Raw genomic sequence first — 144,179 nt, forward strand, 5'->3', positions numbered from 1 at the left:
ATCCTTCACAGTCTTCTAGGCATTTTATTATTGAATGGCTGCGTGAATAAATAAAGAGTCAAAGTAGATGTAGGACTTGGTCACTCTCTTTCTGGGACTCAGCTTCCTCCTCTGTACAACAAAGAAAGGAGGATGTCATTGATTGCCACAAGGCTCCCAATGACAGTCGCATCACAGTGCCCCACCCTTCCCCAGCCCAGAGAATTCAGTCCTGTTCCTTAGTCTCCCTCATAGGACCTTCTACATGGAAAATACCTACCTCTATTTTCAAACTTCTCTCTCATCAGCTTCTTACAAGACCTCTATGCTTGGGATGAATCAATATAATCACAACCTTCTATATTTCCCATGAGTTTCTTGCCCCTGGGAATTTAGCTCTCAGGGCTTTCTTCTTTCCATACAGCTGACTTTTTCTGTCGTTCAAATTTCAGAATCCACCACCATCTCCAAGGAATATCCCTTACTACTCTCCTGCACCCTGTACATCTAGGGTGGGGTTGTGACCCCTCTATTGTGCTAAGCTCCCTGGGCTTGTTCCTAATTTGGCATGGGATACAATTAAATGTGATTCTCTGTTTTTGTGTATTTCCTCCTTTTGAGACCAGAGACAATTTTAGTCTCTAATGTATCTCCAAAGACCTTCTTATAATAGCTGCTCAGTAAATGTATCTTGGGTTGAACTTAAATGCTATCCTCTGTAAAACAACGAGAAGAGTTGCCAGCCATTATTTTATAGTAGGTTCTCATGAAGAGTCACAAGAATTTTCAATTTTATAAAGTTTAAGTTCTTGGAAGACACACATCTAATACAACATGCTTTATACCTTGTCTAGCTGAAGAAACACATTGGGGAAATTTCAAAGTCTGGATGTTAAAAATAATCTATCATTCTGTGGTAAGCTGAAATAATATTACAAAGAAACATCAATGCATTAAAGTGGAAACTCAGTTATACTCAACATAAATGGGTCTTAAACCTAAGCCCTGCCACTTAATTTAGCTCCCTGCCTTCTCTCGGAAGCAATACAAACCAGTATAAATAGTACAGGTTTGGGCATGACATGAATCTGGATTTAGTTCCTTTCTCCATCTTTTTGTAACTCTGTGAACAGGTAAAAGTAATACTAAGGTTCAGTTTTGCTCATCTGTGAAGTTTTGGGGTGATGCGGGTTCATGGGGTCCAGAGCCAACCACTAACAAAGGATTCTTGAAGACGTCTTTGGTGCATAAAGGTGATTTTATTGAAGGATGGGGACAGGACCTGTGAGCAGGAAGAGCTGCAACTTAAGTGTGGGGGGTGACCCTTTTTTGGAGTTGGGGGAGATAAAGTCAAGAGGGAGTTTCCAAAGAGACTTTCACATGCTAAGGACTTACTGGAAGCCTAGCTACTGTCAAGCTAAGGTTGTTTTTCCCTTTAGCAAAGCATTAACATTAAGACAGGAGGGAGTTCCTGGACTTTAGGCCATGATGGGATTGCCTTTTTCTGGTAAACTGGTGAAGACTCTTATCAGTGTAACTTTTTTTGTTTTTTGTTTTTGTTTTGCTTTGTTTGGCCTTTCGTGGTTTGGGGTAGCCTACAGTGTTCAAGGAATATCTTACATGTCCGACCTGGGGGAGGGTAGATGTGCTACCTGTGCTGTGCCCCTCAGCCTGCCTTATGCTCCCTCATCAACGTGGGATGTTGGTAATACTTTATGAAGTCTTATAAGCATTTAACATAGCATCTATCCTGTATGAGATGCATAGGCAATTAGTATCCTCCCCACCCCCATTTATAAAATGAGTATCCTGTGATTGAATTCACCCTTGGCCATATCTATGAAAATGGTATACCCAATTACAGGCAATTGGTGACAATGAATATATATATATGCTAAAGTAATGAAAATGGTGGCATCATAAATGCCCTATGGTTGACCATCAGCACTACCTCTTGAAATATATTTGACTCACTTAGCACTTAGTTTTCTGATGAAGAAAGAAGAAAAAAAAGAGAAAGAAGAGGAAGAAAAAGAGAAGAAAGAGATAAAGAAGGAGGAAGAAATAAAAAGGGAAAGAAGAAAGGAGGGGGAGGAAGAGGATTAAATTGCTATGGAGAGATGAGAAAATTTTTACATTTTCTTAAACTAGCATAAAGAGATAAAAGAACTTTTATCACTGGGAAATATTTCTTGGAGCCTTCAGCCTAGAACAGTCCTAGTGGATTTTGTCTGTACCAAAGGATACCATAAGAGGAAATGGGATGAAGTGCTTTCATCCTGATTTTAAAAAGGCCTATTGACATCTCTTAGGATGAAGTGCTCTACACTTGTGAATTTCTTGGAGTTCCAAGATGGCCGGCCTATCCAAGGCGGCATAATTGCAAGGAGGTCTGAACTGCATTTCCTGATTTAGGTTCAAAAGTCTGATTTTTTTTTAATAGCTCATGGAAGTTAAAAATATTCAAGACTTGACTTCAGGGAATTACCCTTTAAAAAATTATTATTTCTTTAGAAAGTGCCACATGTCTGTTTTTTTCCATCTCATCGTTGGCATGACCATTTTTGCAGGCTTAGTAATGATACTCCTTTTAAACTTTAGTCTCAGCGATGAGGCCTTTTAGGAGACAGCCAAAGTCTCCTTATTTAACTCTTCAATGAAACAGCGAGAAGAAAAAGTTGAGCTTCCTCTGTGCTACAGAAACAGCTAAACCAGGCTTGAGATGCAATCAGGTCTGCCTGTGCACTGGTTTTAAGATCCGCGGGAGGGGTGCATGTCAACAATTTAGAACTTTGCTTTTCCTTGACTATTTGGTTTAATAATTTCATCAGCCATTTTCTTTGTTTGATCTCTTTTAATTCATTTTGTGTTTCTTTCATATGTTATGACATTAGAAACCAAAATGCCAGAATGGACTATATAGATGCCTTAGGCACAAGTGTTTCTGTTTCATTTTTTCCTCCCTGGTTTCTGATTATGAAAGGAATAGAGGCTCAGTGGAGGAAATGTGAAAAAAGAAAACACTAGAAACCATATAAAACATCCCTATGCCACCAACCAGAAGTGTGTGCTTGTATGTACACACACACACACACACACACACACACACACACACAACACTACTATAAATATGCTGGCCTATTTCTTCCCAGTTTTTACACTGTGCCTCTTGTTTCTCTGTCTTTACATACTACTTACATAATTTTATGTTCAGCTTTTTTGTTGGATCGCATTGCCTTCTTTTTATTTTCAACCTTAGATGAGGCATTTAATTGAGTCAATATTACTCTTTATTTCATGGTCATTATCATTGATTCTTTCAAGGCCTCACACTTGTTTTCTTTTACTTTATACTTTATGCTCCATTCATTGTTTCTTCCTTCCCTCCCCCTTCTTCCCTTTCTTTCTCAAAGCATCCACACTAGTGTATTTGATGTTTCCTTAGATTTACCATCAATCCTGAAAAATATTTTATAGATGTATATATTTTTCACTTACACAAATAAAATTATAAATTTCCTGTTTATTTTGTTTATTCAATAAATACTCTGTTTTCAATATCTAACCTTATTTTTCTAAGTGCATCCATTTCTTCTGTGACTCAACTCTATCATAAACACCCTCTCCTTTTTAATTTATCCAGTATTTTGGTAGGAGGCATTTCAGTTGGCTCTACTTCCCTAACACCACATATATTTTATGAACAAATCTGTCATGCATGTGCCTTGACTGACCTGTGTATGACTTTCTCTGGCGTAGGTACCCAAGGGCAGGATTCCTGGGTCCCTGGACACGGACGTATGTGATGTCACTTAAAACCACCAGATTTGCTGTGTAGGATGGCTGCGGCAGCTCAGGGGCTCACCTGCAGTGCAGAAAGGTGGGTTCCTAGCCCCTCTCCCCTCATGCCCAGCAATGTGCAATGCTTTCTGACTTTTAAAAATCTGTCAACCAGCTAGGTATAAAAGAGTCTATGTTCTCTCTGTCTGCACTTTCTTCTCCAGACCTTCACATAGCTCACTCTCTCCTTCAGTCTTTGTTTGAATGGTTTTTTTTTTTTCCATGAGGCTCTTTTCAAAATTGCACTTTTTGTTCCCTTTTTCTACTTTATTCAGTAGCACTTTGTGATCTCTCACATATTAATTTTTTTTTTTAATGTTTATTTTTGAGAGAAAGAGACAGAGCGTGAGCAGGGGAGGGGCTGAGAAAGAGGGAGACACAAAATCTGAAGCAGGCTCCAGGCTCTGAGCTGTCAGCACAGAGACTGTCGGGGGACTCAAACTCATGAACTGTGAGACCATGACCTAAGCCGAAGTCCGACACTCAACCAACTGAGCCACCCAGGCACCCCTCACATGTTAATTTTTTAAGAATGTTTCAAATGTCCTTGAAAAAAAATGCATATTCTCTGTTGGGTATAGGATTCTGTATGTATCTATTGGTTTGCACCTGTACTAATTATATTTTTGCAGCATTTAAAATATCTTTGCTTATTTTTAAGGCCTACTTGGGGAGCCTGGGTGTCTCAGTCGCCTAAGCATCAGACTCTTGATTTCAGCTCAGGTCATGATCTCATAGGTTTGTGGGATCAAACCCTGTGGTCAGGTTCCACAGAACCTGCTTGGGATTCTCTCCCTCTCCTTCTTTCTGCCCCTCCCCCACTTGCACAGTCTCTCTCAAAAAATAAACAAACTTAAAAAAAAAATTAAAGTCTACTTGATTAGAAGAAAGTGTTAAAATCTCAGCCTACAAATTACCAGCACACTATTTCTCCCTGTACTTCTGCGGGTGTTGCTTTATTAATTTTGAGCTAAGTTCACACATGTTCATGAACATTGTACATTTTTGATTTACTGTTCTTCTAACTATGCTGTTCTTTTGGTCTTATGGCCAGTTTTATGTCAAATTATATTTATCTGTCATGAAAATTGCTACTTCAGCCTCCTGCAGTAAACATCATCATATGCATATTTCTATACCTCTGTGTACACTATTTATATCCCTGTATTTTAATTTTTTTCTAAAATGTAACAAATCAGTAGATCTCAGCATAAGAAATACAATCTGAAAACTTCTGGCCTTTGAGCAATGAATTTAAACATATGCACCAAATGTATCATTGTATTTTATGATGCCACTTGTTTCTGCAAATTTATTTTGTGCGATTTGCCATGCTTTCTCTTATTTCACCTTTTCTACTGTTCAATGGGTAAATTTTATTCTGTTGTGTTGAAAGTTACACGTTCTTGGGGCACCTGGGTGGCTCAGTCGGTTAAACGTCCGACTTTGGCTCAGGTCATGATCTCAAAGCTCGTGAGTTCGAGCCCCGTGCGGGGCTCTGTTGACAGCTCAGAACCTGGAGTCTGCTTTGGATTCTGTGTCTCCCTCTCTCTCTGCCCCTCCCCTGCTTGCTCTCTCTCTCTCTCTCTCTCTCGCTCAAAAATAAATAAACATTAAAAAAAATTTTAAGAAAGTTGTATGTTCTTTTGTGAGTTTTTTGTTTTTTCTTATTTATTTATTTAAATTTAAATCCAAGTTGGTTAACATATAGCATAATAATGATTTCAGTAATAGAATTTAGTGATTCATCACTTACATATAACATCCAGTGCTCATCCCAGCAAGTGCCCTCCTTAATGCCCCTTGCCCATTTAGCCCATCCCCCCATCCAACACCCCCCCCCCCCACACACACACACATCCACACTGTTTGTTCTCTGTATTTAAGAATCTCTTATGGTTTGCCTCCCTCTCTGTTTTCATATTATTTTTTTGCTTCCCTTTCCTTATGCTCATCTGTTTTGTATCTAAAGTTCCACATATGAGTGAAGTCATATGATATTTGTTGTTTTCTGACTTATTCTACTTTGCATAACACACTCTAGTTCCATCCATGTCTTTGCAAATGGCAAGATTTCATTCTTTTTGATCTCCGAGTAATACTCCATTGGAAAGTTGTATGTTCTTTTGAGTGTTCTCAGAAACCTAAAACCAATTTATTAAGAATTATAATTGCTTTGTTTTTAATTTTCTCATCAATTCTTAAGACTTTTAAAGTGTACATTTTCCTCTGATCAAGACAAACGTTTGAGCCCATCCTCTCCTTCCTTGATCTTGTCCCCTCCAGTCCCTCATTGTATTATAGGGAATTTTAATCTGAATTCCCACATATTTGCCTTTTCTTTCCTCTGTTATTTACAGGAGAGTTTTTACTGATTAAGACAAGAACTTTTACTAAGGTACTTAACGTTATTCCAAGATTTTCCCCAGATAAGTGATTATCTACTTGTTATATTAGTTCCTATAAGAGTGTCTTAAAACACAGCATTTTTGTATTGAAACTTCAGAGACTTTGTATGCCTAAGCTTATTTCACTTTTGCACTGGAACGTGACAGACATGTGCTTTTACAAAACACTTTGAACATGTTTCTTCACTCTCCTCTTGAATCCAGTGCTGCACGTAGAATGTTGACTTTGACCTAATATCCTGTTCCTTTGGAAATCGTGTATTTTTTTCTCCAGAATTGGATCGACTTTTTTCTGGTCTTTAATTTTATGCACTATAATTGGTTATTTATTTTGTGTGTGTGTCTTGTTTGATTTTGTTAACCACATTATTTAGCACTTTGAGAATCTTCTATCTGAAATGCTACTTTTATTTATTTATTTTTAATTTGGGGACATTCGCAATTGTTATTTCTTCAAACATGACCTCCTCTCCATTTTTTACCCTTTTCTGATACTTCTATTATAAGGATACTGACATTCTGCTTTTTCCCTCCATCATTTTTAATTTCTTTCTGACACCTTCTAAGAATTTTCTTTGACCTGATTTTCCAGCCTACTATTTTATTCTTTGCTGTATCTATGCTGTCATTCATTCGTGAGAGCTTTATTCCAATTATTTCAATTTGCCTACCTACCTGACAACTCAATTTTTCAGGTAATTTATTTTCTTGCTTTATATTCCTAGACTTTCTTATTACTCTGGGTATGGCTTTTTATCCCCCCAAGCAGATCCAAGTTTCATGAAAGCAGAGGCCTTACCTTATTCACCCACTTCTGTATCTTAATGCCTGATAAATACGAGGAATTCAAATAATATTTCCTAAATTATGCTAATTACTGAATGAAAGAAGAGATAAATGTATTCATGGTGTACCTTTTCAAACGTGTTAATGAGTCTTTAGCATCTTCAAAGCACATTTTATTGATTAGTGGCAGAGGTTTTCTTCTTTTTTTAATGTTAATTTATTTTTGAGAACGAGAGACAGAGTGTATAGGAGAGGAACAGGAACAGAGAGAGAGAGGGAGAGAGAGAATCCCAAGCAGGCTCCACACTGTCAGTACAGAGCCTGATGCGGGGCTCAATCTCACAAACTGTGAGATCATCACCTGAGTGGAGATCAAGAGTCGGCTCCTTAACCAACTGAGCTACCAAGGCAACCCAGTGGCAGAATTTTTTTTAAAGTTTATTCTGCTGGAGTTTAATTTGTTGCTGAGTTTTTAGTGCCTAGAACCATGCCTAACATATTGTAGTCATAGAGCTCAAAAAAGATTTTTGGAGTGATATACGTGAATGAAAAGGTAAGTTCCACAAAATGTTTCCATGGTATAGTAGGCTGAATATAGGATTTGCCTACCTACGAACCCCTGGAATCCGTTACACTACCTGATATCACAAAAGATGTGGCTAAACTAAGGATTTGAGAGGGAAACTTGTCCTGAATTACGTAGGTGGATCCTAAATCCAGTGCCAAGTATCCTTTGTAAGAGTGAGTCAAAAGGAGATTCAACAGACACCCACAGGACAGGAGGCAACGTGGTCATGTGGGGCAAGGTAGGAGTGACACAGCCATACACCCAGGAATGCCAACAGCTACTAGAAGCTACAAGAAGCAACAAACAGATTCTTCCCAAAATTCCATAGGAGGGGTGGCCCTGTGATACACTGATTTTGGACTTTTACCTACAGGAATTGGGAGAGAATAATTTCCTATTGTTGTGAACCATAAAGTTTGTGGTCATTTGTTGCATCAGCCACAGGACACTAATAAGCACAGGGAAATGTTTTGGAAGCCCTTTATATAATACTCCCTCACCCCACCATTTTGATACTTCTAATGCACTTTAAGATATTAAAAGATCTAGGGGCGCCTGGGTGGTTCAGTCGGTTGAGCATCTGACTTTGGCTAGGTCATGATCTCACTGTTGGGGAGTTCGAGACCCACATTGAATTCTGTCTGTGCTGACAGCTCAGAGCCTGGAGCCCACTTGGGATTCTGTGTCTCAAATCTATTCTCCTCTCCAGCTCACACTCTGTCTCAGAAATAAATACTAAATCTTTTTTAAAAAGATATTAAAAGATCTATAAACTCTTGTGAATTTATTTAGGTCATTGTTTCAAACCCAGGCTTTTTTTAAACTGGCATTCACCTCTTCTCTCTTTCCTTATAGCATTTATAGCCTATGTGATGATGGTCTTGTAGATAACACTTTGAAGAATGTGAAATTAAATATTCTTCACCCTAAGATTAGGTCAGAAATAGTTGCAAAATCATAACACATGAATGATTATTCTTAAAACAATCAGTGCCGGGACACCTGGGTGGCTCAGTTAAGCATCTGACTTCGGCTCGGGTCATGATCTTACAATCATGTGAGTTCAAGCCCCACATCGGGCTCTGTGCTGACAGCTCAGAGCCTGGAGCCTGCTTCAGATTCTGTATCTCCCCCCTCTCTGCTTCTCCCCTGCTCACATTCTGTCTCTCTTTGTCTCTCAATAATAAATAATGTTAAAAAATGAAAAAAAAAAAACCAATCAGTGCATTGTTAGTGATACTTTAACTATATTATGGAATTCTTGTTCTCAACAGAAAAATGGACTTTATAAAATATCCTACATGGATTGGGACAAGATCAATTAATAACCTGAAATTTGTACGTGAATTCCATTATTGCTACTTCACATTCCACTAACATTAGTAACACTACGTATAGCATATAAATCAGCATACTTCTTATATACTGTTCTAACAAACAAATGCTTATGTTATTGTCATTTACCTAAATACATCAGATTATAACTATAATAAGCACATAATTGAAAACTGTACTTGATCCACATATCCATTATAGTTCACAATAAATTGAGTAGGGGTAAATGTTTAACTAAGGACACAAAATTCTAATCCTGTACCCTCTTGCATTTTGGAAAGAAGACACATCTTAAAGCCAGAAATGTAAGACATGAGATGCAGCAGAGGACCACCGAGCATCTCTTAAATCAGGAAAATTGCTTATTAATTCATTTCACATCTTTTTGGCCAAATACTTATTGCAATGTCCTTGTATATAATAGGCACTGTGATAGGCGCTGGTTTCATAAATAAGAGTGGAAAAGAATTTAAGGAAGCATTGTTTAGTTAACACCAGACATATTTGTTTGGAAAAACTAAGGTCCAGGGATACAAAGAAGCTTGCCAACAGTCACACAGTGAGTTAATAGAATAACAGGCTTAAACTGTAATACTATTAATTTAATAAATCTACTGACAATGCATATATAATCAATTTATGTCAAGGATGAGCACAGATTTAAAAGCTACCCTTGTTGTTTTTTTGTTGTGTTTTTTTTTATACAATCGTTTAAGATTTACTGATACTTTATTGCCTTGTAAACTGTCGATTTTGGTGAATGGCCTATACGCACATGAAAAGAATGTGTTCTCTGCGGTTGGGTGGAGTATTCTATAAATGCCAATTAGAGTAAGTTTGCTAACAGTGTTGTTTGGGTCTCTTGCATTCGAACTAATTTTCTGTCTACATGTTCTATCAATTACTAAAAGAGAATGTTGGAATCTGCAGTGCGGATTTGTATGTTTCTCTCTTCGTTCCTATCAATTGTTGTTCATGTGCTTTTAACTCTGCTGCTATGTGTGTGCACAGTTAGGATGGTTAAGTCTTCTGGGCGAATTGACTTGACAGCCTTTAGTAAAACAAAACGTCCCTCTGTATCTCTAGAAATACTCAATTTTCTGATGTCTATTTGGAGTGACATTAACATAGTCACTCTAGTTTCCTTATCATTTGCAATGTACCTATTTTTTTTTATCCTTTTAGATCATTTACTCTTCGTACTTTTTAGCCTGTGTTTTTACTTTAATTTTTTAAATGGTTATTTATTTTTGAGACAAACAGAGCCCAAGCAGAGGAGGGGGCAGAGAGAGAGGGGGTCACAGAATCTGAAACAGGCTTCAGGCTCTGAGCTGTCAGCACAGAGCCCAACAGGGGGCTCAAACTCGGAATGGTGATATCATGACCTGAGCAGATGTCTGGTACTTAACCACTGAACCACCCAGGCGTCCCCATCTTTATGTGTTTTTAAACTTCAAAGCACATTGCTTATCGTCAGTGCCCGGTTGTATCTTACTTTGTTTATAATAGGATGATCTCTGGTTTTTGTTTTTTTTTTTTGCTATAACATTCACATTTAGTGTAACTACTGACATGGATGAGTTTGAGTCTATCATGTTAGAATCTAATTTTTTAGTATTACCTTTTACCTCCAGTATTGGCTACATCATATCACTCTATTTCCTTTACTCCTTGCTCTAGGGTTTACAATGAGTTTCTTCACCTTATCACAGTCTGCCACCCAATACTATTATGTTTATTCACGGTCTCTAATGTCCTTTTTGCCTCATTACCTGGCTGGTCCTCGTTTTCCTTAAAAACTCAGTTCAGTCACCATTTCTATCTGTCTCCTAGAATAATGTAGGCATTTCTCCTCATCTGATCCCCCAAAGCTTCTGTTGTACTCATCATCCTAGCTCCGTTATTTATGGGACATAACCTTGGGTAAACACTCAATCTCTACGTTCCTGATTCCTCTCACATCTTTAAAACAAGGACACATCCACCTGTTGGGGTCATTACAAGTATTAGATATTCCACTCAGTATATGTTGGCTATCATTATTCCACATTATTATAGCCTTTTTTGGCATGTATTGTAATTCTACTTACTACCCTGTTTCTTACTTGACTGAGATGGCAGGTCCATGACTGACTGACTTTTCTTGTGTCCTTAATGCCAGATAGGTGGTGGGGATTTAGTACATCTTCACTGAATACTGCAAAGGGAAGGGTCTCCCTTAGGGATCAGATCCAGCTTTGTAACTGACCTTCTATGGGATCTCAGATCACTTCCCTTTCTAGGAATGATAATATGGGAAGCGGTTAAGGCCCTCTCTAATCATAGGATTTTTTTTTAATGTTTATTTATTTTGAGACAGCATGAGCAGGGGAGGGGCAGAGAGAGAGGGAAAGAGAATGAGAATCCCAAGCAGGCTCCACGCTGTCAGCACAGGACTCAAACTCACAAACTATGAGATCATGACCTGAGCCAAAATCAAGAGTCAGACACTCAACTGACTGAGCCACCCAGGCACCTCAATCGTATGATACTCATAAATCTATCAAACTGTAAGGAGAAATGCTTTGGTGATCTTCATCTTTTCCTTCAAAGAATTTATTCCAGCCTAGGTCTGGTACCAACCAAGTATAGGTGCTCAGAAGTCCCCTGGCAAATGCAGGGACCCCAACCACCGACAAGAGCAAATGTTACTTAAGTCGGTAACTTTGATGGCCCCAGTTCTGATTATTAAGCAGTGTGGCAGGTGGATATACACCATCCTTCTATTGCAGCAAGACCTGAGAGGCATGTTTATGATTTAGTGTGTCAAATCACAGAGAAGCTGTCACCTGTGTTGTCACATGTGAAGGTGACTATAAGTTGAGCTGACAGAATGAGTAAGGCCCCCTTTCTCACCCATTCTGTGTTCCATCTCCAGCAACCTGATTTTAAGTAAGACCTTTCTTAAAAAAAATCAATAAAATAAAATAAAGTAAGACCTTTCTCAGACTAAGGCTGCTAAGACCTCGACAATTGCTGGCAGCAGTGTCTTCCAGAGGCAGAAGAAAAAAATGCAGCTGTCCCTTATGGAAATCCCAAGAACTTGTACAGGATATTTTGAGTCAAGCAGACCCAAATTCTGTGGGACTGAGCTCTGCCACTCAGTGGCAAATTTATGAGCATCTCTATGCCCTCGTTTCCACATCTGTAAAGTGGAGATAATATCTACATTGTATGATTACTGGAAGAATTAAATAGGTATATACAAAAGCTCTTGGTCAATTATAAGTTGCCAATAAACATAAATTACAGTTAACTGAGAGAGTCAAACTTACATTTCCACATTTAGCATCTTTATAAACCGCATAATTCTAGTTTTTATTCATGGGCTGTGAAGTACATTCAAAATAATGCAAATTTTGTTTACACGGCTTAGATTTTACAGGGCTTTGGGAATAATTTTGTGAATGGAAATTTTCACTGTCTTAGAGTGAAGAGAAGCAGTGGAAATTGGGCTTATTCTAATTTTGCTCTACCGTGTTTTCCAGAACTTGGGGAAGGGGTGGAGTCGTGTTGCTTACACACACTTACACACACACACACACACACACACACACACACACAGTTCCATCCTTCAACTTCATATGGATGTCCTGTTTTCCTAAACACGAAGGGCAGAAAAATCAAAGAAAGCAGTACACCTTGGTTGTAAAGCACAGACACTCATACCAATCCTATACGGTCGCTGTGAGGAATAAATGAGCTAGATTTATGTGACTAGGGCTTCGCAGACAGTCACCTCATACACAGAAGTGTGTGTCTAAGAGGCAGCCATGGGGAGTGAGGAATCATCGAGGACTCTGAGGTCAGAGGCCCTGAGCTTGAGTTCGGCCTCTGTTTCTTTGCCTTGGCTTTCTGGCAAGATGGAGGACTCACAAGCTCACGGCCTCCACCTCCTGACATCTGCACCTGCCTCACGGGGCTGTCACGAGGAGGAAGCAAGATGCTGCACAGAACCCGTACCTGGCAGCATGTTCCACAAGTGTAAGGTAGAGAGTGGCTTCTATTGTAATTACAGAAAAGCAGAGGGGCCCCTGAGTTAGCCGGGCAATTATTCCTCCTGTCCACTGAAGTCTTGAGGAGCCCACGGCAGGGCTCAGCCACCAGAGACACAGAGGTGAAGCTCATTCCCACGCAGTGGCAACAGCGTTCACACCGTGTCTCCAAGAGTGCTGCAAACCTCAGCTTAATCATCTCATAAGTGCAGTCAGCCACGAAGAAGAAACAAGCGTCTGCTGCAGAGAAGAGTCCCTTTCCAAGAGGAATCCACCACCTTGGTCTCGTCTGGGTTGGCCACGGACACCATTCTCTCCCTGAGTCTCTGCTGTGTCAATTTGCACCAACGAAAGGGATTGATGAAACAAAATTTCTGCTCTGAGTCGTCGGCCATCTCAGACACAAAGGAGACAAACTAAAGGAAGGATGTGACTAGCCTGGCCACTGGGAACGCATTTTCCTTTAATATTCACATCGGTGACATTCATTGGCAATGAGTGCAGACACCCATTTTAACTGAATATTAGGAACAGAATGAGAACATTCAGAAATGTGACAATACAAACGATGTGCTAAGAACTCTGTTATATGTGTTATTTTCTGCCCCATCCATGGAAAACTACTTTAAGCCTCTGGCCTTTTGTTTCCATTTTCTGTGTGTACCAATACTTGATACCTTGGTTTTGCAGAATGAGCTCTTCAAAGACACAGGCAGTATCTCCTTCAACTCCTTATTGCCCTGCCTAACACAGGAATGGGTACTAAGAAATTACTTAGTGCATGGGGTGGGGGGGCAGGGTGTTACATGGGGGACCAGGCAGTTCTGGACACCACGCTGGACATTGGATGCTGGAGTAGAAGGAGAAGGTCCTGGAAACTATGCCATGTGAGGAATCAATGAAAGAATGAAATAGGCTCTAAACTAGGAGAATGGGGGGGATAGGGAGGGGGAGGATGATGAGGCAGCATGAGACCTGATCAGCAAAACCCCTTGTGGCTTCAGAGACCAAACCTAGAGCACAGTCTCAGAAGGGAAAGATTCTGAAGCCAGCCCTGGAAATGGATGATGGCATTCAGCACCTCTCACCAACACTTCAAGGATTTTTACCAGCAGGGATTTTTAAATTTTGAGTCAGAAAGTCTGATCGACTCTTGATCATCACTCCAAGAAGTTCAGGGTCCTGAGTGAGGTCATTCAGCTTATCCGAGCATAAAAATACAAAACAGCAGCAAAACTTCATCTGGGTAGATGATTGTTTTTTTTTTTTTTTTCCTCTGTGCCTACTGAGAATCACTGATTTTTCTTCTGAGGGGAGAGCATTTTTCTAGAACAGTGTGATGGCATCTCTTTTTCCCTAAAGTCCAACCTCAGAGCTTTCCAAAGAATACACATTCCAGACTCAGTCATCAGGGACCCCTCAGTGGACGGCCAATGTTTTGGTACAAAGGAACCCAAACAGAAGCAGTGGGGGAGAAGGTTCAGTTGCTACCAAGCTTCACGAGAGGAGGGTGTTAGACGATCGAGAATGATAGCATGTTCAGCTCTGAGGGAATTTTAGATGTGAGCAACCTGGAGCCCAAAGCAAAGTGACTTTCCTCATGTGACTTGAGAGTGACCGACCCAGGCAGCGGAAAGTGATGTCACCATGCCCATCCAGGGCCTGGACTCTGCCAGTATATATCAGCAGCCACTTGGCTTCCCCAAGAGTTGGAAGCAAAGCTGGGCCCTGAGTTCTGGGGAGGAGCCAAGGAGGAGAGAAAGGGTAAGGGACAGACACTCCAGATGCCCCTGCTCAATTCCCCAGAGCTTCCTCAAGTCAATGAGTGAGTTAACAGCAAGCTTCTGAGACAAGGGCAGTACCCTCAGTGTCCCTTTGTTGTCTGTCATCTCCACAGTACTGATCACAAGGCTGGGCTCCCAGAAGGTGCACAGCCCAGCCCTTGCACCTGGCAAGGTCTCACCTTGCACCCAATAACCATTTGCTAACTGAGTAAATGTGAGATAAAAAGGAAAGTAACTTTGCCGCATTAACTTCTAGAAATCAGTCTGAGGATGGAAAAACCATAAAGGGGAAGGAATAGGAACCAGGTATCAATAATACTCTCTGAACCGACTGTAGGATCTTGTACATGGCAGACCAAACAGGCACGACCCCTGTCCTCATGGCATGCATATTCTCATGTCTCCTACCCGCTTTAATAGAGGAAATTATTCTTTACAACAACACCTTCCCTGTATTTCACCTTTCGCTGCACCCAAGACCAAATTCTACAATCTGGGGACCTAACAACGGGTAAGGCATTCCCCTGCCTGATTAGTACTTCGGAGATTTATGTTCAACACTGTAATTCCCGAGGCAGGTTATGCCTGGTCTCTAAGCCTCGGTGTCACCATCTGTAAAATGAGCAGATTGGGAGAGATGTCCTCTGGAATTCCCAGGTGTGGAATCCCAGCGCCTCACCTGGGAGCGGGAAGGAGGCTGGCGGTACTTCACTTAAATCGGCAGCGCCACCTTGTGGTTATCAACAAGGAGCGCACCAAGAGCGACAAGGCAAGAAGGCTGAGTGATGGTCTGTTAACAAGGCAGCCAAGTCAGAAGATGACCCAGGGAAGGAAAGGGGAAACTCTTCCCTCCCAGGATCTGATGAACAGAATACGGAAGTTTTCTTTCAAGTCTGAGTCTGCAGCCCTTGGAAACATCATCCTGCTCAGAAACACCAAGACTGTCCTCTCACAACATAATGGGGGCTACAAGCAGAGGCTCAGAAAACGTGTCGGCCCCCGTCACTCCGCCCTTACATGCCCTTCCTTCAGTCTACTGGACAGTGACGGATGGAAGGAGGCTGGGGCAAGACGCAGGAACCAGAGACAAAACAGAGACAAGCCAGTTTTCTAGGCCAAACTCCTCTCGCTCAGGCTATGGGAAAAGTATGTCGTTGCTTGCAGGGTCTGGGAGGTCCGAACATTTTCAAGCTTCTGATTCCAGTTATTTCCTTTTATAACTTATATAGCCTTTTATAACCATTTTTTTTCTTTTGGATATGTTATTAAAAGGAATCGGTCCTATCCCTGAGAGGCCATATACCAGGTCCCTGACCCCAGTTACAGCAGTCAGCCTTAAAGCTGTGATACCCTCATTCCAAACACCAGGCTGCAGGTTAGAATTCACCACCCATGGAGCCCACCACAGGGAGACCTCTTAAGTATAATTTGCAGTCTGATGGAGAAGAGAGGAAGCTTGCAGGAAAGGTGAGGGCCAGTCTGAAAATACGTGGTCCCCGAAAGCATCAAGAACTCTGAACGGTCATTACTTCGGACGGGAAGCGATGCAGCATGACAGAACAACATGACAAAAGTTATCAGCTGTCACAAGCGTCACTCTGTACTAAGCACGGAGCTAAACGTTTAACATGCACTATTGCACTTAATCCCTATAACGACATCATGAAATAATTGGTTTTATTATTCTAATTGCTATAGTAGAAAAAAACAAACACAAAAAGCCAAGCCTCTGTAAAGAGAAAATAACTCACCCACAGTCTCCCAGCGAGGAAGCGGTGTCACCAGGGTCTGAAGACAAGGAATCTGTTCTGACTCGGTCACCTGGAAGGCTTGGACCAGTACTCAACACCTCCAACTTCTGGTTTCCCTAGCTCCAGAAAAGATGATACAGCAATTTCAGATTAAGGGCAGAACTCTGGGTCAGATCATGCTGTCAAGTTCTTCCTAAAATCTTGTATTATGTTCTGCAATACGTTGGTGGGGACTGAAGCAGAGGCTCATAAACCAGCACCCTAAAAGGGAGTTCAGGTCACTAGTTTGTTTCGTTTGGTCTGAAATCTGTTAAATATTTGAATTTAAAAGACTGACCCTCTGTTTCATCCTGGCTCCTGTCTCTCCGTATTGTCTTTTGCCAGCTTGGTTGCCTGCCTGAACGTGGTGGACATGTGGGTCTGAGACTCTTGGTTCAAATGAAATCTAAGCCCAATCAGACATGCTGGTCATCAGAGTGCAGGCCACTGTAGAGGCTAACCTCCCTGCCAAGCTGCCTCTAGTAGCATTTATTATTGTTATTATTATTATTATTATTACTTATTAAAGCATGAGTATCCCAAGCTCTGTTTTCTGCTCTGAGTAGCTTATGAGCAACTTGGACTAAGGTTATAATATTGCTGAAAATATGCTGACCTGGATTTCAGAAGACCTGAATTCGACTCTTAGTTGTGTGATTCTGGGCAAACTTAGAAACCTCCTGAGCTTCAACTTTCCCATCCGCGAGAGGTTTAGTGCAAACCGTGTAACGTACTGTGTCCCTGAACCACAGACTCTTCCATTCTGATTGGTTAAAGCTGTAGTTTTCTATCCTAGCTGCACAGCCAGGCTGCAGTTCATGTACCTAGGTCCCACACATGGGCATTTAATTGACTTATGCATCCATATAGATTTTTTTAAAACTCCCCAGGAGATTCTAAGATCTGCAGCTAAGATCAAGAGTCACTGCAGTATAGGGTGTTTTGAAATTTTATGCGTCTCATAAAGGATACAAGGAAGTTAAAAATAAAACTGTCCAAACTTAAAAAAATTAAACTATATATTCAAAATTAAACCTAGGACTGTCTAACTCAGATCCCAGGGTCTTTCCCATTATATTCAACGTGGCATGGTACTTAAAAGAACACAGTCCCTCTTTCCTTAGAATACTTAAAATGCTATCTATCCATCTATCATTTTTAAGTAGGCTTCATACCCAGCACAAAGCTCAATACAGGGCTTGAACTCACCACCCTGAGATCATGACCTGAGCTGAGATCAAGAGTCAGAAGCTCAACTGACTGAGCCACTCAGGTGCCCCTAAAATGCTTTTTAAAGTGCTCAACAAAATTAAAAATGTGTAGCTTGCAAAGCAAGGTGTGGGTGTGCTCTGGCTTTTCCTGGGTTCTCCAGTTCCCAGCAAAAGTATAGGTAATATCCTCCAGGTGAGTCTTCTAATCCCTCAGATTAGGTCTTGTGACCTTATTTCCAACCTGTTAGTCCTCAGTGAAGAGAGAAGCTAGAAAAAGGTGGGAAGAGTGAAGGAAAAGCTTGCTGCTGTTGATTCTTATATACCACACACTGAAAAAACACGCAGCCCTTTTTAGATTTTCTAATCAGTTAAAAAGCCCAGATTAGCACCATCCAAGGAAAGAGAAATGTCTTCAAAGCTCAGTTTGTGCCGACACCTGCAGCTTTCAGCAACTCTATTTCCCGCTTCGGGCTCCAAATCTATCCGTCACATCACATCACGCCAGCCCATTCGCAAATGCAATCTGGCTTCACAAGGTCTCTTGTATTCATCACATTTATTAAGTTACAGAAAATGAGTGATAGTCGTTAGAGAATATAAAAATTATTCTCATTCAGGTGTCCAAATGAGTCTCTTTGGCTGGAACATGAAAAAGGAACCCTGGCTGACTTCTCTGTGTGCCCAACGGCTGTGCCAGGAGGTAGAAAGCGCTGGGCAGCCCTTTCTGGAAGATTAGCTCAGCACTTAACGCTAATTAAGCTTCTCTCCTTCAGGCTTACTTGCTGAGTGTCAACTATGCATCTGGCCCTGGGCTAGGGCGATGTGACTTTGGATCTGGTACTTAATCCCTGTGAGCCTCTTTTTCCTCATCTTTGAGATGGGTGGAATAACGTTACCACCAGAACGTTGTAAATGACACGATACTAAAGTTTTGTCAAATGTAAAACAACATTACAAAGTGCTTTTTATTCCTCTTTTTCCCTCTAGAATTTTATTTAAGATGGGGTCATTTTTGTGAAATGGACCATTTACTATCCATTGTAATGTGAGGTTCCTAACTCACTTGTGAGGGGGCCTCAAATTTCCCCCATGCCATTGTGATTTGTGGGGTTTTTTTTCTGTGTGGTCCTAATAAGGACAATTCAAAGTCTGCTTCTTGATCCAGTCCCTCAGAGTCCCTGCCCCTCTCTCCATCTTTTTATGTTAAATTTCAGCAACATCCATGAACCTTAGGGAAGTGGTTTGTGTTCCCATGGAATCCTACACCTTAGTCTTGGGTGACTCCTTGGAGTAACCTGGTCTAATTTTCCACCCACTCAAGAAGGAACTTGGACTATTCGGTGGGGAAAAGAAGCTCCAGAGAGTCTACTGCAACTATCTGCACACAGTTCCAATTTTGACATGGAAGAGAGGTCACATCCATTGCTTGTGATTAAGGAATGGAAGACGAAGTAGCAGATTGCAATAATTACCATTACAATGCACTGGCATGGGGCTGTCTGGGAATTCAGTCTTCTACCTCTGCACATAATCAAGAAATAGCTATATTAAAGAACATTGGGTGTGCTCCACGCTGGGCTCCACCGTAACTCATAGCATGCAAAATACAGGTGTGCCGGGTATCTCTCCTTTGTCCTTCCAAGATACATGTTCTACCCTTCTCCATCCTTCTCTGTGTCCAGAGTGTCTTATCCCTCTGGGTTTGTTTGCCTTCTAGCCCAGGTTAGCTTCATCTAGTGGCAAACATTTTCAGAAGGTGAGAGAGAAGGAGAAAGATTAAGTCAGAGTACTCGTTCCACCGGCTCCCTCCCCTATAGGTTTGTCATGGGCTGGCTGTGCTAGGATGATGGCTACAGCTCCTTCTGGGAAGCCTCCCCTACTCTGTCTGGGTATATGTGTTCTGACAGCCCCTGAAGCAGTCCTTCCTTCCTCCTCTTCAGATCCAGATGTGACGCAGGTGCCCTGCTGCACTTGACCTAGAGAGCTGCACTAGAGCTTGCGGTTTCCCTATACCCTACCCTCACCTTTGTCAATAGTTCCTTTATCATCATCTCCTCACATTACTTACCCTTCTTTCTACTGAGACTCTGAATGATAAAGTGGGCTAAAAATAAATTTGAGAACACAGAATTTAAGGCATAAGTGGGGTGCCCAGGTGGCTTAGTCGTTTAAGCAGCCAACTCTTGATTTTGGCTCAGGTCATGAGCCCAGTGTCATGGGATCAAGCCCCTCATCAGGCTCTACACTTAGTGTGGAGCCTGCTTAACATTCTCTCCCTCTGCCCCTCTCCAACTCACTCTCTCTCCCTAATAAAAAAAAATTAAATAATTAAAAAAAAAGACATAAGAAGACCTCAGAAGTTTTCCCGTGTCATCTTAGTGTTTTCCCTAAACACTGTATATTATAGGTAAGACCAGGAAAGGTGAATTGACACAGGAAATGAGTAGCAGGGATTAAGAATTCATAGTTCCTGACTCAAGAGCAGACACCTCAAACCTCTTCCCTGTTGCCTCTCTGAATACTACGGAAGAGCTACTCGAACTATAATTCTTTTCCAAACAAACACTACGTAGGCCAGGTCATCGAAGTTAATATCCTCTGCGATCCGTCATGCTGACAGCAGATACCCTTGATGTGATGTGATGAGAATGGCACTTCATCTTGGAGGTCTTCCTTCCCCAAACCCCAAGCCCCAATTTAACCATGAGAAAAACATCATACAAACCCACACTGAGGGAATTTTACAGAATGCCTGACTTGTACTCCTCAAAACTGTCAAGGTCATCAAAAACAAGGAAAGTCTGAGAAATTGTCACAGGACAGAGTCATCTAAAGAAACTTGCCAACTACATGTGATGAAGTATCCTGGTTGGAATTCTGACACAGGAAAAGGATGTTAAGTAAAACTGGTGAAATACAAATAAAGGGTGGCATTTAATTAGCAGTAACATACCAATATTAGCTCCTCAGTCCTGACATGTATCATAATGATGAAAAATGTTAATAACAGTAGAATATGGGTAAGGGATATACAGGAGCTATCTGTACAATCTTTGAAATTTTTATGTAAGTCCAAAATTATTCTAAAAGAAAAACATTTTAGGGTCGCGTGGGTGGCTCAGTCAGTTAGGGGTCTGACTTCGGCTCAGGTCATGATCTCATGGTTCGTGGGTTCGAGACCCGTGTTGGGTTCTGTGCTGACAGCTCAGAGCCTGGAGCCTGCTTCGGACTCTGTCTCTCTCTCTTTCCCTCCCCCACTGATATTCTCTCTCTCTCTCTCTCTCTCTCTCTCTCTCTCTCTCAGAAATGAACATTAAAAAATTAAAAAATAGGGGCGCCTGGGTGGCTCAGTCGGTTGGGCATCCGACTTCAGCTCAGGTCATGATCTCGTGGTCTGTGAGTTCGAGCCCCGCGTCGGGCTCTGTGCTGACAGCTCCGAGCCTGGAGCCTGTTTCAGATTCTGTGTCTCCCTCTCTCTCTCTGACCCTCCCCCGTTCATGCTCTGTCTCTCTCTATCTCAAAAATAAACGTTAAAAGAATTTTTTTTAATTAAAAAATAAATAAAAACATTGTATATAAAAAAACGAGTTGCCACTGTCCTCAGAAATCAGATCTGAGTGTGAGGTGCATGAACACTTCCCTTCCCTGGCCAATCAGTAAAAGACTATGCAGAAGAAAAGCAATTTTAAGGTTTAAGCAGGAAAAAAATGCTTTAAAGCACAAATTCTGGAAAGGTAGTTTTAGAAACTTTTGTGAAACACTAAGACCATAAAAAGACTTCCTAAAGCATTGATCTTCACAAACCATGGATCGAAAATAATGTTACATGTAATCAATTTCACTGTCAGTATTGTTATATATATATATTTTTTAATTGAAGATAAAGAGTTGGAAAAGGAAGGATGGCAAAAAATAAAATTCACTTAAATCCAGGTAACAAAAATGGCTGTACCTCTGAGGACCAAATATATGTATCCATATTTAGGACTGTCAGAATTTTTGTGTATTTTTTTAAAACCAAATCTATCGACTATAACCTTCTGCTGTTTGAAAAACAATTTTAATGTATATATTTAAAAGAAGACCTCAGATATCTGATAGAAAGTCACATTTTGTGAATCAAATCCAAGGATTAAGTCTTCCTTAAATTGCACCCGGGACTTAAAAAATAAAGGGAGAGAGAGTTGGCCAAGTGCATTTGGGATTTTATAGACTATGCAATGAAACAAATCCCAAATTCTTCATGATGTGGACACTGCTCTGAAACCCATCTAAGTTCCCTGCTTGCCTCTGAACACAGGAAGTTCTGAGAAGCCCACAGGTCACCTCCTCATTTGAGCAAGGAAGGAGGTTTCTATCAATCCAAAAGCATGGCAGAATGGGAGGAGAAAAGGGGAAGAAAAGAGATAGAGGAGGGAGGGATGCACTGGAAAGAAGAGGAGGAGAGCAGAGATGTCGCACTTGACCATACATCACACAGGTATTTTAGGAGTACCTGATATGCCTCCAGGGTTTTAATTGTGGCTACAGCATGTTAGGCAGGGTAGCCATACAATCTGTCACTAAAGCAGGGCACTTTTGAGAGTGAAAAAGAGTGCTACTAACAATTAGGCTTGGATAAAGATACAAGCCAAGACCTTCTGGCGCAAAGGAAGACCTACAACCCTCTAATTATGAGACGACATGCCAGTATCTCTCGAAATGTGAAATAAGGGAGTAACATTAAGTTTAAAAACACCATCGTGTTATACCCATCACAGCAATATCGTAGTGGCTATCAGAAAGCCTTTTTTTTTTTTTCATTACATGATGAAATGCTTTTGACAGCTCATCTGCGCTCCTGATGCAAATTCTGATGGTGGTGCCATAATGTGGATGCCTCGTATATGGTGCCAGCATCTGGGAAGGGCACTTTGCCTCAACAGGTCTCCATTTTCTATGCTATAAAATGGGACTATGCAATGGCTTCCTCTTGCGGTGGTTCTGAGGACTAAAAACAGTGTTTGTGAAGCTCTTAGGATGGTAGTGGGAGGCATGTAATAATTGAGAGCTCCTAAGTCACGTGGCAACGTTGTCATCCAATCAGTCTGTCCTTTCCATTCATCCATTCATCCATCCATCAATTCACTGAATATTTATTGAACACATTGTGTTTCAGGGACGATGGGAGGTACTGGTGACAAAACGGTGAGTGGCATTGCCAGGGTCTCCCCATTGGACCTCACTGTGTGGGGTTTGATACAGAAATCAGTTACTCGCTTCACAGGGCTATGAAGGAAGATTAGAGCTAGAAGCACTTGTGTCAGAGGAGCCTGATTTAGGCTATGAGAGCACTTGTCCAGGGGGAAGATTAGGCAGAGATCTGAAAGGTGAGAACTTCCCTAGATGAGGAGGGTGCAGGGCGAGAATGATTTCTTGTCTACAGAACCACCTGGACAAAAGCAGGATGTCCCTGTTTCCCACCCTTCAGGAGCCTGGTCTTCCTGATATCAAATCCTCTCCCTCTCTGATCCAGCTACCTGGTAATCAACCCATTCCACCCTAGTGAATAGAGGGGCTGAGTCCAGAAACTATGAAATTCCAGAAATTAGGAATCTGGTATTTCATAAAGGGCATATAATAAGTGGCCTTTAATGTTCTGTTTAATCTTGACAGACCTAAAATGCAAAAGGCAGGAAAACGACACAATGGCCATGACATCTGGGGATTATCTATCTAGCAGCAAAGTCTGGGATGAAGATAAGGGAGAGACCGCCGGTGGAGAGAATAGTTTGGAAGTGGCTTGAGATGGTGGGTATGAAGAGTCAAGAATTTCAATTAGTTTTATGACATGGGAAAGAAGGGAACTGCAATTAGAGATATCTAAAATAAAGGGGCACCTGGGTGGCTCAGTTAAGCATCTGACTTCAGCTCAGGTCATGATCTCTCAGTTCATGGCTTTGAGCCCCATGTCAGGCTCTGTACTGACAGCTCAGGACCTGGAGACTGATTCAGATCCTGTGTCTACCTCTCTCTCTGCCCCTTCCTGCTTGCACTCTGTCTCTCAAAAATAAATAAACATAAAAAAATAAAGAAAAAAAAAGAAGTATCTAAAAGGACAACTCAATAGGTCTTTGGAATCAGTTATGGAGATGAATCCAAACCTCTGGATTTGGGATCCTGAGAGTACAGCAGGAAATGATGGGGAGGAGAATTTAAAAGAGCAGGTTTGGGGAATGCCTGGCTGGCTCAGTTGGTAGAGCATGGGACTCTTGATCTCAGGGCTGTGAGTTCAAGCCCCACACTGGGTGCAGAGATAACTTAAAAATAAATCTTAAAAAAAGGGGGAAGGTTTGGGAAGGAAGACAACCATGATCTCTAGATGAGTGCTATGTGCTGGTGGGATAATTGTGTGGAGAGGCGCAGGAAGGTGGGCCTTTAAACTACATCCTGCTATGGACATTTCCAGCCCAGATTGGGATTCCTCAAGTGACCAATGCATTCTTGACAGGTTTCCATTAAGAGTCAGCCCTCAGGTCACCTGGGTGGCTCAGTTGGTTGAGCCTCCAACACTTGATTTTGGCTCAAGGTCATGATCTCAGTTCAAGGTCATGATCTCATGGTTCCTGAGTTCGAGCCAGATATCATGCTCTGTGCTGATGGCGTGGAGTCTGCCTGGGATTCTCTCTCTCCCTCTCTCTGCCCTCCCATGTGCACTGGCTTGCTCGCTCTCTTGCTCTCTCTACCTCTCAACAAATGAATAAACTTAAAAGAAAGAGTCAGCCCTCAAGTTTGGGAAATGTGCTTACTGTTCTGTAGTAAAGCATCAAAGTAGTTTGGTGCTCTGATTCTAGCAAATCTCAGCTAAACACAATCCATGCAATACGTCATCTAATCACCTCAAGCAGTAACTTTTTTTTTTAACCTTTATTTTGTATTGAGAGACAGAGCATGAACATGGAGGGGCAGAGAGAGGGGGAGACACAGAATCCAAAGCAGGCTTCAGGCTCTGACCTGTCAGCACAGAGCCCTACGTGGGTTGAGCAGTAACTCTTTATCCTCACTGTAAAATGCAAGTATTACTTATCTCATAGGTTTTCTTTTTTTTCCTTTTAGCCTTTAATGAGATAACACAATGGAAAATGCCTCCCCCCAACACACACACACGTAAAATGCCTGGCACATAGAAGTTACCTAACTACAGCAGCAATTATTATTTATTAGTTTATACATGATAGGTTTTTTTTTTGTTGTTACAATTTTCAAAATATTCATGCCATATACTGCATCATTTAATCTTCACTACCATAATGGTTTTAGGCCATTTCACAGGTGGGAAATATGAGAAATATTAGGCAATCAATGACTTCTACAGTTTCTAAATGACATGGCTGAGGCCAGTAATTCCAATTTTTTTTTTTCTACTCTGCCATTCTGCCTCCTACAGATCTGGGGCATGGGAGCTGAGAATTCTCAAAAATGCCATCTTATTATTTTATGTCCTTGGGAGCTATATACAGTATTTTGCATTTTTATATCAAATTTAATGAATATCACATAATTTACATTGCTTACAAATAATGTAAACCCAAACTTAGTCCACTTTCCCCTTATGGTTTGCATTTTTGAGACTTCAAGAGCTTTACTGAGATATAATTTACATACCATAAAATTCACCTATTTTTAAGTGTACAAATCAATGACTATTAGTAAGTTTATGGAATTGCACAACCATTATTATGCAATACAGATTTAGAATATTTCTATCACTCCATGAAGATCCCTTATGTCTGTCTCTGTAGGTTTACCTTTTATGGACATTTTGTGTAAATGGAACAACAATTATGTGATCCTTTGTGTCCAGCTTTTTTTTAACATAGCACATTGTTAAGGTGATCCATTTAGTAGTATGCATCAATTGTCCATTCCTTTTTATTGCTGAATAATATTCCATTATATGGATATATCACATTGTGTTTATCCATTCACCAGTTGATATGCATTTTCATTGTTTCTATGTTTGGGCTGTTATTAATAATGCTATTATGCATAAGAAACATCAAGTGTTGGCAAAGATGTGGAGAAAGGGGACCCCTCTTGCACTGTTTGGTGGGAGGGCAAACTGGTACAGCCACTGCAGAAAACAGTATGGAGGTTCCTCAAAAAGTTAAGATAGAACTACTCTATGATCCAGTAATTGCACTCCTGGGTATTTACCCAAAGAATAGAAAAATACTAATTTGAAAAAAATACATGCATCTCTATATTTACTGCAGCACTATTTACAATAGCTAAATTACAGAAGCAGTCCAAGTATCCACCAATAGATGAATGGATAAAGAAGATGTGGTATATATATACAATGAAATATTACTCAGCCATAAAGAATGAAATCTTGCCATTTGAAACAACATGGATGGATCTAGAGAGTATAATGCTTGGTGAAATAAGAGAAAGACAAATACCATGTGATCTCACTCATATGTGGAATCTAAGAAACAAAACAAATGAACAAAGGAAAAGACAAACCAAAACACAGACTCTTAACTATAGAGAACAGATGGTTACCAGAGGGTGGCAGGATGGGAGACACAAGGGGATTGAGAGCACCTTACCTTGATGGACACTGAGTAACTCATGGAACTATTGAAACACTATATTGTACACCTGAAACTAATATAGTACTGTATGTTAAGCTACACTGGAATTAAAATAAAATATGATTACAAAAAATAATGCTATTATAAATTTTCACATGCAAGCTTGTGTGGCAAATGGTTTTATTTCTTTTGGGTATGTACCTCAGAGGAGAGCTTGCCTTATTGTTTTCTGAAGTGACTGCACTATTTTATATCTCCAGAAATACAGGTAGATTCCCATTCCTCCACATCCCTGCCGACACTTAATACCGTCTGTCTTTGATTACAGATGTCACAGTGGATGTGTAGTGGTATCTCCTTGTGGTTTCCATTTGCATCTCCCCAGTCACTAAGGGCATTGAACATCTTCTCTTATGCTTATTGGCCACTTGTTTATCTTATTTGATAAAATGTGTATCCTAATGTTTTGCACACTTAGTTGATTGCCCTATTATTGAGTTATATAAGTTATTTATATATTTTAAATTAAAGTCCTTTATCAGATATAAGATTGCTAATGTTCTGTTCAAGTGCATAACTTGCATTTTCATTTCCGTAATCGTTTTCTCTTGCCATAAAAATATTTTAATTTTGATAAAGTCTAATTGTTTTTTTTCTTTTGTGAACCATGCTTTTGGGTTTTAGTGTTGTGTTGTTGTTGTTTTTGTTTTTAAGATTTTATTTTTAAGTAATCTCTACACCCAATGTGGGCCTTAAACCCACAACCCTGAGTTCAAGAGTCTCATGCTTTACCAACTGAGCCAGCCAGGCACCACTGGACCATATTTTTGATGTCCTAAGAAATCTACTCAATTCAAGGTCATGAAGATTTCCCCCTAGGTTTTCTAGATTTCAAGTTATTTTTTGTGTGTGTTATGGGACATAAAGGTAGGAATTCATCATTTCTATTGTGTTAGTCCTTTCAAGATTAAGCTTACAATTGCTTCTTTGTTTTCATTTTTCTTATGCTTTGTTCTTTTCCTCTACATTTGCTTTTCTTCTAATTTTTTAAGTCAATGTACATCACATTTCAGTTTTATTAACATATAATTGACAAATAAAATTGTTCGTATTTAAAGTGTACAACTTGGGAGTGGGGGCGCCTGGGTGGTTCAGCCAGTTGAACCTCTGACTCTTGATTTTGGCTCAGGTCATGATCTCACAGTTGGTGAGACTGAGCCCCGTGTTGGTCTCTGTGTTGACAATGCAGAGCCTGCTTGGAATTTTCTGTCTGCCCCTCCCCTGCTCATTCTCGTTCTCTCTCTCTCTCAAAATAAACATTAAACTGTTGATATATACATATACACTGTGAAACAGTCCCCACAAACCATTGAACACATCCATCGCTACGCCTAGTGACCATTTTCTTCTTCCACCATGTGAGAACAGTTAAGAACCACCCTCTTAGCAAATATCAAGGATACAATACAGTATTGCTCATCAGTTATCACAGATAACTTACCAATCTTATAACTGGAAGTTTATAGTGTTTGACTAAAATCTCCCCACCTCCCCCAACTTCCCAGCCCCTGGCAACCACCACTCTATTCTCCGCTTCTATGAGTTTGCCCGTTTTAGATCCCACGTATGAGTGAGATCGTGCAGTATTCTTACCCGGCGTGTTGCACTTTGCACAATGTCCTCCAGCTTCTCCTATCTTGTCTGAAATTGCACTAGTTCCTCCTCTCATTTATTTCTAACCTTTTCTTAATTAAGACTATAAATTTACCCCAATCACTGCCTTAGCCATATCACACGAAATGTACTAATTCATGCTGTCACTGCAGTTCAGATCTCAATGTTCTGGTTTCCATTATGCATTCTTAACGGACAGTGTAGTTAGTATTAGTCTCTCAAATGCATGAGAGGGACTGTGGTTTATCTTTTTGTTACCGATTTCTATTTTGTTTGCAGCATGGTCACAGGATATTATCTTTTGATGTCAGGCTTTTAGAATTTTCTTTGAAATTTTATGTGGCCTAGTTTATGAAATATTCTTTAAGGACATTTCATATGCTCATTTACTCTTTTACCTCTTTCCTGACCAATTTCTTTTTCTTCTTTTCAAATTTTCATTTAAATTCTAGTTAGTTAACATACAGTGCAATAGTGATTTCAGGAGAACCCAATTATTTATCACTTGCATAAAACACCCAGTGCTCATCACAAGTGCCATCCTTAATACCCATCACCCATCAACCCCAACCCCTGCCCAAATCCCTCCATCCTGATGAGTTTCTAAGTGAATTAAAATCTCCCACTATAATTATGAATATACTATTCTCTCCTTATGATCACATTAATTACTATGTAATATAGTTTAAGGTTATGGTATTAAGGGCATACACATTCAGGAGTCTTATCCTAGGAGATTATGATTTTATGGTTAATTAAAGCACTTTTTAATCCCTAAATAAATTTTTTGCCTTGAAGCTCTTTCTGTGTAAAACCAATTTTCTTATTCAAGCTGCCTTTGGCTCTATGTGTCTTATGTAACTCATTCTACCTTTTCATTATTGACATTTCTCTACTTTTTTTGTTTTACTTCAATCTCGTCTGTGACAGTTAACTGTTATTTTTAAATCCAATCAGAGGATTTCTGTCTTTAATCAGGTGAAATGAATTTATCATATTAATGGTGATTATTGGCTTTTGAAGTTTATCATTCTGTGTTCTCTATTTAAAACACTGTTTTTATTTCCTCTTTTCTTGCCTTCATTTGTATTCACAAAATTTTGTTTATTTCCTCTACTAATCTTGAAGGTATACATTTATGTATGTATGTATATATATATACACATACACACACAGCATTTCCTTTTGTTGAGATGCAGGGGTGCCTGCCTAGCTCAGTTGGAGGAATGTGTAGAGATTACCTAAATTTTTTTAAACACTTGAGAAAAATAAAATAGCATTTGAAATGCATGTAGAACAACAAAGTCTAAGGTAAACTCCCACCAAACAATTCAAAGAGCCTAGAATATTTTATCTTGTTCATATGGCCACCCCAATCCTTCATGCTACTGTTCAGGAATACTTTCTAAAGTAGTTATGTTTTTGTGTCCATTAAGAGTTACTAGCATGTGTACTAATTACTTTATTCACCATTATTCTTTGTGCATCTCCTGACAAAATTTTCTACTCTCTCAAACACACGTTTAGCAATACTTTTTGTGATGCTACAGTCTTCTTTCCTGAAAATTTATTTAATTCACTATCAGTCTTGAGTAACATTGAGGTCTTACAGAATCATCAGCTTAAAATTGCTATCCTTTGGTATGTCAAATATATTATTCCATTCTAGCCTCTGTGGCTGATGAGAAGTCTACTGAACATCTAATTTCTGTTTTTGATTTTTTTCCTTTGTTTGCTTTTAAGATTCTTTTCACTATGTTGTGTCTAAGTATATGCTTATTTTAATTTTTCCTTTCTAGGACTCGCTGTATTTCTTTAAACTGAGGTCTCCCATCTCTCTCCAGTTCTGAAAAATCACAGTTATTATCTCTTTAATCTTCACTTCCTTGTCATGTATCACCTATCTTCTTCCTCTGGGACTTCTTTTCTTTTCTTTCTTCCAACAAGTATTTTTAGAGTAACTTCTTTTTTTATTATTATTTTTTTAACACTTCTTATTTATTTTCAAGAGACAGGGAGAGAGTGCAAGTGCGGGGGGCGGGGCGGGGGGTTGGATGGGGAGACAGAGCGAGAGGGAAACACAGAATCTGAAGCAGGCTCCAGGCTCGGAGCTGTCAGCACAGAGCCCGACGCGGGGCAGGAACTCATGAACGGTGAGATCATGACCTGAGCTGAAGTCAGACATTTAACCGACTGAGCCACCCAGGCGCCCCTAGAGTGCCTTCTATGCACCATATATTGTTGTGGTTAATAGTAAATCCCCAACATAAGATATTGAAACTTTAATTTTCTGCTCCATGACTCAACCTCTTTTTTTAAAAAAAAATTACATCTGTTTTGATCTCTGTGCTGTAATCTGGGCTGTGTCACTTTTTTTTACCTTCCAATTCTTTACTTCTCTCCTCAGCAATAACTAATCTACTATTTAGCCTGATATTTTTTAAAATTAAGATTATATGCATTTTTCTCCTTTATAGTATGTCTTTTTTCTAATTCTAATTATTCTCTCTTTTTTTGGTAATTTGTTGTTCATTTGTTTACTTCTATGTTGCTTTAATCATTCAAAACATCTTTATTTGATATCCTCTTTCTTATATTCTGTAATTGGGTGTATTAATTTTCTGTTTTGTTGTTTCTGTTGATCTCCCATGTGGCAGATCATTTCCTCAAGTAATTTGTATTTTTGGATTACGTATTTATTTTCTTTGGTGGTCCTCCCCCCACATTCTATCCCTTCTGTCAATGAGAGCACATGTCCCTTTGATTTGGGAAGTGTCTCCACAGCGGTTTCTTACATTTCTTCCTGCCAAAACACTGGGGTTTGCAATGGTCTTCGTGTGCTTTTTGCATTATTTTCCTCACTTGTGATCCTGGTCCTTGTGAGTAAGAAATTCTGACCCAACACTCGCATGGCACATGCTAGGTTTTTAATTTCTCACAGTAGATTTTTGTTTGTTTTTCTCCAAGAGCAAAGGCAGAATACAAGGTTTATTGCTACTTTTTTGCACTTCCAGATTTTTTTTTTTTTCCTTCTTGCCTGGATTCTACAGTCTTGCAGGGTCCTGGATTTATTTGTAGCACTGAAAATTCCTGGTTTTCTACAACCATAAATGGTTTCTGTGTCTACAGAGAGTTCAATTTCTATCTTGTCTGTTACCTTGTTAAGCCTCAATTGCATTAACTTGAAAGTATATGCCTCTTTCTCTCTCTCCCTCCCCTCCCTATCTCTCCCTGCCCCTCATGGAATTCTCACTCTCTTTCTCTTTCTGCCCCTTGCACAACTTGTGCCCTCTTTGTCTTTAAAAAAAAAAAAAGCATATGCATTTGGCTGAGCTCTCTTAATTCTTAACCTTCAGAATTTGTTTCAATCTTTCCTATGTGTTACTATATTATTGTTGTTATAATTAAGCATTCAGAGTAAGTGTGGGTCTCTGAAGGCTCAGCCCATAGTGTCCCTAGAGATGTGAAGTCAGGCCAGAAAGAAAAAAAGACTGACTTTTAGTCTTTAGTGTGGTCTTTGGGTATCCTGGCTCTTCCCTGGCTTTGGCCTTGTAACTCCAGCACAGAGTGGATGGATGTCCACATGCCTTACTTCATACTTCTCTCCCATAGTTTACCTTCACTCCTACTTTCCAGCTATTCAGCCTTGATCACCGCATTCCTTCCAAGGATTTTTCTCAAATAAACGCTTCTTATAAACATTTCTTAAACCAATTTATAAAGTTGCAGTGCATAAAATTACATCTTTAAAGCAGTGATCACATTGAAGCAGGGTGCTGTGTAACAATGTAATAATACTCAGTAATATACATAGTACAATAACAAATCCCCCAGCTCAGTTCTGGGATAGCGCTTGAATAACCCAGGAGAATAAACCTCCAGAAGGCATAGACTATTTGGTGTATAGTTTTATAACAAGAGAACTGCATTGCCTAATGCAGTAGCCAACTGTTTGAACATTTGAAATGTAGCTACTGATGGAGTTCAGGGCAGGTCGTCACCAAATATTTCATTTTGGCATATTATTTTGTATTAAAATTACTTAAACAGCTAGACAAGGACTCTGACAGTTCTTTGTTCCCCTGAAAGCAGGAAATAAATTCCCCATGTGAAGGGTTCCCTCCGTGTACCTGGAGGGTAGAAGACGTGCTTATTGCCAGATATAGGCAACTCGGGTCTGTATAAACAAACTTCATTATTTTTTTCCATTAATTTGATAGCCCCAAGCCCAAACACCTTTGACAAATCTTCACAAGTAATGGTTTCTTTGTTTAAAAGGTATAAAAGCTGCCTGCTTTGGTCACTTCCTTGAGTCTCACTTTCCTATGAACTCCATACATTTGAGATTATATTTGTTTTTTCTATTAATCTGTCTTACGTCAATGTAATTATTAGTCCAGGGGCACCTAGGTGGCTCAGTTGGCTAAGCGTCCAGCTCTTGATATAGGCTCAGGTCATGATCTCATGGTTTGTGGGATCGAGCCCTGCATCAAGGCCTGTTTGGGATTCTAGCTCTCTCCCTCTCTCTGCGCCTCCCCTCCTCTCGAAGTAAATAAACAAACTTAAATTACAGAAATTATTAGTCCAGCCACAGAAGCTAGGACTACTAGACTAAGGAATTGCAGTTAAAATTTTAAATTAATTTTGATTGTAATGAATTGAAAGTGAAAATGGACACTCAATTTAGTCATTGAAAATCTTTCAAGTACACTTGGAAGAATTTTAATAAGTTAATCTCATTTTCCCACATTGAATTTGATGGAATCTAGGGATCAGCTATTTCTGATGACAACTTAGTGTTCAAATTAAGATGTGCTGTATGGATGACCTGATCAATGACCTCAGGTTGCTCAGGACTAAGGGGTGTGCCAGTATGAGGGACTTTCAGAGCTAAAACCTGGATAGCCCCAGGAAAACCAGATGGGTTAGTTTAAGGACAAATACACACTAGATTTCAAAGAATTTTAAAAAGAATCCAAAATATTTAATTTATATTGTTTATGTGAAAACACATTGAAATAATACTGTTTTAGATATGTTGGGTAAATAATATATATTTTTAAAATTATTTCACCTGTTTCTTTTTACTTCTAATGTGGCTACCAGAAAAGTTAAAATGACATACGTAGGGGGACCTGGGTGGCTCAGTTGGTTAAGGGTCCGACTGTTGATTTCGGCACAGGTCATGATCTCACAGTTCATGAGTTTGAACTCCTTGTCGGGCTCTGCGCTGACAGCATGGAGCCTGCTTGGGATTTTCTCTCTCCCTCTCTCTCTCTCTCTCTGCTCCTCCCCGACTCATGCTTTCTCTCTCAAAATAAATAAATAAACTTAAAAAAAATTTTAGTGATATATGTAGTATACATTATATTTCCATTGGCCAGAGTTGACATAGAAGAGATATCACCTAGAGTGATTATCTATTTATCTACCTACTTATAGTTTAGCTATTTATCTGTTTGTTATAAACATAAAATAAACAGTTAACATGTTCCTGGTACAGAATATATGCCAAAAATGATGTGAAGTCCTGAGCATGCATTATTCCATCTCATCTTGGCCTCAACCTTGTTAATAAAGATACTATTAGTTCCCTTTTATAGATAAGAGCATTGAGGCCCAGAGATGTTAAGCAATGCATTGAAAAGTGTACCATTCTTGGTAGGTAGAGTTAGGATATTACTCTGGTTTCATCTGCTTCCAGAACAGAAATTACCTATCATCTGAGATGCTGAAGATGTACCAGATGCTCTCAAGATTCTGGGTCCAGTGAGTCTGAATCTCGTTTAACAGAAGTTAGCTCAATATTGGCTGAATAAATTGCATCTCCTGTGGGGATATTGCCAATGGTTTGAGGTTCACACTGTGTTAATTTCTTATTGATACTGTTACAACAAACTACCACAAACTTGGTGCCTTAACACATCACACGTTTATTCTTCTATAGCTCTTGAGGTCAGAAGTCTGGCACAGTTTCACTGGGCCAAAACCAGGGTGTCAGTATGGATGGACTCCCTTGGGAGGGAATCCATTTCCTTGGTCATTCCATCTGCTAGAGCAGTGTTTCTTCCAGGCTTTGCTTCTTGGTTCCTTCCTCCAGCTTTAAAGCGAGCAGCTTAGCATCTTCAAATATGGCTATTCATCATCACATCACTTTCTCCCCTTGTCTCTTTGTGGTCAAATCTCCCTCTGCCTCCCACTTATAAAGTTCATCCTGGTTACATTTAGAACTTGCCCAGAGTAATATAGGATAATCTCTTCATCTTCACCTCATCACATCTATAAAATCCCTGTTACTGGATAACACTCACGAACTCCTAGGATTAGGACAGGAAGATTTTGGGGTAGCCATTATTCAATGTACCACACATGTCTACAAACACTTCCTATTTGTGCATGCCCGTGATTTCCATGGTAGTCATAAAAGTGAGCATAGAAGAGTCTTTTTAAAAAGGCTGGATTGTAAGCAGCTGTACAGAGTACATTTATTAACATGTGTAAAATATTGCTTTTAAATATTTATTTTCAGAGAGAGAGAATGCAAGTATGAGTGGGGGAGGGGCAGAGACAGAGGGAGAGAAAGAGAGAATCCCAAGCAGGCTTCACACCCAGCACAGAGCCCAACGCAGGGCTTGGATCCTGAGATCATGACCTGAGCTGAAATCAAGAGTTGGATGCTTAACCGACTGAGCCGCCCAGGCACCCCGACATGTCTAAAATATTGCTAAATGCCTATGTAAAGTAAAATTTCACAGGAGAACTAGAGATGTAGACAGCATTATTTCTAAATCTTAGTATTTTCTTGGTCAGCTCTCTTAAAACACATATTCAAAGATGTTTGTATTTTGGCTTTCTTCACCATAAAATATTTGTAAAAGTATGCTACTTCAGACAGCACATATGACATAAACTAATAAAAATAAGAATAGATGAGACTCACATGATTTTATGTGACCATTTTATCTGGTGTGGTGGACATAGAAACTGTGCTTTTGTTCCTGAGGAAGCTGACTTTAGCACCTATGAATATGCATAATTTGTAAATTCTTTAATAGAAGAGCTTCTGTACTTGTATTATAAGACACTGAGAAGATACAGCCTGGTTATATAATATGTGAGATCTTGTCAGGCAAATAAAACATTATTTATGCTTCTAGTCTACTGAGAAATGCATAATTTATCTTAAAACATCTTGCTTTTATATGGGACTTGTACATGTTTCAGAGTGCAATGATGCTATATCCAAATGACCCTCACAAATACCTTTGAGGTAGGTAGACTAAGGTACTTTCCCAGTATGGGAGGAAAAAGAAAAAAAAAGATTACTGAGAGAGCTCAGGTTCACCGAAGGTTTCTGAGCTATCCATTCAGAGAGATACCAGAACACAGATAGAGACCTTGCAGCCCCTGGTTCTGTATACTCTCCTTTAAAAGCTATCCACCTACTTGAGGTGCCTGGGTGCAGTCGGTGAAGTGTCCAACTTTGGCTCAGGTCATGATTTCACGGTTCATGACTTCAAGCCCCCCGCTGGGCTCTCTGCTAGCAGCCCAGAGTCCGCTTTGGATCTCGGGTGCCCCTCTCTCTGCTCCTCCCCCCACTATGAAAAACAAACAAACATTAAAAAAAACCTAAACTACCCTCCTACTTAAGCCATACTGATTATGACTTTATTACATATTTTATCAAGCATACTTTAAACAGTTTCTTATCTTAAAGGAATTGAGAAGTGCTAACATTAGACAGATGGAGAAAGAAAAGAACATAAATAATTTGATGTGTTCAACAGAGACATTCACTTGGTCTTTTAGTCCATATCTTAATGTATTCAGGAGTTTCGACTCACTTCAGTCTCCACTCAAATACTTTCTTAGGAAGTCTTACTGTGTTCAATATTTTCCCATCAAACTTAGAGTATATACACTATGTGGCTTGTGTGTGCTTATATAAATTATATATATATATATATATATATATATACACATACATACACACATATATATGCACATTATATACATATACACATATATACACATACACACAAATAAAGTGCATGTGTGTGTGTATATATGTATATACACACACACATATCTACTTTATTTGTTGTCTGTGCCTCTGTGCAAAACCACAAGCTTCATGAAGGCAGTAATTTTTGTCTTTGTTCAACAATTTATGGGGCACCTGGGTGGCTAGTCGGTTAAGTGTCCGACTTCAGCTCTGGTCATGATCTTGAAGTTGGTGAGTTCAAGCCCCACGTAGGACTCTGTGCTGACAGCTCAGAGCCTGGAGCCTGCTTTGGATTCTGTGTCTCCCTCTCTCTGCCCCTGCCCCACTCTCGCACGTGCACTCACTCGCTCTCGCTCTCTCTCAAAAATAAACATTAAAAAATTAAAAAAAATAATTTATGCCACTACCTAGACTCGTACTCAATACATAATAGGCGCTCAGTGAAAATTTGTTGGAAAAATGAATTAACAAATCCAAATTCTTATCCAAATAAATGACCGTGCCTTTGGCAAGAAATAGTTATGAAAGTAACCTCTTACATTTTAGAGCATTTTACCCTTATATGGCACCTTTCATGTAATTTATTCCAATTGTACAAATGAGAGAACTTAGGCTCATAGAAATGGCTCCTCCATGGTTACTCAATAGTTTGGATATTATATAGGACATATGTACTTATGATATTCATATCCTACCTATGGTATATATTTAGATATAACATATATAATGACATATTTGGATATAAATATAAATGGTCCCTCCTTCTCCATCCCTAAATGCATCAGTGAATAAAAAATTCACAGTTGTAGAAGAGTCTTTTACCCCTCCCACATATAGAGCAGGACTCATGCTTTCACTGAAATCTAAGAGACAAAACTGATTAGTAGCCCAAGGGGCTGGTTTTGACAGGTAGTACAGCATGCGTATTTCTATTAGTATTTACCATGGAGTAAAATGCACTCACAAACTTTCCCTGGACCTCCCTCATCTCAGCATTTTTATTCTATCCTTAAGAGTTCAGATTCTTTTTGAGATAATTATTTAAAATAGAAGAGAGATAATTCAGCGGGGCCTCATCTCCATCCCACTTGTACAGCTGAAATGAAACCCAGTATTAGAAACAAATTCTTATGCTCAGGAAGAACAGAAAATGCTCCATTTGCCAACAGTGTCCACATTGATTAATCTGCGCTCATGTTGTGGTTGGGTCTAGAGAAAAGCATGTAGCCATATTTGCATAATTTTTTGCAAATCCATTCTACTCCTCAGTGGGTGCATATTTCCATCACAGGCTTCATTCAGCTTAGATTAATATTCTCTGGAGTCACTGCAGAATTGGACAATGGTGTTCCTCAAGGGGCAACAGTAAGACCAGCAGCTCCTTCACTGCACTGCATTCCAAGTAAAGGCCATTATTATGGCATCTTGTGGTTGAGGAAGAGAACTGACATTTATTGAATGACCAAGGATTTAATACTCACTTAAATCCTCCAATAGATGAACAAAAATGCAAAGCAGGTATGTCTCTTATTGTACTACTGAGACCATTGTGGCTCAAAGAGGTTAAATAACTTGTCAGTGTCCAACAACTATTATGTGTTGAACCAAAAATTGAATTCACGTCAAACTTCCAGATATTTATAGTACAACTCAATGCCAATCTTTCTCTTCTCTAAACCCATGCTTGCTTTTAAGGAAGGGAAAAGGGTCTGGAGGAATTGTCATATGTGGTCTCTAAGAGCATGTTTGCACAATAAATATTTAATAAAAATAGCCCTGAAAAGTTTTTCTAAATGTTCAAATTTGGGGGGGGGGGGAAGGTGTATACACTTATTAGGGACTCAGTGCCTTCACGCATTTCCTATAACATTAGTGGCAAATTATCTCTCCATGTTGGGAGAACTTGGGTTATTTGTGACTAGAGTACAAATAAACAAAGCCAACTGAATTTAAAAAAATACCAAAATACCATGGTATATCTATCCACGACATACCATGCAAAGGAGAAATTAATCAGGTGGAACTCAGCTGTTGATGCTCATGTTAATATTCCGTAAGACTATTCAATAAGACTATTATTCCTTTTCAGATAATTATTTGCTCAGATCATACTAAAGTCTATAAAGAATGAGGGAGAAACTTGTAAAGTTCTCATTCTCAAATCATCAAACCTGAAAAACATCTTGACCCAGTGAGTAGAAGCCAGTGAATGAGACCATATCAGAATCAAAGATAAGGAGAGAAAGGTATCTGAGGCCAGGTTCCTTTTATTATTAACATTAATTCTTCTGATGGATTATGGAGTTACTGAACAAGCCATGAACAGGAGTAATGAAACCCAGACTACAGAAAGGCCACTATCGGCTAACTACTCCCTGCATCACCAATGACACTGGCATTATCTATAAACCACATTAACACCCTTGCTCCCACATTCACACCAATAAGCATGTAAACACAACAAAAAAGGCAGATAATTGAAGTTAGTGAAAATGGCTATAAAGAAAATATTATAAGGTGATGTGGTAGTGATTTGGGAGCAAGGTAAGGTTACTTTAGGTTGGTCTTCAGAAAAACCTCTCTCGACAGGTGATACTTGAATGATTACTAAGAGCGAGAATTCTTCTCATAAAGGGGTTGGCATGTGCAGTCTCTGAGTTGGGTAGAAGTGTAATGTATGTGAGAAACATAAATAAGGCCATTGCAACAAAGAGGGAGGAGAGTAGGTCACAGTGATGAGTTAGGATTTATTCCAATTCCAGTTCCATTGGGCTCTTATTGGTGGGGTTTCAATAAAGAAGACATGGCAGCCTGATTTATACTTTAAAAAAAAACCTGCTGAATGGAAAATGCAGGACAGTGCCCGTGACCAGCGGGAGAAACAAAAAACCCTTATTTAGGGGATTTGGGCTACCATGATGGGAAAGGGTGGTTGAGACAGCAAATTGACTACTGATTGAAGAGTGAAGAGTTCACAGTGCTTCACTCCAGGTAGAACATATCAAATGAGCCTTAGGATTGATCTATTACCTTTCCTTACATGCCATTAAACATTTGTGCTTTGACACATCTGTGCCTTGAGCCCAGGGATCAATCCACATGAAGTTATAACAAGTACACACTAGTGTGGCTTGTGGTTTCCAAGACTATGCACGTGAAAAAGAAGAGAGTGATCAACTGACAGAATGAGTTATAAAGATAAAATGTCAGCCACTTTCCTTAGTCTTGGAAGAGCTTTGGAAGGAATTATATCTGGGGGTTGGGGAGTGGGAGGCTTAGAGAGCCACAGAAAGATCAAAAGCAACCAGGACAGAAACACTGGGATGAAGGAATAAAACAGGGGAAAAAATGAGTAGCCAGGAGGATGAGAGGAGGGACAGAAGAAAGAACCACCAAATGTGTGTGACAGTGGACATAATAGAGACCCACAGCGACAGATTTAGGAATTCCTTTTAAATCCTAGAACAACATACCAATAACAACAACTACCATTTTCCATGTATTTTTTTATATGAGAGAACTTGTGATAAGTGTTTTATGTGCCGGATGGGGAATATGAGACTTTGAGAGGTAATACAACTTACCCAAAGCCCCACAGCCATTAATTTGTAAATTCAAGATTCTAATCCAGATCTAATTCCAAACCATTTCTCGGTCAACTAATTGGCCTATTTTTGAACTGTACATAAGTGGTATCCTACAGTATAAAATCTTTTATGCCTGGAACATTTTCTCAACATTATGAAATTCACTCATGGTTTTGACATTCATTTTCATTGCTACGTAATATTCTGTTGTAGGACTATAATACATTTTAGAGTTGACGAACACTTGGGATATCCCAAGTTTTTATTATTACAAGTCAGGCTGCTACGAACTCTGCTGTGAGCATCTTTTAGTGCACTCATTCAATTATTTCTGCTGGTATATACTTAGAGGTAGAATTGCTGGATCGTAGGGTATACGTACAATCAACTGTAGGGGATACTGCCAAAGAATGTTCCAAAGTGGTTGTACAAAATCCCTTCATTTTAACAGATGGAAAAAATGAGGTCCTTGGAGAGGAAGTAGTTACTAAAAAAGAATAAGTTGAGCCTGGACTAGAACCCAGGCTGCCAACTTTCCAAAGCTAAGTGCTCTTTCCAGAACAATGGCTCCTTCCCCTTCCCTATTCTGAACTACTCAAATGAGAACTTGCTCGTTCATTTCTATCATTGGTCCTCTACCTAAATTACTTTCCTTCCTCTTCTTTAAAACTCCATGATAAAATTCTCTAAGCAGAATTAATTTAAAAAACAACAGAACAAAACAGTATAACCATTTGTGGAGAGGCTGGCTGATGGGAAAACCAGACTGTTACTCCCATAGGTCTCCTGTGTACCTTTGAGTCAGCTGGGATTCCTTAGGGAGTTTTGTTATAAAGATGAGTCACTGGCTTTTGACCACACATGAGAATAAGTACCACTGTATTAAAGAAAGAGTAGCAGCATTTTCCACAAATCCTATTTCCTTCCACGTTCTTTTTTTGGGACACCATTTCTGTATTCACCTCAATGTGAGAGAAGCAGCCAATTCCACTAACCGCCATAACAAGCCAAAACTTTTCTTTAAGCACATTATGATGTAATAAACATATATATTTCAAAGGCTTACAAACAGGAATAGAACATAGTAGACAATTTCTTTTCCCACTGTTTTCTTAATTATGGAGAAAACAGATGTGCAAAACCCAAAGTGTGTGTGTGTGTGTGTGTTTGTGTGCACTCATACACACTCATTTTAGAGACTTTTCTAGGGGTCATTCACTATTACAAATCCATATAAAGCATGCTGGGTTTATGGGCCAGTAGGTAGAGAGAAATTTTGTAGTATTCCCACCCCACTTGATGTCTGATGTTTTAATTTTCCTTCTACTGAAAGGAACTCCATGTATCGTCTTGCTTTCATCACACTCACCAAGCAAAAACTTTGTCCAGTCGTTCCCTCTCTCTCTCTCTCTCTCTCTCTCTCTGAATTGCTGATGTTCCATTTGGTCAGTAATGTCCCTTCTATGTCTGAGATATTCTAGAAGAGTAATTGCTATTTGATAAAACTGATCTAACACTCACCACATTCACTCAGTTGTTTGTCTTTCGTTCAGTAAATAATTGTTGAGTACCTACTACACGCCAAAGCCCTGGAGGCATCGTTATCCTAAAATTACATTGCATGTGTGTCTGACTTTGCTTTGAAAGAGAACACTGTCTAAGGGAAGTGCATCTCTCTTTGTGATGGCACAGTGAGTAGCTTTGGAAATGTTTCCCACATGTGTCAGCTTCTGGGAGGATTGTATTAAGACAATATTTTAGGTAACTTCCCAACTCAGGGAGAATAAGGGCCACAACTAACTGATCAGCCTTATCCGCTAAGACTGAGGGAGTGGATGAAAGTATGTATTAGCATCATTGTCTAACTGAATTCTTGCAAAGAAGGATTCAAAAGATCAGAGTGGATGGAGTCAAGAAAGCCACAAGTGGTTTTAGCAACCAAGCATCAGACTGGATGTGTACAAGAATCCAGAAAAATTCTCAGCATGTGAGGATATTGGGTGAGTCTTGGAGGGATCTGGGGCATACTTACCATCTTTTTCATTCCAATCCTATCCTATAACTCCCAAGGGGGGGTGGTGGGGGGACACTATCCTCTAACTCCCAAGGGAAAAAAAAAAAGAAAAAAAAGACTTCAAATGACTTACTGAGCAGCACATTACAAAGTAGAAATGTGTCAGAAAGAAATGTTAAAGAAATGAGTCTTAAAGAAAAACGTGTCCCGAGGTCTGTCTGTGAAACCTTGGGAAAGTCATGCCTCTCCTTCCTGGAATCAGTTACTTTTTCTAAAAGAGGAATTAAGAACTTGATGAGGTTGAAAGATGCATGGAGAAACTTGTCTGCTTCTTTAACAGCCTCCTCAATAATCAGAACAAGGGCTTTGCCTAACACACCTAAGAGTAAGCAGGGTTCCCTCTTCCCAAGAGACGAGGTCCTTGTGAGCCTCTTTTGGGTGGGGTAGTCAGCCCTGCTCGGCAGATGGACCCAGATTGCAGTCAGGGGTTGGTGAGTCATCCACAGCACACGTTACTCATTCAGGTGCATTTGCATTGGACTCCGCAGCTGGGAACAGGCCCCAGACTCAGAGTTTGTTTATTTCCACGGACGATGGATGTCCTAGAGCTTGTTGTGAAATAAGAAATTTATAAATTGTTATGTTCTACTTCTGACAGGCTTCTCTCTTCTGTTGATGATCAGCAGCCTCTCAGACAGTCTCTTGTTCCATTCTAGAGAAAGGGAATTTGTTGAACAGTGACTAGGTCGTCCTGCCCTGGATTGGAGTTTTTCGTATCGATTATTTCATCTTACCTTTGTAACAACCCCATGAGAGATGTTTAATTATCCTCATCTTAGAGATGTAAGAGTAGAAGCCAAGAAAGTATAAGAGGATTAGCAAAGTTTCACAGTAAGGAAGTGTAGGGCTAAGATTGAAACCCAGAATTGTCATCTCTGAAGCCATTTTCTTTAACCTGCACCATACAGCTTTCATCCCAGAAAAGAGCATGCATTCGTACATCATTTCTTTTCAGTTCTCACAATTACCTTCTGGAACTGAAGGCAATATGAAGATACATCTGGAGAAACTGCGATGAAAATTAACATTTACATTTTCTTGTCATTCTGTTCCTTTTTTGTGGAGAGAGACTATTTATGTTTGTAACTTAGGGCCAAAACTAGAATAAGGCTTAAAAAATATCTGTGGAACTGGACTAAGTTAATCTTGTGTCCAACAAGATTATTTTAGAGATTCTGTTGGTGTCCATTATTGGGCTAAATTTGAATTATGGTAATGTATAGAACCAAGGATATGCTTAAATGATAATTCAAAGAGAGAAGAAACGATCAAAGAAATACAAATGAATCATATTATCACTGTAACATAAAAGTTTTAAAAAAATCAGCAATGTCACCTTTCCAGTTATTTACAGGATATCATTAATGAAATCTTGAGCTACAATGTGAGAATTAAGTTTAATGGAAGACTTGCCAGATTCCAGAAGCCATGACCCTTAGACATCTGAATTGTTATCAGCTCTAAGAAATGACAAACTTTCTAAATAACTATTATCTGCAATTATTCCAATAGATCCCTTTGCCTAACACTGAAGGTATCTGTAATTTTTTTTTTTTTTTTTTGGCACTTCTCTGAATGGGAAGAAGAGAAGAGAAGAGAAGAGAAGAGAAGAGAAGAGAAGAGAAGAGAAGAGAAGAGAAGAGAAGAGAAAGAGAACAGTTTGAAGATAGTCAGTTGGAGAACAAGGTTATACGCATTTGGAAATGTGGAGCATAACTTTGGGGCAGAAAACTGTTACTGAGGAGGGCCCTGAAGAGAAACAGATGTCTCCACGTCTCTGGCTCACATGAACACACAAAAAGCAAGCTCTGAGGCAAAGCATCAGCAACATTTGCATTCTGAAAACATGCCAGTGTAATATAGGTCTTAATATAGTGTTTACCCTTCATATTCTTTTTTCAAAAATTTTTGTTTCTTTTTTGACTACCCTGGGTCTTCCTGCCATTAGAATTTTAGAAGCAGATCGTGCATTTCCACAAATGTCCTTCCTAAGGTTTTCATGGTGATTGCACTGAATCTGTAGATCAATTTTGGAAAAATGAACATCTTAACAACAATGAACTAAAAACCCAAGAGGCGCCCTCGACATATGTTTAGAGTGTTCTCTCTGTGTAGCTAACTCTCCTCTGTTACCCTGTACCAGGGATTCTAGCCACGTTGGCCTTCTGAGAGTCTCGGCTCCTGCTCTTCAGCTGCGGGAGTTGTTTTGGCTCAGACTGTGCTCCATTTTCCTGCTGCCAGGCCTGGAAACTCTCTCAAGGTGGTGAGGTCTGACAACTGCAGGCTCCATCTTGGTTCCTGCCCCTGAAGGACCGCTGTCTACCATTACGTGAACTCTTCAAAACCCCTGGCGCATACATTTGGTTTGCTTTTTGGCTTCAGTGGGGTAAGGTCAATATGATCCCTATTACTCCCTCTTGATGAGAAACAAATTCAGTTATTATCTTGTAATGAACTTTAATAAAATAGAATATATATATATATATATATATATATATATATATATATATATAATCTCCTCTGTGTGTGTGTATTTGTACATATAATCTCCAATGATAGTTTTACTGTTTGTCATGTTAGCCATTTCTTCTTTAGAGGCAAATTTTCCTCTGGTATTATTTTCTGTCTGCTTCAAGGATTTAAAAAAAAATTTTCTTTTCCAATGTTTATTTTTGAGAAACAGAGACAGAGCACAAGCAGGGGAGGGGCAGAAGGAGAGAGAGACACAGAATCCCAAGCAGGGTCCAGGCTCCCAACTGTCAGCACACAGCCCAATGTGGGGCTCGAACCCACAAACTGTGAGATCATGACCTGCGCTGAAGTCGGATGCCTAACCAGCTGAGCTACCCAGATGTCCCAGGGACTTTTTAAAATCATTCCTTCTAGAGATAGTTGGCTAGATAGGAGTTCTTCCAGCTTTCTTTTTGTCTAAAAAAATTCTTTATTTTGCTTTCTTTTTTAAAGTTGATTATGAGAGTGTGCACATGCGTGCACCAGCAGGGGTTGGGCAAAGAGAGAGACAGAGAGAGGTCCCAAGCAGGCTCCAGTACTGTCCGCACAGAGCCTGATGTGGGGCTTAAACTCATCAACAGGGAGATCATGACTTGAGCTGAAATCAAGAGTGAGATGCTTAACCTACTGAGCCACCCAGGTGCCCCATTTTGCTTTAATTCTTAAAAAAAAAAAAAAAAAAAAATTTTTTTTTTTTTTTTTGCTGGTTATAAAATGCAAGATTAAATTTTGGCCTTTTTTTTTTTTTTTAACACAATACTTTAATAATGTTGCCTTGTTGGGCTCAGAGTTTCATTTTTCCTGCTGATTCATCAGCATCATTCTTACCTTTGACCTTATGCACATGTGTTTTTTTTTTCTGTCAGCTCTTAACATTTTTTTTTTAACATGAGTTTAAGAAATTTGATCATGATAGGCCTAGTATACTTTTCTTCATGTGTCTGCTGCTTGAGAGGCAGTTGTGGTTTCCAGATATGTGGGTTTATAGTTTTCATCAAATATAGTTTTTAGTCATTATTTCTTCAAATGCTTTCTTCTGTTATTTTTCATTTCCTTTGGAGACTCCAATTATCCACATATTCAGTTATTCTAAGCTGTCCCATAGCTCACTAATTATTTGATTATGATGGCGTCTGTCATGTTTATGCATGAAAAGTTACTCCATTTGTAATTAGTAAATATCATGGGAAGATAGTTTGAAGATATTCAAATATCCTATTTCTCATCATCCCTAACTATAGTATTGACTGATGCATGCAATATTACTCTACACCAAATGGTAATTTTCTATCTGCATCATTCCTTTTACGTTTATTAAGTATAATTCTATAATATATACAGAATAATGACCTCCCCCAAAGAGGTTTCATACTAAACCCCAGAGCCTGTGAGTATATAATATTTCATGGTAAGGAAGAAATAGAATTGCAGATGGAATTATGGTTACTAATCAGCTGACTTTAAAACAAGAAGACTGTCCTGAGTGATCTAGGTGGCCCAACGTAATCATGAAGATGCTTTAAATTGGGATGAAGGATAGAAAAGAGTGAATGTCAGAGTGATGTGGCATGAGACAGATCGGTCATCCCTGGCTTTAACGATGGCGCTGTGGCAAGCCATGAGCCTAGGAATACAGGAAGTCTGAAGAAGCTGGAAAAGGGAAGAAATGGATTCTCCCATAGAGCCTCTAGAGAGGGGTCACTCCTGCCAACACAACCTTCTTCTGACCTCGAGTTTTGTAATTGTTTTTTAATTTTAAAATAAATCTGCGTCCTTCCAATCCACTAAATTTGTGGCAAATTGTTACAGTAACAATAGAACTAATATAGTCTACTCTAAGGAAGAGTGACTTTGTCACTCCATTTATTTACTCATTCATTCACTTGTTCATTTATTCTATCAGTGTAGACTTATGGATATTTATTTTATTTTGTGGTTTTTAACTCAATGCTATAATTTTCTAATTTGTTGTTTGGCTCATCCTAGATCATTTCTAGATTGGGAATTTGTTCCAATGGATTCCTATGTCCTTCCAACCAGTCTCCATCATTGATGGAGTGCTTTTTCCCCATTCAGTTCTTGCATTCTTAACCCAATGTTGGAAGGATGCCCATGAATCAGATTTTATACTTTGCTTGCTTCTCAGGTATGCTGGTAAAATTGATAATGCCTAAAACCAGCATAGTCCACAAAAAAAGATATTAAAAGTCATATACATTCTTACGTCTTTGAAAGCCTGATTTAAAATGTTCACAGCCTTTAATCCCTCATGTTTGGAACTGACATAAAAGACAATCATACGAGTTCCTTAAATGTCTTACTTCACCATTGGAGTTGACATTTTGCACCATAGTTTTGCCTCCTAATACCTTCATGTCAATGTTTATTTATGCCTTTACCCTGAAAGGAAATCAGAATACATGTGTACAACACTGACAAAAACTCACCACAGCCAAAGATTGACGTTTAAAAACTTCTAAGTCAATAATTAGTACCCATACAATCCAAAGTATTTTTGCTTCATTAAAATATACCTTTAAAAGATATGGTTAAATATGTATCTGCAGCTTGTTAACAACTTGACATGGATCTGAGATATTAGAGGCCACTAAAAACTCAAAGAAACTCATACAATTTACCTCTCTGATTAAAATGCATGTAAAGGAGAATATGACATCTGATTTACAAATGACTTCTCAGAAATAAAAGTGTTCTGCAGAATGATCCTTACTTGCAAATGAAAGAAAAAATATATACTGATATTTCAGGGTAAGGACTACAGAAAATCATAACTTTCACATGTTGCCTTCATTTGTTTTTATTCACTTAAGTAATAATTTCTAGGTTATTAGATTATAATTCTTTGAATATTCCTTTGACAAAATAAATAGCCCTCCAGGTTTTCCAAAATCCAAGCTCAAACAGCTCAAAAATCTAACACAGTCGTGATTTAGGTATTTAAATAGGAGATGGCATCATTGGCATATAGAGAAAACTTCCAAAACAAAGCTGTTACTTTCTTGACAAAACATGAAAGAGAAAGCAGGTCCCTGCCTAAGAGGAGAGAGAGACAAAGCAAGCAGGACAGTCTAAGCATTCCCTGAGTAAAGGGGTAGCTCCAGAAGGCAAATCCAAATTGGAGGGTTGCAACCTCAGTGTTTTTCACTCACCTCTGGCTGAAGAAAGAGGTGGGAAGAGGTGGGAAGGACTCATGAGGAGGCAGCATGTGAAGTGGGTCTCACAGGACAGGAAGGGTTTTCTGTAACTCAGAGGGCAGAATGGAAGACAGAGCAGAGGCGGGAGCTTGGTGATTCCACACAGAAAGTCAATCCAGAGCAAAAGCACAGAAATGGGAACTTTGCACAGTTAATTCAGTCTGACAGGAGTAATATAAAAAGGGAGATGAATGATGGGAAACCAGAGTCATAGGTTGGAGTGCGAACATGACAAACCTTGGAGGACATCCTCAGGTGGGGGACATGGTTGCCTCCTTTCCGGCATCTATCACAGGTCTCGCAAAGCATTCATGTTGTTTGGCTGGAAAGATCCCTTTCACTTATACTCCAGGGGTTTTCTAAACTAACAAACGATATACTTTCCCATAGGGTTCAACTCAGAGGTAGCACCAAATCTAAGACAATCAGCTCATGACATCTCTACAGATTCAGTGATTGCTTCAGAGGTGGGTCCACAGCTCCAAATGGAGTCATTGGAAGAAGTCCTTGACTTGTTATGTATCTGTGTATCTATCTAGATGGTATAATGTGAAGGTATGATACCTCTGACTGCTCGTTAAATGGTTTGCCAGCCTGAAAGCCAGCTAGAGAGGAAGACTGACCTTTGGAAAGAAACCAAGAAAGTAATAGAGAAACAAAACTGAAGTCCCTATCAAAGTGGAGCCAAAGCTCAAATTATCTCTGGATTTTTCAGGTAGGTAAAGCAATATATTCTTGTTACCTTTAATGTGATAGGAGTTTCTCATTGTTCCTTGAAATGAAAGGTGTCCTGACAGTAATGAATCACTAAATTCTATTCTTATAATAATTATTACACCATATGTTAACTAACTTGAATTTAAATAAAATAAAAATACTGTGTTCAAAGGGTAAAAAAAAAAAAAAAAGACAGAAAGGTGTCCTGATAGACTCATTATTTAGAAAACATCTAAGACGCATTAGGGCATCTTTGAAGGTTTTCAAACATGGATATAATGTAATTAGTGGTCTTATAGGAAGAACATTCTGATATCTCAGTGGAAGCTGGATTGGAACCAGAACAGGCAAATTTGGAAAGAGAGTGGGGGGTTGCCTGGATGGCTCACTTGGTTAAGCATTCAACTCTTGATTTTGGCTCAGGTCGTGATATCATGGTTCATGAGATCAAGTCCCACATCAGGCTCTGCAGTGACAGCATGGAGCCTGCTAAGAATTCTCTCTCTCCCTCCCTGTCTGCTTCTCCCCAACATGCTCTCTCTCCCTCTTTTGAAAAAAACATTTAATATTTTCTTTTAAGTACAAAATAAAAAAGAGAGAGAAAGAGTATTGGCAATGATATGACACTAGTTCAGATGGGAGATAAATCCTAAAGTTAGGTATGGTGATGTATATATGGAAATATGGAGAAACTGAGAAACATTACCAGAGTTGAAGAGTCTCTTCATGTTGACCACTAGGTGAGAAATATTATTTTACTCATAATTTATACTCTATTCATTTATCGTCATAAGCAGTGGAACATGTTAACACAAATTCCAAGCAAGCTATGCATAGACTTTGTTATTAACATGGTTCTGGCATGGAAGAACACCTGAGTGGCTCAGTTGGTTGAGCATCCAACTCTTGATTTCAACTCAGGTCATGATCCCAGGTTGTGATATCGAGCCCTCCACACTCAGCACAGAGCCTGCGTAGGATTCCCTCCCTCCCTCTCTCTCTCTCTCCCTAAAAAAAAATGTAAAAATGAAAAAAAATCAAAAATAATAATAATTAAAAAGCTAAAAAAACAAAACATGGCCATGTCATAGAAGTAATAATACTCGGGGCTCCATTATTTTAGATTATTCTTTGTCCAGTTCGGCCCAACCGTGTTAGAGTATCAACCACAGGAGTGAAAGGGTAAGGGAAAGAAGAACAAAGATGGAGAGGGAAGGAGAGGATGGGGGTAGAGAGGGGACCCAGGGTTGGGTAGCTTCCAGAAAAATGTTGATCCCAAATCACCTGACTCAAGGGGATGACAACAACAAAACAGAGTAGAAAAGATAATAAGGACAGGGTGAGTATGAGATAAAAATATCTAATAATAATTATGATGATAATCATGGTACTAATAAAGCAAATAACATGACTTAATGTTTATCAAGAAGTTACCGGGTGTCAGCCCGTGTGTAAACAGTTGACATGTTCTACCTCATTCAACCTCTGCATCCACCCTACGGACTGGATGATGACAGTCAGCCATAGAAAGCTTAAGTAACTTTCCCAAGGCCCAAGTGCTCTCAAGAAATGGAGCTGATGCTGAACACAAGTACGTCATGCTGTTGTAAGTAAGAACCAGGTTTTTAGAAAATGCCAGCTCTGTCCTTACCTCTCTAGTTGGACCTCTTCACCAAATGACACTGCAACACCAACCTGGAACGTTGTTCCTTCCTGGTGCTAGCTCTCTCTAGCTACCTCTTTCCTCGCCCTGAACATCACTTCTGGCATCATTTCCATGAGATCAGAACCATATGGCACCTCTTATGGCATTCCCTCTGCCACCTCCATGATGGCATGGACTGCTGAACTGTCCGCTTTCTATGTCCGACTGAAGACCCTGTGAGTGCAGACGTTCCTGCTTTGCTTACTTAGTCCACCATGAAAATTCAGTAATTGTGTTGAATGAACGAATGAATGAAGTCAGCAGGCAGTGAGTTGAGAACAGAATGCTATGTGTAATAAAGAAATATGTGTGTATGTTTATGTGGGGGGGGAAGGGGACTTGTTTTCAGAAATAAGATCTGAACAATGACAAGAATGTACTTGGGCCTTTCTTTCCAGTGTCTTGGAGCCTGGCAGGGAGAAGGGGAATTCTGTATTGGGCAGCAAAGTACGTTTATTGATCCTTGTGATTCCCACACACCTCCTTTCTAAAGGCTAGATCTGGCCGGGAGATCCCAATTTCAAGTGGTCTCCAAGGACACTTGCTAATGAGTGCAAGAACTTTGTGGGTGAAAGGGAGAGAAGAAATGACCAATGAGAGAACAGGCCACATACTCCAATCTACTTCCACAGGCACTCAAGTAATTAAAATAAAAACAATTACTCATATACAGAGAGCAGGTCAGCACATTTTTTTCACAGAACAAAGGAAATGCACAACTCCTAAGAGGCAGTGATACAAATATTTCAGCTCATAGTACGTCCAGGACCAAAAGGTAAAATAAACTAGATTTAAACAAACAATTTGACACAGAACTGCACAAGGCATTGTGAAATTCTGCAAAATTGCAGATCCAATTTCCCTGGAATATACTTCGGCCTAGCAAAACCCTGACAATTATTCATGTTGGAGGACTAGGCAGAAATGCAGACAATGGGAAAACAAACACTCAATCATCAGGTTTCAGAATGCCACAGTGTCCAGAAAATGCCTATGTTCATCTCTTTCCCCCAAAGCCTGAGGCTGGCCTCCCGATCCCTATGTCTTCCGGTATGTATTTTGCCATGAACAATAAATGTGGGTGTTCACAAAAGAGAAGACTCTGATTGCACTAAGCCCTTTGGTAAGAGGGTCTCTGCATTTTGGACCTCATACTGGGTTTGCCTTCTGCTTTTCTTTGTTGACAAGTTACTATAAGCCAGATCCACAACAACTCAGGTTTTCTGTTGTTGTTAATTAAAAAAAATTTTTGATTTTCAGTGAGACCCTGAATTGTGAAGTTGTATTCTTCTGTATCTACTGGGCAAACATTCAGGTGATCATTCTGAAATCGTATATCTGACTCACACCATCGCTTGCCATTCTTCTGTGATCTCCCATGGTCTTCAGGACAAAGTCCAAATTTCTGAGCCTGGCACCAGAAGTTCTCCTGCTCGAACTCCGCTTATGTCTTCCAACTCATTTCCCAGAATTATGTGGAGATTTTGAGCTGGCTGGATTGCTGCACACCTGCAGCATTGTTTAAGACTGATTTCCTACCCATCATACCAGCTGCAATACCTCTCTATTCCATCAGTCTTGTTCATCTGGAAATTTCTAGCTAACCATTCATTCATTCATTTTAAATGTTTGAGAGAGGAGCGCAAGTGCATGCGTGTGGGTGAGGGACAGAGAGAGAGGGAGAGAGAATCCTCACTGTCAGTGCAAAGCCTGACACGGGGCTCGATCCCACAAACCAAGAGATAATGAACTGAGCTGAAATAAAGAGTTGGATCCTTAACCAGCCAACCACCCAGGCACCCCTCTATCTAGTCCTTTAGTCTGAGCTCAAGAATTATCTTCTTTGTGAACTCTTTTCTCATTCTCCTAGGCAGACCTTGGAATTCTTCCTCTGTATATGCCCAGCTTCAGGTTGTTCAGACCTCCACTTGATCACTTAGAATGCTCTATCATTACTTTCTACCTTCAAATTGATTTCTTCTGTAAGGCTATGCTTCTTAGGGCAAAAGCTGTATATTATTCTTCAGCTTTCAGGACTCAGCATACTGCCTAATGCAAAATCAGTGCTTAGCAAATAATTGTTAGGCTATAAATCTAATTTCATTTTCCTGAAGACGATAATTTTTGTTCACTTTTCATTTATGCATTGAATAAGGGTCTACTGAGTTTCTCTCACATGCCGGCCTTTAGTCTAGGTACTGAGGATAAAATATTGGGTAAAAATAAACCAGGTCCCTGTCCTTATGAAGTACACTGGCTGGAGGAAGAGTCAGGAATTATTCCAATAATCCCAGTGATGAACATACAGCCAAAAGAAATGCTGTTATTGCAGCACTGTGATTGGTGGATCACTACAGGCTCCATGAAAAAAGTGATATGAGAAACCATTAGACATCAATGTTTGGAGGTGGAGAGATAGAGATTATTTCAGAGAAATGAGGTGGAGAATTCTGATGTTTCATGATGGCAGGAAGCGTGGTTCATTTGAATACACATGGTATCTGGAGAACTGTCACAGACCAGGAGTCTGGAGTTCTGTCTTGTCCAGCAAGAGAGTGGATGTAGAATTGAATATGAGACAGGCTAATGTGTGGGAGGAGACAAGAGCCCTTAACACGGGCTTTGTCTCCGTATTTATTGAGCTCTCAAGGTCTTACCCACGTGGTAAATGTGAAGAAAACAAGACCTTACACACATGATGAATGCAGAGAAAGCAATCAAACAGTAATCATTAACTTGTGTGTGTAAGAAGCAAAGGGTCTGGGGGCAAGTGGCGTTTGTGATCAAAGTACAATAGTATATTGGTGTCAGATGGAAAGTAATTTCCTACAGGTGATATAACAAGTTACTAGTGATTCCATTACAATATCTTGCTAGCTAACCTAGGGCACTTTCGACCCATGGTGGCAGCTTTCTGCCCCGTTTTTTTCTAAGCCATTTATGTAAGTAGATCCTATTTCTCCACAGAGAAGGAAGTTCTAAGGGACATTTGGAAATCTAGAGAAATGTTTGGTGGACATAACTGGAGGGTGAGTACTGGCTAGTAGGCAGAGACCAGGGACTGCTAAATATCCTAGGATGCTCAGGACAGCCCCCAAAGAATCAGCCAGCCCAAGATGCCAATAGTGACAACGCTGAGACACTCCAATGTAGAGGAATCTGGTTTCCAACAAGACTGGGGGGGGGGGGGGGGGGCGGGGCAGACATCATAAAAGTGTTTGCAGCCCATGTAACACCATGTAACATAGTTTTAAGAATGATAGGAAACAATTAAAAGATTGAGGGTAGAGAGATGGCATCATCTTGTTGTCTCTTTATTAAAATCACCCAGGGGCACCAGGGTGGCTCAGTCAGTTAAGTATCCGACTTCAGCTCAGGTTATGATCTCATGGTTCGTGGGTTCGAGCCCCGTATCGGGCTCTGTGCTGAACGCTTGCTTGGAGCCTGGAGCCTGCTCAGATTCTGTGTCTCCTTCTCTCTCTGACCTTCCCCCACTCATGCTCTGTCTCTCAAAAATAAATAAATCGGTAAAACATTTTTTTTTTTTTAAATCACCCAGACCACACTATGGAGACATCCTAGATGGCTATCTGATCTTGGATCAGAGAGGAGTGAGAATGGATGAGAAAACAGTTCCCAGATTTTTGAATATCCAGGTAAGATAAAATGCTCTGAACTATGTTTCTCTCCCACTACCTGCACTTACTATCCATTCCAGTATCTTCCACTATTCCTGTAACTATTTCTTCTATTTATTTCTATTTCTTCTTTTTCATTCACAAGAGCCATGCCTGTTTTACAGAGTCACAATACCTAAATAGATACTACAGAATTCCTTATAGCTGGAAAAAGATCTTTAATACCATGTAGTCTAAATTCTAGTTCAATGCTCAAATACCCTGAATGCTGACAACCATGGGAGCTTACTATTTCCCAAAGTAGCTCTATCCTCTTGGAAAAATACAATATACATCACATTCTTGCCAGTCAGTGGTCTACAGGAAGCAGAGGGAACGGCCTCATGGCATTTAGGGTGTTTCACGAGACGTCACCTACCTCTCCATCTTTCAACAGTTGTGTCTGTGCTTCAGCAAGCACAAGCACGGGCTTGTAGATCCCTTAACATGTTTCCACTGCTCTGTAGTGTGCACATGCTTTTCCTCTGCCAAGAATGCCCTCACTGTGCTCACCATGTCTGTGTGGTAAACCACAAAATGTCCTTTGCAAGGATACTCAGGCATGGCCTACCTTGAATAGCTTCGCCAAAAATCTCCTGTGAATTAACCCCTATTACTGTTCGTTGCACACACTTATCAAAGTAGAATGTGATCCCTTAAAAGTAGATTTTTTTTCTTATTTATCTCTGGCTCTCAGTGCGATTCATGTAAGCTCAATTACCTGATAGCAATTTCCAGTGCTGGCATGGATGAAGAGAGACTCCCTTCTCCTTTGTTCCTTCCACCAAGAAAGTTCTCTTCATTCCACCTCTTGATTGTACTGGTTTCTCTGTTGCTGACCATGAGTAATGACCTCTTGCTGCTAGTGTGGCAGGCTGCCTCTGCTTGCCCCATGAAAGTCATGCTCTGGATGGTCACTCTTTTCTGGAGGCCATGTCATCCAGCTCTCAGGCCTTAGCTCCCCATTGGTTTCTTACCTGCTCCCTGCTCACACCTGGACCAGAGGACCCCCTGAGGCCTCTTTATCGCCCCGCATCACCCTTAGCTTGCCAGGTAGGAAAAACCAGAGAAGAATATAGCAGAGTCATCAGGACAAAGTACATAGGCTCTCTATGCATATCTGTAGACATATGCTAAAATCTCATTTACACTGTTTGGGAACACATAGGATCCTATGCTTTTTTTCTATACCCCTACATGATGTTAAGCAACCAGAACATCAAGTGTCATGTGATAATTACAGTTCCCATTCTGGCATTCCTTGAGCAACAAAGTAAACTCTGAATTTTGAAAATACACTTTCTTGGTTTCCCTTTTGCTATGTCTTCAATTTTGCTACTTGCAGAATGGAAAATAGGGATGTGTGTATTCCCAGATTGTTCTTCAGTCAGGTCTGTTCAAAAAGTCTATTTGGTGAGAGTCTCCAAGGACATACACTCAAGCCCATTCAGATCTAGGCAGTCAGAAACTTCACGGGTGGGACTCAAGCATTTGTACTTGGAGAGACATCTCCAAGCCATGCTGGTCGTCAGCCCTGACAGAAAGCCACTAAACAAGAATATCTCCAAAGTGATTCCTACTTAAGTGCCAGCCATGCATTGACTACATTCATATGGAGGGCCACTGCTATAAAATTCCACACCGAGCCTCATCCATCCAGGATGCAAAAGTGTGACTGCTTAGGCAACTACTCTGGTGAATGTTCAGATTTTAACAGACAGCTTGGATTACCTGTTAAAAATTCTATAATTGATTATCATTTATGTGTTCTTGAAAACCTAAATATAGTACTGTTTCCTAGACGTTTTTAGCTACAAGAAAGTATTTCCAGGGAATGGAAACATGCTAAAAAATAAAATAAAATCTTATAGCTAAGAAAATAGGCAAAGTGAAGCTGAAAATTATTGCACTCAAACTCAGTTTAAATTCTGAATCCTGTGGTTATGTGCTTAGTGTTTTATGGAAAAATCACTGTTTTATGTTTTATCTCTGGGCTTCAACTTCCAATCTGTGAACTGGATGGATTAACATAGTCTATAGGTTCTTAACTAATGAATGAGGTTCATGTATCCAGGACCGCAGTGAATTTTTTTATGTGATTTTAGGAGTAGTGGTGCGTGTACTGGTCTCATGTCAATACTTAGCCACAGGTAAAACTAATTAAAATTAGGGTCTCGATTGGAGACAGTGACTAATAATAAATTGAACAGCAATAAAGGAGTTATAAGATTCCTTATTCTATTATATGGTTACAGTGACCGGACCGCTACTCTGGATTTGATACATATTGTACCTATGCAGTGCATGATGATAAGATTTCAAATTTATATGAGCTTAGTCATTTGGGTGTATTTATTAATCATACAATTCAATCAAAAAGTCCTCTTTAGTGCCTAAAGTATTCTGTATTTTTGTTCCTATTAATTTGTGTCACATCAACTACACTTCTGTCAAGTTTCTATAGCCTTTGATTACCTGATGATCATAGACCAGTGTCAACACGATAACAGAGTGAAAAATAAATAAAAAACCTTCCTTTTGATGATGATCCCACATTAAGATGAGAACATTCCCAATTCTTGAAACAGCCTTACAGATAGAGGGGGGTTCACCCCCATGTTTATAGCAGCACTATCAACAATAGCCAAAGTATGGAAAGAGCCCAAATGTCCATCTATGGATGAATGGGTATAGAAGATGTGGCATGTATATATACAATAGAGTATTACTCAGCAATCAAAAAGAATGAAATCTTGCCATTTGCAACTATGTGGATGGAACTGGAGGGTATCATGCTAAGTGAAATTAGTCAGAGAAAGACAAAAATCATATGACTTCACTCATATGAGGACTTTAAGAGATAAAACAGATGAAATAAGGGAAGGGAAAGAAAAATAATATAAAAACAGGGAGGGGGACAAACAGACGAGACCCATAAATATGGAGAACAAACTGAGGGTTACTGGAGGGGTTGTGGGAGGGGGGATGGGCTAAATGGGTAAGGGGCACTAAGGAATCTACTCCTGAAATCATTGTTGCACTATATGCTAATTTGGATATAAAATAAAACAATAAGATAAGATAAGATAAGATAAAATAAAATAAAAGATAGAGGGGGTTATGAGTTACTATCTCTCACTAGAATGAGAGCACCTGGGGGTATGAAAAGACGTTTGCTCAAAGCCACATAGAATAGCAACATTGAAACAGTTTCCACCCCACAGCACTACTAAGCCCAAGCGATGGATGCCATTCTCTGCATCTTTCCCCACCACAGCTAGTAATGTCTTTCAGAGAGGAAAAATGTAACATGTTTTGAGGAGTCATTGTGTGGAAGACAGGAGAAGCAACTAATTAATGCAAACACCTGCCTCTGGTCTGCTCTTGTAGTCAGATGTTTGGAAAGTCTAATTCTCTCTTCCTATATGAATGTCTTCATATAAGATATTTAACTTCTTTGAAGTTCAGTTTTCCCTACTTATAAATGGAAGATTAGCTGTAGCTCCCTCATACGGCATCAGAAAGCTCATTTAGGGCAAAAATCAAGTCTTTCTACAGATTTATCTGGGGAACTGAGTATGACACCTTACAGATGCGTAAACATTCTTTTCTATTTCCTTTCCACGTCCTCACCGACCAGTCACCTTTAGGAGTCAGTACCATTCTCCAAAAATGCCACAGGGTATCAACAGAGAGAACATACACTCACACAATTTTAAAAGCCCACCCCCTAATTACTTTTCCCTCCTGATTCTCTCAATTGTGTTATTCTCCTAGAAAATCGCTTATCCCCACAACCATTTCAACCCCTCTGTGTCATATCCTCTTAGTACTTCCAGCTGTGTTTCCTCATTTCCTCTCTGGCTTTCATGTTCTCCACTGGACCTGAAGGAGTCTCCAATTCACTGGTCATAGATTTTATCACGTCGTAAGTCCCAGTCTGTGAAGGCTTTCCCACCTAATCTGGTTTCTGAGAACCTGCAGTTACCTGGGATGAGCCCAAGCAGCTCCCATTAGACTCAGTCAGAAAGCGAGTGCGGGATAGAGGGAAAACATTTGGATTTCTTGGCTGTTTCGGGCTTGACCCCAGTGACAATCCAAAGCATTTTCTAACCACATCATTGGAAACGCTGTGAGTCAATTTCTCCCTAGGTATCAATAGATGTATGCTTAGAGTTGATCAATATTAAAGCCATCATACCATATTTATATTTTTAATAGAGGGAAGCATAATGGATGAGGAACAGTGAGCAAAAGGTCTTCTGTACCTTTCCAAGAAGCTGAAAAAGTTCCTCTCTCCAAAATACCAGAACACATGCTTTTTTTTTTCCTTAGTTGAAACTGACCCATTTTTAAAATTTTTATTCATTTTTCTCTCATTAAAAAAATCATTGTTCTACCAACAATGAAGCGACAGAAAGAGAAATCAAGAAATCGATCCCATTTACAGTTGCACCAAAAACCATAAAATACCTAGGAATAAATCTAACCAAAGAGGTGAAAAATCTATACACTGAAAACTATAGAAAGCTTATGAAAGAAATTGAAGACACAAAAAAATGGAAAAAGATTTCATGCTCCTGGATAGGAAGAACAAATATTGTTAAAATGTCTATAGTACCCAAAGCAACCTACATATTCAAAGCAATCCTATCAAAATAACACCATCATTCTTCACAAAGCTAGAACAAATAATCCTAAAATCTGTATGGAACCAGAAAACACCCTGAATAGCCAAAGCGATCTTGAAAAAGAAAACCAAAGCAGGAGGCATCACAATCCCAGACTTCAAGCTATACTACAAAGCTGTAATCATCAAGACAGTATGGTTCTGGTACAAGAACAGACATATCAATGGAAAAGAATAGAGAACCAGAAATGGACCCACAAACGTATGGCCAACTAATCTTTGAGAGCAGGAAAGAATATCCAATGGAATAAAGACAGTCTCTTCAGCAAGTGGTGCTGGGAAAACTAGACAGTGACATGCAGAAGAATGAACCTGGACCACTTTCTTACACCATACACAAAAATAAATTCAAAATGGATGAAAGACCTCAATGTAAGACAGGAATCCATCAAAATCCTCGAGGAGAAAGCAGGCAAAAACCTCTTTGATCGTGCCCATAGCAACTTCTTACATCAAAATAAAAAGCTTCTGCACAGCAATGGAAACAATCAGCAAAACTGAAAGGCAACTGACGGAATGGGAGAAGATATTTGCAAATGATATATCAGATAAAGGGTTAGTATCCAAAATCTATAAAGAACTTATCAAACTCAACACCCCCCCAAAAAAATAATCCAGTGAAGAAATGGGCAAAAGACATGAATAGACACTTCTCCAAAGAAGACGTCCAGATGGCCAACAGACATGTGAAAAAATGCTCAACATCACTCATCATCAGGGAAATACAAATCAAAACCACAATGAGATACCACCTCACACCTGTCAGAATGGCTAACATTAACAACTCAGGCAACAACAGATGTTGGCGAGATATGGAGAAACAGGATCTCTTATACTGCTGGTGTGAATGCAAACTGGTGCAGCCACTCTGGAAAACAGTATGGAGGTTCCTCAAAAAACTAAAAATAGAACTACGTTATGACCCAGCAATTGCACTACTAGGCACTTATTCACGGGACACAGGTATACTGTTTCAAAGGGACACATACACCCCCATGTTTATAGCAGTACTATCAATAGCCAAAGTATGGAAAGAGCCCAAATGTCAATCGATGGATGAATGGATAAAGATGGGGTATATATATACAATGGAGTATTACTCAGCAATCGAAAAGAATGAAATCGGGGCGCCTGGGTGGCGCAGTCGGTTAAGCGTCCGACTTCAGCCAGGTCACGATCTCGCGGTCCGTGAGTTCGAGCCCCGCGTCGGGCTCTGGGCTGATGGCTCAGAGCCTAGAGCCTGTTTCCGATTCTGTGTCTCCCTCTCTCTCTGCCCCTCCCCCGTTCATGCTCTGTCTCTCTCTGTCCCAAAAATAAATAAACGTTGAAAAAAAAAATTAAAAAAAAAAGAATGAAATCTTGCCATTTGCAACTATATGGATGGAACTGGAGGGTATTATGCTAAGTGAAATTAGAGAAAGACAAAAATCATATGACTTCACTCATATGAAGACTTTAAGAGGAGACAAAACAGGTGAACATAAGGGAAGGGAAACAAAAATAATATAAAAACAGGGAGGGGACAAAACAGAAGAGACTTAAAAATAGAGAACAAACAGAGGGTTACTGGAGGGGTCGTGAGAGGGGGGATGGGCTAAACTGGTAAGAGGCACTAAGGAATCTACTCCTGAAATCATTGTTGCACTATATGCTAACTAATTTGGATGTAAATTTTAAAAAATTAAAAATAAAATTTAAATATAATCATTATTCATTTGTTTGCTTATTAAAAAAATTGGGGGAAGAGGAGACATCTATTTAAAGAGACAGTATTCCAGGCTATAGGCTTTTACAAATAAATAAAATACAGTTTCTGTCTCTAAGGAAGACAGTGGATAAAGACAGATACACACTCAAATAACTATCAACACAATGAAATAAGTGTGATGAGGTGTGTGCATCATAGGAAGATGGCATTAAGTTGTGAGTGGCTTTTTCCTACACAAGACTGTAAGGAAGGGAGTCTTACTGTGGTGACTTGATCTGCTTTTTGAAAATGCAATAATCATACAATGGAGGAAATTGTGCCGGAGAAGTCATCATAAAATTGGGCACGTTATAGGAATTTAGACTTGAACTTCTCAGTAAGGGGAGCTATTGAAAAAAAAAAAAAAAACTAAACAGGAAAAAAGCCATTTAGAATGTTCACTCTGACAGCCAGTGGGGGACAGATTGGTGGGAAAAATATAGGAAGTGACCAAAATAGTAAAGGGTGGTAGCAATAGGTCAGGCATGAAGGGTGTCTGAACCAGGGGAATGACAATAGGAATGAAGAGAAGAAAGGGGATGTACTTTAAAAGCACTTAGGGGGTGAAACTGATAGGATATGCTGACCAAGACGCAGAAGAATGAAGAAAGGAAAAAGAGAGTATGCTCTTGTACTTACGACTGAAATGTGCTTCTTAAGTATAAACCTGGCTCAAAATATCCTATTAAGTTGTTTTGATTCTCTGACAACATCCTCCCCCCCAAAACAAAACAAAAAAAAAAAAACAAAACAAAAAACAAGGGAGTCTCTTCCCGGAGCTAGAAGTCTGTATCTTGTTTGCTTTGGTCGTAAGTGATCTCCCCCAAATAAAATGGAAACAAAATCCCTGTGGCCAGTTTACTTCCACGTGTAAATCATTTATTTACCTCGCTTTCGCGGAGAATGAAGCCCAAACGCCTTACCATGGATCACAGGTAGCATGATTTGGTCTCTGTTTACCTTCCTAGCCTCATTTTCCCACTCTTTCCCAATTCCTAGTCCTCTGTATGCTATGACCCAACCCTGACCTCAGGGAACTTCTGTTTCATGTATCATTGAAAATGCAGTTTTCTTTGCCAGGAAATGAACAAGACATGCACAAGAGCTCTGGCACTGCCTAGTGAGCCTTCCTCCTACTTCCTCATTGTTCCTGCCCTTCTTAGGCAGAGTTTATGCCACTTTCTTCTCCCCCAGGTCTTTTGCACCTACGTAATTACAATACCTGCCACTCTTATTTCTGTTAAAATATATTCCTTAAACCAAACTCTATGCTGGTGACTAGGATTACATCCATAGATAGCACCACCTAAGTTGCTACCATCTTAGAAATTACTAGAAGATAAATATTCAACCATCACCATTTGTGTGGGTTTTTAAGAAAAATACTTTGACTTTGGGAGTATAGTCTTTTGAGTTTAACCAAGCTAGGGGTCATTTGTACTGGATTATAACATGATATCATTATAATCATGGAAAAGGGAGCTTGGGTAAACATTCTTCGTATGACAGAGCAATTGAAGGCTCACGGAATGTTAGAATTCAGGGACTACATAGCCACCCCCAAAGTCATGGTTGAGATTCACTCATTTGAGGCATAGGCAGGAGCCCTGATAGCCTGTGATATTATGATTTATAATAAGAAATATATATATAGTAGTCTCCACTTATCCATGGGAAATATGTTCCAACCCCCCCAACACCTGCGTGAATGCCTGAAACCACAGATAGTATAAACCCTATTTATACTATGTTGCTGCCTATACAGACACACCTATGATAAAGCTTAGTTTATAAATTAGGCACTGTAAGAGATTAACAACAATAACTAATAATACATTAACTGTAACACTATAGTATAATAAAAGCTATGTGAATGTGGTCTCTCTCAAAATATCTTATTGTGCTGTACTCACCCTTCTTGTGATGATGTGAGATGATAAAACGCCTGCACGACCAGGCGAGACCAGGGAGGTGAATGCCGCAGGTGGTGAAGTGTGGGCATACCTGCAACCTTCTGATGCTATTGACCTTCTGATGCTGGCTATATCAGTAGGAGGGGCATCTGCCTCCAGACCTCGGTTGGTGCAGGAAACTGAAACCCCAGAAAATCAAACCAAGGATGAGGGGGGAATACTGTATTTGGTTTTCCACCCCATTCCTGGCACAGAGCTCTTAAAACCCTTGCAATTTTCTGTGATAAGAGCCTTAAATGTGTCTTTTTTTATGTTAATTAAGTGACTTTTGGAAACCCCTTAGGTAACTTAAGGGTGGGGCTTGGTTGCCAGGGGAACTAACCACATGATTCGAGGTTGGAACTTTCCCTGACCTCTGGGGAGGGGAGAGGGGCTGGAGATTGAATCAATCACTAACAGCCAGGGGCACCTGGGTGGCTCAGTTTGTTAAGCATCTGACTTCACCTCAGGTCACGATCTCGAGGCTGGTGGGTTCCAGCCCTGCTGTTGGACTCTGTGCTGATAGCTTGGGGGCCTTGGAGCCTGCTTCAGATTCTGTGCCTCCCTCTTTCTCTGCCCTTCCCCCACTAGCACTCTGCCTCTCTCTCCTTCAAAAGTAAGTAAACATTAAAAAAAATAAAAACAAAAAATCACCAACAGCCAATGATATAATTGATCATGCCTATGTAATGAAGGGTTCAGAGAGTTTCCAGGTTGGCGAACACATCTACACAAGGGTGGGTAACACACCCCAACTCCACATGGACAGAAGCTCCTGCAACCAGAACCCTCCCAGATCTCACCCTATGTATCTGCATCTTGCTTCATCTATATCCTTTATCAGAGTCTTTAATAAACTTGAAAACATAAGAGTTCCCTTGGATTCTATGAGCCACTCTAGCAAATTATTCAAACCCAAGGAGGGATTGCTGGAACCTCTAGGTCAGAGGTACAGGTGAGAAATAACCAGGGCTCATGACCGGCAGCTGAAGTGTGTGAAAGCGTGGGGGAGGCAGTCTTGTGGGATTGAGCTCTTAACCTGTGGCATTTGATTCTGTCCCCAGGTGGGCAGGGTCAGAATTGAGTTAAATTGTAAGACAGGAGCTGGTGCCACAGAGAATCGCTTGGTGGGAAAGCCTCCACGCATTTGGCGACTGCAAATGTCAGAAGTGAAGTGTTGTATATGCTTAGTAAAGGCAACCCCCAGGGAGGAAACATACAGTAGCGAAGAGGTGGGTTTTTCTCTGCATAGGAAGAAAAATTCTGATGTTTTCCCTTTACAGAGCCTGAAAGCTAGGTCAAACTTTCTATGCTGATTGATGTCTGACTCGGAGGAAACAGGATTTTGCTCTAAGCCTGGCCTGATTGGCAACTAGAAGCTCCTGTAAATTTTATTTCTAGGTATGCCTTGGGATGTGAGTCCTAGGAGCAGTGCGTACAGAGCAGGTGGAGGTCTGGGAAAGAGAAAGTCGAAGGAAGTAACTGAAAACTTTGAGGAGTCGTGGGTGTATTGCCAGTGTCTGCCTGTGGCTCTAGCAGGGTAGAAGCTTGTGTGAAGATTGTGTGCATGTGCGTGTGTGTATTTTATTTATTTTTTTAAAGATCATTTATTTTGAAAGAGAGAGTGAAAAGAGGGCATGCATGGGAGAGGCAGAGGCAGAGAGAGACGGAGAGAGAGAATCCCAAGCAGGCTCCACGCTGTCAGCACAGAGCCCAATGTGGGGCTCCATCTTATGAACTACAAAATCATGACCTGAGCCAAAATCAAAAGTCAGACGCTTAATTGACTGGGCCTAGGACAAATAGGTGTCCCTGCATATATTTTAAATGAATGAGCAAGCTCATTAATGGATGAGAGTGAACAAATATATGAATCCGAGAATCAAAGAGTAAGAAAAGTGAAACACAGTATGAGTAAATATGTAAATGATGAAGTATTTGAGAGTCATGAATGAGCTAATGACTGATGTAGTTAAATAAGAGGAAATTGATGTGATTACCTGGGTGCACAGGGATGATGAAGGGGAAGTGAATAGGAAATTAAATGAATATGGGATGGAACAAATGAGTCTATATAAGAATCTTACTCAAATCAGTTTTTCCAGAGGAGAAAAAAAAAAAAAAGCAAATCCTAGAATTTGTAGGAATGGGTGTGAGGGTTAGACTTTTCTGTCTCCGTTAAAGTCATAAATCCTGACGTGTGCTCCCCTCTGGAGAAGAGTTTAGTTCAGTGAATGTCTGAGGTTTGACTGTCGTATAGAGCTTGATATTGGGATTTGGGGGTTTCAACAAGGTGGTCTTGAATTACTGGAAAGGCCTCTTTTCTTGACCAGCACTACCAAAATGAGAAAAGTGGTGGGAACCTTGAGCTGGGGTTTCACCAGGATAGATCAGGTGGGCCACCTCCCAGGAGGTATTAGATTTAGAGACATTATCTTGCTAATGTACCAAGGTGGGTTTTTGTTTTTGTTTTTGTTTTTTTAAACTTAGGAACCTGTTTTTTGCAGTGTGAAGAGTAGTATTTTATTAAAATAAATGCCTTTTTCTCCCCCCCTCAAATTCTCCAGAGATTGAGATATACGCCAAGGGCCTTGGTATTAATTTGTACTGAGAAACAGAATGGCCAAGGGCACTGTGATATTCTCATGCAGGATAGTGCCTTTCTAACTGGGGTCTTCAGGCTGTCCACCTCGTTATCTCTTGGGATATGTGATAAAAATGCCCCTACAGAGTCAATGTATTTGGAAATATAATCTGGAGTCCTACATTTGAGAACTACTGATGTAGAATCTCTAAGACTACCTAAATTTTAACTGGAAGAGCAACATTGTTTATATATTCTCCACAACTGGTCCTCAGCTTAGAGAGAGCAAGGAGGCCTCGCTGTAACTGCTGTCCTGGATCTTTTCGATGGGAGGTCTTCAGGTCAATGTGCTAGACCTTCCTCGAACAGCTCTTGAAAGGATAAATTCCTCTCCCTAGGTTTCCCTTGATAACCCAGCTCTCTTTTTGCCTTATCCATCTTTGCTCTGGCCTGAGAATTTTACTCTTCTGTTTTGGTAGATTTTGTTGTTTGCTGTTCGCTTTGTTTTGGGAATTTAAACATATGTGCTCTAATTTAACCTCCTCTTTTTAGTGCTTTAGTGGTTATGCTAAAAATTACAGACATAATGAACAAAGTCCTCAGTTAACAGATATTTTTATTCCCATGGTGAACAATACAAGGACTTTATTCTTCTCACTCCTTCCCAGCACATGTGTTATTGTCTTCCAGTATGTGAGTTGCAGCTTGAATGGTTTTTAGTTTTTAACCTTAAATTAAATGCTATTATTGTTTTCGGATGGTGTTTGTTTGGATATGCCCAAATGTTTGCTGTTTCTTTGCATCCTAGATCTCATTACTGGGATTTTTTTTTTCCATAAGTACATCCTCTATAAATTTATTTTATGATAATTTATTCATCATATATTATATATATGCATATATATAAACATGCCTATTTCAGCCTTATTTTTTAAAGGTTTTTTTTTTAATGTTTATTTATATTTGAGAAATAGAGACAGAGAGGGAGTGGAGAGGGGTAGAGAGAGAGGGAGACAGAATTTGAAGCAGGCCCCAGGCTCTGAGCTGTCAGCACAGAGCCTGACACAGGGCTCAAATTCATGAACCGCGAGATTATGACCTGAGCTAAGTCAGACGCTTAACCGACTGAGCCACCCAGGTGCCCCAGCCTTATTCTTTTTATTTTTATTATTTTTAAATTTTTATTTATTTTTGAGAGAGAGAGAGAGACAGGGGGAGCAAGGAGGGGCAGAGAGAGAGACAATTTGAAATAGATTCCAGGCTCTGAGCTGTCAGCACAAAGCCCAACGTGGGGCTCGAACCCTTGAACTGCAAGATCATGTGACCTGAGCTGAAGTCAGACACTTAACCGGCTGAGCCACCCAGGCACCCCTATTTCAGCCTTATTCTTAAAAGATAGTTTCGCTGGCAATACCAGTGAATCCAACCAATTGTTTACCAACACTGAAAATATTTTCCCATCTTCTTCAATTACGCTGGCCCTACTTGATTTCCTTTTCCTCTGTCATTACAATTTAAGTACCAGGATCCATACATTTATTTTTATTTGATTTAGAAAAAAATTTTCTTTGGATTGAAGAAAAAAATTTTCTTTGGCTGTCTCTGTAAACTGGAATTATTAATATGTGTTTGATAGAGTTATAAGAGTTAAATTAGACGAGCTACCATAGGTACAATGGGGGCCTTTGGTAGTTCCTCAAAAAATCCTATTTACTAATAATAGAGATCCTTGCATATTTCACTGCACTCAATTCATGGCGTCTCTACGAGGGTAAGCTTACACAATGTGTTCAGTAAATACTCAATGATTTACTATTCAAGTAATCCCAAGCTAGTAGAGAAATATAAGTGATTTCAAGTCTGAAGTGGCTGGACATTCCAGATGCACTGATATAGAGCAAGAGGACAGGCAAGAATGTCCATGTGATACTCCTAGCACTGTAGAACCTGGCCTTCTTGAGTAAGGACATCTGTCAGCTGTTGGCTAACTTTTGGCATGGAAAATTACCCAGGAGTCCTCTTAGAAACACTACACGAATACATTAGGTTGTGTTACAAATATTAGATAAAACAAACAAGCTGGTATTTTTCAGAGGCCTTTTTTGGTGTGCTTTCATAAATCACAACATGCCTTTACTGTTTTTAAATTTAACAAGTGTAACTCCCCTTGGCTTTGGACGATAGTGATGCAATGGTAGTGATTAATACCATAATTATAGCTTAAATTTCTACAATTTCTTATCCCCTAAAGGTTTCCAAAATCTTGGCTTGTTATCATCTACAGATACTCTGAGTACAACATACTTAAAAGAACTATAATGGTAGAAACCAGCTGCTAATAACTGTGCTTTAATAGGGGCCAGAAACGGAAGAGTCAATCTGACCCAAATGGAACTGAAGGTCAGAATTTTGGAGACAAGATATAATTACCTGTGGACTTCTGGTCCAATGTTCACATTTCAGGAAGGATAGTTCTCTGTGCTTATAAAACACAGAACCATGCATAGTTAAGAGTTGGAAAAGCCCATGCCATTCTAATTCCTTCCCACAAATGTGGAAATAAGACTTAGTGAAAAAAAAATAGGCTTTTTGAAGCTTTACAATAAGTTAGTGGGACATCTTGGAGCGCCTGGGTGGCTCCATCAATTAAGCGTCCGGCTTCAGTTCAGGTCATGATCTCGCAGCTCGTGAGTTGGAGCCCTGCGATGGGTTCTGTGCTGACAGCTCACAGCCTGGAGCTTGCTTTGGATTCTGTGTTGCCCTCTCTCTCCACCCCTCCCCTGCTTGTGCTCTCTCTGTCTCTCAAAAAATGAAAAAATGTCAAAAAAATTTTTTGAAGAGTGGAACATCTGGGAGGTAGAGTCTTAGATAGTCCTACTGTCTTCCTCTTTAGGGTTCTTGGTTACTCTGGACTCCACAGAGGGCACCCTTCTTACTGACCCATGCTCCATGAAGGTTGGTGAAGAGGGTTAGAAAAGTCATTTATTCAGCTCACGGTAACTGGTGTTTGTAATATGCATCAGAAACAGTACACTTAGCGGGGATCAGAGATGACCTGAATACAGGTCTGTCCTGAAGGCTTGGAGTAATAATGGCTGAAATGCACTGAGTGTTTATTATATGCTGAGCAGCATTCTAAGTGCTTTATACAGACACAGAAGTGTATATATTTATGCCCACTTAATGTTTACAACTACCCTGAAAAGGTGATGTACATTCTGAGGCTTCAATGTACATTTTCACGATTAAATAATACACCATTTCAACTTTTTCATTTTGAGACAATTTTAGACTCATGTGCTAGTTACTTAATCTCCCTCAATGATAGCATCTCACAATATCACAATCACATTGATACAATCTACCTATATTGTTCAGATGTCCAAAATTTTACATGTACTCATTTGTGGTGCGTGCATGTGTGTGTGTGTGTGTGTGTGTGTGTGTGTTTACTTCTCATATGTAGGTTCGTGTACCCACCACCACAGTCAAGAAACAGCACTTTTATCCTCACAAGGGTCCCTTATATTGTCTTTCAGTCAAGTAGATAAACATGTCCACCTCCTTCCCTCCACCACCATCTCCAACCCTACTCCCTGGAAACCAGTAATCAGTTCACCATCTCTTTTAATTTTGGCACTTGAGAATATTATATAAATTGAATCATACAGTGTGCAGCCTTTGGAGATTGCTATGTTGTTGTTTTTTTCCATGTTGAGATGCCTCCAAGTTGTATCAACAGTTAATTTTTTCTATTGCTGAGTAATATTCCATGGTATGGATGTACCATACTTTGTTTAACCATTCCCCATTAAAGGACATCTGGATTGTTTTTAGTTTGGGGCTATTACAAATAAAGCTGTTAGGGATATTCGTGCACAGTTTTTTGTGTTTTTTTTTGTTTTTTTTTTTTTTAAGTGAACATAAGTTTTCATTCTCAGGGATAAATGCCCAAAGCTGCAATTGCTGGGTCATATGGTAATTGCATGTTTAGTTTAATAAGAAACTGCCAAACTGTTTTCCAGAGTGGCTGTGTCATTTCAGATTTTCACTAGCAACATATGAATGATCATTTTCTCCACATCCTCACCAACATTTGATATTTATTATCCCACTTTTGATAATGTTACTGAGACAGAGGACAGTCAAGTAACTCTAATTATTCATTCAATAAATATTTGTTGAGACAAATACCACTCTATGGGCTAAGGATACAGCAGCAAATAAAACAAAAATCTCTGGGTTTGTGGAACAGATATCCCAGTGAGAAAGAGGATTTTTTCAAGAAATGCAAATAGATAAAAACCACAGTATGTTACATAGTGACAAGCTCCAAGGGCCATAATTGAGTAGGGAAAGGGGAGTGGGATGTTTTCAGGTAGAATTTAACTTTCAGAAAGGGTTGGCTGTGAAGGTAACTTTTTAAAAAAATTTTTTTTAACGTTTATTTATTTTTGAGACAGAGAGAGACAGAGCATTAACGGGGGAGGGTCAGAGAGAGAGGGAGACACAGAATCTGAAATAGGCTCCAGGCTCTGAGCTGTCAGCACAGAGCCCGACACGGGGCTCGAACTCAAAGACCACGAGATCATGATCTGAGCCAAAGTTGGATGCTTAACCAACTCAGCCACCCAGGTACCCCTGAAGGTAACTTTTTTAGTAAAAACCAGAGGAGGTAAGAAGACTAGCCGTCTGGACGTCTGAAGAAAGCATGTTTGAGGCAGGGGACCCACAAGTACATAGCCCTGATGCTAGAGCTCACCTTGGTGAGTGTGAGAGACCTTGAGGAGTCTCCGGAGGCTGGAGGGAGGTGACAGGCGGACAGATCACAGAGGGCCATGTGGATTTGGGGGATGACTTTGGGTGTGACCCTGGTTGAGACTGATGACCACCAGCATGGTGGTGACTTCACGTGACTGTATCATTATAGAATCACGGTGCAGTCTTTAGCCAAGCCTCCATAAGTAAGCAGAAGAACTTGGAAGACCTCAGGCTTTAGTAGATAAGAGAAAACAGCAATAAACAATACCACTTGGTAAGTGACACTGTGGAAAATTTATGAACAAGCTGAAGGGGGAGAGGAGGGAGGGAGGGACCGTCTCCACCTGGAGGAGAGGATGCTCCCCTTGGCCTCCCGTCTGCCTGCTCATCAGCTTTCAGGTGGGGACCCAGAGCAGTCAGAGACCATTGCTCCTCTCTGTCCTCCATCCTTTCCCCACATCCTGTTCCTCTGCCTTTTTCTCTCCTCTCCTTTCCTCTCTTCAGCTCTTTTCTTTAAGGAAACAGGGTTAAGGGCAATCTGTAACTCTGTAAAGGAGCTTCTCCCCCACTTCCCTCCTTCTGATAACGTTACTACATTGACATTAACGTAATGATGACATGTTTGAGCCACTGGCTTCTCTTACGGCCAGAGCTAGAGGCTGAGTGTAGCTCTTTAAGCTCCATTTTTTTTTTTTTCCCATCCGTGGTTAACTTCAAAGACCCTTTGGCAATCTTCTCAGACAGAGACTGCTGGACAGTGACATGAATCAATTAATGCCCACCTCACCTACCTCTCTGGGGTGTGGTGAAGATGAAAGGAAACAGGGTGGGTGAAAATATAAGTGGATGATCCCATGTGAAATGCTAATTAATCACTACTTTAAAAATAATTTATTTTACAGTGATTTCAAACTTACAGAATGCTCATAAGAACAATGTGGAGAAATTCTGTATCCTTGCCATGTGGTGGATGAATCTGTATGAGTTTGCTAGGGATGCTGTAACAAGGTACCACAGACTGGATGATTTAAACAACAGAAATTTATTATCTCACAGTTCTGGAAAGACCGAAATCAAATCTGAAGCTGTAGGTCAAGGTGTAGGCAGGGCTGGTTCCTTGGGGGGGCTGTGAGTGAAGGATCTGCCCTGGGCCTCCCTCTGAATTATAGATGGCAGCCTTCTCCTTGTGCCTCTTCTCATTACTTTCCCTCTACATGTGTCTCTGTGTCAGCACCTCTTCTTCCCCCCTCTTTTTTTTTTTTTTTTTAAGTAGGCTTCATGCCCAACATGGGGCTTGAACTCACGACCCCAACTGAGATCAAGACTTGAGCAAGAGTCAGATGCTTAACTGACTGAGCCACCCAGGGCCCTAACATCTCCTTTCTTATAAGGACACCCATTTTAATGGATTGAATCCACACTGATAACCTCATTTTAACTTGATCACTTCTGTAAAGATGAGTTATCTCCAAATAGGGTCTCACTATTGGGTTACGGGGAGTTAAAATTTCAACATATGAATTTGGAGGAGGGGGAACATAATTCATCCCATTGTACATGGATTCCCCATTTTTACTCTCTCTCTTTTCTCTTCTCCCCCACATGTATTTTCCTTAGTCTTTTTCAGAACCATTTGAGAGCCACAGCAGATAAGGTGCCTGCATGACTCCTTCATTCTCCAATGTGTATTTCTGACAGGCAGACACTCTCTCATACCAGATCAAACAAACCTCCAAAGCAGAAAATCAATACTGACATAGTACCACCCTCCAATCTACATACCCCATGCACATTTCTCCAATGGTCTCAACAGTATCTAATTCGCTTATCTGGGTGAGGAATCTGTTCAGGAATATATTGCTTTTAGTTTGATCTCCTCACTCTTCTTCAATCTGTAAGATCTACTTGGCCTTTCTCTGTCCATGCTCCTAACAGTTTTTAAGAGCAGAGTCCTTTCATTTTGTAGGACAACCTTCAACCAGATTCTGCCTGATGTTTCCTTAGGACCTGATGCAGTCCATGCCATCTTGATAGGAATACCACAGAAATCACACTTTCTTATTCTCCGTGACTCACATGGGGAGACACAATGCTGACTGGTCTAACCACTGGTCATGACAACCTTGATCGCCTGGTCACAATGCTAACTGCCCGATTTCCCCACACTGAAGTCACCACTTTTACTTTGTAGTTGACGAATATGCAGGAGGTATTCAGAGATTACCCTGACATCTTGTTTTTTGCAGAAATCTACCCCCTGCCTTAGCATCCATTGATAACATCTGCCTAAGTCAACCTCAACTGTGATAATTGCCATGTGGTGACTTCTATTTCCATCATTCCTTCTACATTCATTAGTTGGCATATTGCTACAAGGAAGAAATATTCCTTCACCCCATTTATTTATATGTTTGTTTGCTTTTTAGTTTATACCAGTGTGAACTCATAAAGTCCCAATTAATTCAAGGGGTTGTGAGATGTTACTACCACCATTTTATTTTGATCCATCTTTGGCCAATGGGAGCACCTTCTAACTGACTCTCATATCTTTTTGACATACTTCGTTTGACATTCCTTATTTTATGACAAAACAACATAGTCCATGCTCATCTCATACTTTCTATTTCTTGGTCCTGGAATCAGCTATTTCTTTAAGGACTCTATTCCTTTTGGTGGAGGAAGATATTTAGAAGCCAAGATTGTCTGGGTGTTCAGTGTTCTCACTGTTATTGTTCTAGAGAAATTGTCCATTGCTCTAGAAACTCCCAAAGGACAGAGTTAGGGAAAAAATATATGTATGGATGTATATGCATATATATGTATACATGTATGCACATATACATATATGCTTATATATATGTATATAGACATATATACACATTCATGACAATCTGACTGATTTTAAATGTCCACCAATTTGTTGTCACTCCTCCCATCAGTGGGTAAGTTTATGTCCCTTTCTATTAAAGGTAGGTAAACTTGTGTTTCATGTGTCACTGGATGAATGTGGCAGAAATGATGTTATATGATTTTTGAGGTCAGGTCAGAAAAGGCTATGCAGTTTCCACCTTTTTCACCAGAATACTTCCAAAGGAACCCTGAGCTAGCATGTAAGAAGTTCACCTATCCTGGGGATTCCAGATGATTTCAGGTCAACCCAACCAGCTGGTCTTCCCAGCTGAGGCCCCAGGCATCATGGAGCAGAGTCAGTCTGTGTTGCCTGTGCTTGCCTGGGCTCCTGAACCATAGGATATGCAAACAGAAAAAGTGGTTGTTTTATGCAACAATTTCGAGATGGCTTGTCATATAGCAACAAATAACTGGAATAACTTCCAATTCTAATACCTCAGAGTTATTTCCAGATTTGTCTTTTTATTTTTATAAATCATGTTTCCAACACTGAGAAAACTGGCTTTCATTATTCTCAAAATATTTACTCATTTGCTCAATCATTTGACTTATTTGCTTAGGATAAGCAATCTCCTAACCACACCGACTTCATCTTCTGTTCTCCTTGTGTCCTCCTGGCCCTTGGGCACACCACTGCCCTCATGCACTACCCCACTGCACACACTTGTCAGCACCTCTGGGCAGCCAGGTGCACAGATCCCTCTTGGTCCTCTCACCCCCAGCCCCACTCTACTGCCTTGGCTGGGGGACATGCTGATGTCTTTGAAGGAAATGGAAGGGAAGAAGGAAAGGAGGGGGAAAGAGGGAACAGGGAAGGGGAATTCTGTTGTTGTTTTCATTTTATTATGGCTGCAAGCAATCTCAATGTCCAGATTTAGACAACAGTTGACAAATTACTGCTATACCGACATTGGTATAGTATCTGCAGTATAAAAGGTCATTAAACTGTAAACCTCATCACAAGTGGGTTTCCTTATACATTTCCCTAGCTGGGTCCTCCGCCCTCTGACCTTAGGTCCTTTCTTATCCATGAGACTGCTTTTCATTTTACTTAATATGCAGCCCCTCTTTGTCTCTAGGGGGTCATCAGTTTGCTCAGTTAGTTTCAAACTGAGGCAAAGAAGGCTGATCAAGAGAGCATACTGCAATGTGCTTGGATACCCTTGGATTACCTGGACCGGGCTCTTGAGGGACTGAGATTGCACAACAGTCGGTCGGTGAGAGCCAGAGGATTTTTTTTTTATTACGCACAAAATGACCCTGTTTTTACAACCTCAAGAGCAGCTCGTGTAATGCATACGCACTTTGAAAAGGAGAGTGTTGTTTATCAAATGTGTAGTCTTTCTTTCTCATGTAATAGAACTGGATTTGAGTCCAGTTTGTATTTTACTAGCTCTGTAGTCTCAGTCAAATCATTTTCCTCTCCTGATCTCAGGGATTATTTCTGACAAAATAAGGATTCTAATGCTTACCTTAGAGAATTGGCATCTTAAAAAATGATAGAAGTATTCTTAGGCTTTCTAGTGAGTTTCTTTCCAAGAAACAGTTTTCATTAAACCATGTTTTCTCCTTTGAACCCTGTAAGCTCCGTGTTGCATAGACACTCAGTTTGTGTTCATGCATATTTTCCACAGGATGTTGAGTCTAGAAATATAGGTTCTATTCCTGATGCTAGCAAAACTCAGTGTTTGTGTATAAGACTCTTACAAACTGAGGCCCTCAGCTTCCCACATTTATATCAAGACACTGGCTTATCTTAGATTTCTAAGTCTAAATTCCCACTGGAAGCATCTAGGGAAATGTTTAAAAGTACAGATTTCCTCGGTGTCACCAGAGTATGCACAGTTGGGGCCTGTTTATCTGTTTTGTCCAAAGCTCTGACGTGAGCTGTGATTTAGCCAGCCCAGCTGACCCCACTGGATGATCTGGAGGATGGTCTTAGTGAGAAAACAAGGCATAGTAACCAAGGGCTCCATTTCTGGGGATGCATAGACATAGATGCAAATGTTAACCCCTTGCCCCAAACTTGGCTGGTTGACCTTGGACAAGCCACTTAAACATCTTCCAGGCTTGTCTAGAAAATAGATAATAATACTGTGATTCACATATAACCTCTGGGTAGTTCAGAGTCCCCCCACCCCCACGCCCACCCCCACCCCCACACAAAAAAATTCATCAAATTGCTTCACACTCTCAAATTGGCCTATGGAAGTCCAAAGTCCCTGAAAGATATTTAGTTTCTCTTATGATCTGATGTTCTACATTATTACCCCTTCCCATCACTGCATCGATTTAGGCACCATTTTCTCCTTCAGTTTACATAGCAGCAGCAACAAAATCACTCATGTCAGCACACAAGTTTGGTACATTTTACTGGAGAATTTTGGGGGCTTCCCTGAAAGGCTATATACAGGCTCCTCTGTCATCAGGAGGCTCCCTGCTTCTCTGTTTTCCTCTTCTTTTCCATTCACCCTCTCCATCCTGGAAAGTCCTGGGCACCCTAAAAGCAGGGCACGGTCACTTTGCTCAGGTTTTAATATCAAACATGCATATCAAAACCCATTCAAGTTTTCAGAAGAACAAAGCTCTTTCTATTTGCCAGGCTTCCCCTCCTTTGACAGCAGTTGTGGTCTAGGGATAGCAAGCAGATATTCTTGGTTTGCTGTCTGTCTTTGTTTTTGTTCTCATTCCACATGTCAAACACTTAGCACAGTTCTGGCATCTGTGGCTTTCCGATCATGTGTGACACAGCTACACAAAGACAGCCTAGCCACTCTCTTCCTCTGAAGACGTTACTCCTTCTATACCCACTCAGGCAACGCACATTTCTTCTGATACGAACCCAGCTAGTACCAACCACTTTCCTCACATCCAATTTAGTATGTAAATACAGACTAGGCAGAGGATGGTATCTGGGTATTAGAGCTTCAAAAGTCTGAAGTCTGATTCTAATGTTTTTTAATGTTTATTTATTTTTGAGATAGAAAGAGTGGGGAAGGGGCAGAGAGAGAGGGAGAGAGGGAGGTACAGAATCTGAAGCCGGCTCCAGGCTCTGAGCTGTCAGCAGAGAGTCAGACCCAGGGCTCGAACTTGGAAACAGCAAGATCATGACCTGAGCCGAAGTCGGTCGCTTAATCAACTGAGCCACCCAGGTGCCCCAGTCTAAAGTCTGATTCTAAAACAACAATGACTACAAGCATTGAGTGCCAACCAGGCACTTCCTGTACTATTTCTTTCAACTGCCTGTTTGTTTGTTTGTTTGTTTGTTTGTTTGTTTGTTTTCCACAGAAGGAAACTGAGGTTCTGGGAGATTATTAAGTGGTTGAGTTAGGATTTGAATTTGGGGTATGTCTCTACAAAACCTTGGCTTGTTCTACCACATAATGTTCTTTTAAAAATAAGAGAGATCTAGCCTTTGTTACATTGCAAAGACATTAACTGATCTAAAAGAGGTGTTGATAGACAGAGACCTAATCATGCCATAAAAAACTTAATTGAACTTTATAACTTCATACAGCATGCCCTTCTCAAAACATTAGGCAATTTAAAACAGAAAAAAAAAACATGATTCAATGTTTCCCTATATATATATTTTTAATGTTTATTTATTTTTGAGACAGAGAGTGTGAGTGGGAGAGGAGGAGGGAGAGAGACAGAGGATCTGAAGCAGGCTCTGCACTGCTTCAGCGAGCCCTATGAATGTGGGACTTGAACTCACAAACTGTGAGATCATGACCTGAGTGAAGGTGGACACTCAGCCAACTGAGCCACCTAGATGCCCCTCCTTATATCTTGATGACTGACTATATAATAGAACTGATGAACTCTGTGTAGATTTATCAGAAAAAATGACAGGACAGGAGCGCCTGGGTGGCTCAGTTGGTTGAGCATCTGACTTCAGCTCAGGCCATGGTCTTGCAGTTCATGAGTTTGAGTCCCGCATCGGGTTCTGTGCTAACACACAGCTCAGAGCCTGGAGTCTGCTTCAGATTCTGTATCTGTCTCTCTCTCCCCCTCCCCTGCTCATGCTCTGCCTCTCTCTGTCCCTCAAAAATACACAAATGTTAAAAAAAAATTTAAGAAAAATGACAAGACAAATAGTACTTTGGGTAACGTAATTAATTCACATATTTGATGCTTTATGACTTAAGGAGATAAATATATGTGGCAATTTCTATTTTAATAATTCTTAATATAAACACACAAAGATTAGTATTTTATTTAAATTTCCCACCTGTTAATTCAATTTGGAAAAAGGATAGGTAGAGACGGAAATAAAATAGGTATAATACATGGGAAATATCTATCAGAAAGACTCTGGTCACAGATACAACTGATATTTATATATTACTCTACAGTCTATAAAATACACATATATTGTCTCATTCCCTCCTCATAACATGAGGAAAGTCTTATAATCATTGGACTGGTGATATAACTTAGGTTCAGAGAGCTATGCAGAGTTGCACAAAATGACATTCAGGAAAGGACAGAACCAGGAATTAAACTGGGGTCTTCTGTCACTGAATTTCATGTTGTTGCCATTCAATCATCCTAGGAGGAAGCAGATAAATAAGTATAAGAGCTGACTATAGCCTGTGTAATTTGTAATAACCCAAACCTCAGGTTAATCAACAGTCAAAAAAAAAAAAAAAAGGAAAGGAAAGAAAAAACTCAACAGGAACTGTAGTTTAATCATTAATTCACTTACTATTTATTTAGTTCCCACGATGTGCCAGGCAAATGGCAGTGGGTTTCCAAGAATGGACAAGACACGAGCTTGCGGACACACAGGGAAGGTAGCCATTAAGTAAACATAATTTTTCCCAGTTTGAGATCCATTGGGAAGAGTAGACAACTGATGTTTAGATCCATGTTATGGTAAACGTCCCACTGTTTTTATTGGCACATTCTAAGATGAGAGGCATGTGCAACCCCAGGCTGCCCTGGGCAAGAGCCTGTAGCCATAGAATAGACATCAGTGAAATGCAGCATTCTCTCAACCTGTGGTTTCTATGGTCATTGTGTCTGACAATGGTACCTCTGTTCAAACACACCAAACCTTGATTTACCCGGAAAGGTTTGCCAGACACTTACGTAATATAGACACTTGTCACTTGACTATATTATTTATTTTTCAATCAAACAAAAAAAGCTTATTGCAGAGTATTCAGTTAACAGTCTCTAGAAACTGAGAGAAATCCATTTTCCCATCTCCCAAAACTTCAACATTTAACATAGATAAGGTCTCCTGTTTTCAAGTCTTCCTCTTAGTCTGCCTCTTGTTTCTTCAATACGTGTTTATGCCTACATGTAGTATATGTAAGCTTTATGTGCGTATAAACACAAGAATATAATCAGCACTTTTGAATTCCGGACCCAATTCAAGGACAAGAACATGATCTTGGAGTCACATCTACTAGTGTTTTCCTCTTCATTCCATCCCACTGCTTCATTGTTTATATGAAGATATTTTAAAAAGTCAAACAATAGTATGAAACTTTTATCAAAATAGCAAAATATCAGTCCTTCACCACTGAGTCCTACTTCCCCGAGGCTCACAGTTTCAACACATTCGAAATATTTATCTGGGTACTTGCTTCCATTTTTCTAAATTATGCAATATATATTTTTAGTCCTAATTCTGGACATTATCCATGAACTTTTAACTGTGTATGATGAAGTTTTGGCTGCTGTCTTACAATATGCCCCACGGCCCATTCCTTGTACCAACACATAAGCACACACATTTTCCTTTCCTTAACTTCTTAAGATAGTTCTATCACATTTCAAATTAAATCAAGGTTTAGTGTTTATATTATTAGACTATGTAAATATCTTAAGAGCTGAGCCATGAAATACAACATAATTATTTCCTTTCTTTGTATACATTTTCTTTCCCTTGGGTTTAAAATCGCCTCAACAATCCATTTGTTCAGGGATGTTTTTAAAACTCCAAATATCCCCTAGAACAATACAACTTGTTATTTTGGTTCAAAATGAAAGAAATGTATGTATGTATGTGTGTATGATCTGTTTTTTACCCTTGGAGACCACTGTCCTGAAGCCCACCGTTCTTGGGCTCTAGTGCCAACTGACTACTAACTGCTCTCCAAGTTTTGCGAATAGCTCTTACCTTGAGTTTCCCTTCATCCTCCTCCTGGGGACTCCTTTTGTCTTCTCTGCAGTACACAAGCTGCTATTTTCTGACTGCTATCCTTCTCTTATTTATATTTTCATTCCTTATTTTACTGGAACAAATGAGCCTAGCGTGTAAACTTAATATTTTGAGTTCTTGCATACTTCAACCCATCTTTTGCTTTTGCTTTTGGCTTTTACATTTGAATAAGAATCTAAATATTAAGTGTTATAAATTCTTCACAATTTTAAGACCTTGCTCCATTGTCTTCTAGTGTCTGGGATTGTGTTATCAGAACTGTGATGGCATTTTAATATCAAATATTTTTTACATGAACTGTTTTCTTCTGCTCCCTGAAAATTCTTATCACCTTCCCAACATCATTAATGTTCACAATTTTCACTATGGTAAACTTTGATCTGTACTTGTATAATTATTTCACATATGCATGCACACATGCGCACGTGCCCACCCACACACTGTTTCCTCCCTTCCATTATCTGTGGTCTTTCTTTCTGGAACCTCTACTAGTTATTTCCTGGACTTTCTGATTGATCCTCTAGTATTTTGACAATTTCTTCTCCTATTTTCCATATATGTATCCATTTTCTCTACTTTCTGGGATATTTTCTCACCATTATTTTTCAATTCAATTTGAAAATATTTTTGAGGGGAAATCATGGGGGTTTTTAATGTTTATTTTTATTTTTGAGAGAGACACAGAACACAAGTGAGGAAATGGCAGACAGAGAGGCAGACATAGAATCCAAAGTAGGCTCCAGGCTCTGAGCTGTCAGCACAGAGCCTAATGTGGGGCTTGAGCTCATGAACCACAGGTACATGACCTGAGCCAAAGTTGGAAGCTTAACTGAATGAGCCACCTAGGCTAATAACTTTTTTCTAATGACTAACTTAATTTCCAATAACTTTTTTTCTTTGTTCTTAGATCATTCCTTTTCCTAACATTGCATTCTTGAGTGGGGGTGTAACAATTCATTTTGCATTTACATATACTTACATTTTACCTCTGAGTATACTGTTACATTTTGGGTTTTGTCTTTAATGTTAGATCCTGTCCTCAAATGCCTGGGAATCATCGACCATCTATTATATTTAGGAATAAAGAAGAAAAATCTGCCACATGAGTGGGTTTTGTGGATTATTGGGTTGTCCTCTCTGTATGTTGATGTGATAGTACTCAGTTGTTTCACTGGAATCTTCAAAAGCCATTACTTTATTTTTCCCTCTGGGCCACTCAGGATCTCCAGAGAGGAAGACCCATCTCTTGGCTAGAGAGGGTAGGGAGTATATGGTTGCCGTTCATAATGTTTGCTTAATTTTCTTGTTTTCAAAATGGCTTTTCGCTTTATCCTCTGCTTGACTGGACTTTGTACTTTAAAGTAGCCCTCATTCTACATCCCTTTATAACAAAATACTTGCCTTTGCTGCAGAGTCAGGAAGGGACAGTTGCCTGACAGCACAGGGCATAGAAGAACACCTGGGGGTCTAACTTCTTGTGCAGATTCTAGATCAGTCAGTACTTTAAGCCCTATGCCTTTTAAGCTATCCAATGTGTATAATTTTTTAGCTTTTCTGGAGTTCTATGATGCAAGTAAGCTTTTTTTTTTTTTTTTTTTTTTTTTTTTTTAATAAGGATCTCTTTTGAAAGGCTCTTGGGTTTCAGGATTTTCCAGTCTGTTAGGTCAGTTACAACTTACTCATCTGCTTTCCATCTTTGAGATATGTGTTAATGCCCCTTTTTCCAGGTCATCTTGTCTCTGGTTCTCTGCATCCTTATGAATTTACACATTTTAGTTTCATTATCATCATTTTCATGGTGATTCAAAAGGAAACATATAAAAACACATATGCTAGATTACAATTTTAACTGAAATTCTTCTGTCCTACATTCACATAATATGAATCTGTATAATGCAAATTATATGAGTACAGGCTATTTAAATAATGTGATTATAGACTATGATAATATAAGCATATTACCTCCAGAATTGCAAAATGTAATAGAAATCCTGGAACTCAACCCTTTGCTATTATTTCTCATGGGAACTACTCTATACGGGAATTTTTAGGTTTCATGCGCTTTTTCAAAAACATGGACCTCAAGCATACTGAAGAAGAGGCACGCAATTTTACACAAATTCTTGTGAATTCCCTAACAGGGATATATGAGAATACATGGGAAAGAAACCTTAGGAACTGGAGGAGGGGAGGCCTTCCTGAGGAAATGACTTTTATATGAGACAGGGAGGATGAGTCAGAATTGGTCAGTATAACTGGAGTGAGAGAGTATGTGTATGTGTATATGTGTGTGCCTGTGTGCGCATACACACATGTGTTTACTGGAGATGTAGTGCAGAAAAGACTGGGAATAAAAGTGCTTCAGCCTACATTGAATAACTTTGGCTAGAGAGGGCTTACATTGGGCCTACACTGAACAACTTTTAGATGTTAAGGATGGATAGAGAGCAAAGTGAAACCATGGGAGGATCTTTAAAAAGAAGACTGAACAAAAAAAAAAAAAAAAAAGAAGACTGAACAAATCAGATTTTAATGTTAGAAATACATTTCTTTCTCTAGAACACAGAATCATTGTACAGGAGTAAGAGTCAATGTTAGGGATTCAGATGGGAGGATACTGTTAATACCCAAACAGGAAAAGTTTGGATCAGAGCACACTTGTGGTGTGTTAGAGAGAAATCAGCGGATCATAAAAACATTAGGTAGATGAATTCAAATGACTTGATGATGGATGAGGTTTGAGAGTAGACAGAGACAGAAAAGGTGAGGATTGCTATTTGTTCACTCATCCATTCACTCATTTGTCTCAGAAACCCTGAGTAAAATTTACTCTCAAAAGGGAACATGGGTGGTAAAGCATATTGAGAGTAGGAGACTGTTAACAGTTCTGCTTTTGAGATACCTGAAATTTCAAGTTGAAATTTCATGTAGGAAGTTGGATGTGCTTTGAAGTCATGGGTTCTTCTGGACTGCAAGTAGATGAGAAATATGAGCATAGAGGCCATCGGTGAATCCATGAGAGTAGAAATCACTCAAGAAAAGCATGTTCACTGAGAAGAAATATGAGCCTGGAATTCATCTCTCAGGACAGGCAGAGGAAGAGAAGCCACCATAGGACTTTGAGACACAGTTACTAGAAAAGTGGAGGGAAAGCAAGTCAAGTGAGTTATCAGTGAAGCAAAGGGAACAACATAGGAAGGAAGGAATGGTTAATTAAAGAATTGAAAGGTGTTCTAATGTGCAGCCACAAGGAGGTCACTGACGATCTTGTTGAAAGTGTTTCAGTAGAGTTGTAGGAAAAGCCTAATTGGAGAGGTTCAAAAAGTGGCTGAGAAATAAGGATATGTAGACAGCTAGCGTAGAAAATATCTTCAAAATGCTTGGCTAAGAAGGAGAGGGAAGAAAGAATTGGAGGATAAAGAGGGATGAAAAGGAGAGGAGGAAAGATTATTATAGATTGCTAGTTTAAAGTGTGAGAAGTAAACATTTTAAAAATGGAATAATCCAGGGGTGCTTAGGTGGCTCAGTCGGTTAAGCATCTGACTTCAGCTCAGGTCATGATCTCATGGTTCATGAGTTTGCGCCCCCCGTTGGGCTCTGTGCTGACAGCTCAGAGCCTGGAGCCTGCTTCAGATTCTGTGTCTCCCTCACTCTCTGCCCCTCCCACACTCATGCTCTGTCTATCTCTCTCTCTCAAAAATGAAACAAAATAAATATTTTTTAAAAATGGAATAATCCAGTGAGAAAGAAGAAGCAGGTAATGAGATAGGGGTATGGATAAAGGGAGGAATGTGATAAGTCAAGAAAGGCTTGGGGTATGTAGCACAGATGTCAAGACTTGTTTTTCTTTTTTCCTTTTCTCTTCTTTTCTTCTTCTTCTTTTCTTCTTCTTCTTCTTTTCTTACATAAACAGGGAAGGTGTGAGGATGGGTCATATAAAACTAAATTTATAGGTCAGGTTGTAGGCAACTGAGATGTGTATTTCTAATGCTTTTATATAGTTGGTTAAAAGGAAGTGAAATAATTTTCTGTGAGTGGGATGGCAGAGAAAATGTAGAAATTTGGAATAGTTATTGAAATACTGGAGAAAGGGAAAGTAAATTTAAAAATATAATTGGGTGCCTGGCTGGCTCAGTCGGTGGAGCAGGTTACTTGTTCTTGGGGTTTGTGAGTTTGAGCCCCACATCGGGTGTACGGTTTGCTTAAAAATAAAATCTTTAAAAATATATGTGTAACTGAAATTGCTTTGAAGAGTGAAGGGCGAAAACTGATGATCATCATTTTATAATGACATCACATGTCTGATGTTGTAGAAGAACACCAGCTTGGGGACAGAAAGATCTGGATTTGATCTGCTCAACAGTTTTCCAGTAAGTAAATTAATTCAAATTTTCTTTTTTTTAATTTAATTTATTTTTTAAATTTACATCCAAGTTAATTAGCATATAGTGCAACAATGATTTCAGGAATAGATTCCTTAATTCCCCTTACCCATTTAGCCCACCCCCTCCACAACCCCTCCAGCAACCCTCAGTTTGTTCTCCATATTTAAGAGTCTCTTATGTTTTGTCCCCCTCCCTGTTTTTATATTATTTTTGCTTCCCTTCCCTTATGTTCATCTGTTTTGTATCTTAAAGTCCTCATGTCAGTGAAGTCATATATTTCTCTTTCTCTGACTAATTTCGCTCAGCATAATACCCTCCAGTTCCATCCATGTAGTTGCAAATGGCAAGATTTCATTCTTTTTGATTGCTGAGTAATACTCAGTAATACTCCATTGTGTGTGTGTCCATCCATCCTTTGATGGACATTTGGGCTCTTTCCATACTTTGGCTATTGTTGATAGTGCTGCTATAAACATGGGGGTGCATGTGTCCCTTCGAAAAAGCACACCTGTATCCCGTAGATAAATGCCTAGTAGTGCAATTGCTGGGTCGTAAGGTAGTTCTAGTTTTAATTTTTTGAGGAACCTCCATACTGTTTTCCAGAGTGGCTGTACCAGTTTGCATTCACACCAGCAGTGCAAGAGGTCCTCTTTCTCCACATTCTCGCCAACATCTGTTGTTGCCTGAGTTGTTAATGTTAGCCATTCTGACAGGTGTGAGGTGGTATCTCATTGTGGTTTTGATTTGTATTTCTCTGATGATGAGTGATGTTGAGTATTTTTTCATGTGTCAGTTGGCCATCTGGATGTCTTTTTTTTTTTTAAACAGTTTACATTTATTTATTTTTAAGAAACAGAGTGAAACAAAGCATGAGTGGGGGAGGGGCAGAGAGAGAAGGAGGCACAGAATCTGAAGCAGGCTCCAGGCTCTGAGCAAGCGGTCAGCACAGAGCCTGATGCGGGGCTTGAACCCACGAACCGTGAGACCATAACCTGAGCCGAAGTCAGATGCTCAACCAACTGAGCCACCCAGGCGCCCCTGGATGTCTTCTTTCAAGAAGTGTCTATTCATGTCTTTTGCCCATTCCTTCACTGGATTATTTGTTTTTTGGGTGTTGAGTTTGATAAATTCTTTATAGATTTTGGATACTAACCCTTTATCTGATATGTTGTTTGCAAATATCTTCTCCCATTCCATTGGTTGCCTTTTGGTTTTTCTGATTGTTTCCTTCACTGTGCAGAAGCTTTTTATTTTGATGAGGTCCCCATAGTTCATTTTTGATGAATTCAAATTTTTTGAATCTCCATTTTGTCATCTGTACAATGGGGTAATTTTATCCACTTTACAGAACTGGGCATTGGCAGCCTTTGGCACATGGCAGCTATTATTTTTATTAATACATTTTTTTGTTTTTGATTCATATCCAAGATGTATGTAAACTTGTTCCCAGTTAAAAAAATATATATTCTCCAAAAATCACTGAAGACATTTACTCCTTTCCTTATAATTAAAAAAAAAAGTAGTTCTGTCAGTTTATTTCACTGTGTTCTTCAGCGACATTAATTCCTTACGATGTTGCTAGTTACCCAGCCAAAACAGTTTTAGTGTTCAAATATGTTTAAGACATATTTCTTTATATTACAATAAAGAATTGGGTTTCTTTATTATGAGACTTATCAGTGTCTTTAATATACCCATGTGCATTATGAATTTTTATAAGAAACATATAACTTGTGACAGTACCCAAGGTTTTTGGATCAAGATTTTCTTTTCCTTGGGACAGATATTCTGGGACTATTAGTCTTGGGACTAATATTCTGTAGAAATCCTCAGTAAATATTCCTACTGATCAGAGACCTCTTTCAAGAGGATAGGAAAGATTATTGCAAAACTCAATAAACTAGTAAAAAGATATCTCTACCCCTATGTTCATCGCAGCATTATTTACAATGGCCAAGACATGGAAACATCTGAAGTGTCTGTGGGTGGATGAATGGATAAAGTAAATGGAGTATATGTATAATGGAACCATCATTCAGCCATAAAGAGAAGGAACTCCTAATATTTGTGACAATATGGATGAAGCTGGAGGACATTATGCTAAGTTTAATAAGCCAAGACGTAGAAGGACAAATACTTTAGGATCTTATTTATAGGTGGAATTGAAATGAAATTGAAGTCCTAGTAACATGGTAGGTTACCATGGTAGGTTACCAGCCAGACTGGTAGCTGCCAAGAGTTTTGATGTTAGGAGAATGGAGATCAATTGGTCAAAAGGTAAAGACTTTCACTGACACAATTAATAAATTCTGGGGATCTACTGTATAGCATGGTGACTATTAATAATACTGATTGTGTACTTAAAATATGCTAAGAGAGTAGATCTTAAGGGTCCTCACCATATCAATAATAAATAAATACATAAATAAATAATGTAACTATGTGAGATGATGAATATGTTAATTAGCTCAATTGTGATAATAATTTCATAATGTATAGGTATATCAAAATATCATGTTGTACCTTAAATATATGCAATCTTTATTTGTCAATTATACCTCAGTCCAGCCGGGAAAAAATAAAGGGTAGGGTGCTATGACTGTCTTGCCATTGAGAATCCCTTGCGTGAATCATTAATTCTTCATTTATTTATACACATGTTTATTCTTTCACATTTCTTTGGTACATGCATTCAGTGGTGTACCAAAGCTGGCTTGTGTTGCCCCACAAGAGACTACTGTTAAGTTTTCAGGAATTTTGCAAGTCAGCTGACGTCATGTTAATGGCTTGAAAACGACCATGGTGGGAGCATTCACGCCACAGAAATTGGCAAGCATGACAGATCTGAGCTTCCTCTTGTGGAGAGCCAGTCGTTGAACATTTACTAGCACACCACTGAAACGGAGTTGAGACCATACAATATTAAGGTGAATCTGACATGTTTTCTGCACTTGAGAGGCTTCCTTTCTGTTGGGGAAGAAATAAGAAATGGACCCAGATAACTATAAAACACAATGGGAAGGGATTCTTAATAATTATAAAAAATAATATTTATCAAAGACTTGCTATGTGTTGGGCATAGTGCTCCTCATGTACGATCTACTGAATGCTTAAAAATAAGGTTGTGAAGTAGATGAATACTATCCTTGTGTATATAACAAAGAAGGAGGCACAAAGTGTAAGTGATTTGTTTTTTAGAAATTATTTTCTAAAGTGTCAAAACTCTAACTCAGGTGTCCGACTCGCACGCAGGCCCTGAGCATCTGTTTTATCCCATCTCCCATGCATTAAGAGATAGTCATCTACAGTTGTATGGGGATTCTGATAAGCGGAAAAAGAGAGGACAGAGAAAAGGGAAATGACAGCCTTTTGCAGATACTTCATTTATGCTTCCGATGAGTAGACACAGCCCTTTCCCCCCACCTGCACGCTCCACGCAAGCACAAAGGAGTGAGCGGAGGTGAACCATGTCATTAGAGGCCTCAACTCCAATTGTCCTTGTCTCTGGCATGGAGCCAGATCCCCTGCTTTAGTCCGTGTCGTTTTTCTCTAAGGTATGCACAAAGTAGAGGTTACTCATGTCACATCTGTTCCTGCTTTGTGGGGCCATTGGAAAAAAAAAAATCACTGACTTTATTTTCCAAGAGAGACCCTTTAAGAAAGGCCGGATGCAGAATGGCCAGCAGGGAAACCTGTGTACGTCCTTAAAAGTGATTCTTCCAGCTTTAGTATTCATAAAGCATACCTTGGCATATGTGTTCAGACTCTAATGATTCCCCCTGACCCCTGTTCAGGTTTAGAATTTCAGAAACATCACAATGCTACATTCCTTCTCTGCAAAGGAAATCGGACCTCTATGTCTATATTACACACCCATATGCAAAATCTTCACAGATAGGATTGGCTTTTCTATGGTTTTTCACCAGAACAGCTTCCAGCTTTAAAGCAGCCTTATATTTTGTGTCCTGGTTTTCTAACTCAAAGGCTTTCTTCTGCTAATGGCCTTTGTTTGAAATGAATAGTGTTTTTAGGGAGCCTTATTTCTATGATTCTTCCATATCTTATGTATTCTATTTAAAATACTCATGGTACATAGCTGGATACAGTTACAGGCAAATTCTATGTCTGCGTGGCAATTCATATTTGAAAGTAAACTGAAGAAATGTGGACAATTTTCAGGCAATGTGCACAAAAACTTCTTGAAATGGGGCACACTGTGTGGCTATCAGGCTGATTCCAGAAAACCTGGATATCCTTTTCCTCTTCTCTCATGGCAAATTAGTAGTAATGCAATTAGTAAGTAGATATGTAAAAACATTATGGTTATGAGAGTAAGATCCTTAGGGGACTGAGGAGCCACCAAACTGCTAAGCTACAGAGTGTCATGCTGTGGTCTGTATTTTCAGGAGACTCCCTCTGATAACTGTAGAGAATATATTAGATGGGGAGACCCTGAAAGGAGAGATCAGAAAAAGGCTGAGGAAATAGGACATTATTTACATTCATCACCAATTTACTTAGGAGTGAGGAGAGGTCTTACTTCTGGTCAATCTTGACTGCTCTATTTGAAACAAGCTCTTACATGTGCAGGGATGGTAACATTTCTGCTCATTGACCTGGGTAACTAATTCTCTCCTTACGTACTTATGTCTTGTCTCCCCAGCCATATACTGGAAGTTCTTGGTGGGTAGAAAATATGCTTTGCAATGATACATGTCCTTCTGTTTAGGACAGTATTTTTTGACTCAGTATGTATTTTTTTTAATTCTTATTTATTAAGAAGACATTTATTAAGACATATAAAAATTATATACATTTTAGATGTATGGTGTGATGTTTTAATATATGTTTACATTGTGAAATGGTTATCACAATCAAGCTAATTAACATATCCATCATTTCCCATAATTGCCATTTTATTTTTGGGGCTGAGAACATTTGAGATATACTCTCTTAGCAAGTTTCAAGTATACATTATTATTAACTATTAACTATTATTAGGTCTACAGAATTGATTCAGCTTATTTTTTTTTTTTGGTTCATTTCTTAGATTGTACAAATAAGTGAGGTCAGTATTACTTGATTACACTATTACTGGTAATTCTCTCTCTTTTTCTCCCTCCCTCTTCCAACCCCCTTTCTTGCCCTTTGGACAATCTACACAGGCCATTCTTGATGCTGGATACATCTCAGTTCTGCATATCTGTTTATTTGCATATTGGAGATAAAATACCTGAGTTTCTATTTCCACCTGTGTAACCACTCTTGTAGGACTCATGGCAAATCACCAACTAATCTGTGCCTCAGCTTTCTTGTCTTTCAAATATAGTTATTAAATTAAATATATGTTAAGGGCTTAGAATAATTCCTGGCACAGGACACCTGGGGGGTTCAGTCGGTTAATTGTCCAATTCTTGATTTTGGCTCAGGTCATGATCTCACAGTTCATGGGATTTAGCCCTGTGTAGAGCTCTGTGTTGACAGTGAGGAGCCTACTTGGGATTCTCTCCCTCTCTCTTTCTGCCTCTCTCTCTCTCTCTCTCAAAATAAATAAATAAACTTAAAAAAAAAAAGAATAATGCCTGACATATATCAGGCATTTAACACAAATAATTTCATTTCCCTTCCTAAATTTTTCTACCACTTTTTGGTCTGTCTAGCTACTCCATTGACCTTTGTCTTTTGATTTGATAGATCTCTTCTTGTTTTCTTTTTTTTTTTTTTAATTTTTTAAATGTTTGCTTATTTTTGAGAGAGAGACAGAGCATGAGCAGGAGAGGGGCAGAGAGAGAGGGAGAAACAGATCTGAAGTAGGTTCCATGCTCCAGGCTGTCAGCAGAGAGCCGATGTGGGGCTCAAACCCATGAACCGCTGGATCATGACCTGAGCCAAAGTCAGATGCTTAACTGACTGAGCCACCCAGGCGCCTCTCATCTCATTTTCTTATAAGGATACAAAAATAAATTAATACAAAACAATTGTAACTTCATTTAAAACAAAGACATGCTTGGCTGGGAAAGAAAGATGTTTTATTTTTTTGTACCACCTGACTATAACAGGTGATTGAAATACACTGCCAGGTCTCCATTTACTGGGCCAGTTACGTGGACATGTTATGTTCTGCAGCAATTCATTTGAAAATGAACTGATCTTCACTAAGTGGGATATGGCTTACCAAAAGGGGAGGACAATTGAAAAGAGGGTTATGAAGTACCAATCATTATGTATTCCTCACTCAGAGTTACCCGGAGAGTGTCTGCATGGCTTTATTTATTGAACACCCATTTCTGGAACACCTTCAAGGCTCCAGACTGGGAAGGAGGTGCTAATGCAGACTTTTAAGGTGAAGGACAGTGTCTTTGATCCAAAGGCATCTGTCAAGTAGGGACAACAGACAGGCTAAAGCTAAATGGCAATGTGATGGGTTTTCTGCTGTGAATGAAGGATGCTTTGGGAACACAGGGAAGGCAGTAAGATGCAGAAGAGGCTTCCCAGTGGGTGTGATGAGAATATGAATGGAAGCAATGATGGCACTGGAAAACTCCTACAGGTTGTCTGGCCCAAGATCCTCCACTATAAACCAGTAAACTAAAGGCAAGAGAAACACCTGAGCTCCTGTAGCACACTCCAGGAAGCTGAAATGAGAAGCTTTGCAATTTACACATGGACTTGTGGGATATGGGCAACATTGTTGGAGGATGGGTTCTTGGGGAGCAGATACTGAGATGCAAGGTGTTTATTAGGGAGCAATGTATATGAGAGGAAGAGGGAGGTGTGGGATTGATTGAGGGAGAAGCACAGCTATGCAGGTCTGACCACGGCTCAGCCAGTCCTGAGAACAACTTGTCAGAGTGCCCCATTAAGCTCAAATGGCTTTACACCCCTCTCCCAGTCTCTGGAGGCAGGCTTTCCCAGCAGGGTATGAGCCTGTGAGGCAGTTCTCTGTGGCTGAGGTGGACGCTGAGTTGCTGGCAATTAGAGGCTCTCTGCTGACTGCATTCCCAGTACCTGGATAGCATGCTCTTCCTTAAAAGTGATCTGGATGGCACAGCTTTGTGCCTACCAGAACAGAACTGGGTTCAGCTAATATGTATTGAAAACAAACTATGTGCCAGACTATTATATATACATTATCTCATTTGATTCTCCCAGTTAGCCTTTGATGAAAGTATTTTTCTATCTGTTAACGAATTGATGGACCAGTTTCTTTTTTTTTTAATGTTTTGTTCTTTTTTTAATGTTTTATTTATTTTTGAGGGAGTGCAAGTGGGGGAGGGGCAGAGAGATCAGAGACAGAGGATCTGAAGGAAGCTCTACCTTAACAGCAGGGAGCCCAATGTGGGGCTTGAAGTCACGAACCCATGAGATCATGAGATCATGACCTAAGCTGAAGTGGGACGCCACAGACTGAGCCACTCAGGTGCCCCTGGGCCAGTTTCTTCGTAGCTGTGAAAATGTCAGTGGCAGAACCCAATGTGTCTGAGAGCATTGCCTAGCATCATTTGTATTTGAGATCAGCAGCAGGCATTGCAACAAACATATCTCAGGAGGGAGCACAGACAGAATCAGGCTATGGTTTTGTTTAAGACAAACTGTTGAATTTCAGTCAAAATGGCCAATGTCTGAGTCTACTCCTTCCCCTGAGGATTTTACAGATATTGCTGAGAAAATAGACCATTTTGGGGTGCTTGGGTGGTTCACTTGGTTAAGTGTCCGACTTCGGTTCAGGTCATGATCTCACGGTTCATGGGTTTGAGCCCTGCATCAGGCTCTGTGCTGACAGCTCAGAGTCTGGAGCCTGCTTTGGATTCTGTGTCTCCCTCTTTCTCTGCCCCTCTCCTGCTCATGCTCGGTTTCTCTCTCTGTCTCTCAAAAAGAAATAAAAATGTTTAAGAAAATTTGAAAACAAAAAAGAAAATAGACCATTTTTATCATGCAAACACAGGCTCCACCTTTGGGAAGAGACCCCTAAAATTGCCCCCCCTAACCCCTCCATCCAAATCAGGAATCTCATCTATAATGCTCTAGACAGGTTGCTTGAATATTGCTAACGACTGGACACATGCAACCTCATAAGGAAGTACCCTTATTGTGATTCTGCTACCCTCTGGAGTCACATGGGAAAATAGCAACTCCCCTTCCCTTTGACTGTCTTTTTAGATAAGCAAGAGCAGCCCTCATGCAAACATCTCTTCTTTCCCCCACACCGCTAACCCTGGCTAAAACACCATGACCTTGGTTTATTCACCCACCCTCTCTCAGGTTTTCTTCCTCATTCATGCAGTGGAGGTAAGTATGTCCACCTAGTAGGATTGTAAAGCTTAAGTGAAACACTGCACTTGCATGGTAAGCACTCAAAAAACAGTAGTCCTTACGGCCAATGCCACTGGTCTTACACTTATTCTCATGGGGAATGAATTGGAGGGCACTCTACTTTAATTCATGAGGACACATACTTCAGTTACAAAGAACATGAATGTGCATAAATTTCTTTTGTTTTTGTTTTATTTTCTCCCAAATGGAATGTGTGTTGGACCCAGGTATGGTGCCCCAGTGTCTGCACACATCAGACTGCTTACGGGGTATAGGAATCCCCTGCACCCTCTAGCTTTCCATTGGGCATGTTTGTTTGTTTATTTATTTATTTAACATTTATTTATTTTTAAGACACAGAGTGTGAATGGGGGAGGGGCAGAAGGAGAGGGAGACACAGACCAGGCTCTGAGCTGTCAGCACAGAGCTCAATGCGGGGCTTAAACCCACAAACCATGAGATCATGACCTGAGCAAGGTACCCCTCCATTGGGCATGTTTAAAACACTGTTTGGGTGGCTTAGTTGTTTAAGCATCTGACTCTTGATTTTGGCTCAGGTCTTGATCTCAAGGTTTTTGAGATTGAGCCCTGGGATGGGCGCTGTGCTGACAGTGCAGAACCTGCTTGGGATTCTTTGCCTCCCTCTCTCTGCCCCTCCCCTGTGCATGCTTTCTCTCTCTCTCTCTCTCTCAAAATAAATAAATAAACTTGAAAAAAATAAATATGCTGGAAAATTTGAATTCACATCCCCATATTGTGTGGAAGTACACTAAGACTTAGAGTGATAGCCTCATCCAAAATCACACACATAGACAGACAGTCAGAGCCAGTACTTGGAGTTAAGCATGCTCTTTCTTACATCCCAGAGGCACTGAATAATGTACGGGTTATGGCCTTCTTGGAAAATCTCATGGATTCTCTCCCTGGAGAGAAGGGGACTTCTCTCTCTCTCTCTTTCTCTCTCTCTCTCTCTCTCTCTCACACACACACACACACACAGACTTTTGTTTAATTTCAGGAGGCATATACGCCCTAAAATGAGAACACCTAATTTAAAGACACTACGGTTAATAGTCCCAGTAATACAGAAATCAAGCTGGTAGGGAACGATTTCTGTGATCTCCTGAATAGAGAGAACAGAATTGGCAGAGAAAATACTAAATGGGTAGTGGATTCATTGTAAGAGAATCAGTGAAATTTGTATGAAAATTTCACATCTCTTTTATATTAGGAGAGGCTAATATTCTTGGAATAAAGAATGAAATCATGGGCACTCAGAACAGAGCTCCTAATTTTAAAGCTAATGCATGTTCTATTAGCTGCATATGTCAGAACGCTCTGATTCATAATTCCACCAGGCCTAGAGCTATCTGTCCCAGGGGACAACAGAAATAGAAAAGAGAAAAAAAAAAATCAGATGTTTGTTATGTCTTTGGCCAGGCCCAGACACATGGCGATGTTTGTTTGTTTTGTGTGAGCATCTTTTTCTGCTCTCTCTTAAACTATTATGAGAACTTCTCAATTCTAATCATCTCTCTACCTCCCTGCCTCCAGAGCTCCCCCACTTTCTTATACATCCTCCATATAAATCTCGCCCAAACTCAGGGCTCCTGACACTGCACCTGCAGAACTGGTGAAAAGTATAGAGTCCTGAACCACACGATCAAAAACTGAGGTTAACATAAGGTTTCACTTTGAGCTTAGACCTCTGCATTTGTAATTAGTGGCTTCATGGATTCTATGGCTTGGTCATGTCTGAGAACTTTCTCTAAGACATACCAGTCACCTTTCTACAATTCTCCAACCTAGAGTACGCTGTGCTAGTTGTTCACGGTAGCTCATTAGCGCTATAAGAACCTCTCAACACAGCTATCTAGTCTTCCGTGACATTCCATAAGAAGTCCTAACACGGTCAGCATGTTTCATTTCTCAGTTATTTTCCTGGAGATTTATGAGTTTCTGAGAGAGAGCATTATAGTGTAGCAACAGCATTGCACTGAAACCCATTAGATGGATCTCCTGTCCCAAGGAAACCATCCTCACCTTCAGCCTGTCTAGGTCACTCGTATCTCTTGATACTGACTCTACCTCCACAGTGCTAGTCTTCGCTCTGGTCTTCTTCTCACCTTAGTTGTGCAGAGTAGACCTTTCCTTCCTTATAATACCTGGCCAGGAAGCAGGGCTGACTTCCACTATAAAGAACATCTTTTAAAACGAAAGATCTCTCTCTCCAAAGCGGTTCACATATCAATTGCCAAGAGGGTACATCTCTCTCCAACTCATCACAAGACTGTTACCTATTACGAGTCCTATCCTTCACCTGCCTCCCACCTTCCATGGCCCTACCATAACCTAAATGATTGATTCTCACCTGTAGCTACATGTGACATTTATCTGTGGAGTTAAAAACAAAAATACTGATGCCTGGGCTCCAATGCAGATCATTAAATAAATTTCTAGGAGTGCCTGGGTGGCTCAGTCGATTGAGTGTCCGACTTCAGCTCAGGTCATGATCTCATGGTTTGTGAGTTCGAGCCCCACATCAGGCTCTGTGCTGACAGCTCAGAGCCTGGAGCCTGCTTCAGATTCTGTATCTCTCTTTCTCTGCTCCTTCCCTGCTCATGCTCTCTCTCTCTCTCTCTCTTTTAAAAATAAATAAACATTAAAAATTTAAAAATAAATTTCTGAGGAAAGGCCTGCAGCACAGTTATTTTTTTAAATGTTCTCTTAGGTGATTCTGGTTAAAGCCTGGGTTCACCGCTACTAATTTTAAAAAATTCCAGACTCCTACCTCTAGCCCTGGTTCACTTTCATGATTCAGACTTAACCTTCATTTCCAGTTTTATGCCCTTCTCATATTCATCACACTCTATGTATCAGTCATAACTCTAGGACATCTCCGACATGAAAAACAACACTGATCCTTCAAGCATCGATTAAAACGCCACCCCCTCCATCAATCACCCCTGATTCCCACCATGTGAAAGCAACTCTCCTTCTGAACTCCCCAGCCCTTTCATTTTGTCTATGCCACACTCATCACAACACGGCCGTTCTGTCTCACATTAGAGTTTTCATATTCATGTACCTTCCTCTCCATTAGCCCATCAACATTCTTTATTATAAGGCATTAAAATTAGCATTTGTTCTATTTTAGTTGCTATATTAATACAACCTGTATTTGATGAATAGTCTTATTAATGGAAAATTTAAACATCCATCACACTACATTTATAACACTTAGCTTCCCATGCTTTACAGGAGACAGTGAAATTAGGTGTAAAAATGGTAAAACCAAAAATAGGTGATTGCAAAATTGACAGAGATCTTTAAATTTGAGAGCTGAAAGGACCTTAGAGATCAGTTCTACCACCTTATTATACAGATCAATAGAACAAAGACCAATGAGAGAAAGGAATTTACTAAGCTCATACAGGCCTTAGCAGAGAGCTGGGATGAGGCTCCAGACGACCCTGGTAAGCACTCCAGTTGCTCTCTCTACTCTACCAGGCCAAATAATTCACACTTAAAGCATCCATAGACATAGTTATTATATAGCAAGAAAGCATACTCTGAAAGCAATTAGGTGGTATTACACTGTGCCATTTGTGGCTGGGGGAAAGTAGATTTTTGAGGGAAGAGGCACAGGTTTCTTGTCCCTGTTAGAACCATTACCAAGAATCCCACTGCACTTTCCATGAAACCCTGCCATTGATAAAGCTTAATTCATCACAAACACATCTGAATGCACCAAGTAAACATGAGTCAAAGCTCCAACTTCACCTGATGATTTGACACCTTTCTTTGGAACCCAGATGGTTTTTCATGTATTGTGATCCAAGAATATGATTTATCATAAATAAAATAAGACTAATTAGAGCCCTCTATGTTCTTAGCATGATGCTAGATGCTTTAAGGGAAACTGAGATGTCTATGTCATGGTAAGTGCCATCATGAAATTTCTAGGTTGGGGAAGATTAACACAAATACCCAGTTGCTTTAAAATAAGACCAGCAGGCAAGTATAAGAATAAATAAATGATATAAAAGTGTGTGGTAAAGAAACACCTTCCCTATTTAATACCAAAATTGCCTTCTCAGAAGAGGAGAACATGCCACATGAGAGACATTTTAGTTGTTCCCAGAATCTTACTGGGTTTACTTATCCTAAGAAAGTCTGGAGCTGAGTTCAGGGACGGGAGTTATAAAAGACCCAATTCTCTTGATCTTCCTTAAGAACAACATTCTTATCCAAAGCTCTTTACTTCACAATCCCACTTTTTCAGGAGTCTTCTCAGAAGTCATAGAACCTGCATTTTCCCCCTGTTAGTACTTAATTGTCAGATGAACCCAGAAGAGCTCACAATGGAAGCATTAATTCAGTCCTTAAGCAAACAATAACATTTGAGGCAAGGTTGGCTATATGTTATGGATTCCATGCACCAAATTATTGCTTGACGATTTGCCCTTTACCTCGAGGATTTTCCAGGTATACTAACAGAGTCTCTTACCAAGGAAGGGCTTTTCTCCTTACATGCTATATGTCCTTTTTGATGCTTGTTGGGTTTATGATGCATTATCTGTTATGATCTCTCAATAAAAGCTTCTGCTTCATACGCTGGGCTTTAGTCACGGCTGAAAGCACTATGGAAATTGTTTTTTTCTCCCATTATCATTTATCTTTTCCTTTACTGCCCTAAAGAGGTGCTAACGTGACTCTTAGCAATGAAGGGCAGTTTTTCTTATCGTGGCCTGGGTTTCAGCATGCTAATGTAAGATATCAGGGTGATGCTAAATTATTCCATTTGTTTAAAAACTGACACATAAAAGGTATTTCACATGGCAGCACCAACCAAATCATATCTGACCTGCCCCACTAGTGACATTTATGGAGAAACAGGGCTATTGTTGGCTGGTTGCAGAGAGGAAAGTGTCTTTGTCATATAATTGATATTCCCAAATCCTATAAACATCATGCTCTCTTGAGAGCTATATTTTAGAGTCTGGTGAGCTCATGTTTTGTTCACAAATTTTAGGGACTTTGCAGGAGTATTTGGAGTTCTGGATGTGAGGCAAGCTTCTGAATGCCAAATACTCAGGACTGGATGCTTGATTTTCTGGATCTTTGTAAATATAACTTCAAATGCCAAGATTTGAATCAGATATATCAGAGGGTAGTTTTGGCTACTGGAGTGATTTAGAACAGTGATTCTCATTTTCCAGTGTGTATAAAAATCACCCAAAGGGCTTATTGAAACTTATTCCTGGACCTCCAACCAATAAGATTCTGATTTAGTGGGTCTGGGGTGGGCCTGAGAATTTGTATTTCTCAGAAGCCTCTAGGTGATGCAGGTGTGCTGGTCCACATAAGGGCATAGGCTAAGTTAGGTTACAAAATATAAGATGACCCTTCTTTCAGATGTACATTGTTTATTTTTATAATTTCCACCAGAATTAGAACACTTTTGCAAGAGTGGCCTTTATTTGGTTGCTCAAACTAGTCAGGTATACTGAGGCCTCTAGTGTTTTGTCCCCATTTTATCTGTCTAGAACCTCTTTTATTATCTGTTGGTGTGGCTCATTTTCCAAGCCTCAGTTTAAAAGCTATTTCCTATGAGAAGGCTTTTGTCACTCCTTTATGTTCCTGAGTCCCCTCTACTGTGTTTCCGTACCATCCTGGACAATCTCTATTATTCGCCACCCTTCCATATTGTTTATTTAATTGTATGTCTAACCACCTAGATTGTAATCTTCATGAAATTCTAGACTTTTTTCAATAAGCTCGCTATTATACCTTCAAAACCCAGCAAAAGGATTAACAATTACCATTAACATGGTAGTTGTACTATAACTATTGTTAATTGCACAAAAGGGCTCAAATCCCATTTAAGGGATAGGAGAAGAATTGATGAAGTTCTGGAAAAGAAAGAGAACACTGGAGAAGAGCCACACAATGCTTCAGAAATTATCTGATTTAATTGATCCAGTGTATTGGTAAGGAACTGAAACCCAGAGAGGGAAATAGGATGGGTCTAATATGTTCCAACTAGTTTTCACTCCATTCTTATCTCTTCTCCCTAACCCCAACTTTATGAATTTGAACATCCTTAAGGAGAGGACAAGAGTTCTATGTCCAAATAGAAACTGAGTTAAATCCAGGTGATACAGAGGCTACTTAACACCTATTTTCTCCAGACTTCTCCACCTCAAGAGAATATGAAGTGAGGGCACGTTGCTATTATTACCTGAAACTGGCTAGCTCATTGTTCCTTCTGACATAGCTGCAAGACCTCAGTTCACCTCCCTCCCACAAATCCCATGTTATTTCTGAGTGTCCTAGTTTGAGTGCTCTGAAAAGCAGACTCTCATTCAAGATTTGCATGCAGGTGGTTACTGGGGAGTGCTCCCAGGAACACCTGCAAAGGAGTGAGGGGAGCAGGATTGGACAGAGAAAAGTCAAACTGTAACTTGGTAACATATGAGGAAGCACTGGAACTCAATTCTCTACAAGTGGTCAGAAACAGAAGGGCAAATCACGTCTCCTGCTATTGCCCTCTATTTTTTCTTATTTAACCAAATGTTCACAAGATAGGCCCAAAGGATGCTGCTTCAGAATAGATGCCTCAAAATCAGTGAGATTCTGGGAATGAAAATGCCGGGGCTAAATACATTGAATGCTATGTTATAGGTCATAACATGTATTCTCATGTATTTATCATTATCATTTTATGGGGTTGATTTTACAAGCTAGGTAGGAGAAAGAATACTCTTACAAGTAAAAAAAAAAAAAAAGATGAACAAAGACCATGGATTTTTCAAGAATCTCATACATCTACCAAGTGGAGTAACTAAAAATTGAACCTAGATTTGTCTAATTGCATAGCGGCTCATGATTGAAACTGGACTCAGTGGCCAGAATTGTGAGGAGACTTGGAACCAATGCTATAGGAGAAGTAAAAGAACCGACCAATGCTTAACAAGGGGGAGGTTCTAGCTTATGAGAAAAGGGGAGAAATGATTAGCATTTTCAAGTCTTTGCAAGGCTACCATCTTTCTACCGAAAAGATTGGTATTGAGGGGGACCAGGACAGCAGCAGGGCACCTGGGGGCTGAATACCTCAGAGCTATTGCAAGTTTGTTTCCAGCCCACTGCAATAAAGCAAATATCACACACAAAACACTGCACATACCTTAATTAAAAAATACTCTCTTGCTTGAAAATGCTGTCATTTGAGGTAATAATCACTGATCACAGATCACCAGAACAAATACAATAGTAATGTAAAAGTTTGAGATATTGAGGGAATTACCAAAATGTGACACAGAGAAATAAAGTGAGCAAATGTGGGGAAAATGGTGCCAATGGACTTGCTCCAGCCAGGGCTGTCACAAATCTTCAATTTGTAAAAAACAAAAACAAAAACAAAAAACAAACAAAAAACTATCTGTGAAGGGCAGTAAAGCAAGGTGCAATAAAACGAGGTATTCCTGTGTTAGGATTGACATCCGATCGTGGCAAATTGTTAAAAAATGTGGCAGTGATGCCTGTGGCAACAAAAATCCCATGACTATTATATATGATAATAGTAACTCAAAGAACTTACACTTCGATAAGGACAAATAGGCAATCAGGGGAAGTGCCTCAGTCTATGGAAGCTGGACATTTTCATGGTAGCCCTGTTAGTGGGGGAACCAAGTATTCAGTGAGAATGGTCAAACCCAGCATTTCCAAACTATATTCTGCACAATCCAAGTATTTCCCAGCGTGCCAACAGGTGGCCAGAATGAAAATAGTTCTGCAAATAGGGATGGGAAACAATTAAAACCAAATGAGTCTTCTCTGCTAGATTTCACAGAGCTTTGAACATGGATATTGTGGGGCTCTAATGAATTAGTGTAGTAGGAACTGATTAATAAGCTTACTGGATCAGAAAACCACCTTTCCATGGAAACTTACTAATACCCTGTTGGGGGAATGCTCGTGAGGTGGTGATCTCTGAAGTTCCTTCTCATGCTGAAGTTCTTGAATTCCTCAAACACCAAATGAGTCAAGGAACTTAGGATTTAGTACTAATCTTGGAATGGATCACTGTGTTTTCTTCAACGATTTCCTTCCCTTTCTTGAGTCCTCGTTTAGTGTCCCTGGCTAAAAACAAATTATTCCTGAGACTTTTCACCTCCAATATTTTGTGGTTTTATGGAGGCTTCAGGGCATCACAGAGGAATTTCACATACTTGACAGATCTCTGGGGCCTGCCTTCTTCTAATGCGAGTGAGTTTCCAACCTGGTGGCTTTGAGTGAGTGCATATTGTTTTCTGGTTCCTACTCTGCTGGATAGCTGCTTGAGATTGGGAAGCCAAAAGGACCTCCCATTCTGACAGTTTCCAAATTAGTTTTGCAGACCTCAGCAATTCAGAGTGTTTGAAGACACTGCAGAGATGTGCAGCTCTGTGGTTGACCCCTCTGCAACAGTACATAATTCTGAAAAACTTGGAGCTCCTCCATAAAGCCATATTTCAGTTGCACATTTTAGGCATGAGATTTCAGCCAAAAGCCATAATATAACACCGCCGAGGATTTTTTTTTTTACTTGCAAAAATATGCATTTGGACAAAACCTAGGAACTTAAAATTACAGGAATTGAACATACCTTCTGTGTTAACTGAAGTGCTACAGGTCAAATGATAAATCATTGAAATGTAGAGTTTGATGCCTTCCTAGAGATTTCCAAGTCCACAGTCCTATATAAGGCTTCAGTCTTCCTTATATCTCTGTGAAGTCATTTCTTAACTCCTTGATCACACGTATTGTGAAAAGTATGCGATTTCTGAGGCAGACCAATGAAAATCATACATCTCTTATCATTAGGATGGGCTCTCTTCTCTTAAGTGCATTTTCCGTTACACCCATCTGTATTTCCTGTTCCACATTCTAAGAATTCAAGGAGAAAAAGATCTGTTCTCTCCTCTGTGAAGTGATTTGAGTTTCGAAAGACAAAAAAGCAGCCTCCTTCACCATCTCCAAAACAGTTTCAATCTTTCAACATAAGCATTCCCTGCCCCATCACTGGAAGTATTGTGAGCAACCAAAATAAAGCACAGTCTTTGAATTCAAAAAGTCCCGGAGTCCTAAAACCTAGTGACCCTAATGACCTGCGTGCTCATGACCTTGAACTCTCTACTTAATATCAGTGAGCTCCAGTTTAAAATAATAGAGAATCATAATTACATCACAGGGTTGTTAAGAGGAAGAAATGAGGCAAAACACATGAAGCCTTCTTCATGGTACATTCTACTTCTTCCCACTCTGCACTGGCTTTGTCTCTCTCTTTATATAAACCTGATATGATATGACATGACTTCATACCCTTTTATCATGCAGTGTTCCTGCTTGTCTCCCAGAAAGCCTGGGGTCTGGAGGTATACATAATTCCAGGTAAATTGCAGGGCTGGAGTCTCACCCCTATGATTTTGGCCGTTCCACTTCTATTAAATGAAACTACTCTGCAATGTCAAAACGCTTCATTTCGTTTCAGACATTGTAATGCAGACCAAAGAAAGAAGACCTTGAATATTTTTCAATACAATATTAATATTGGTGAGAGTGCATTTGAAAAAGCCAAAGCAGCCAGTGTGCTTGGACAATAACTAATTTCCTTAAGGATTATTTTATTATGCACTCAATGTTCTGAAATGCCAATATCTGCAGATGCAGTGTGATTACTTTGCCTTTTTCGTTTCAATTACTCTTTAAGAAGAGTGATCATTTTTCATTATGGAATAAAAACTTGCATGCTCTGGACTAACATAATAGAACAAACAACAAAACATCATCTCTCTGTGAAATCTGACGTCAGATTTAATCATGCAGGAGGCAGTGCAGGTCACTGGACTGGGATACAGGGGCCTGGGCCTGGCTCCCTCTTTGCATTGAATTGATATGTGGCTTTGGGAAGCCAAAGCTTGGCCTTTTGTGGTCCTCTGTCTCTCATCTGTTCATTAAGGGGCAGGACTAGGTGGTGTTTAAGGACAATTTTACCTCTTTATTTCTAGTGTTTACAATAGGAAAGAACCTAATTGGGGGAGCTATACCCAATGGTCAGCCCAAAGAGCTTCCCACATAAGGGAGCAGAAAATACTCATTCAGTTTTAGAGACGCAACTTGCCTGAGATCTTTGCAAAACAAATTACCTGCCAATCAAGGACCAAAATGTATGCCTCTTGCCTCCCAGGAAAACTGTCTTTCTGTTCTATCCCTCTGCCCCTGGAAACCACTCAGATATGAGCTTCTTGATTTCTCTGGTCTCATCTGCCTACACTTCTGCATAGATAGGAGATACAGATGTAGAAAATGCTGGTATGGGATTCACACCATGTCATTTTAAGATGTTATGCTGAAACAGGGAATGATGCCTTGAGTTTTAGCTCTTGCTGTAGATAGATAACTTTTATATTTGAAAGCTTTTTCCCTTCTCTTAAAATTATTATGTAACATTCTGAAAATTCTCTCCCAAAACAGGTTTTTCTGAATTGTGTGATATAAATGGCAAATTTATACTTTGAATTTCTCTCGCAAAGCCTGTTTGATTAAAAATACAGAATGGTGTTGTATACTGGAAAAAAAGATAGAGGTAAGGAGGATCCAGGGTTTGTTGACCCTGAGGTTAGGAGTTCTCTGACCTTGAAGCAAAATTTCACCAGAATAAGCCTGTTTCCTTATATAGTAAAAATATAAAAGGCCTCAGTTTCCTTACATAAAAAGATAAAACTTCTGTCTCACAGAGTTGTTGTAAGTCTTAAATTAGATAGGATATTAAAATTCCTTACCTAGTGCCTGGCATACAAAGGATCTCAATAAATACACAATAGGTATTTTAAATGAGATTTGAACCAGAGCAAAATTTCATAAACACTACTCTGCATGCCCTTCGGTGAGGTTTGCTGAACTATCTCTAGGTAGAGCTCCTAATTCCAAAGATGTATCTTAAAAAAAAACAAAACAAAACAAAACAAAAAAAACCAACATTTGAATGACTTGAATTTATATTTGGGAATGTGAACTATAACCAGCCTACAAATCAGGTTCATCTACTCTCCCCATGATGTAGTTCAATTACATATTGATTTTATATTACTTTTTTATCCATAAAAAGAAAATTATAAAAACTCTACATTTCAATGATAGTATATGTATTCTTTAAATTCACAAAATACACACCCAAAGGGAGAATTGGTAAGGAGTTTATAAGATTTGATTCATATCACTTCAGTCCTTGGGCCAAGAAAGAAGGAAGAAAAACATTCCTGGTGGTCCCAAGTATAAGTGAGTCAAGGCCATGTCAGTACTTGAGCAAGGACTTGATCATACATACCCCTCCAACAATGCAATTAAACAGGGGGATGGTGGCTTGAAACTCTCAGAAACATTTGCACAATGTGGTGGGTTATTCAAAGGAAAATAGTTTCTTTCTCCTTTAATGCCAGAAAGTTCCAAAGAGGGAGGAAAAAAAAAAAAAAACCCAAAACACTCCAACTCTGTCATTCTCCATGTCAGGCACTTTATAATCATCACCTCATGAAATCATCACAAGAACTTGGTGAGTTAGATATTCCAATGCCCATTTTACAGATGAGAAAACTGGAGCTCAGATAGGGAGAGTCACTTATTTTTCAAATTCTCATAACTTGAAAATTTAAATCTGTCTTATATTGGGAATGGTTCTAGGAAGATTTGAAATCACAGTTCTTGGTTTTCTTGACTGAAATTCTATTATTTTTTTTTCAACGTTTATTTATTTTGGGGACAGAGAGAGACAGAGCATGAACGGGGGAGGGGCAGAGAGAGAGAGGGAGACACAGAATCGGAAACAGGCTCCAGGCTCTGAGCCATCAGCCCAGAGCCTGACGCGGGGCTCGAACTCCCGGACCGCGAGATCGTGACCTGGCTGAAGTCGGAGGCTTAACCGGCTGCGCCACCCAGGCGCCCCTGAAATTCTATTATTTAAATGTTGGGGATACAGAAACCTCTAATTTGGAGATTGATTTTATTATCCACGTGCTGTTTTGTTATCTCATGTGCCACCATTTCCTTGTCCATGCCATTGCTGACCCTGAACCTTCTTCAAGTCTTTGCTCAAGTGCCACTTTCTCAACAAGGCCCAAGTTGTCTACCACATTGAAACTTGCTGGGGCGCCTGGGTGGCCCAGTCGGTTAAGCGGCCGACTTTGGCTCAGGTCATGATCTCACGGTCTGTGAGTTCGAGTCCTGCGTTGGGCTCTGTGCTTACAGCTCAGAGCCTCGAGCCTGTTTCGGATTCTGTGTCTCCCTCTCTCTCTGCCCCTCCCCCGTTCATGCTCTGTCTCTCTCTGTCTCAAAAATAAATAAACGTTGAAAAAAAAATTAAAAAAAAAAAGAAACTTGCAATACTTCTTTCAGCCTGCACTGCCCACTTATTACCCTGTCTACATTGTCCTGTTTTTTCATAGCTCTTTTCAATGTCTAACAAGCTATAGAGTTTTATATTTGTATTTATTGTTCCTTGTATTTTCCTCTAGAATATAAACAGCAGAAGGGCAAGAATTATCTCAACTTTTGTTCACCAATGTTTCCTACTCATTTATAACAACACCTGGAATCTACATATTTTTTTAAATGTTTATTTATTTATTTTGAGAGAGAGAGACAGAGAGAGAGAGCAGGGGAGGGGCAGGGACAGAAGGAGAGGGAGAGTATCCCAAGCAGGTTCCTTGCTGTCAGTGCAGAGCCCAAGGTGGGGCTCGATCTCACAAAACATGAGATCATGACCTGAGCCACAATCAACAGTTGGACACTTGACCGACTGAGCTGTCCAGGCACCCCATCACCTGGAACCTGTAAAGAGCTCAATCATAGTTATTGTATGAGTTCCTAATTAAGCATGTCACTTGATCCATTGTTAGCAAGTGTGGCTTCAGAATCCTTCTCAACATGCCCTTATGGTTAGCCACTACCATTGTATCTGAGTTATAATTTTAACTGAAACTTAAATACTGTGCTGCTGTTTCCTTTTGTATAAAATGAATATGTAGGTGGTACCATCTACCATAGGCTGTGAGGACTAAGTGGCTTAATGTGTATAAAGTGCTTAGCACAGTGTATGGTCTGTAAAAGGCACTCACTTATTTTTTTTTTTTCCTCACTCTTATTTACTGGCTTTCCTTTATCTGGCCTCTAGCATATGTACCTAAATAGTTCTAGTTAGAGAGTGTCTGGGCTGCTCAGTCAGTTGAGCAGCCAACTTCGGCTTAGGTCATGACCTCATGGTCCATGAGCTCACATTATGCTCACCGCTGTCAGTGCAGAACCCACTTTGGATCCTCTCTTCCCCTTTCTCTCTGCCTCCCCCCTACTCATGTTCTCACTCTCAAAAAGAAATAAAAATAGTTTTAGTTAAAGCACATGTAAGAATCTACATAATTGAAGAATCATCTCGATTTTCCACCTCATTCTGATATGAGAAACCTTATGACAAGCCCATTAAAGAAGGCTTCCTTAATCCTGCAAGGCAGAATCATTTGTTAACTCAGTTTTATTTCCATAGTATCCAGTATCTATCAGCCTTTATATCCTGTGTCATGTTTATTAGCTGCCTTATCTACAAGATGTGAATTCTTACAGGGCAGTGTCTATGTTTTGTTACTTTCCTTACTCCATTTTTCTCAAATGGTTTTTGGCTTATAGTATACATTTAGTACATATTTATTATATGATTAACATCACTATAGCATGTTGATGCAAGAGTAACGGGAATTGCTAAATTTCATTACTATGGTACATATGGGGTTATGGAGGCTCACAGAAGGAAAATGAATCAAAGAATTCATACAGCTAGTTATTGTCCAAATTAAGGCTAGAACCCAATTTTACAAACTCTAAGCCCTTTCTGGTATAACACTTCCACTTTTCAATTAGATATGCCTTGACTTAATTCATTAACTTTCTTTTCTTTCCTTTAATTTCATGGTAACCTTGAGGATGCCCCTCTATTGAGTCAAACCTTTAGAAATAAACTCCTACTGGATAATTCTACATAAAACGATCAGAATAAATATTACACAGAGTTGACAATTTATAATATCTAGCCTGTGACTGAACTAACTAACCCTTAGGAAAGGCTGAGTCACTAAGTCTGTCCTAGAATCAGAGATTGTAGATTTGGCTGTGTGCTTAAGAGGAAAGACATGATTTCCTTTGAATATGTTTCTCTTCCAGATTACAGTCAGAGACCTATATTTATCAGACCCTCTAACACATTTCCTACCTTGAATTGCATCTAGTAGGACCTTCCACCAAGTGTGGGAATCTCTACTCACTGCTTAATTGTCCAGTGTTCACCCAACCTCAGCTTCCACACATCAGTAACAGAGCATTTACTGCCTTCAAAAAGTCATTATGGGGCTATTAGCTGCAGTAAATTTAACTGAGAAACACCTCATGGTAACTTTGACCTATTAGCCAGAGGTCTCTTGTCTGGACCACAAAGCACATCATCCTCCCTCCCCCACTCCCAGAAGACCATCTGATATTTGGAAATGGTGACCACTGCCTCTACCCCCACCCTCAACATACCAATCCAAGTCATCTCTCCTCTAAGCAAAATGTCCTTCTTGCTCAAGCTATTTTCCTTGGGTAGTAAACCAAAATGTTTGGTCCCTTTCTTTTCTTTGATGGCAAAATCCCTTTGATTTACCATAAAAGATTGTTTTTGGACTCCCAAAATGAAAGGGTGAGTTGACCAATAACAAGCATATCATTCAATAGTGTCTTTCAGAGACAGTCTCATTCCACATCATTTAAGTGGTATGTGGGAAAGGAAAAGGAAAAGGAAATAGCATTTGTCAAATGCCTACTATGTTTTGGTCACATCACATTGATTAAGTCCTGGGATCCTCCCAACATCCTTTGAAGTACATCCTTATACCACATTTTATAGGTGAGAAAACTGAAATTCAGCAGTTTTAAGGAACTTGCTCCAAACCAAACATCTAGAAAGTGGTAGAGCTGGAATTTGAACCCATGTCTGTAGATTTCCGCAGGTTGTTCTCCTGGCATTCTGCCCAGATGTCTCCTGTCTCCGGGTATAAAACTGTGGTCAAAATTCTGCTTCTTTTATTTTCTGTGAATACCTCCCATGAACCATAAACCATATGGTCTTCCAGTAAATCTGACATAAATTTACTACAAGGGCCACAACTGGCCAAGTGAATGATGCATCGTGCCCAGTGGTCTGTGTCTGAACATGGTCACAAAGGGCAAAGCTGTGTGATCATTGATATTCTGTGTAGGAGTACAAGAGAAAATTTAAAACTAAGTGCCTTACTTAACGTTTTAAATAGATTTCCCTTGTGCATTTTTCCTCTTTATGAATGACACAGCCATTGTATCTTTGGCTATACTTCCTCCACACATCTAAACTCCCACTACCAGTTCTGCCTTTCAAAGATTTCTCATATCTGTACTCTTCTCTTCATCTCTTAATTAAGACTACGCTCCTCATTCATTTGTCCTCGTTACTCTAATCCCTCCTACTTGGTCAACCTAACTGTCGTCATATTTAAGAGTAAATATATTCCTCTTTTAAAGTGCATCAAGAGAGATGTTTAAGAAATAGATCCAAGCATATCACTTCCCTCTTCAGAAATCTTCAGTGCTATTAGGCGGAAGAGTCGTCATATTTCCTTTTTCAGGAGACTTCACTAAAATAACACACTTCGCCACTTGGCGAGTGAACAAATTTCTCTGTTGGCCTCCATTTCTTGACTGGGTAGAGCTAATCTACTGAAGGACTATGAACATTAAGAATTTGTTCTTTCTTTTTTTTCTGTCAGGGACCAGTGCAATACAGCACACTGTGACTTATGACATTCTAAGGTAAGGATGTGCACTTTGCAGACTAGAGTTTTCTCCTATCCTGTATCAGTCAGCATGGATAGATTTTGCTGCAGTAACAAAAGACCCCCAAATCTAGTGACTTAAAACCATGAGTATTTATTTCTCACTTATGCTCTATGTCCATGACAGGCAAGCAATAATACGGCTTCACATCATCTTCACCCCAGGACTCAGGCTAATGGATTAGCAACAATGGACCACTAATGGCCATGAGGGTGGAGGGAAAGTAAACACAGATACAGGGAAACTTTCACTGGCTCTCAAAGCTTCTACTCAGACACATGTCACTTCTGCTTACATCCCACGGGACAAACAAGTTTTTTTTTTTGTTTTTTGTTTTTGTCAAACCTGAATTAAAAAGAGTGGGGTGTTATACCCTGTCCTAAGTAGGGGTAACACAAGAAAAAGACACCAAATGGGAGTAGACTGGAGGGTGAAACGGAGCATTAGCAAGCCTGTTTAGTCCCATGCCTTAACTAAATAATCTAATTGGTATTTAGTCATTAAAAGGAACAGGCTGACATTCTGAGCTGATGCTCAGAAAGGGGAAGTTGTTTGTCTCACTCCGCAAAGATTGTGAGCCTCACAGTAAGAACTAGAAGCTGAAGCTCTTTCCACTTAATCAGATTGTTTCTCAAGCTTCATTGCCCATGTCTGGCACAAGGTAGGTGTCTAGTACACGCCTGTAGACCTGAATAAAATTTATATGACCCACTGGTGATTCTCTCCCTGAAATGTGTTTTTTCTATTCAATAAACACAGCTTCCACCTGTGTTCTATGGGCTAGGAAACTCCACCACACTCTTAACGCAGAACTTCCACAGTAAATAAATCCCCTATCCTTCATCCAGCCTGTCCAGACACACATTTTGATTCCTATATTGGTGTCATATCACCAGACCCCCAAAACAATAAATGAAAAACAGACAGATGTCTTAGGAACAGGAAAAGCCTCCACGTGCCACCCCTCATTCTTGGTTTAATGTTAATCCCATTTCCCTGCTTCTAGGCCAACAATCTTCTCCCTCAAGCCCCAATGCCTTCCCTCTCTGGAAGAAAGACTAGGTATTTCTTGAATTCATTTATTGTGTTTTTCCTTCTCTTCAGTCATCTTCCCTAGTAACGTCTTCCATATGTCTGTGAGCCATTGTGTTAAAGAGCTCTGCCCAAAGTCCTTATTTATTCTGAGCAGATTGGAATGGCAGCCTTAAGTCTGGTATTTCCTCGCGTTTGACAGCTTGAATTACAGACTTTGGGTACATTTAACGTAATCCATTCATGTGGAATGGCTGTTGTTCCTCTCATAGTAGTTTGAAAATATAAATATTTACAAACCCCTAAGACAAAAGCTCTTACTGACAAGGTCTCTAAAGCAACAGCTCCATGGACAGGAACCTTTCCACTTAGAGTTTTTCCACTGACAGAGTCTCAATTCTCCTGGGTCATGTGCACTCCATTTAATGTTAATGGAATCTTAGTGAAATCACTGGAACTTATGTCTCTACATGTCCAAAGAGGAAAGGGAGTAGAGTGAGAGTATGGGGGACAGATTTTCTCAGCAGGATACAGTTAGCCAGCTCCTTTAAGGCTAGCCAGAAATGAAGTTCTTGGAATCGAAGAGAGTGTCTGACCCTCTAGGAATTTCTACTACTTTGTGCCTTCTCTGTTCCAGGCACTATGATAAATACTTTGCATACCATAATTTATTGATAACTCATAATCCATTTCACTGATGTAGAAATAAGGCTTTGAGAAATAAATAAGTTCATACACCTAGCAAGCAAAAATCCCCCAGCAGGGATTTTACCACAGACTTTGTTTTTACAGATAAAATTGGAAGGACTAGGAGAATATTATATGTAAGTTATCTGAATGCAGATAGAGGGTAACAAATGGGAAGGAAAAAAAAAAGAGAGAGAGGGAAGCAAACCATGAGACCCTCTTAACTACAGAGAACAAACTGAGGGTTAATGGAGGGAGGTGGTTGGGGGATGGGCTAAATGGGTTATTGGTATTAAGGAGGGCACTTGTTATGATGAGCACTGGCTGTTATGTGTAAGTGATGAATCACTAAATTCTACTCCTGAAATCATTATTACACTCTATGTTAACAACTAGAATTTATTTTTTTAAATGTTTATTCATTTTTGAGAGAGAGAGAGAGGGCAAGGGGGTGGAAGGACAGAGAGAGAGGGAAACACAGAATCTGAAGCAGGCTCCAGGCTCTGAGCTGTCAGCACAGAACCTGATGCAGGGCTTAAACCTACGGACCATGAGATCATGACCTGAGCTGAAGTTGGACGCTTAACCAACTGAGCCACCCAGGTACCCCTAACTAGAATTTAAATAGAAATTTGAAACAACAGCAACAACAAAAGAAAGGGTAACACTGGAAGGATCTGTATTTCTGAACAAATTTGTTAGCTACACATGATCTACAACAGCCACATTAGATCTCCTCTATTCGTGCCAATTTCTTTTACTCTATCAGTATCAATAACTCTCTCTATTCATCCTTCTAAAAGATATATCCATCCAAATTAGTTGGGATTGGTTTCAGCTGTATATGAGGGAAATAAACAACAATACTTTAAGATAAAAGATTAGCTCTCCTTTTAAAGCACATTGTGGGGAGGATGACTGAATTTGGTATAGTGGTTTTATTTATGTCTGTGACATAGGATCTTTTTACCTCTCTATTCCACCATCCTTTCACTGTGAACCTCTTCCTCATGGACCAAACTGGCTGCTACAGTGGCACCCATAAGAACCTTGCTCCAAGAATCAGGAAGAAGAAAGAGGAAGGATACATAGCATCTCTTTTAAGAAGATTTCCCATAACTACCTTCTACACAATACTTCAGCTTAGATATCTTTAACCAGGACTTTGTTGCATGACAGCACCTAACTGCACACGAGGAAAGAAAATGGGAAATTTAATCTTATGGGTTAGTAGTAATGTGTTCAGCTGAAGAATGTGGCTCAGTGTTACTGGGAATGGGGCAATAAATATTAGCCCAGTTGATAGACATTGGAACCAAAAATAGAAATCCTGAGTATTGCTCTAGAATTTTTGTCTTGGCTAAAGAGAAATTTAGCAGAATGAATACTGGGAAGAAACTAGAAGACTTTGACTCACCATATTTCAAATCCCAGCTTAAGTACCACCATGAGGAGTTAGAAAGAATTCTGGCTTCAGCATCAAACAGTCATGGGCTCCACTTCTTTCTAGATAGATGGTTATGGTTTAGACAGGCATATATACGTAACTGAACTACTTAAAGAGTGGAACCAGACATGAAACCCCTCTCTCAAACACACCCTATCACAATGCACAGTGGATAGTAAGAGAACAGTTTTTGGTTTTGTTTGTTACTTATAATCTAAGTGAGTCAAAGAATATAACTGGTACAATATGTTAGACACAGCTCAGGGTCTTAGAGAACCAAAATTTCAGGGCACAAGACACCAAACAAAGTGAAAATGCTAGAGCAAAGCCTGAGTCAGTGTTTGCCCTGCTATGGACTCAAGATTTTACTGAGGCAGAAAAAGAGGAAGAGCCTGCAGATAAGCCTCACATCTAGGCAGGAGAGAACAGAGTCTTTGGAGAAGGTGAAAGGACTTCATATTTTTTAAGTCTTCATGTAAAAATGGGGTGCAAAAGTGACCTCATCTGGGGACATGGACTAGGTGTGCAATGTCTAGGTATGTGGCCAAGGCCAATCAAGGATACCAGTCCTTAGCCCTGGCAATAGAAGGTCCTGAGGGGCACTGGACAGGATGAGGGTAGATGGCAAACAATTGAAGAAATAAAGTTTGGCCACATCCTGGAGAATCTGTGGTCAGTGATACATTAACCAGCCTTGGCCTCACAAAGTTTTAATTGGAGTCATTTCCCATGAATGCAGCCAAGAAAACTTTAAAAGGAAAGAAAAGGGACAAAAACAAAGAAAAACCAAAACCATTCAGTGGGGGCCCACTAGCTTCCAGGACCAGCGCAGACAGAATTCAAGCCCATGGGATTTTAACCCTTTCTCCACTTAGATTCTGGAGTCAGAATTGGAATCACATCCAGCCCCACTACTTACTAACTGTAGCCCCTTGTGGAACTCATGTTATCATGTTTCTGATCCTAATTTGGGGGATATTTAAAAAAGAATACTTGCTTCACAGGGTGGTTGTGTGCATTATATGAGAGGAGAGATTTGAAAGATCGTCATAAGCTACAAAACACAATATTCATGTGAGTACTTAATGCAGAGGAAATTCACAATGGCATTCTTTCCAATTCTGATGATTCTGTGTCCACTTTCTATAGCTTGTCCTCATTTTAATATGGGTCAATTTATATTTTACATTTTTGGTGGTCTCATATTACTAGCAAATTCTTTTGAGCTAGTATAGTCAAATCATGATGTCTTATAGCTTAACATTTTTCCTTTTTAACAACTTATGGGAATAGGATTGTGAAAGTTGGTCAAGGTAACAGCTATTGAGTCAGAAACCAGAATCCTAACATTATATACCTTCTGTGTTAGAGAAAAAGGACTTCAGGAGACTCTACCAAACTTGATTATAAAATAGAACAGTTATTCTACATATGACTGCATACCTTACCAGTAATAAAGAGTGCAAACTCAAAAATCTTTATTCTGATTAAAATTTGGGTTTGGAATCAATAAGCATTCCCTACATAAGGGAACATGATAATGTGTTTATGATCTGTAGACATTACTTTGGTCATGGATATGGTAAAAAAAAAATTCAAAAGCATCATAAACTTCAAAATGAGTCAAAAATAACATGTGTTTACATGAAATTCTTCTAAGAACTTCCTTAAAAGTAACAGGGGCTTATGCTATATCCAGTGACCTGTGATTTATCTAATATTCGACCTCTCTTGCATGTCACTCAATTCTCGCTCAGAAAGAGAAGGCTGACAATGTAATGCGAAGAAAGTGTGGAATGGGAAGCTTTGAAATGGAGAGAGTGGGTGCACGAGGAAAATACTATGTGAGCTGAAAGATAAAAATAATACTGGAGTTAAGTTTTAAACCTAAGTTCTTTTATTAATTAGCTGAATGACCTTGAGAAGGTTATATATACTCAGCAAGTTGTAATGTTTTCGTGTGAAAAATGGCATTCACAATACCCAGCTCTCAGTGCTTGCTAGGAAGAGAAAAAGTATAGGACATAGGAAGAGCACATTGTCTCCCTTTGACCCTCTACTTTGCCATATGTTATAACTGTGTGACCTTGGGCAAATCCTCTGTGTTTCTGTGCCTCAATTTTTTCACCTACAAAGTGGTGAAAATACTAGCACCTGTCATATTTGAATGGTGTGACTACTAAGTATGTTGGTATGTTAATATACATAATTTCTTAGTGCCTGGTACATATTAAGAGCTAAATGAATAAATGGCTGCTGATGTCTATAATAAAGTGCCCAACATATACGAAAAGGGTAGTCAATTATAAATGTTATTATATTTATTCAAGAATATTTTCCCTTTTATACTCATAGCCAAATGGGAACATTAAACCCATTTTGTAGATTAAAAGACCAAGGCTTAGCATCTGGAAGCTATTGAAATCCCACAAATACCTGGGACCATAACTTAAGCTTTTTAAATTCCAAAATTAAGTATAATTCCATATAAAGTATTTCAGAAGTCAGGCAGACCCTCTGGTTTCTCTAAGAACATGCTATTTCCATTAGAGCTTTCTCACCCCAAATTTCAATCCCAAATTGAAAAGGAAAGTTACTGCTTTAAACTGACAGTTCAGAATTCATTCCACTTGTCTAAGTTCTTAAGTTTCATATACATGTATATGGAAGTTAAATATATTTTCTTGAATGTGATTTATGAGGACTTTCTGACAAGGTTCAAGAGGATCACTTATAATATACCCCTGGACTGCATGCCATAATCTAAACACTGGAAAGAAAGTTTAGGGAAGCAATTCCCCAGTTTCACCATCGGTGAAATCACAGTGTCTTATACTTGAAGCACTGGCCCCAGTGATTCAACTTGCCTTAGAATCAAAATTGACTAAAGTTATTATAAGTTTGTGGCTTATCTGGTTTACATTAAATACCCAAAGAGAAATGAATATATCTATGGCGTCAGTGGAAGAGAGAAAAATGGTATCAGGCTCCAAGCCCAAGGGAGGTGGCTCTTCTCAAGGAAAGACTTAAATAGAATTACTTCCTTTCCTCCTCTGGGAGACAGAGACACAAGTCAAATGACCAGGCAAACAACGAGCGCAGAATAAGACTAACTCAACCTAAAGAGCTGGCTGACTTTCATGGTCTCTGTTTTGGACTACTTTGATTTAATGGTGTTTTGCATTGTCCACAACCATAAGGGTTATTTTCCAGATTATGGCACTCTTGGGGATCATGTATATCAGTAGATCCCTAATGCCAACAAAAAACTTAACGTGCTTTCCAAGGATCCTGTATCAAGATGCTTTGAATGGCAAGCAATAGCAAACTTAAGTCAAACTGGTTTAAACCATAAAGGGGATTTATTGGTTCATGCAATATAAATGTCCAGAAACAGCACTGCTCTCATAGAAGCCTTAACCCATTGGCCCTAAAGAAAATGTTAAAACCCATTTTTTTGTCCCCCCCCCACTTCATTTTCCAGTTTTGTTTTCTCAGTGTCAGCTTTACTATTATTATTTTTAAAACTCACTTTCTCTTTGGTCCCAAGATAACTGTCAGTAGCTCCCAGAGCTTCAGGTTTCCTTATCCACATCCCGTGGTAAAAAAAGACAGCATGATCCTATGATACACCTTGGAAATGAAGAGGTTTTCTTGCATAAAACCAGTAGAAGAGTATCTTTATTTACTCCTGCCAACTATAATCTCTGAACCAATCATCTTGAATAAGGGAATAGGAAACACTGATAGGTTTAATCTAATCAGGACCTACCCGCCCCCCTCCCCCCCCCCCCCCCCCCCGCCCCCAAGCTGGAAGTGGAGCTAATCCTATCAGATATTTAAGGTTTAGAAATGTGGAAATTGGTGGATTGGATACTAGAGAAGCAACCAACAACCTTCAATGTCTGGAGTCAACCTATTTTTCTATACTTACCCCCACTTTGGATTATACTTTCCATGCACATGGAACTATTTCCAGTTTGGCAAGCACACCTTAATCTTCTACTTCATTCTACTGTCCTCCTGAAATGATCTTTTCTGTCCATATTTTCTAAATCATATCCATTCTTTAAGGTCCAATTCAAACAGGCCCCCCTCCATGAAGCTCTTCCATATTATTCTCTGATAGGGATTCTGTCTCTGTCAGCTTATTTCCAACAGCAGTTGATATGTTCTGACTTTCTGAGTCTGATCATTCCCAATCTTCTCTTCTATTGTACTACATGTGTCTCTTCTGGATGCTGTGACTGAGAAAGATTGTGCTTCCATTGTCATTGATTCTTCTTAAAGTACCAAGCACTTGCTCTGAATAATGTAGGGAAATCAGCCAATGGGTTTTGGAGGCCATTTTCCTGGTGACACACAGTCTGTGTATTTCCCTTACTAACACTAAGACCAGTCCTACTTCTTTGAAAAGGTGTTAGCATTCTAGCAATTTGCTTATCTAGTAGCCAGTCCTTCACACTTCACAACTAGTTAGTGCAGTGAGCTTGTGAGCTGAAAAGCAAAAAATCCAGAGGCTTAGAAAAAACATTTTTTTTACTTTAAAAAATTATCCCTAATTCAGCAAACAGCCTTGGGCCATAAGTCAATGATTAATGGATCAGAATAAAGCAACATTTCCTTTCTTTTTCACCTTCTTTCTCATAATATCACTGTTTAGATGACATGTACCTGAGGGGGGGGGGAGGGAGTCTTGTGTGTTTTCAGAAATGAATACTTTATAAGCAATGGGACTGTCTGCAGTGTTGGAACATAGAAGTAGAAGCAGTAGCAGATGGCACGCCGCAGAGAGCCTTAAATACCAGGCTAAGAATCAAGTTTCTTATCCAGGAAGTAGAATGGGACCATACACAGGCTTAAGCCAACAAGTGACCTGATTGCATTTCTGTTCACCTTGTTCAGAGTCCTAGCAATTTTCTTTCTTGTCCTCCCTTCCTTTCTTCCCCCCTTTCTCTCTCTGAGAGAGAGAGCATGACAAGGGGAGGGGGGCAGAGGGAGAGAGAGAACCATAGCAGGCTGCATGCTCACCCTGGGATCATGACCTGAACCAAAATGAAGAGTTGGATGCTTCACCGATTGAACCACACAGGCGCCCTCCGCACCCCCCACAATTTTCTTACGGGGGAAAAGAGTTCCTTTTTCCCTTTCAAATTTTTCTGTTCTTATCTTTGACCATATCATTCACAGATACCTCAAACGTAGCACATTGAAACTAAAACTGGATTTTCCTCCAGAAATAGGTCTCTCTCTCATGTCTTCTTCATCTCAGCAAATGACTCCCCTGTTCACCTCATTTCTCAAACATAGAGCCTGGGGAGACACCCCAGATTCTGCCCTGTCTTTGGCTCTGCATACTGATCTACAAAAAAAAAAAAAAAAATCCTGTAAATTTTCTCTCCACACATATCCCTGAATCCAACCCTATGTCTCTGTGTCACTGGTGGCCAGTATCTTAGTCCAGAAGCTCCTGGAGGGCTATGATAGTCATCTCATCAAGATCTCCAGGTCCTGTCATCCATTCTCTGCACCAGGTAAGAAAAACTGGCTTCTGACCCATTGTCTCACTTCAGTTCCATCCGCTCTTCCTCCTATTCAGTCAGCACCTTATGCCTGTCCAGCTTCCCCACCCTGACAGCCTTTGGATACACCATTCACTTTGCTTGAAATGTTCTTTCTTTATCCTCGCCATTAGGCTGTGATTCTCTCTCTCTCCCCCTCCCTCCCTCTCTCTCTCCCTCCCTCTCTTTTGGCCTCAGCTAAAATAGCATCTCCTCAGAATGGCCTCCCCTTACTACTGTATGTAAATGGTGAGCCCGTTGGTCCCTGTTTTAATTCCTTGTTCGCAGTATGTATCACATATTTGATATGTGTGCTTGTGTATTGCCTTTGTTTTTATGATTTGTGTGTTTCTCCCATAAGAATGTGAATTCACAAGGCAAAGATTGTGTCAGGCTTATTCCCCATTCTACCCCAGCCAGGGCTGGATTAAATATCTATTGAACGTAAGGAATTTCTGTTAATTTCTGCCTGTCTATTGTATTTCATGGGGAAATTTTTTGAGTCTAAGCTCCCTCTGAATATTAAAACAGTGGGTAATTTAAACTCCTTTATTATCTAAATAATCAATGTCTAAAAAAGAAAAAAGAATTCTTAAGACTTTGTGGGATTCACGTTTTCTTCATCACCAGGAAATATCCTTGATGAAATTGATGAATGCACTTGAGGCATATCTTGAGAAACAGAAGGTTGGAATCTGAAAATGGCAATCTGTGCCCTTATATGGCAAACCAGAGTTTTTCAAACAAAGATCCTCAAATCCACAGAGTCCTTGTGGTCTGAGATATGCCACTGTGATTCACTCAACGACACTGAATGGTGTTCTCCAGGGGATGAGTGCATATGCTTCTGGTTGCTTTTCTAGGTCCTTCACTCCCAATCCTTTTCCCTAAGAGGGGTGGGGGCTGTGGGTTTGCCAAGGTCTAAGCCTATACACCCCTTACTTCTATTCTAGTTCCATGTTCTATTTCAATGAGAGGAATTGCTCCATCTCACGCTTCCCAGCTATCAACTTTTCCTGACAAATCTTAAACCCAGATTTCTAATCTCAGTCTCACTTTCTAATCAGGTCTATTTTTCCATCTGTCTGCATCATGTATTCCTAATACTTTGCCACAGATTGGATTCAAATCTGAGCCCGACAAGTCGAAATCTATCATCCCCGCCTCTCAGCCTCAGCTATACAATTTGATACTTTTTCTCACCAATGCTTTCTTTGTACATGGCTTTGTAGTTTCACCTTATTAATTCCTGCTGTAAATATACAAACACGTGGAAGTGGGGAATGCTTCCCAGTATCATTTTATACAGTTGTAAAGACTGTGCACTGCACAACTCTAGAGGTGTCATTTATCCTGCAGTCTATGTGAATGGTGCCCTCTGGAGTTGTGTCTGGAACTATCTTGGACTTGTTTCTACTTTTTCCATCTTCTGTGCCAAATACACGACTCTCTACATTGTGACCACCAAGAGAATGCTGTTGACAGACCATTTTGGCCAATAGTGGTGAGGAGCTAGAAGTGTCAGAGAATGTCAGATCCACACCCTAAATCTTCTTTACTGGATTCTGTAAGACGCTTGCCGTGTCTCCCTCCTCACGTAGGTTGCTCTGTTCTGAAAAGAATGTGTTTTTGTTAAGTGTTGTCAATTTATCTCTTACTTCCTTGTGTAATGCTCCCATTGTGAAGGCATCAAGCTCAATAAAGAAATGTGAAGTTGAATAGCAGTTATTTCCTGATGGCTCTGCACAGAGATTGGTCACGGTGGTTACACAATCAGAAAATTGGAACACGGGTCGCCCATGCTGAGCACTTAGAAAATATACTTACAGTAGCAATTGGCAGAGGGTTCTCACACAGAGTCATTCAAGGAGGAAACTGAGAAACAACCTCTGTGTCCTAGTGCTTCGCCCAGGACCTGGCACTTGGTAGGGACCCTCCAAATATATGCTGAATGAACGAGTTGGAGTTACCTTTGCAATGGCAGGAATGCCTTTGTGTAATTATCCTGTATCTAATGTGATTCGATAGAAGAGATCTGGTTGGGAGACTAGATACACAGCAATGAGTGATTCTTAGCATTTTCAAGGGCTTCAGGACTCTACAATTACTGTTTATACCCACTTAGATTTTATACACTTAGATTTGTGCCTTTTCATGATTGGATTTGTGAACCAATAGTTACCACAACAATTTAAAGCTATCTGCAGTGAAAATAATACATCTGTTTGAGTGCTCATCAAAACCAATTTTCAAAATAATTTGCATATGCACATAATCTATTATCAGTAGATACATATTAAATAAATTATCAAAATAATGAATACATATATAATATTTTATCTTTACATCTTTATCTTCTTTAGTGCTCTGGTGAAGATTATGGCACATGACAGATGGTAACTCCATGAGTTAATGAATGAGCCAGGGAGTAAACACTGCATCTTCCATTAATGTTCAGAGCTCCTTGAGGCATTACATGTAGCCCTCAGGGAACCTAATCTTTGAGACATTGTAGCTGTTCTGGATGCCTTGACAAAGAGGAGAAGATATGGATATAACTGGTACCTGATAGGTAAGAGCTACTGCAATTGCATGTTAAATTAAGCTCTGAGATTCCAGATGGGGATGTGCAATGGATTAAGTAGGTCTCATTCTGTAAAAAAAAAAAACAAACAAAAACAAACAAAAACAAAAAAAAAACGAAGCAAACAAATAAACAAAAAAACATTAAAAAGTGAGTGTATGAGGTCATATGGATAGATCAAGGAAAGAAGTTCATACTGGAACAACTCTAAGACCTCTTCTAGCTTTGTAAACTTTCTGACTCTATGGTTTAGAGTGTGCCCATATCTATAATGAGACCAACTTGAAGCACCTCTGTGATTCAGAATATTTTACTTTAATTGTTACCCTCAGTTTCCCCAGATGGAATAGCCCAGTTCGCTTAGAAACTCTCAAATTTTTCACTATTGGTCAACCACCTTCCTGCATTCCAGTTATACTCCCAGACTAGTCTCTTTCTATCCCATTTTCTCTCCCACCCCAACTCTTTTTCTCCCTGCTTCCCTTGGTTTCTACAATCTTTTCACCAACATTTTTGAATATCAATGATCAGATTCCACATCAGGTTATCTGTCAGGCATTGGCGTGTAAAAGTAAATAAGACTTCCTCCTTCCTCCAAGGTCTGTCCCAGTTTTTCACACCTGCTGCTAAAATACCCCTGCTTGTAGATTACACCTCCCAGACATGAGCTGCATGAGAATAGGGCAGTGGTTATGTGTTTATCACTGTACCTCCATTACCCAGACCAAATGCCAGATACTTCACATCCTATTTGCTGAACAAATAAATCTAAGCTAATCTCTTACCCCAGAACTCTCTCAATTATTCTACAGAACACCAGTCTGGGAATATAGTCTTAATTGGCCTAATGTACTCAGGCAATACAACATCCTCTGTCTCCTGCTAAGACAGTCACAAATCATTATGAACTTACTAAAGGCTCTGAGAAGTCCTGTAAGAATGAAATATGTTAAACCTGACTTCTGCCAATGTTTCCAAGTTTATTTGAACACAGAAATTTATGTTTTTAGTATAACATCTCATACAACTAGCAATTTGTGGGAAATGCCTTCAGAGTTACATCCTTTTCAGAAGTAAAGAAAATGATGGGAAACCGATGGTGCACAGATTTGACGACAGATAGCACTAAACCAGAGCAAAGTCATTAAAGGAGTGTCACATTCAGTTTTTTATGCTTTGTTTCCCTCCTAACACACTATGTTCCAGCCATTTCCTAAGGACCAGAGCCACATCCCTGTTCATTCCTTTGTCACTGCTGTTTCCTCCTTAAATGGCCACCTACTTTCTCCTTCATCTTGCTCCCTGCTTCCTCTTTTCCTCTTGCTGCCTCCTTTCATCAATAAAAAAATCCCTGAAGCTTGGGTCAGATACTTCTATTTTTTTTTGAGAGAGAGAGAGAGAGAGAGAGTGAGCAAGCAGGGTAGGGTCAAAAGGACAGGGAGAGAAAGAATCTTAAGCAGGCTTCACACCTAGTGCAAAGCCTGATGCAGAGTTCGATCTCATAACCTTCAGATCATAACCTCAGCCGAAATCAAGAGTCTGACGCTTACTAACTGAGCCACCCAGGCACTCCCACAGATACCTCCACTTTTTAGACACTGTCCACAGTTGCTTGCCTTCACAAGCCTCCCATCCCTGTCCTGTGCCGCTAAGAGGAAATAATTTCACCTTTAGCGGATGATTCGGCAGTTTTTACTTAAGTATATTTTTAATATCCCAATGGCGTATATCAGTTTACCTTTTTGTATCAGGACTTGCAAGGGAGCTTGTCAAGAAATGTGGATTTCAGGTGGAAATCAAGATTTCGTTTTTCCTAGATCCCTATCACCTTGTATTCTCCACAATTCCTAGGACAGTTCTCTTCTTACAGTATTACTAAAAATGGAGTGGTTATATACCAGAGTATGACCATAAGCCAATTTGGAAACTGACCTAAACCGGCGCCCAAGTTGTTACTGCACATGTATATTCAGTCAGTGTGTATACGTTGGTGTGATGGGTTTTTTTTTGTTTGTTTTTGTTTTTTTTTAATTTTTTAAATGTCTATTTAATTTTGAGAGAGAGAGAGACAGAGTGTGAGCAGGGGAGGATGAGAGAGAGAGGGAGACACAGAATCTGAAGCAGGCTTCAGGCTCTGAGCTGTCAGCACAGAGCCCGATGCGGGGCTCGAACTCATGAAATGTGAGATCATGACCTGACCTGAAGTCGGACACTTAACCAAATGAGCCACTCAGGCACCCCAAGTGTGTGATGTTTTTAAGTCTACTATGAATCTGCTCTTATTTAGTACTTTGCAAATGGCAGGAACAGCATGGGTCACCCACCCATTTCATCTGGCACCAATGTGCTTCCAAAGTAAAACGATGCTTGACCTTGCTGATCCTTCAGTCTATGCCTTATTTATTATTTGAATATATAATATATAGGGAGAAGACATCTGTGGAGAGTATATGATATATCTACTTCAAGTTAAAATTTTTCACAGATTAAAAATTTTTTTTGTAACTTGTAACTTCCTGGTATTTGTTTATTCTAATTGTTTTCCTAACTTTGGAAGAAGGGGATATTCATTCATTCATTCATTCATTCATTTTTTATTCTCATAAGTTTTTTTTTTTATCAGTCTCAGAACCCTATTTACCGCATAACCTCTACTTGTAAATGGGTGATGTTCTAAAAATTCATTTTTAAGTCAGTTGTTTGGGCCACAGATTGCATAGTTCCATAGAAATGACCATAGAATTTATTGTTAGATCTTTAGGCAAATTTGCCAGACTTAGTTAACACAAAATGTAGCTGAACAGAGCAGTCTACGTTTATTAAGACAACAGTACAACTACAATAATAAAAACTTCCGTTTTGAACAAACAGGAAGACAGTAATATTGAATAGAAACTTTAAATTTCTATCATATGTTTTTAAAGAGGGAAATGTGAGACTTATTTCCAGTAATGCCAATTGTACTGCGCACAAGTTACAATCTATTATACTGGAAATAGTGAAAGTTACATCAATACAACCCCTCTACCTAAATCCAATCTTCAAGAACAGAGAGGTCTGGCCATTTTGTTCTCGCAACTTGCTGAACTGTTCCCTGCTGGAAATGACTTTATTTTATTATTTTAAATTTTATTTAAATCCAGGTTAGTTAGCATATAGTGTAATAATAGTTTCAAGAGTAGAATTTAGTGATTCATCACTGACATATAACACCCACTGCTCATCCCCATAAATGCCCTCCTTTTAAACCAGAGCAAAGTCACCCATTTAGCCCATCTTCCCCAAGAAACCCTCAGTTTGTTCCCTGTACTTAAGAGTGTCTCATGGTTTGCCCCTCTCTCTGCTTTTATCTTATTTTTCCTTAACTTCCGAAGAAAAAAAAAGTATTCAAAAGCCCAAGTCTGCAAATCCATTCCAACCAAAGGCATTTTGAGAAAGATTACTATGAATTTAACTTTGAAAATGTCTTAGAGAGAAGAATATTATGTCCCATAAATGGTATGAATAGTTCTTTGGGTTTTTTAGCTTATGATCCCAGAAGGATTTTGGAACAAGAGGGCACATTTTTCCCCCCAGTTTTAGAGAAAAAAGCATATTAGTTCTACTAACTCTTTATTTTCCATTAGTACTTTAAAGTTTACAAACTGTTCTCATTTGATCCTCCCAGGAGCCTAAGTGGTTGGCACAGAAGTAAAAATAGCTACCATTTATGAGAGGCACTATTCTCAGCAATCTGTCTCCCAGATCTTCAAGCAGTCCTATGAGATAAATACTATTATTACCATTTTGCAGATGGGAAGAGTGAGGCATGGGGAAGGTAAACAACTTTCCTAAAGCCACCCAGCTAGTCTGGGGGTAGGGCTGAGGTACAAACCCAGGCAGTCTGGCCCCATATGTTGTGTTCTTATCCAGTGCTCCAGAGGGTCTACTGAGACCCCAGCAATACTCATTCTTCATGACTGACATGAAGAAAGATATGTTTGACCACAAACACGACAGAATAACCTCTTGAGGGGTAAAGAGCAATGCAGAGGATTGAATCTATAACAGTTCAGAGACTTCTGGGACCTCCAAGCCTAGTTGAATGGAATTTCCAATATGGACACAGAACACCAGATCATGTGTCTTCTCACGGAGGCACTTTTGAGGGCAGGCAGTCCTAGAAATTCTATCTGTAGATCTATAAACAGGAAAGTCTAGAAAATCAAATCACTTACCCAAGACCACTGAGCTCCTAGATGAGAGGGCTGGGACTAGAAATTAGTCTGTAGATCTCCAAGTCTATTTTACTCCCCACTCCTCCTTCTCTATGGCTGTCTCTTCTGGCTTTCCAGCTGTCATCTAACTCTGAACAGTGGCAAGCCCTCACTCTGCCCCTGGCTAGGCTTGCTCTCTGTCCAAACCCCTGTTTACTCATCAGAAAAATGGGGAGAGCCAACCCCCTATGCTAAGTGGATTTTGAGAATTAATGATGCAGAAAAGATGTTGTAAGATAACACTATGAAAACATATACAAAGCAGCACAATTTTCCAGAATTGTGGTGGCATGCTATGTTCCATAGAAGTAGATTTTCCATATTACTGAACTATTCATCATATATATATATATATATATGCATATACATATATGCATATATATGCATATATATATGTGCATATATATGCATATATATATGTGCATATATATATATATGATTCTTTTTCATACATTCTTTTTCTTACATTCTTTTTCAACTTTACCTCTACATTCCTAACAATAGTAAAACATACACACCCTACCTTTGACAGTCTTCCAGGCAAGGAACAGAGACAGCTGCTCACAAAAATAATCTGAGACAGGTTACTAGAAGAATAACTGAAAAAGTACAATGTGAAGAAAAAAGAATGATGAATTTTCACCTACAAATTTGGGGATGGCTGCAAGAAAGAGGTAGCACTTCCATGAGTATGAGAGGTAGGACTTGAGGCTGAGACAGATGAGGGCAAAGGACATTTTGTTCCAGGTGGAAGAGGTTCTTTGGACAAAGGGCAGTGAGAACTGTCAGGCATGTTCAGTAAATCGATATGAATTTCATGAAAAGACACTCAGGCTTGCTGTAGTGTCTGGTGAGAGCCAAGTCAGAAAACAAACTTCAGAAGGCCTTGCAACTACAGATTAAGACATGAGGGCTATTGTTCACAGGCAGATAATGAGGACAGAGCAGACTTGTTCTGTTGAGCAGAGTTAAGTAAAATCAGAGCAGGAAAAGCTCTGTGTAGGAGGCAGTAGTTCAGGCAGACCTGGGCAGGGAGACCAAGTGCCTAAGATTACATGCAAATAACTGTGGGCAAGAGTAAGGCCAAGGAAAGCGGCTTGGGAAAGAGCGAGGAGGTGAACCGGCCTGACTTTTAGGACACTCTAAGTGGATGAATGATAATAGGGTAAGTCTACCAGCTGTGTGAAGTCAATAAATGGACTCCTGCATATGTGTGTGGGTAAGGGACAAAAGGAGGAAGATAGCTTGCAATTCATTTTGTCATAACAACTATTTCATGGGAAAGATCTGGATGCTTCAGAGCATCATCAATTATTCACCCGGTTTCTGGCAACCTTTCAAAACATCTTATAGGTTTGTATGTTATTTACTTCCTTGCCCTAATGCATCCCTCCTCCTCTGTTATCCCTACCTCAACCCTGAGTTGAAACAAAACTGTAATTAATTTTATATAGCATGTAGAAAAATAAAGTCCAGGGGAGCATTCTTCATTTCCTGGAGGGCAATGACTCTCGACTGCCTGAAGAAATGGAAAATGATTTTTAGCATCTTAGGGAGAAGAAAAACAGCAATTCCCAATTAAGCTGTTTGCTCTCTGTGTTCAGAAGGAGGAATGAACTGGTTTGGACGGGACCTCTTTCTATAAAACAGAATTAAAATGACGGCATGAGGAAGAGGACACGAGAAGGATGATGCAAAATTATGAGTAACATAGGACATAAATAAAGTGGCCAGCATAGTGCCTGGCACAGTGTGTTGGGGTTTAGCTGTTTTTATCACCCCAAGATTCTAAATGTGCATTTGCTGGTTCTGTGATTTTTAGGAAATAAGACAGATAATCACATTGAATTATAGGGACAGCAAAGTACTCTCTCAGGATTCTGGCAAAAGATCTTATGACCAGTCTTTTTCTAGTTAGGGATCTAGTTGCATGAATGAAGCCTCTATTCTTTTTTTTATTAGACTCACAAAAAAAGTTGAAAAAAAATGGTACAAAATGTTCCTGTATATCTCTTAGCAGCCTTTTCCAGAAGCTAACATCTTACATAACCTTGGAGCAATTATTAAAACTATGAAATTAACATGCCTGCAATTCAAGTAACTGACCTACAGACCGTTTATGACGTTTTCCAATTGTCCCACAGATGTCCTTGCTCAGGCACAGGATCCAATACTGGATTATGTGTTACTTTTGGCTGTCATGTCTCCTTAGTCTCCCCCAGTCAGGGTCATGTCCTCAAGGTTGTTTTGTTTTTTGTTTTTTCCACTCATGACTTTGGAAGAATACAGGTCAATTATTTGGTAGCATGCCGATCATCTCCTATTCCTTCATACTTAAGTTCAGATGACACCTTTTTGCCAAAAATGTCATAAAAGTGATGCTGTGCCCATCTTATGGTATCATATTAGGAAGTGAATGGTGTCCACGTGTTCCATTGCTAGCCATGTTGAATTTGATCATTGGTTAGTCATTTCTGCCGGTTTATCAATGTGAAGTCAGTTTTCTCCCATGTATTTAGTATCTTGTGGGAAGGTACTTTAAGACTATACAAACATCTTGTTTCTCATCATATCTCCTCCCTTAGATTTTGGTTCCTATTGATTAATCTTACCTGCAAAAATTATTGTTGTGGTGTTTGCCAAGTGATGATGGGCATCTATGCTTCTTCATTTATTTATTAATTGGAATTCTACTAAAGAAAGAGCTTTCCTTCTCCTCCATTCAGCAATTTATGAAATTATTTGTTTATATTGGGATGTCTGGGTGGCTCAGTCGGTTAAGCCATTCTTGATTTTGTCTCAGGTCATGATCTCACAGTTGTGAGATCAAACCCCACGTCAGCCGTGAGCCTGCTTGGGATTCTCTTTCTAGTTCTCCATCTGCCCCTCCCCTACTCAATCACTATCTCAATAAATAAATAAATAAATAAATAAAGTGTTTAAATCAGTATAGAACAATGAAATATTTTATTTTGTGGGTTACAATCCATTAGTATCATTCTTTAATTTTATTGTTTATAATGAAATTAGCCACAGGAAGCTCCTTCCACTTGGCTCCTATATCCTTTTTACATACTGTTGTAATTTTTGAAGCATTCTCTTATTTTCTGGAATCATTAATTGTCCCGGGCTCATCTTATATTTTCCCTGTCCTAATCCTGGAATCATTCATTTTCCCAAGGAGTCTGTGTTCATTTTATTAAAGAATGGTAGTTAGAAACTGTTTTGGGGCTCTAGGTATTCTCATTGTGACTTTGGTATCATTACTTCCAGGGCTTCTCAGCAGACAGAGCTAGAACTTATAAGTATGCATATATATACACACATTTATCTATTTCTACATCTATTTACCTGTATATATACATACATATGTACATGTGTGTATACTATTAAATCTGTGGAAAACTTCACTAACTTGTACTGTATTGATTGTACTGTATTGTACTCTCTTTTTGTCATTAGCTTTACAATTTATAGTCAAAATGCTGTTTTGTGGGGCACCTGGCTGGCTCAGTTGGTTGAGCGTTTGACTTTAGCTCAGGTCATGATCTCGTGCTTTGTGAGTTTGAGCCCCATGTCGGGCTCCGTGCTGACAGCTCAGAGCCTGAAACCTGCTTCGGATTCTGTGTCTCCCTCTCTCTCTGTCCCTCCCCCAGTTGCGTTCTGTTTCCCTCTGTCTCTCAAAAATGAATAAACGTTAAAAAAAACTTGTAACAAATGCTGTTTTGCAAAATTACATAGGTTAGTCATTATCCTCCTCAACTCCCACGGTTTGATGATATTTATCTTTAATGTTACTGTTTGTATTCCACTTGAGATTGACCTCAATCCCAAATCCTGATTGTGAAGTATGCATGTATTTGGTATGCCATCCACTATCATTGCTCTAGAAGTCAGAACTTTACAAACAGGTAGACTCGCTTGCTTTTATTTCCTCCAGCCCATTCCCATCCTCACATTCTTTCCTACCCACCCTTTAGGCAGTTAATCCCATTAGTTTCTGGTTTATTTTTCTGTACTTCTTTTTTGACAGATGTGCAGATATGTGTGTGTTAATTTATGCCACCTTCTTTGTCACATAAAGGATTATGCACTAGAGATATTAACAGAACAAACAGAAGAAAGCTCCTATTTTTTTAAGTTTATTTATTTATTTTGAGAGACAGAGAGAGAGCACACATGTGTAAGTGCAGGGGAAGGGCAGAGAGAGAGAGGGACAGAGAGAATCTCAAGCAGGCTCCATGCTTTCGGCACAGCGCCCAACGTGAGGTTTGATTCCACGAACCACGAGATCATGATCTGAGCTGAAATCAAGAGTTGGATGCTTAACTAACTGAGCCACCCAGGTGCCCCAAAGCCCCTATTTTTAATGTCTCCAAGTACTGAATAACCTGAAAATATAGATATAGAGAACAGGAGTAGACAATTATTGAAGCTACATAAACATAGGGTCTTAAGAAGGGAAGACAATAGCGACAAAACAAAGTTACTCAAATTTAAGCCTATAACCCTTCTGACAGCATAGACAGAGAAGTTTCTATATGTTGTTCAATGATCAAGAATCCAGAAAAGTTGGAATACAGAGCCAACTTCTACAAAATTATAATGATTAAATTGCATATAAATGATACTTTATAAGTTATAAACCATTTTTGAGAAGCATTCTTTTACTGGGCACTCCCACTATCCTGTGAGGTAACTCCATTTTACATATGGAGACATTGAGGTTCAGTTACTTGCATATTTGTGTACCATCCTCACCAGGTGGTGAGCCTCCTGGTAAGCAGTGCATTGTGCCTTATTCACCCTTCTGATGCCCAGCAGAGCTCTCTGGCACCTACGGAGGGACAAGGAAACACTGATTGTACAAGATTAAGTGGTAAATCCAAGACAAGAAGCGAGTCAGTGGGAAGGTCAGGAATCCTAAATGTATTTAATGAGCCAACAGCACTGGGGATTCAACATTTACTATATGCTTGATACTAGGAATACAAAGATAAATAAGGAAAGGGTCATGTTCTCGAGGAATTCACCATCAGTATGCCAGGTAATTAGAATGTGATGTGCATGCTATGGCACAGATAATCATTAGGGTTTTCAGAAAGTACTCTTGAGTAAATATGGTCCTTTGGGATCCTGGAGTAACTAAGAGTGTAAGACAGGCACCTTTTGGTATAAACCCTTCACTTGGGGCCTGGGATTTTGACCTATTCCTCTTTTCCTACTGCATTCTCTCCCGTATAATGCATTCTTATTCCTTAGGTCTCATTTTAGACTTTGTTTCTTCCTCCAAGATGCACCTAATTCTGTTTGGGTTTGAGGATCCCCATTTGGAGTTTGCTATTATCCTGTATTTTCTACACGAAAGTATTTTGTATGCTGCATAAATGCTGGGGGTAAAAGGTTGCACTAATCTCTGCCCTCTTGGAATGCTGTTGGGTGGAGAACACATGGACTATGTTACTACCTCTCCATGTTCCTGCTAACGCAAAATGGAGTATTCATTAGGAGACCCAAGGTCAGTTGCCTTGTTTGGAATCTGACCTCTGCTCTTCGCAGCCATGTGATTGTGGACAACTTGCTTTAACCTTTCTAAGAGTCATTTTCTTCTTCTGGAATGTAAGTACAAACATGATCTGTGGTTAAAATTAAGTTGATTATAATAATAAATGTCAAGTGCTCATACATGTCTCCCACAAAACACCCATTAGTTTTTGATTCTTATTCAATCCTTCACCAAACTACCAGATTCTGTAGCTCACTGTGATGTCTCCTCTGTCCTAACCACCCTGATATAAACCAGTAGGCAGGATAAGCACTCCAAGAACGACCACTTTTGACCCACAAATCTTTTCACCTGACTGCCCCCAATTTCACTTCTAGATTGTGGTTTAGTATTTGTCTTCTACCTGTCCTCTGGAAAGTCTCATTCCAATATTCCGCTTAAGCCATCTCTATTCTGTTATCTTGGACATGAGGCCAATGAAAATGTCGACTCAATGTTATTTGAGTACGCTTTGGATTTCGTTAGCAAGTGTCTACGCAAAAAAGAACACAAATGCTGATCCATACATCTCGGCTCCCTAGAATATCAGAGTGGGAAGGAATGCAGGGAGAAGACCTCATTTTACGGATGGAAAAAAGCTGAGGTCATAAAGCGGTTCAGTAGAATTACCAAGATTAGAACTCAATCTGCTCTCTCCAAAGATTGAATTCTTTCCGACCCATAAATAGGCACATGAAAAGAACAAATCAGGTCACTAAATTTACCCTTTTCAGAAAAATTAGTACAAATTCTCTCCTAGTATATAGATATGGGAATCCTTGGGAAATCTAAGCCAGACTTGATTTCTCTTTGGGGACCTATCTCTGAGGATTGAGAAATAAAAAAAAAATTTTTTTTTTTTTTTGAAATCTCAGTGCTGTGGCCTCAACTGTATCTCCCTCCAATCTGCCTAAATATATGTGTTGAAGCCCTAACCTCCAATGTCACTATATCTGGAGATAGGATCTTTTAGGAGATAATTAGGTTTGAATGAGGTCATAAAGGAGGAACTCTAATCTAATAGGGCTGTGGTCTTACAAGAAGAGAAAGGGAGCCTTCTCTCTCTGTCGTCTTCCTCTCCCTGTCATGTGAGGACACAGTGAGAAGGTGGCTGTCTGCAAGCCAGAAAAAGAAGTCTTAGTATGAGAACCTGACCATGCTGGCACCCTGATCTTGGACTTCCAGCATCCAGAAATGTGATAAAATCAATTTATGTTATTTGGGTCACCCAATCTATTGAGTATCTTGTTATGGGAGCCCAAGCTGACTAATATACCCCTAATTACATCCCACCTGCAATATGTATGTGTTGTAAGTCTTTAACAAATATAACTTTGAGTTGACATCTGGTGAATAAAGCATGAATTTGCAATGACATCTCTTTTCCTGATAAGTGCTATCCAATTCTGCTAGAATTAATACCAATGAATCCAGAATGGTAATGCTAGGTGAGGGGTGAAAGAGGGAAGGAGGGACTTGAAATAATATTATATTGTGCTCACACGGAAAGGATCAGTGCTTGAAATGACAATCATCAGATTTAGGGAGATGTGAGGCAATGATCGAGAACCCTTCTTATATTTCAGCAGCAAATGGGTATGTCTCCCCTCCTATACTCCCACCGGTACAGAACTGTTCCCAGCGGGACACTGGGATTCCTCACTCAAGTCTAATTTTAAGTGAATCAAATGAGGTGGCACTCTGCCACATCCCTCTGGAAACTATTCGAAAATCGAGCAGATCTCATCTTTTGAAAATGTTCCCTGCGTAATGGAAACATGAGGAAGGGGAATATACTACAGACCCCGGATGCATTTTTCAACCACAGTGGAATGCAATATGCCAGACACACTTTTATAGTGGTCAGGATGGACGTGGGAAAGATTTGGGGGAATAGAACAATAAGTTCTGCTGTCGTCTTAAATCACTTTCACCACTAGATGCTCTCAAGCACTAGTCATTAAATGACACAGTGCTAGGCACGTTGGGAGTGGTTCGATTCCACTTCAACCCAAGGTATGTAGATATGGTTACATGGCAGCTATCATCTAGATAACAGCCTAGACTTTTCTACTTTTCATATAGATATTACAGGGTGAGGACAGAAGAGATGAATTCACTTAGTAGTCATTCTATCCACAAACTCATACAGAATTATAGCTGAGATGTCAGGTGGGGCCTCTCTGAATCTTGAAATTTTGATTATGTTTATTTCAGCCCCTGGATTGATAACTCCAACCCAATGCAAACACCAAGATTTTGGGGAGTTCCTAGAAAGGTTTTGTTCTCAATATTATCTTGTCTCCTGGCTTCAGGGTCTATGGGTGTTTCTTTGTTCTACATCTTGTTAACGCAGTTCTTTTTATTTGGCCCCAAGCCCCATTACACAAGTCCCTCTCAAGTTTGGTACTTAACAGTCTGGGGGAAAGACAGGAATGTATTTAAAGGGAAGCAAAGCAAGTGATTTCCAAAGGTAACACTAGTTTGAGGTTTGTTAAAAATATTTTTAGTTGTGGGGCACCTACCTGGGTGGCTCAGTCGGTTGAGTGTCTGACTTCGACTTGGGTCATGATCTCACAGTTCGTGGGTTCGAGTCCCACATCGGGCTCTGTGCTGACAGCTCAGAGCCTGGAGCCTGCTTCAGATTCTGTCTCTCCCTCTCTCTCTGCCCCTACCCAACTCACGCTCTGTCTCTCGAAAATAATAAATAAACATTAAAAAAAATTAAAAACGAATCTTTTATTTGTTCTACCACTGGCTGTTTTAATTAACCCTTTATCTTATAGTCTCAACCAGTTTTGATCTTTTTTTCCTCCTGGCTCTAAATCCAGCCCCATAAACCCATCCCCATCTCTTATTTTAAGAGTGAAACAAAAAATTTATCCTGATTTAATTAGTATACCAAGGGATCATCTGTTGCTGCAACTCTGAAGCTGGAAGGAGATTCCTGAGCTAGGGAGCAGGCAGGCATATGCTCCTTTTATCCTAAGCAAAGGACCCTCAGCATTGTGGAAGCTCTGGGTTGGAAGGCATCAGAAATACCATCTTATCCGCCTCACCTCCTCCATACACAGAGGTTAGTAATGTGCTCTAAAATATGTGCCAAGTACCTGTCACATCTGAATTATCTCCAGGAAGAGAAATTGCCAGTCATTTTATGAGGACCCATCATGTACTAAAATCAGCATTTCAATGTTACTAATACAATTCCAGAAAACCACCCCATGAGGCAATTTTTATTATCTATACTTTGCAAGTGAGAAAATTGATCCTCAGAGACAGGAGGGGATATTTTGCCCAAAGATCAGGGCAAGTTAGTTGTAGAACTGCTATTCAACCCAGTCATGTTTGTCTCCAGTCTGTCTATAGTGTGGTAGGTAGGGGCACAGATTTTGGCATCAAATTGGAACTGAGTCTGGATTCTGAGACTTTGGTTTTTAACTATATATCCCTGGCCTCACAGCTTGTTTCCTTGAAAAAAAAAATTAAAGAAATTAAAGAAACAAAAACAGTACCAAACCCTGAAACTCATGATAATTGAGTTTGTTTTTGGGAAGTGCTTTCCTTGGTATCTAACATGGCTAAGTGCTTAGTAAATGATATGTCTTGTTAATAATATACCAATTTATTCCTCTGGGCCACAGTTTGCCTATTGATGAATGACCATATCTGGGCTAGAAGTTTCCACTCTTTCCAGCTCTTCATAGTCTATGGTTGTACTCTCAGCTTTCAATAACTGCCACATAGACTTGTTTTGTTTTGTTTTGCATCTACACCCTTCATTCACCTGGAGAAGTCAGGATGGGAACAGCTCTTTTCTTCTCTTTCTTTGATACTCCCCACGGAGATAGAGACAAAATCCATTATTACACTGTCTCAAAGACAGCCCAAGGTCTAGGAAAACAAACAGAGGCTTTAGAGTGTTCAACTAGTCAAGATTTCTGCCACTCCTGTCTTGCATCGGATAGGGGTTCTGAATCAAAGTGAGTGACACACAAATCCACTAAGTGGGCAAGAAAAGAAAGCTCCAGCCAGTGTATTTCATTTATTCACCTCCAAGAAGAGAATCCCAGTCAAAAGAAAAAACAATTCTGCCTCTAGTTGTAACTAATTATCCAGCAGCAGAAAGGCACATGGTGGAGGTGCCTGCCTAGTGTCCGAAAGCAGAGCAGATGTTTTCAATTGTTACCTTCTTTGTAATTCGACCCTGGAAGTAAGAATTTAAAACCTGGAAACTAATAAGAATACACGAACCTCACAAAGGGACATACATAGCAGAAGAAGATAAACACCATGGATAAGAGAGTGAATATATTTAGAGTCATCACATGGGAGTACTTAGGAATCATTTTTCCAATCAGATCACATCCCAGGGACACAACTGCACCTCTAAATACCTTTTAATTGAGGGGAAAATATGGCAGGTTCTGATAAAGGTATTTTCTTTTTATAACAGAAAAATTGCAGGATTTCTTTGTTATGCCAGGATTGAGCACTGGGCCAATATTTATCTGAGAAGCTCTGGTATTCTAACACATTTGACTTGCAAGCAGAAAATACTGATATATCCCAGATAATAGAGGAATTTATCAATAGTGCCATATATTAAGCTCCAGTAGAGATCTAAAAGATTTCTGAAGATAATTAGGAATCAGTGGCACCAAAGGCAAAAGCTAGAGAGAACCCAAAAATCCGAATGATCAGGTAAACCCAACATAGCCATTTTATGGATTGGGAGACTGAGAAATGGAGAAGCTAACTGGGTTAAGGTCAGAGAATGAATCAAAGGCAAAATAGAAACCACGGCATGAAATTTAGAGAAACCTGAAATATATGGGTAGATAATCACATTTATTTATCTCCCATATAACTGAGTGTATTACTTTGAAGGATGACTAAAACACTTCTAATTGCACTTTTCAAGCTTGTATAGTCAATGATCAATACACCAAAGAAAGAGAAAGCTAATTCAAGACTATAATGTCATCTTTTACTTTCTTCAACCTTGCTCTGGCATAATATTGAGAAAACAATTAGCCTAAAATGACTGTATGTCAGATAGATCAGCACCTCTGGGGTGAAAAAAAAAATGCCAACAGGAAAAAGTCACACATGAACTAAATGAAATGTTTACATCTGCCTCTTGAAAGAAGGAAATCTGTGGCCTCATAACAGGAAGTGCCTCACATAGTAATAAATTGCAATTTGAAAACTTCTCTAAATGATTCATAATATCTATTTGACATCATAGAATCCCAATCTTTAGGAGGATACTACCTAGAGCTGTCCCATCTGATACAGCATCCCATCCCACTGCAGAAATTGTGGAATACAACAAACAGCTCAGCTTTATTTTAAAGGCTTCCATTGAAACAAAACATCTAGAATCCAACACAGGTATCTGATAGAACACTCTTCCTTATTTTCCACGTTTCTACTCCAGAGATGTGGCCTCTCTGGAGTAGTACTTCTTGACCACTGTTGGGCCTTTGATGACCTCTAAAAGGCAAGTCCAGTTCAATAATTACCCTTTAGATGTTGGAGACCAGAGGTCAGGTGCTCCCTAACTCTTCTGTTTCCAAACTACTACCAAGTCCTTTCCATTTGAAAATCCTCTATAGTCTTTGATACTGTTATGGTTAATTTTATATGTCAACTTGGCTAGCCTATGGTACCCATTTGTTTGGTAAACACCAGTGTGGATATGAATACCTATGAAAGTAGTTTTTACATGTAGTTAACATTTAAATCACTAGACTTTCAGTAAATTATTCTCTATAATGTGGGTGGGTCTCATCCAATCAATGGAAGGCCTTAAGAGCAAAGACTGAGATGAGATCTTCCAAAGAAGGAATTATCCTCAAGACTGCAGTAGAGAAATCCTGCTGGAGTTTCTAGCTCACTGTTCTTCAAAATTTGAACTCAGACTGCAACAGAAATACCAACTGTTACCTGAATTTCTAGGCTGCCAGCTTGCTCTATGGAATTCAGACCTAAGGGCCCCATGTTCATATAAGCCAACTCCTTACAATAACTTCTCTCTTCCCTCTCCACACTTCTCTCTCTGTGCAATAAAAGACCTTGTTACAGTCGGGGGTTTTTTTTCCTAGTCTGTTGCCCATATTGTGCATAAGACAATGTTAGAAATTATAGTAGCTTCAAAGAGGAATAGAAAGTATTTCATTTCCCTCTAGCGATGGAGATGGCAAAAATCAAAAGCTTCCCAAATGTACAGGCATTTAACATTTATAGACGCAAATGTCTTCTCAGGGGATCCTAACTTCAATCCCATAAGTTAGACATTAACTCCATTTTATAGATGAGAAATGATAGGCCTGGGAATATAAAATGATTTGCCCAAGACCTCTAGAGTCATAGGTGGTAGAACTCCAAGTCCGATATTCTCCCTACCACCCACTTCCATGGCTTCCTTCCTCTCGATAAGTAGCTATAGTAGAGACTCTTCTGTGGCTGTGCTGCTCATTCATGGGAATCTGACCCAATGCAACCAGGGAAGGCAGAAGGAAAGACCTCTGCAAAGGTCAGACCATGCATGCATTGCCTGAGGCTGTTGTTCTCCATTCCAGCCTCAAGAACTCTTAAGAGATCAATGAAAACATACATTGGGAAATAAAAGGCATGAGAAAATTTTACAAATTGGCTAGTTCTCGCTTCCTGTTGGCTTTTCCAGCACATTCTTGGCACCCGATCAGAGTAATGTGGTAATGTGGTAAACAGTCTCTCTGAGATGCTACCCATTCAGAGACAGTGGGCAGCAAGATACCCTAGCCCCTTGATGCCCTAAGGGCTTGTCTGAACATCCTGAGGTTTTCATAGCAACCAATGTGGTCGACTTTTTGTCATATCATGTAAGTTTGCATTTTAGAGAATCTCAAGGCATCAACATGATGGCACTCTGCTGCTGGCTCTATTTCGGAAATGCCAATAAAGGAGGTTTGCTTCATGCTTACTTGATGTCTAAAGAAAATGTGCAAGCTCAATCTTGTCTTGTCCTAACTGGCATAATTACCCATTGCGGTATGAGGTTCATAGGATTAGAACCAGTAACAGGAAGTCACATTGTGCCCTATCTCAAAGAAAACAAGTATCTAGGCCCTTGGAAAACAGATTCAGTAAGGGAGTTAACTCTCACATTTGAAAAGGATTCCCATGTTATGATGTAACAGCAGCAACTATGATTTATTGAGCACCTACTATGGGCCAGGTATTTTATAGACGTTATTTACAATTCTCAATTCTGGTAACAACCGTGGAAGGCATGTAGGAGAAAATTGATACTTGGTAAAAGGAAGTAACTTGCTGAAGGTCACATAGCTAGAAAATATCTACCCCAGGCAGGCTTGTCCAACAGATGTGTCTGCTACTAAACTGAAGCATTTGTCTTCAGATCATATATAAAACATGTTAACTATTTACAAGGGAGAAATCTTCTCCTTCCCTCCCTCCCTCCCTCCCTCCCCTTCTCCCTCCCCTGCAACACACACACACACACACACACACACACACACACACACACAGAAATTCTTCCCATTGAAATGGAATTTAAATGACATCGCAACAAAAAACGGCTATTCTATTAAACCAAGTATACTTACCTTTCAGGACACAGAAAGTGGTTAGTTATGTTAGGTGGTCAGTTAATACTTGTGAAATGAAACATGCATCATTTATGCCAATTGATTGAAAGCATTTCATCCAAGACCTTCTCTTCCCACCATCCCATTGGGTATATTTCTAAGAAGAAAGCCATGGATTGTTTCAATAAGCATGCACAGAGCATATACTGTGGTGGGAGAAACAGTTCTAAGAACTGGGATACTTTTCTTTCTTTTTTTAATGTTTATTTATTTTTGAAAGAGATGGGGGGGAGGGGCAGACACACACACACACACACACACACACACACACACACACACACAGAATCCGAAGCAGGCTCCAGGCTCTGAGCTGTCAGCACAGAGCCCGATGCGGGGCTCAAGCTCACGAACCATGAGATCTTGATCTGAGCCTGAGACACTTAACTGACTGAGCCACCCAGGTGCCCAGAGAACTGGGATAGTTTTATAGAAGACAGCTTGCTGGCTTCTTGAGAGGCATCAGTGCTCCAGGGCAGATGGCCTTGTAAACTGACAATATCTATCAGACAGTGTAATTAGTCCCAGGTATGTGCACATGCCAAGACAGCACAGTGGAGGACTATATAGACAGCCACAGAAAGTGATGAAAACCTGCAATGTTCCAGTGCTTGGCCAAATGTAGGGTCCCTTTGTTCTTTCATGCCTATTCTCAGAGAATTTTTTGCATGTGTGATTCTAGATTTTTCTCTTAGAACCACAGGATCATGGGATTTGGCAAAAAATCATGGGATAAAGCAAATTTTTGTCTCTGGCCATAGGATGGGTTAGAGAAGTGAAAGGCTCCACAACAACACAACACTTAGAAACCCTAGATATGAGCGTTCCTTTTAAACACATAGCTGAATTCACAAAAAAGTAAGAGTTATGTGTAAGCACTAAAAAAAAAAACAAAGAAGGAATTGAGTTCCGGATGGTGGTCAGATACGTCTATGCTGCAGCTGCCCTAGGAGGGTGGGCCACAGGGTGAGGTGGAATGTGGGGGCTGATGTTGGGGTCTCGGTAATGTACAGTTGGGATTAAATGCCCTCATGGGATCTGGAGAGGAGGATTTGGGCCTGCTCAGGGATGGAAATTGAAATTCAGACATCTATATCATGCCAGAACTCTCAAAATTCTATGCCTCTGTTAAAGGTGGACTAAGTTTGGATCTGCCCTTCTGAGAAACAGCATCATTCGTGGCAGCCTGTCTCTGTGGAGCCTGGGAAGTTAGAACCCGGTCCAAAGTATGCTGTTAACTGCCTCTTCCTATAAATGCCATTACATGTTCGGTATCATTTTCTATTAAAGAAAGCTTATCTCTCTTGTCCTTGGCTCTTTGTTGAAAAAAATATATAATTAGAGATTTTATAATGATATGGAATGCTTTTTGATAAACTTGTCCAAATGTTCATTAGAAGAGTTTGTTCCAATTTACATTCTCTCCAACTGTGTATGGGGGATGAAGCCCATTCCTATCCTTCTTTACCAACCTCTGGGTACGATACAAAAACTATTTTAATTTTTGTCAATATGATAAAATAAAACAGCTTGCTTTCTTTCTCTTTCTTTCATTTTTTCCTTATTTACTTATTTATTTTGAGAGAGAGAGAGAGAGAGAGAGAGAGAGAGAGAGAGAGAGAACATGCATGGGGGAGGGGCAGAGAGAGAGAGGGAGAGAGAGAATCCCCAAGCAGGCTCCACACTGTCAGCGCAGAGCCTGACACGGGGCTTGAACTCATGAACAGTGAGATCATGAACTGAGCCAAAATCAAGAATTGGATGCTCAACCAACTGAGCCACCCAGGCACCCCTAAAATAGCATACATTTTTAAATTGAAGGTGCATATAATTGTTTTCCTGTGAAGTCATATATCCCCCGACATGTGTTCCAACTATGTTTATGTCATTAGTGAATTATTATTATGTGTCTATGTGTCACTTCCCATTTTTTAGTCCAGCTGCTTTCCTTTTTTCCATTTTTGTTGTTTATAATTAATTATACTTAATACTTATCATCTATTTATTATCTATTACCAATATTTAATACCTACACATCATGCATATATGGTATGGCCCCCTCCCTAAGGAGAGAAAAAAAGAGAGAAAAGAAAAAAAATAATAACTTCAAGGTAACCTGGCTATGAACCTACGTGACAACATCCCTTAAGACCTTGTAAACTGAGACTACTTAATCTGACTACATATTTGTCTGTGTTACCATATATGGGAGACAAAGAAATAGAAAATGTATTTAAAAAACTATGCCACGAGATGTTCAGGGCTCAGTCCTTTGGGTACGAACCCAACTGAGCTGTGCTGGCAGGAATAAAGTTGCTCCCTGGAAAGAAAAACCACGGTGTCACGACTCTCTTGTGTGAGAATCCTGTTACACTTATACATCATGTTTCTGTGTCAGGCACTTATTTTCAATGATTGACATGTTAATATTCATTCAATTCTTACAGTAAATCCGATAGGGTAGGGACTGTTATTGTCCCCATCGATACACAGGTCAAAACAAGTTCAGAGAGGTTGACTGAAAAAAGATCTTGGGGACTTAACCCTTTTGTCTGCTACACCGGCTGACTGTTGCACATGTTGAATTATTGTTATCATGTGCTTTGTAATTAAAATTATGAGCCCATCTTCAGTGAGCTTCTACCTGGGAGAATCCAGTGGGACTTGAGATGAAGGCATACTCCTTCAGAGATTTTCATTTGCCTGTATTATACATTCTGGATACTTCATTGGTGATTTTAAATTTTTTTAAATGTTTATTTTTGAGACAGAGAGAAAGAGAGAGAGGGAGAGGGGCAGAGAGAGAGAGAGGGAGGCACAGAATCTGAAGCAGGTTCCAGGCTCCGAGCTGTCAGCACAGAGCCCAATGTGGGGCTCAAACTCACAGATTACAAAATCACAACCTGAGGCAAAGTCAGATGCTTAACCGACTGACCTACCTAGGCACCCCTTCACTGGTGATTTTATTTGTTTGTTTGTTTATTTGCTTATTTAAAAAAAATTTAGGTTTATTTATTTTCAGAAAGACAGAGACAGCATGAGGGGGGGAGGGGCAGAGAGGGAGAAAGAGAGAGAATCCCGATGTGGGGCTTGGACTCATGAAATGTGAGATCATGACCTGAGCCAAAACCAAGAGTCAGATGCTTAACCAACTGAAGCACCCAGGAGCCCCCACTGGTGATTTTAAATAGCATTATTGAGATATATTTTATATGCCATAAATTACATATCAAAGATTTCTAGTACATTTACCGAGTTGTGCAAGCATCACTATAATCTAATTTTAGAACATGTTTATCACGTGGAAAGAAATTTCATATCCATTAGTAAACAGTCCCCATTCCTCCCCCCTGCCCCCACTAATGTACTTTTTGTCTCTGCAGATTTGCCTACTTGAAACATTTCATATACGTGGTATCATACTGTATGTGTTTTTTATAACTGTACTCTTTGACTTAGGAACATACTTTTTTATGTTACTTTCTCAGCCTGAGGCTTAATAATGGACAATGCTAGTTATACGATGAAATCCACAAACCCACATGATGCTCTGTCCATATCTGGGGAGTCTAGGTTGTTACCAATTCCAGTTTCTTGTACCTAGGAGGGAGGCCATTGCTCAGCCAAGTCTCCAAGAGGACTCCCTAAAAATGGAAAAGGGGACTTACACCTGTCTAATTCTCCTTCTACACAGTGGTATCATTCACAGGAATCTGTTCCTGTGGGGATCTTGGGGATGGGAAAGGTCCACCCTGGAACTTAGGGTGTACTGTGTTATCTCCGTCTTTAAGTAAACATCTCCATGTGTTTCTGCGTCATTTTTCATTAAAGTAACTTTGCAGTCTCTGGACCCATTGGTGCCTTTCCAATGATTACAGCATTATGATATATGTGGCAAGCACACTGTGGGAATACAGATTATTTCAATGATATAATTAGCAGATTAATGTGATAGTTATGAACATGACCCTCATCTGGCAATTGGTGAATACCAATTTGTTCATTATTCATTTCTTTGTTAGATATGCATTGGATCCATGTACAGTTAACCAGTCTTGTAGGAGTATGAACTATGTTACTGTATAAAGTGAAGATCTCTGGCCCAAGAATCTTAAATTCTAATGAAGGAAACTTACATTTTTTTTTTTTCAATCACACACGGAACAATTAGACAAATTGAAATCGTAAAACCTAGCTGACCAATTTAAAGACCAGGAAATAAAATAGAAAAGCAAAATGTCATACCCAGAATCACAGAGTACCCCACCCAGATCTTCCTGTGTCTACCTTACCTCTGGCCACTGCCTAGCACAAGCAGAGAGCCAGAGGTACCTGGAAGTTCATATCCTTCCCGAGTGGCTCTTACCAACGAGGGACGGGTGTAGCAGTGTGAAAACCCAGTTCCCTTGCCTTGAGTCAGTAACCCTTAGAAGTAACATGCTCCAGATCTCCCTATGGGACCATGCTGAGCTGGGGACTTCACTTGAAATCATACCCTTGCTTGATTTCATCCCATCCTTCTCTTGCTTCTCCCTTATCGGTCTCTCCTTGGAGCACTTCCTTAATAAATAACATGTGCATGAATCCTCATTCCAGACATTGCTTTTGGGAAAGCTAACCTAAGACATAGCATGAGTAAATGGTGGAGCCAGAATTTCTGTCTGTGATCTCTATATTCAAATTTCATACATTCTCTTTCATACCACAGAGGGGAGGAAAATAAGACTCAGAGAGGTTCATATTTTTTTCTTAAGGGCTTGCATTTTGTAAGGGATTCAAATCTGGCATTCTAAAATCCTGTGATGTGAGCTGTACCACACTGCCCTTTAAAACTTATCCCAGGGAAATCAATCTATACTCATGAACAAAGATTTCTTACAATCTCCCAATCAGAATTGTGCTCATACTCTGAGTCTCAGTTTCTCCATCTGTGGAGTTAGGACACTGCTGATCTCTTCATTACTTTTTTTTTTCTTTTTTAACTAAATGGACTAACACGTGGAAAATGCCTGCATAACAGTTGACACATAGCTACATGCTCAGTGTATGTTGTCCTTCACTGAAGAGCCAGGGTAAAGAAAACTTCACCAAATAAGGACTCCAGTGATCAAAACTGTTTTGGCCAACCACAGGATTTTCTTGAAGCAAAGCCTCCATTTCCGGAAAAATACTGAAAAATAACAAATAATCCTGTCAGTTCCCCATACAAGATGGACTACATCAATGTCTCCATGGACCTGGTGGGTAAATAACAGAGCTCATATGTTCAGAAGGTTTCTTAATAAAGTCCAGCCCCTTTCCAAAGAAGAAAAGCCACGGAAGACAGACATGCCACATTAAAACTGCAGTGACCCAGCCAGCCCTTCCTAACTGCTAACTAGGCAATTCTCAGGAGCCCAGGGAGGAAATCTAGAAGGATATAAACATGAAATGAACCAAGCGTGCAATTGATTTTCTGTTCTCTCTTTTTTTCCCTTCTGTTTTGTTTTGATGTGTGTGTATGTGTGTGATATTTATTTATTTTTATCATCATCAGGACATTAGTACTCAGAGGGAGGAAAATGCCTCTTGAATGAGATGTTTGTAGGGAAAATTACAAGGCAGAGGATGCTGACTTTGACCGAGCAATGCCCTCTGAGGATTGGGGTGGATCAGAATGGCTTCTCATGTTTTTTCTGCTCCCCTAATGGAAGTAAAATAACAACATGAAATAGAGGGGATGGAACAGCCAGCAGGAGGATAAATACCAAGGAAGCGATGTAAACACAGCCCCCAATTTCCCCAGCGAGTAAGAGAATGAGGAATGTGTTATTTATCTCTTTGTAATCTGCAAGGCAGAGCGTGGAGCTGCCCTCCTTTGGGAATATCTTCTATAAATAATCAAAGAATTGCAGGATGGGGGTTTGAATGAAGTGAAGGAACCCAGGGGACAGAATTTCTCTAAATTCCAGGTCTTCAGACATCTCTTCCAGGAAGCCTCTCTTGATCCTCCAAGGCAGTAAAAGAAGAGGAAGAGGCCCTTTGAAACAGAGAAACTTTAGAAGTTGTTGACTGTGCCCACTCCCCTTATTATTTTAGTTTAGAACACTTGATGCAAACTGTAGCTAAGTGACTTACTAAGATTGCCCTGCACTTGAGCTGAGTATGTAGTTTGGGTTTTGGAATTAAACCACCCACCTTGACCTCTGCACTCATTAGTCATTAAATGTGTTACCTTGGGAAAGTTATCTGACTTTCCCAAGCCTCAGTTTTCTCATCTGTAAAACTGGGGTAAAACTCATCATAATTTCCACTTTTAATAGGATTGCTAGAAGAAAAAAACATGGCAATGACCATGAAGCTCAAGGCACAATGCCAAAAATATATTAAGAGCTCCATAAAGCCTACAGATTACAGTCTTGTTGTTGTTGTTCTTAGTCATTAAGAAACATGAGTAGAGTCTAAATGTATGTGTTCCATCTTCAAACCCACCCTTCTGTTCTCTCCACTCTGTCATTTCTAATCTCTTGACTAAGGTTTCTTATTTTCAGCCAAGTTTATTGTTCCAATTTATAATGCCTGGTGGCATGTATATCTGGTGTAATTAGGTACTAGGTTGCTTGTGGAACTTCTCAGACCAGACCTCAGCTCATAGAAACCCAGTAGACTTCAATAAATGTTAGCCAGATAAACAGGGTCCTATTTCATCAGCTACAAAGAATACTGATGGATTTGGCTTGGCAAATGGAGTCAACCATCTCTGATCAAGATGATTCAGTGTTTGCTGACCATGAATTGAAATGATTAAAATCTATCCTTGTAGGGAAACTTGGATCTTTTTTACAAAGGGCAGGACTTAGATGTCCTTGTCCTTGTCCTTAAGGAACATGAGAGCCTTCCATGAAGAAAGGAGAACAGAGATGATGCTCCACATAAGCAATCGTGCTAAAGACTACCAGAACTTACTTGTAAGAACATTCTTTAATCTTTGGGCTTCTGCTAAAAAGTCACTCCATTAAAGATGTTTCCCCAGTGTCCCCATTCAATAGTTTCCACTCCCCCTATCATGGCATCCTGGAGTTTTCCTTGGAAGTATGTTGTTATTCTTAAAACAAAGTATCTATTCATGCATGTTGTTGGGAGTGGAGTCCGCTGTTGGTTAACAGCAGTCTCCTCCATTAGGCTGTAGATTTGCTCAATACTAGTAGAAATCCAGCCTGCTTTTCCCCGTAATTGTCCTCAGTGTCTAGTGCCATGCCTACCTGAAACATTGTAAGTGCTATTAGACATTTCTTCTCACTGAATGAATGGATATATGCATGGGGCAATCAGGAGACTCACCTGCATAGAAGGAGGTGTTGTGAAATAAAGAAACAGATGGATGAGGGGTCCCTACAAGGACCATGGCTAAATCCCTACTCTTCTTTGAGCCTCCATTGGCTTTTCTGTAAAGTCAGAGGCCACTGTGTGGCCTAGGTTTTTATGATTCTCTAATTATTTACTAGGAATTTTGCATTTTACTAGCCTGTACCCATTGGTAAGAACACAGATAAGATAGTTCTTTCTAATAGGCAGAGAAAGGATAGTAGAGGGGTTTCTTTCTTTCTTATTTATTTTTATTTGAGAAAGAAAGAGAGAGAGTGAGAGACAGACAGCATGAGGAGGGGAGAGGGGCAGAGAGAGAGAGAGACAGAATCTTGTTTTTTTTTTAATTTTTTTAACGTTTATTTATTTTTGAGACAGAGGGGGACAGAGCATGAATGGGGGAGGGTCAGAGAGAGAGGGAGACACAGAATCTGAAACAGGCTCCAGGCTCTGAGCTGTCAGCACAGAGCCTGATGCAGGGCTCAAGCTCACGGACCGCGAGATCATCACCAGAGCAGAAGTCGGACGCTCAACCGACTGAGCCAGCCAGGCTCCCCGAGAGACGGAATCTTAAGCAGGCTCCCTGCTCAACAGGAGCCTGACATGGAGCTTGATCCCACGACCTGAGCCTAAATCAAGAGTCAGACACTCAACTGACTGAGCCACCCAGGCAGGCGCCCCTCTTTCTTCATTATTTAAATATCTATGTAGCATCTGCTATTTTCAAGGTCCTAGGAGAGGCAGAGTTGAGTAAAACATGGCTCTTGACTTTGGCTAGCAGAGACAGAGAATGAAAGAAGAAAAAAAAAAGGGTGAGGATTAAAAAGGACGAGAGGAGGTGGAAGAAAGGAGGAGGAAGAGGAGGAGAGAAAAGCATTTTGTCAAGCATGGTGCCGAGTATTTTACAGATCTCATCCCATTTTACTAATGTGGAAACTGAGGTTCAAACAGATTAATTCTAAAGCCATTAATGGGCCTGTAGTTATACCAAATCTAGCTGCTTGTGGTCTTGACCCTGGGGCCCAGATCTCTGCCCTACTGCCTGGTGAAAACACAGAGGTAACGAGGCAGTTACAGCCATGCGATGTGTGAGAACCTTGAGTGGGAGCAGTATTGTTTGTATTTTCAGTCCAGCA

At 39.8% G+C, this 144,179-nt stretch overlaps 1 long non-coding RNA gene across 1 annotated transcript in view; it reads right to left on the minus strand.

The window, feature by feature from the left end:
• Positions 1 to 143,905: 143,905 nt before the first annotated feature.
• The window catches only part of LOC128312127 (uncharacterized), a 14,821-nt gene continuing 14,547 nt past the window's right edge, over positions 143,906 to 144,179 (minus strand). Inside the window, exon 3 of the long non-coding RNA XR_008291017.1 lies at positions 143,906 to 144,179. This exon is cut by the window's right edge and continues 1,245 nt beyond it. This is a non-coding gene — a long non-coding RNA (uncharacterized LOC128312127).

Source organism: Acinonyx jubatus, chromosome D4 (assembly GCF_027475565.1).
Source record: "Acinonyx jubatus isolate Ajub_Pintada_27869175 chromosome D4, VMU_Ajub_asm_v1.0, whole genome shotgun sequence".
In the NCBI taxonomy this organism is placed as follows: Eukaryota; Metazoa; Chordata; class Mammalia; order Carnivora; family Felidae; genus Acinonyx; species Acinonyx jubatus.